This window comes from Trachemys scripta, chromosome 6 (assembly GCF_013100865.1).
Source record: "Trachemys scripta elegans isolate TJP31775 chromosome 6, CAS_Tse_1.0, whole genome shotgun sequence".
Taxonomy (NCBI): domain Eukaryota; kingdom Metazoa; phylum Chordata; order Testudines; family Emydidae; genus Trachemys; species Trachemys scripta.
The window spans coordinates 61,524,527-61,668,705 of NC_048303.1; the positions used below are offsets into that span (position 1 = coordinate 61,524,527).

The window sequence follows — 144,179 nt, forward strand, 5'->3', positions numbered from 1 at the left end:
TTTCGATGAAGTTTTTAATTCTATCAGAGAAGACACACTGTGTACATAAAAAGTAGGTCACACTGTGCATAGATTTCTCTATAAGACTGATAAAATATACTTGCACATTGAATCTCCTTGGTGTGAAAGATGGATGGTTCTGACATTGGGATTTGGCATTAGAAAGATTGCATATATACATTTGATGGTGATATCATTATAATAGCTTTTAACCTATTTTTCACATGAACATTTATTTGACTAATTTTTTTAATTATGCTCTGCTAATTCAATGGATATTGCCAGGTAGGTTAGACCCAAAATGTAGGTATTGTGTAAATATATGTAGAAAATACAGAATGTCATGATATATAAAGCTTTTATCAATAATCTTGGGATGGCTACATTACTCATGAATGGCTATGCAACACACCATGCCATGTATTCTGTATAAGCCATCTCTGGTATAGGAAAAACTATTTTAGGAAAATTTGTGGGTTTGGTTTTGTTTGTTTTTGTTTTAAATATTGGAGCTATTTTGTATCCCTTCACCTGTTGAGCTAGGTGTCTTAATTACTAGCCCTATGAGTACTAATTGTACAGGGCTCGGGAAATAATAAAAACTTATGAAAATGGCCCAAAATAACTTTTCTATACCTACTAAAAAGCCCATTATCTTGGGTTTTTCCAGGGGTAGAAGGGAAGGCTGAGTCCCACTGGGGAGATAGGAATCTACCAGTCTCCCTTTTCCAGTGGTACCGTATAAAGCTCATGTTCCTCCTTCAAGTGATTGCACATGTGCATTCCACTTTGCTGCCCCTGAGCCCAGCACATGGCTATTGGGAACTATTTCCCTCAGTGGTGCCAGTTGAGTGACTCGAGCGCCCTCTGCTGCCACCTGTCACTGCATGCAGGTATAAAGGGCAGAGCTGGAACTAGCTCCCCTCAGTTATTGGAACCCCCGTTCATTGCCAGAATAGTTTCTCTCAGCTCTGCATAGAATATAGTTAGTTTAGTAGTTAATATAGTTATTATAGTTGGTAAGTTTTAGCTGTTAGGTTTAACAATATTTTTTCCTGATTTTTGTTGCTTTTCCCTGTTTTGGGGTTCTGCTGCTGGCACCAAGTATGCCCTGGTCTCTGGGCTTCAAGCCATGTGCTTCTAGCTCAGTGCCTATCCTGTGAGTGACATGCACAGTAGTTGTCTTAAGTGACTGGGTGAAACACATGTGAAAAACCAATACCAGATTTGCCAGGAATTCAAGTGTAAAACACAGGAGGATAAGGAGGATAGGCTGAAATTCCTGTTGACAGAGGCAGCACTCAGACCACATCGGAGATGTCTTGGTCTGATTCGGTGCCGAATCCTGCAGCTTCAGTGAGAAGCGTGCCTTTAGCATTGTCAGAGTCTCTGCACTGATCTCCTTCACTTGTGCCAAGGAAGAAATACAAGTCTGCCACAGAGGCTTTGACCATGGGAAGACCTCCACCATCCAAGTCTGATAAGAGGGGTGAGAAGGAGTGAAGTAGAGTGCACCTGAAATCTAAGCACTCTTCCCTTCAAATCAGTGCCTAAGCTGGCATAATTGACTCTGGCACCAGAGAGGGCACTGTCAAGCCTAGTGTCAGAAGTGGCACTGTCAACTTCTTCTGTACTGCAACAAGAAACAAACTCAATGCTGACTACCCCATTTGCAGCAGCAAGGAATTTGCTCTGCCATTTGGTGCCAGTTTCTGTGGCAGTGCAGGAGTCAGATCCTTGGCCCTGTTGGCCTATCTGGCACCAACAGAGCAATTTTCAGTACGTACCAGCTGCCTACTCCCTGGACAGTTGTCCCATCAGTATCATTTAAGGGGAAACCAATCATGGTGGTGGCACTCCATCCATCACAAGGTTCTAGACACTGGTCCTGGGCACCAACAGGAGCAGCCCCTCCAGGGTCAGATTCAGGAGCAATGGTCCCTAGAAGATTTAGCTTTCAGCTCTCAGACATTGATGTGTAAAAGCGATCAGATTGTTGTGGCAAGTGTTTCTGCCACAGACCATCAGTGGGGATTTCCCAAGTAGACCTATTTGTGACAACGACCAACAAAGTGTCAACGTTTCTATTCCCTATGAGGTCACCGCCTGGGTTCTGTGACAAATGCATTTTTACTGCCATGGTCAGGCAGGCTCCTCTACATTTTACCACCAATCCCGCTCATTTAGGATATTACTAAAGATAAGACGGGACCAGGCCAGAGTCATACTCATAGCCACACCATGAACCTATCACCACAAGCTCTCCACTGTCCTAGAGTTGTCAGTAAAGTCTCCAATCTCACTTCCACTAGACTTGGACATAATCTCCCAAGATCGTGGTTGCTTACTCCACCTGAGACTATAATGCTACCACTTAGCTGCATGGATGTTCCATGGCTAGATGTTAGAGAGTGGTCTTACTGGAAAGAGGTTCAAGAAATCCTGCTAATTAGTAGAAAGCCTTCTACAAGAGCTACTTACCTGCCTAAGTGGAGATATTTTTCCATCTGATCTTGCTAGTGTGTAGTATCACCATCCTGTTGAACATATTCTGGACTACTTATTTGCACTGGAAACACCAAGGTTTGATGGTTAGTTCTATCAAAGTACATCTGACAGCTCTTTCAGCATTCCACCCTACAATGGATAATCGTTCTATTTTCTCTAGTGACATGTACATGAAAGGTTTTTGAAAGGCTTAGTCAAATTGTATCCTCAGGTGTAAGACCCCGTTCTCCCGTGGGATCTGCACTTAATGTTGTCAAGACTTATGGGTCCCCTGTTTGAGCCTTTGGCTACTTGCTCTCTGCTGCATCTATTAATGAAGGTGGCATTTTTGGTGGTCATTACCTTGGCCAGCAGGGTAGGAGAGCTGTGTGCCTTAAAGTCTGGGCCTCCCTATATGATATTCTTTAAGAACAAGGTTTACCTGTGTCCTCATCCAAGGTTTGTCTCAAAATTGTTGTCATCTTTCCATATCAATCAGCCAATTTATGTGCCTGCATTCTACGTGAAGCCACATTTGAGTAGGGAAGAGGAGTGTTTATATACCCTGGACATCAAAAGAGCTCTGGCGTTCTACTTGGACAGAATCAGGCACTTCTGTAAGTCCTCCCAACTGTTTATAGCAGTGGCAGACAGAATAAAAGGACAATCAGTCTCCACCCAAAGAATCTCTTCTTGGATAGCTTCCTGTATATGCATGTGCTGTGACCTAGTTTGTCACCTCACCTAATAGAGTCACAGATCATTCAATGAGATCTCAATTGACCTAGATGGCTTTTCTTGCACATGTTCCAACTGTGAACATTAGTAGAGCAGCGACCTGGTCCTCAGTCCACACATTAGACTCCCATTATGCTGTTGCTCAAGACTTTAGAGATGATGCTAGAGTTGGATGAGTTGTTCTCCAATCTTTATTTTAAATAGACTCTGATCCCACAAGACTTGAGTCATCAACAGTGGAATGCATATGTGCAGTCATTCAAAGAAGAAACAGTTAATAACCTGTTCAGTAACTGTTGTTGTTTGAGAGGTGTTGCACATGTCCATTCTACGACCTGCCCTTCCACCCCTCTACATTGGAGTTCTTACAAGAAGGAAATAAGGTGGGCTAAGGGCGGCTCTGCCCTTTATACCTGTATGCCGTGACACGTGGCAGTGGAGGGTGCTCGAGCTGCCCAGTGTGTACCACTGAGGGGAGAAGTTTCCGATTGCTGTGTCCTGGCTGCACAGATACCAGGAGTGGTATGGATATGTGCAACACATCTTGAAGAACAACACAGTTACTGAACAGGTTAGTAACTTTTTTTCCAACATTACAGAACCAGCCAGATATCAGCTGGAAAACTAATATAGCAAAAACACAAAATTTCTAGAAAGTTGTTGGAATGTATTTTTGTTTCCGAAAGTGGGGGAAAGAAAGGAGTGAGCGCAGCAGAATAAGGACAATGAACTTCAAAAAAGCAACATTTAGCAAACTCAGAGAATTGGTAGGCAAGGTTCCATGGGAAAAAAAGTTAAGGGAAAAAGGAGTTCAGGAGAGCTGGCAGTTTCTCAAGGAGACAATATTAAGTGCACAACTGCCAGCTATTCCAATGCACAAGAAAGATAAGAAAAATAAGAAGCCAATATATCTCCACCAGGAGCTCTTTAATGACCTGAAAATCAAAAAAGAATCCTTCAAAAAGTGGAAACATGGATGAAGTAAGGAGGACTACAAAAGAGTAGCACAAGCTAGTAGGGAAAAAAATCAGAAATGCTAAGATGCAAAATGAGTTATCCCTAGCAAGGGACGTAAAAGGCACTAAGAAGAGGTTCTATACAAGCATTAGGAGCAAGAGGAAGGAAAGTGTAGGTCCTCTAGTTAGCAAAGAAGGAGAGCTAATAATTGATGACCTCAGTAAGACAGATGTTTTAATGCCTATTTTGCTTCAGTCTTCACTAAAAAGCTTAATGGTGACCAGATTACTCAACACAATTAATATTAACAAGTTGGGAAGGAACACAAGCCAAAAGAGGGAAAGAACAGATTAACAAATATGTAGATAAGTTAGATGTGTTCAAGTTGGCAGAACCTGAAGAAATTCATCCTAGGATATTTAAGGAGCTGCATTCCTTGTTTCTATACATATAATTTTGCAATTGCTAGTAGTAAAACATGTTTTGTTTGAATGTCCAAGGTTATTAAGCAATCCAGATTGCTCTGTATGATGGTCCTGTCCTCATGGTTATTTTCCATTCCACCAATATTTGTGCTATTTTCATTCAGTAGTGATTTCATATTCCAGATCATTGATGAAAATGTTGAATAACATCAGGACTAGTTCTAATCCCTGAGGACCACAGTAGAAACACTCCCATTCAATTATTTATACCCTAATGACAACTACTTTTTGAGATCTGTCAGCCAGGTCTTAGTCTATTTAACTTGTGCCTTATTGACATTGCATAATGATAATCTTTTAATAAGAAAGTCATGTGGTACTAAGTCAAATGCCTTATGCAGATAAATTGTTTTCCTTCCGAGTGAGAATCCTGGAGTGTGGCTGGATTTTCAGTGCTCTGTATCAGTGTCCACACAAAACATTACTGTGTGGCAAGCTGGTGCACTGTGAATTAACACCACGGCTTGCCACTCTGTACCTCACCATGTAGACAAGCCCTTAGAGTCTCTCTGAATTATTCATTTAGAGGAACAGAGACCCTGGGGGGGAAAACCCTCATATAAAATATATTAACATGATCAAAACCTATTTGACATCTATAGCAGAATTAACCTTTAAACAAAGGATTCTAAAGCATACTGGTGTTTCTCTTTGAAGTGTATTTGAAATTCAGTTTTGTGTTTTGCTTTTCTTCTGCTTCATAATTTAAAAATGGGTCAGAGAGAGAGAGAGAGAGAGAGACAATCTGTATAATCTTCAGTAAGGAGAGCTGTCATTATTGGGAGCTTCCTGATACATTGTGGAATAAGTCTAGCTTTTTACTTCTGAAGAATTTAAGGGCAGGTCTACACTACGGCAGGTATCGACGCTCTGAGATCGATCCACCGGCGGTTGATTTAGTGGGTCTAGCAAAGACCCACCAAATCGACTGCAGATCACTCTCCAGTTGACCCCTGTACTCTATTCCTGACAAGAAGAGTAAGGTAAGTTGATGGGAGATTTTCTCCCATTGACCCCCTGCGGTATAGACCCCGCGGTAATTTGACCTAAGGTACGTAGCTGGAGGTGCATAGCGTAGGTCGACTTACCGTGGTAGTGTAGACATAGCCTAACTCTTGGAAGGTTTGTTTCACCCAGATTGCTTTATTTAGTTTTACTCCCTCATGAGCAGTTACAGCTTTTCTGAGATACAGGAATCAATACAGATACAGTGCTCTCTAGAGGGGTCTAACCGATGACACATTCAGCAGTGCTGCCTCTTCAATTTACTTATGCTGCATTTCTGTAATGAGTCTCCTCAGCGTTTTGTTTGGTATTTTCATTGGAATTATAGAGTTAATGGAGCCCAGGATTTATCTCAGTATATTAATTTTCAATTACTGTTACTGGTCAGAAGCCATTGTACCATACATAATTTTTTAAACGTATTTCCTCTTGATATATTTTGCTCAAAGGCCAGTTATCTCTGCATTTATGTGCACTTCGTGGAACTGCATTTGATAAATAATAATTAATTGCCATCCATTTAACCCAGGTGTTTGGGTGACCTAATTGTCTCATATGGTATTTGATGGCAATGTTAATTTTGCATTTGATTGAATAAACATAAAATAAATTACCAAATCACCAGAAGAAGTCAGTAAGGAGTTATATTTAATATATAATTTTTATATATTAAAATAGAGCTAGATGAAGCATTTTCAGTGAACAGTTTAGTTGCCAAAAAAACAAACAAAAAAAAAGCAGTTTGGGTTCAACTGAAACGATGTGTGAATTTTTGTTGAATTGCTGAATAGTTTCAGCCAAAACAAAAAATAGAAACGTTTTGGTAATGCTGAAACGTGTTTCAGGTTGAAATATATATTTCAATTTCAGGCATTTTGACATAAGTTAAAGGGCTGGATTCACAAATGGGGGAGGGGAGAAGGAGGAGGTAGTGGTGGTTGAAGTCTCCCTTTATGAGCTTTAGCCCAGGGGTTAGGGCATTCAGCTGGGATGTGGGAGACTGAGGTTCAATTCTCTCTCTGCCTGTTGTGGAGAAGGTATTTGAACTTGGTTATCCAGCATTGCAAAAGAATCCCCTAGCCACTGGGCTATGGGATATTTTGCTATGGAGCTTTACCAATGTCTCCTGTTGAAGCTGTTCCACTTATTATAAATAAATAGTAATTGGCGCAGGGACTTAAACTTGCGTCTCCCCCATCTTAGGTCAGTGCCCTAATATCTCTCAGACTTTTATATTCATGTGATGTGACCTTTCACCTCCAATGGAGTAAGTGGGTGGGGAATGTGGTTCCATCCTTGACTTGCTGACCAGGGCAGCTGAGCAGAGACTTTTTTTAATTTTCTGTCAGCCGCAAATTCTTCTTCTTCCTTATCCTACTCCTTCCCTCCCTTTCCCGCCCCGCCCCCCAAAGGGTGGGGGAAGCAGGGAAAAATTGTGACTTGAGGTGTGTTTTGACTATCTCCGGACTCCAAAGGGGCTTGATTCTTGGATTTGTCTTGCTTTCCTCAATGGATAATAGTCTGGCTGTAATACCGTAGAAGAATGTGAAGAACTTCTCTGAGACTTTGTGATTTTTTTTTTTAAATTCCATATAGAAAATGTTAACACTGAAATAAGACCGGAACAGAGAAAATACAGACATCCATACTACAAATTTAACTTTACCCCATCCCACCAATGCCCCTCAATCTTGTTCTGGAGGGACCACGTCTAGGGATGACATGATGGTTGAGTCTCTATGAACTGTTAATTCATATGTCACTCTATGAGGTACTAAAAATAGTGCTACTTGCAAAATAGAAACTTGATGACTAGGAATTGGACTGATAAATCCAGCTCATTTCACTTAGGTCACAAAAGATGTGATAATGATTACTTTCAGTCACTGCTAACTTGGGCCAAATTCACAAAGATGGCCTAGAGATGAAAGAAATTGTATCATCTTACCAATGCCCCTAAACTATCTAGTCTCTTGGTGTGGAATTTTTAATTAAGATTTTTGAAACTAAATATAAGCATATCTGAATTATCTGCTTTAAATAAGGAAAGCATCTTGCAGCAAATATTAAGAGACCAAAGAAATAACCATACAAGACCTTGATTTCCACAGAACATAATCCCTTCACACCAGGATTTAATTCCTATCAAGTCCACTGGTACTCACTAACTTTGCCTTGGGAAATTCAAGGAATTAATTATATGCATTTCACACAAAAATATGCATCAGAAGCAGCATGTACCAGGGAATTTTTCTATGTAAATAGTTAATAAATAGAAAAAGGAAAAAAGAAAACTTGTGCAGAGACTATGGAATGGATTATCTGACCTGCAATACAGCAAAGTAGTCCCAAATTATTTCATTTTATCGGAAGAGAATTATCAATTGATATGGATTAGGTAATGCTAGATGATAAAGTGTATTCATAACCTCTGTGGTCAAAAATGGAAGATAGGACTCAGCAGCAGAATTAAACATCTTATTTCACCTTGAGAATCTTGGCTGAGAATTCATCTATTGCATTCTGCATAACCAGTTGATATCTGTCTTACATACTTGAAGCTGGCAATATTTATGAGCACCTTGTGTGACATTTGAATATCCATGATTTGTCATTCATCAGTGTGCCAGCATTTGATTGAATTTGTTCATGCCACTTTACTGATATCTCTCAATACAGAGCAGCAATTCAGAGATGTAAGTGCTCTGACAATTCGGCTATACAGACAAATAGTAGCATATTTCAGTCACTGCTCAGAATTCTGACCTGTAGGGACAACTGGTGAATACTCCATTTTGAAAACTGTCAGCTTAGCTTTGAATAGGATCTACTTTTAGTCCATTATCAGTTTCCTAAACACCCTGAGACCAGCTGAAGCTTTGAGTACATGACAGTTAAGTTTTCTGTGAGGCATAGTTATATTCCAGGAAGGATGCTAACCTCTGTTTATTATATTATTTTTATATATATGTGTGTGTGTATATACATCTGTATAATATGTATGTGTATATATAAAACCTAATAATAAAAGGTCACTGTCAATGCTGTTGGTGCAAATTGTAACCTACTTTATTATTTTATGGTGAGAGAGTCTTCTAGAATTAGTCTGATTTTCAGAGAGACTGAGTCCCTTGCAGTTCCAAGGATTTCTGCTGGAGTTGTGAATGCTCGGCAATCCTGAAAATCAGGGCAAAGGTGTAGGTCTGAAATTAGTCCAGTGTAGGTTTCTATAAAATAGCTATCACTCGGTGAGAAATTTAAAACAAAGAAAAGACTAGCACTAGTCAGTTTTATAGACCCAACAAAAACAATACTGCACACATTCACACCCATCCCTGATTTTCCACAGCAGCTGTTAATGAGCAAATGCCATTCTTTCAAGATCTCTGCTAATATCATTGATGATACTGGTGCACACACAAATGTGTTTTGGCATGATACGGTGCTATATGAATTAAAGATCTTTTACAATAAAAGGGAGCTTTTAATTTTGCCCACTCTTGTTTTTGTGCTTCCTATCTCATTGCCCCCTAAGAACAGAAGACCCTAGAATGTGAATAATTAAGATAAACTATACAAAATATATGTTTTTTGAAGGGAGATATGAACTGCAACCTCTAATGCAGGAAACTTTAAAAACTGCATCAACATAGCCATACTTTACATAAAGCCTGATCCAAAGCCCACTGAAGTTAATAGAGTGTTTTGGGAACAGGTATATAATACACACTCCAATACCATTTTTATTTTGCCTCAGATACACAACAGCTATGAACTTGTTCTCTGCTGATGTTTCAGTAGCTTGGTAATGTGACCTTGGCTCAGTCAACTTTCTATCTGGTCAATATTTAAAAGGAACTACAATATTGATTGGCTAGTCAGGGTAAAATTGCAAAATCAATTTTAGAACACGTGACCTCGTTTCATCCAACTATAGTGTATTTAGCAATCTGTTGCTTCATTGAGGAGAACATATTTACATTTTATGGTTAGTTTTCTGTCCTGCTAGAATTTTCTTTCTATGTTTCTAGTGATGGCTGTAAGTCAAAATTTTAAATGACGCACAGCACCTTCAAATAGGCTGTCCACTGAGATTCAAATTTTGCTGATCAAATCCCCTTGCAGTGTTCATTGGAAACTGAGAAGGCTCAGCACTTCACAGAAGGGGCCCTAGGACTTGGCCCTACTTAAGGACCTCTGCTGAAGATGTCCCTCAGTTCTCCAGCCTGTGGCTGCCAGCCTGCTCAGAGAATCCTGCTTGTTGCTTTAGAGCCTTCTGCTGGAATGTGCATATGGGCAGCATACAGTCTGAAGCACTGATGCTTCAGCTGAAAGAACTGTTCTCTTACATGGAAAATGCTGCCTAAAGTTTGGATGGTGATAAATGGTTTTCAGTCTTATTTTATTTTCTCTTTTTTTCAGAGTCTGAAATTGGTCCAGCAGCAGAACCACCATTGTGTGTTTCTGGGCTTTGATGGTGATTGGGTTTTTATTTTGGATTTCCTTTAAGGAAGCTAGACTGTGGGATGTTCCTCACTGTGTTCAAATATTAACAGTTACCAGATGGTCTCTTGCCATTATCGTACATAGCACAAGTTTCTCATCGAGTTTCTACTAGTTTGTTTTTGTCTTAGTTTTATCATGGACTGCAGCCTCAAACGCTATGTATTTTATAGAGCAAATAAGTTGGTTTTGTTTGTTTAAACATATTTGGTATAAAATGATATAGGGGATATAGCAATGCTGTTTAGCATCACCAATGTAGAAATTATATATTAATATGTCCCCCTCCATGCTGTTTATTATCATATGTTGCTCTTGTATTTCACCTTGATGAAGGAACTGCAACACTATGCAGTCCAAACTCTTTGTTTTGAGTGAGATCTCAAGGGACTGACGTAACTCAAAAGATAATCTGTGGAGCTCAGAGATTTCACAGTTAAGCACTTCTGGTGAGTCACTGCTGGCAATGAAGGCAAATGAAGAGTGTACACAGACATGATTTAATGATGTGAACGACTGGGAATATTTCTGTTCTGCAGAACAGGTCCTCTATTTTTGCAAGACTCTTTCATAAATGGCTCATTGCAGCAAATGCTTCATTCTGCAGTGTCTAGTCTGCTGTGCCTCTCATCTTGATGTGTTCACATTACATAACACTGACACTCCAAGGGCATCTGGGAGCTGAAAAATGAATACAAGCATTTAATCGGTGAGGCACTGTTTAAGCAAGTTTGGGTTTTAATAGGTTACATTTTTAAAAGCTTATAAAAGTTTTTATAGAGGGAAACTTAAGAAGATTGTCCAAGTTAACAATTTCTACAAATGCCAGTGGTATTCCCCGATTTTATTACAAAGGGACTCTCCCTCTCTCTCTCTCTCCCCCGCCCCCCAAACCAGCAGAATGTCAACATGGGGAAAAAACTTTAAGATTGCTGATTGTATGCAAATAATAACGCTTTAACTTGCTGACTTCTCCTTATTGTTGGACCTCTTATCCTCTTTGGCCTCCTTGTAGCTCTCTCCTGTCTGTACAAAGCACTTCTGCTGCTCTGATTACATCACTCTTGCCTAGAATCCCTTCACTGGCTTCTTGTCTCCTCCTGCACAAGACAGTCTTTGCATCTCTTTGTCTTGCCATAATGTGTCTTGTCCTCCTGCCCCATTTCATTCTTGATGCACCTCCCAATCCTCACTTCTTGGTGCTTCCTTTTTTCTCCTCCTATTCTCAGGTTTGTGACTTCTATTATGCAGCACTCTAAGAGTGGCAGAGGCTCCCACTTCTTATTTGCCAAGTGTCTTCATCTTTTCGAAAATCTTTCTTAAAATCTGCTTCTTCCAGGAATTTTAACTACCTTATCCATTTTACCAATAATCTCCTCACCTCCTTCATTTGCCTGAATTCTTGTCCTCTGTCTTCTCTATGTTCATCCTGTTTTTTGTGGACTGTAGGTACTTTTGTATCAGGAAATGTGTTTAAACCTGGATTTGTATATAATGCATATGTAACCTGCTGGTGAGTGTATATTTCAGGTCCCTTTTTTTGTCTGATCCACAAAGAATACAGGTTTGTTATAACCACAGTGAAAGAGTTTCAGTTCAAGCAGTAGTATCTCATGCTTTTAGCTCTGGAGGTCCCTGGTTCCATTCCCAATGTATTGGTCAAGATGGCAGCTACCATACATACATTTACAGCATTCCCTACATGATTATTATCAGTGATCATTTGATTTGTATGCTGTGGAGGGGGGAATTTGTTCACCTGAGCTTGACCCTTATTCAAGTGCTATAAAAAGTAAACTCCATTGTTGATGACTGTTTTTCTGTTTTTGTGCTCTCTCCTTTGGGTGGAGTCCTCCCCTTGGGGTTCACCTCAAGATCTAACCCAGGTGAGGGCTAGGAGTGAACTTTACCTTTTGATAGAATCCTGTCCATCAATAATTGCCCTAATAGTATTCCCCTCCAGTTCTCCTCAGAAAGTCCCTTCTCAAGGTATGGACACAGGCTCCTTTTCTGAGCAGCAGGGGCTCCATTTGCTCAGTTTCTCACCTTCCAGCATGTGGGGCTGAGCAGCCTGCTGTGCAGAAAAACTGGAGTACCTACAGGTGGAGACTAGGGAGCCAGCCTGGATTTGGGGCTAGAAATCTGAAGACTGGTGCTAACTTACTTCAGTCTGTAAGAAGCAGCTTCTTTGAATAGCCTCTAGCAAATTCTTTGTATTCTCAGAATCCCAGATATATACTACTTGCTGGAAAATGCCCAGAGATTGGCCAAATTCTCCTGTCAGAGGCACACATGGGCTCTCACTTGTGCACAATATATTTTAATTTTGCAAATAATGCCTTTAAAATTGGCAAACTCACCCTAGAATTATTCAGTTTGCTGAAATAATCACACTTTTTTTTATATGTACTTGAGTTTAGCTACTTTTTGCTGTATCAGGTAGTTTGTTCCTGTTCTACAGTTTCAGTGTATTTAGGTTAATAACACCATAAGCATTTTCATGAACTACTTGCTCTCTGAACTCATTGTATGTGCCTCATATTCCACTTCAAAACTTCTTCCCTGCAAGGCAAAGATTTTATTATTCATATCAGGAAACTCTTTCTCTCCCTATTAAATGTTAAATTGTTTTATGCAAGTTCCTCCAGTAGTTACTGAGACGGGTTGAATCACAGAAACCCCCTTGGGAACTGCCAAGTGATGTGCCAAGGCTACTTCTGCCCCTGCTTTCCCTGCCAGCTCGGGACCCCAGCACCCTGTCTTGCTAAGTCAGACATGCCCGTCTGCTCCAACACAGACCCAGGGTCTGAATTACTTGCCCCAAAGCTGCAGACTTAACTGAAAGCAGCTAACAGAAGTGTTCTTGTCTTTAACACTCAGATGCCCAACTCCCTGTATAAAGCTTATACAGGGTAAACTCATAAATTGTTCGCCCTCTATAACACTGATAGAGAGATATGCACAGCTGTTTGTTCTCCGTCCCCCCAGGTATTAATACATACTCTGGGTTAATTAATAAGTAAAAAGTGATTTTATTAAATACAGAAAGTAGGATTTAAGTGGTTCCAAGTAGTGACAGTCAGAACAAAGTGAATTACCAAGTGAAATAAAATAAAACACGCAAATCTAAGCCTAATACAGTAAAACAACTGAGTACAGGTAAAAATCTCACCCTGAGAGATGTTTCAATAAGTCTCTTTCACAGACTGGATGCCTTCCTAGTCTGGGCACAGTCCTTTCCCCTGGTACAGCCCTTGTTCCAGCTCAGGTGGTAACTATGGGATTCCTCATGATGGCTCTCCACTTTGTTCTGTTCCACCCATTTATATATCTTTTGCATAAGGCGGGAATCCTTTGTCCCTCTGGGTTCCCACCCCTCCCCTCTTCTCAATAGAAAAGTACCAGGTTAAAGATGGATTCCAGTTCAGGTGACATGATCACATGTCACTGTAAGACTTCATTACCCACTTGCCAGCACACACCTATACAGGAAAGACTTGCAGGTAAAATGGAGCTATCTGCAGACAATTGTCCAGGTTAATGGGACTCATCAAGATTCCAAACCACCATTAATGGCCCACACTTTGCATAATTACAATAGGCCCTTAGAGTTATAGTTCATATTTCTAGTTTCAGATACAAGAGTGGTACATTTATACAAATAGGATGATAACACTCAGTAGCTTATAAGCTTTGTAATGATACCTTACAAGGGACCTTTGGCATGAAGCATATTACAGTTGTATTAGCATATTTTCATAACTAACGTTGCACTCTATATGATTTTAATACCTGCAAAAAAAAAAAAAAAAAAAAAAAATCTTGGATCGGTGATCAACCTTTTATTTTTACAGTGAGAAACCATTTAAAGGTATGATGCAGTGCTTAATGCTTTTTAATTTTCCATAAGAGTTGTGTGATTGACTTTTTGAGCTCTGTTCCATGTCAAGAAGGAAAAGAAAGCAATAGAAGGAAAAGGCTAAAGTCATATAAAGGGTAAAGAGCTGGAAAGCACAGCTTTGTGTGCTCAGTTAAGACTATCCCAGATGGCACCAAAAAACAAAGGAGGGTGGCTTCCAATGGAATGCACGGTACGTACCTCAGGTTCAGTGTGTTTCTACTACTGTGTCTTTAGTATGACTGAGAAAAGCATCTCTGCAAACCAGGGTTTTGTATGTTGGATTTATCAGATGCAGAACAATATTATTAACAAGATCACATAATTTGTACACTCCTCTTAGTGTAAGAAATGGCTCTCCCCTCCAGCCTCTAATAGTGAATGGTAGTTGCCTATGAGGGTAATCTTACCCATAAGAGACATCACAAACCAGAGATGATTCTATTGCTCCTCACTTCAGGAAGAAGTGAAGAGAAATGTGCCAATTAGTATTAGGGTTTGTTGAGGGGATGCTTGGTTGTTCAAGGCATCAGGTAAAAGTTCTTGTCTCGACAGACATTTAAAAACATAATTAAGGAGTTAACTATTCTTTCAAATTATTGACTTCAGATGAAAGCATCACATCTGTGAAGTGCAGCAGTATTCCTTAGTTAAAGGATGCAGTGCAACTTTAGTACTCAATTTGCTTTGATCCCAGGATTTAGACATTACATTTCAACATTAGTTATCTGCTAGTGACATGTGACAGGGACACAGCCTGAGGTTCTACGGCTCCAGGTCAGAGGCCAAGAGTAAAAAACAAAAACAAATGAAAACCTACATGAAAAGCCATGTTGCTACTATTTTAACCTTTCTCTGTCTTACTCATCTGTGTTGCAGGAGGTGAATTGAAGTGGATACAGTTTGATAAGATGATTATTCAGAATTATATCATTTTCATTGGTCACAAAGAAATGACAAAAATTTCATTTATTTTTCATTTTTATTTGTTAAAGGTGTGGGCTGTGGCTAAAAGGGAAAAAATGGCATGTTATTATTTATATCCTGGTAGCAACCATTATGCACTGTTTTCCAGCTATGTACACAGAGCTTACACTCCAATAAAATAAGCAGTGTATAATGACTAGAGAAGAGGTGTAAAATACTCAAACCCCTACCCCACCACCCCACTGCAAGACAGAGTTCCCAAGCAGCCCACTCCCAGTCTGGTAGGTGGAGAATGGGGAGTTGTTGGGGGTCTTGCGAGCCACATTTTAATGGTAAAAGAGCCGCCTGTGGCTCGCAAACCACAGTTTGGCCACCCCAGTCTATATTATTCAAGGGGATGGGGAAAGGAGTTGACTCCTATTGAAGATTTGCATAAGAGACTGTAGGATTTGGGCCAATATGTTGTAAAACTAAAATGAAAACATCCAAAATGTATTCCACAGTTTAGTGGATGATATCAGATTATAAAATGAAGAGAAGTGTTTACCTGGGAAATTCAAAAGGAAAGTTGGTTTTCTTAAAAACTGGTCCAATATATTGTATTTTAAAACTGATTGATTTTTCGCCTTCCTCTGCAGCGTGGGGCACGGGTCACTTGCTGGCGGATTCTCTGCACCTTGAAGTCTTTAAACTACGATTTGAGGATTTCAGTAGCTCAAACATAGGTTAGGGGTTTGATACAGGAGTGGTTGGGTGAGATTCTGTGGCCTGCATTGTGCAGGAGGTCAGACTAGACCAGTGGTCTCCAAAGTGGGGTGAGCTGAAGGAGTGAGGACTGCCTGGCTGAAGGAGCAACAGGACCATGGACAGATCACTCACTGGCAAGGAACGGGAGCAAGAGAGAGTTCCTGGGTAATGGCTGGGACTGAGTAAAAGACTTCATCCCTATTGTAAGGGTGAAGTTTTCGAGAAGGTGCTGGGCTGCAGTGAAGTGGCCCAGGGAACAGAAACACAGTTTAGTTAAAGGGACACAGCAGGCAGCTGATATTCATAGGGTTCCTTGGCTGGGACCAGTAGTGTGCAGGCCCGGGTCCACCACTAGCCACTAGGGAAGTGGCATAAGTCCCAAAGAAGGGGAATGTACATAAGCCCAGGAAAGGGGATGAAGACCTGGAAGAGGGTCAGTCTTTAGGACTTTGATACTCCCGAAGGGTTTAGTGGCCCAGCTGGAGAGCTAGGACCAGAAAGGGCCAGAGCAGGCAAAGACTGTCTCCAGGGAGGAAACCCTGCGGGGGTGGATGGCCCCATACCAGGGCCGGGACTATTTAAAGACTCAGAGAGCTACAGAGATACCAATGGAGGGTACTGGGATAAGCCCTATTGGACAATATACCTCAGAAGGGGTCTGTTTTGTTTCACATACAGACTGTGTGAGAGGCTTGGCTGGAGGGCTGAGTCACTGAAAACCTGCCTGAGAAACTGCTGACAGAGGTCACAGCGGAGTAAGAGTGCAGGCACACGCACTCAACCAGGGGGCTCCTGTGAGAGGTGGGTGCCACCCAGTTATATAAAGATTATATTAACTTTTTTTTTTTACACTAGAGCAAAGGGTATAAAGAAGGGACTTGCAATGACTGATGAAAGCATAATACAACACAGTGGGAGCTAAATTTATTTACTAGTGCACACAAAAACAGCCTACTAAGAATGACAAACAAAATTTCATCATGTAGATCTTAGAGTGCTGCCAGGCTCTTAAGAATTAATTATTGGGCTTTAGCCTTAGCTAAGGGTAAAAGCTGATATTATACACACATGTGCACACACACTCTGAAAACGACTGTACTGTAGTCACTACCTTTAATGTGAACCTTATTCAGGTCACTCTAGACCCGGTGGGACTCAGCTGTTGTTTACCATCTAGTAGCTCAGACATGATTTGCTATGGAGATGGCTGCTCAGAAACAACCTTTCTACAGAATGGAAAGTTTTTACCCAGGAGCCCCCAAGGGAATTGGTTACAGATCCCTGTAGAGGCTGTTGAGGGGATACAAAAAATGTATAATAAAATACAAAGTCTTACCTAATTGAAAAATAGTGTGGGTTTGTTGGGTTTCAGTTTATTTGCTTGATTGTTTGGAGTGTCAAGCTGGCATCCTGGCAAAAGCAGTGAACCCAGAAATGCAGTCTGTTCAGAAATATGCAGCTTGGTAGAGGAAATGCATAGGGAGGGCTTCTTTTCTGCCCTCCGCAGCTTCAGTCTCAGTGCAGTATGGGTCAAAGAACAAAGGCTGAGCAGAAATATCTGTACATATCCACAGCGTGCAGCTGCTTACCCTTGACATCTTGTAAATGGCACTACAACAAGAAAGAAAGCTCTGACATTGAGTGCTCTAGTGTAAAATGAGGAGCCGTGGTGGGCAACCTGCAGCCCACAGGCCACATGCGGATCATCAGGGTAATCTGATTGCAGGCTGCGAGACATTTTGCAGATGTTGACTGTCCGTAGGCATGGCCCCCTGCAGCTCCCAATGGCTGCGGTTCGCCGTTCCCTCTCCAAGTTCCAACGTTTCCCTCCAAGTTCCTTGCAGATTGCTACATCTTTCCTTTTAATAACTGTTGTCTCTCTTTGTGCAAGTGTTTGCTGACTCACTGTGGCCAGAGGTTAGTACAGTAACTCCTCGCTTAACGTTGTAGTTATGTTCCTGGAAAATGTGACTTTAAGCAAAACGCTGTTAAGTAAATCCAATTTCCCCATGTGGGGGGGGGTTAGGTTCCAAAGAAATTTTTTTCACCAGACAAAAGGCTATATATAATAAACACACACAGTATAAGTTTTAAACAAACAATTTAATACTGGTATACAGCAATGATGATTGTGAAGCTTGGTTGAGGTGGTGAAGTCAGAGGGTGGGATATTTCCCAGGGAATGCCTTACTGCTATTTGATGAACTAGCAATCAGCTGAGCCCTCAAGGGTTAACACGTTGTTAATGTAGCCACGCACTCTACAAGGCAGCACAAATGGAGGGAGAGGTGACAGCATGGCAGACAGAGACACACATCCTGTGATGGGGGAGAGATGTGCATTGCCCCTTTAAGTATGCTGACCCCACTCTAAGTACATTGCTTTTTAAGTAGATCAGCAAGTTGAGACCGAAGCTGCTGCCAGGAAGCTCCCTCCATCCTGAGCCTTGTCGTGTCATCCCTCCCCCCCGCTCTATGGAGATAGTGTAAGCGGGGGGCAGGAGCAGGGGGGAGGGGGATACCCTGACATTAGCCCCCTTCTCCCCCCCTCGCACAGCAAGCAGGAGGCTCCGGGGAGCAGCTCCGAGGCAGAGGGCAGGAGCAGCACACGGCAGTGGGGGGAGGGACAGCTGAACTGCCGGCAATTGATAGCCTGCTGGGTGGCTGCTGCACAGGGAACTTAGGGGAACGGGGAGCTGATACGGGGGCTGCCAGTCCACCCTGGTTCCATGCCCCCACCAGCTAACTGCAACGGGCTGCTCTTCCTGCAAGCAGTGGACAAAGTCCACCCCTTCTCCCAAGCCCCCACCCCTGCCCTGCCTCTTCTCGCCACTGCTCTGCCCCAGGCCCTGCCCCCACTCCATCCCTTTCCCCAAGTCCCCACCCCATCCTGCCCCCTTTCTGCACCCTCCCTCGCTTCTTCCTGCCCCCACTCCTCCTCCTCCCCCAGTGCCTCCTGCATGCTGCTGAACAGCTGATTGCGGCGGGCAGGAGGCACTGGGAGGGAGGGGGAGAAGCTGATCCATGGGGCCAGCAGTTGGTGCTGAACACCCACTATTTTTTTCTGTGGGTGCTCCGGCCATTGTAGCCTGTTCGACCTGATAGTCTATCAGGTCTTCAAACCAGTCTTCCACTTCTTGTTTCTGCTGTCGCTGTTGGTGGGGGACTTGCTTCTATCCTGTTGTTGCCTTCATTTTGTTGGATGGTATCCTGTTGGTCTTCTGTGTTGCTCAGATACTGTATTTCTTTGAACTCTCTTACATCAGGCTAGCTGATGGACAAGGTCTTTCTAAGTCCTCCAGGTCCTGGGCTAGTCACTGAGAGGGTGTATTGCAATGGTCCAACATTGTCAGGTAGGGATCCCTTTTTGTCTATTTTGCCTTTGCCAGCAGTCTCTTGGCTGTTTTTATCCAAACTGTCTTTACGAACTCTACATTCCCATTGCTTTCTGCGTACTCAGGGGAAGAATTTTTGTTCTCAAATTCTCATTTTTTGGCATTGGAACATTTAAATTCTGATGCAGTGTCCATTGTCTGAGCATAGTGTGTTGGGTATTCCATAACTTGCAAAATGTGCCTAGGGTTTCCTGATCACAGTTCTTGCCTGAGTGCACTCCAGATATTCCATCTCCCATAAACTGGAGTGATAATCTCCTGTGACCATGTATATCCTGCCATCAAAATTAAGAGGTCAGGTGTTCTGACCTTTTCGCAGGTCTGCTCTTGCACACACAGCTCATCTCTCACGTGGAAATTGTTAACTTGCAATCACACCCCTTACACCATTGCCCATAGGCTCAGCACTTTTCTCTTTTGTATTGCTTTCCAAAATCTATACACTGGACCATGATGCCTGCATGCTTGGTCGGTCTGTCTCTGTCCAACTTCCTGGGTTCCATTAGCTTGAGCCTGTGTACTTGTTCTGAACTAAGGTCTGCCATTGTTTAGATCTTTTCCCTGGAAAGTTCAGCTGCCTTTGCTATTTGGAAGCATTTCTTTAGGATTAAATCTGTTTCTTTCAACAATCTCTCCTGTAAGCTGGAATCACATGTTCCACAAATGATCCTGTCTTTAATTTGGGACTCTTTAATGCCTCCAGAATTACATGTGGAATCCAGAATACTCAGTCATGTAATGTAGCTATTCCCTTGTTTGCATCTTGGTTTTGGTGGGGGAAAGGGAGGGTGATATCTCTTTCAGTCTCATTCTCTCTGGGTCAAATCCTGAATGCTTTTATCACCTGTTCCAGTGTTTCAGGCAACATTCCTCGCAATGGTGTCTAACTGGCTTTTTGTCCATTTCCTGCAATGAGATAGTTAAAAAAAGCTTTACTTTCATTTTCTCATCTTTATCCCCCATGGTCAGGTCTGTATACACTCATTTCTTTTTTTCCATGCTTGTGCAACTTTATTTGTCTGAAAATCCAGCAGTCCTAGTGGTCCAAGTCTCTCCCTACTGCCTGTTTTATCTGCTTTAAGATATTTGTTGGCTGTTTGTTTTCCTGTTAATCACACTCTTCCTTGCTGTGCCTCCTTCAAAGTAGGGGACCAGGTCATGTTCTTGAAGGCGCTCCAGGCCCATAGGATGAAAGTGTCGTGGAAAGGGCCATTCATGGTTCAAAAGCGACTGGGACTATCTCATAGCATCCCCCACCTCAAACCTAAAGCCTAAAGTGTACCATGTTAATTCTTTAAAGCCCTTTTATTCCAAAAAATTAAAGGTTTGTCAGTTTACAGCCCAGGGAGGAAATAACACTGAGTGGCCTAAAGATGTCTAATACAAAGAAAAAAGTAATGGTGGCGTGAAAGAGGTGAACCGCCCAATAACCCTCAGACGTATGCAGCAACAGCAAATGAAAAAGCTGTGCACTAGCTTCGCCCCCATGTTCTCAACCACCCCAGGACAGATCAAACGGGCATACCACTCCATTGTCACAGAGCTCCAGGAAGAAATCACAGCCAGTGTGGAACAGGTTGTCCAGCACTCGCTGTGATTTTGGAGGACATATCATAAAGCTAAGGGTAGCATAAAATCCCTCCTTTACCTGTAAGAGGTTAAGAAGCTCAAATAACCTAGTTGGCACCTTGGGGAAGTTTTTAACCTAAGCTGGTAGAAATAAGCTTAGGAGGTCTTTCATTTGTTTTAATCTCTATCATCTCTGGTTTAATTTTGGATAATTGAATGGACAGATGGTCCAGATCTTCAGCTGTAGTAGTTTAATGTAGCTCTGAGTAAAGTATGTGGAGCTATGCTGTTTTACACCAGCTGAGGATCTGGACCAGTGTAGTTGGCAAAATATGGATCCCAAACTGAGTCAACTGATTTGTCTGTATTGCATATTGTGTGTTCGACGATTCTTTTCTCTGCCAAGGAATCTGAAGGTAGAGAATGCCAGAATGCAGCATTCACCTTTCTTTCTCTTACCAGCTGAGGCATTCAGAGATTAGAGAGTTCTTGAATGGTGACTTTGTTTAGCTAATATCTGAGGAGGCATTTTTACGTGTGGAATTTTGAATGATTATTCTGGAAAATTATTCCTGCTTTCTGATGGCTTATTTCCATATCTTTCCTGAAATGGAAACATTTATGACCTACCTGTTAAAATTAAAGAAGTGTTTGATGAGATGTGACCAGCAATAAAATAACTAGGCAGTATTATGTCTCAGTAAAATTATCTATCATCTTATTATTACTTAAAATGCCTGTGATTGTGACCGCTAGATGCTTCTTTACAAATTCAAAAGCCTCTCTAATAATAATATGTACTTGTAGGGTGACAAGTTTCATCATATTGCATCAACCTAATGAACCTCTAAGTGGTTTATTAATTATGAGGGAGACCTTAATAGAAACAGTAATTAACTAAAGGCCTCGGAATGTCACTGTTTAACACTTCGCACATGACATGGCTTTCTCTTTTCATGTTCAAAATTCAGAGCACCAAGACTCTCTAGAAAAGAAAACAAGGTGAAGACCCTCATTGATACTATAACACTTTAGAATAAGGGCTCACTGCTGATACTTAAGTGTTTAGCCAGCCCATTTTAGCATTATTTGCCCCTGAGAGGATCTTCCTGAATAAGAGATGTTAATTCCTATATACTGCAGTCAATCCACCTGTAAACCTTTGCTTGCCCCCACTTTCTTAAAATTAGCATGCTATCGTGCCAGCATAACAGATGTGCGTAAGTGGTGGTATATAAGAGAAGTCTGAGTATTAGGCAACCTGATTTCCATCCAAGAATGCTGCAGTGTCATAGGTTTGGCTAAGGCGTATTCCATCATTCCTGCAGTTTAGCACTAGATTAACTCTGGTAAATCAGGCTGCAGGAGCTGATGGCGGGGGGAAACAGAACCAAACAAATAACCGTCCTTGACCAGCTCTCTACTGCCGGCAATTATGTACTTGGCAAAAAAATTTTTTGTGGCACAACTGTGTTTCCTGCTAATTGCTCAGCCCAATGTTGGAAACACATAGGTGACCTTCTGTGGCTTCCCCTTGTGTACATTTTCTGCTGAATAGGGCAGAAAAAGAGTTCCACTTGGAATGTAGCAAACCTGCTGAATAAATCATGCTTCAAGAACATGACCTGCAATATCATACTCCGCTAATGGAAGCATTCTCGTTTCAATATAGCTATCTTTTTCCTGGCAGAGGTAAGAAAACCTTGAATATGGACGGATCTTAGCAATAACTATAAATTCTTGAAGGCAAACAAATGAGACAATACGAGGTACTGACAATGCAGTAATTGCACAGCAATGCCAGTCCGTGCTGCCCTGAAAACACCATCAAACATAACTTGCATCTTCCCCAAAGTTTCATTATTGAAACTTAATTGCAACAAAAAACTAACATGCTATTTTGTTTCTCTTCCTCCTCCCTTAAAAAATAAAAATCTAATGTAGAACTGAATCAAAACTTGGACTCCAAGCACCTCCACCATTGGGAAAGCCTGGATTGGGAACTGATATTCCTGGTTGACTCCTATTTCTATCCAATTCTGGTTCCATACACTGTCAACAGTCTAGTGGCTGACTAGTGGTACAACGGCAGTGAGACAAATACCTTTGTAATGCACCTGTCTTCTTCTAATAGAAAATGGAGGGTCAAATTTAGACCCATATTACACTGGCTTGGTACCTTGATTATTAGCTATTTTTGTAACCCTTCTGCCAGGTGGAGCCTGCAGCAATCAGGGCTGGGTTCAATATCTAGGGGTTCCTTTTCAACAATACAACACAGAACCAGCTTGAGCCCCCACTCAGTAACCTGGGAAAATGACACACCACCCCTGGGTGCCTGAGAGGCAATACTTCCCCACACATGAGCACAGAGTCTGAGTGTGGAAAAGAAACTTTTAATGAAAGGAGGGAAGTCACCCAACATTAATTAGGGAAAATGTCACAAGCAGGCTTCATAATCATAAAACTATGAACAGAACACCTACCCCAGAGTGCATGGGGCAGTGCCTTCTGCCTCATGTTCTTGAGTTCTACAAAAGTTCCATTACTATGCCCCCTCTCTGCTCCCTCACTATACTCCACTCACGGTGGTTGCCCTTGGACAGTGAGGACCCAACTCTCTGTGAGTTCACCTGGGAAAGAAGGCACCTTGCTTGATGGGCAATCTGAGCATTTGCTCTGTCTGGCTGCCCTGCCAATCGCTGTTCTTCACCACCTGGCCAGCCACTGTTCCTCAGCCAACTGCTTGCCACTCTCCAGAGGGCCACCCATCAGTCACCTCCTGCTGCCACCTGTCTCTCTGCTGTCTTAGTGATTTTTAGATCTCAGCAGACTGGGCAGAAACATTGCTGCACCACAAGTGATTTCAGCTCTTATTGAGTACTTAGGATAACAAAAGGCTCCCAATTAAGCTTACTTATCTCTCTCTTTGAATCATGGGGAGGAACAGGCTCAACCAGATTAGGGACCCTTAGGGAGAGTCCAAATCTCCTGACTTTTGTACATCTGTCCCCACCCCTCTTACTTTCACAGAAGTCTGACATTAGAGCCTCTGGTTAAAGAGGTCCTTTCAACTGAGGGTGAGCCCCTCATTTGGGACAAGTGAAGCACAGGTCTGCTTCCCCTTTATTTATACACTACCTCTACATTCAGTACTAAAGTGATTTGTAACCCAACACCAGCCAAAGTTGATCACTGTGAGCAACACTGATCTATCTGCTGGATAGCTTGGAAGAGTAGATGGGTTCATATAGATACAGTTTGCTCCTGAAATCTCTCCCCCTCCCACCTAGCTGTCAGGGGAGAACTCTGTCAGACCCTGCTTACATTTTAAAACTTCCTAGCTCAATGCTGTTACAGTTATTGACGTGAACTGATCTATTTATGAAGCTTTTAATTCCAAATGTATGGTTGACAACCACTAACAAGTTTATTAGTACAAGTTTCACTTATTTATCACCAAATTAGAGAATTGGTTCATGAGTAATAGATCATGTAACAGAAAAGCAAGATATGGGAAGAGGGGTGGCTAATTTATTCATTTCAACTTCTATTAGTGCCTATCTAAGACTTCAGTCACTTTGCACACTGTAAACCACACAGTACTAAAATATTACATATTAAAAGACTATATAATGTAATCAAATGCCTACCTGCTAAATTAATAAAATAATAATGCATCCCATAACTAATCAAGCCTTCCAGCCTCCTACCCACACTGGCTTCAATGCAAGTGCAAGTACTGCTCAAGAGCAGGCGTGAGCATAATGTTTCCTATGTTGAACAAGTGTCTGCCCTCATTTGGACCACTCTCTCTAGTGATGAAACCCCCCCCTGCATTAGGAAAAGTGTAGTGAATGCTGAAAAGGTCCAGAGGAAGGCAATGATGATAGCTTAGGTATATGGGAAAGTTAATGTGTTGTTATGAGCTGGTTTAAACTTGATGGATTGAGTTAAAAACTTTTGGAGATTGATGGGTGTCTGGTGTGAATGTACGCTTCACATAACTGTAAGGTTGAGTTAATCGCAAGCCCCCACCTTAGACAAAAGGAGTATGTGAACCCACACAGATATTTTTTGATTGTGTGGGTAGAGGGTTGTTTTGGGGGTTTTTTTGGTCTGAGTATTGTTTTAGAAAAGTCTGTGGAGGTGTGTGAGAGAGAGAGAGAAGGCAGAACGCAGACACAAAGAGCAATAGAGACAACCTGAAGAAAGCCACACAAGCGCCTGTATGCTGGGTGAAGGCACAAGGGAATATTTTGAGTCTGATGCTAGGCAAAGAAGCTATCCCTGGTGCTTAGTTCCTCCTGTGTTCAGAGAAGCAGGACTTTGTACATTCTTTGTAAATTAACAAGAGTGCATCAAAGAAAATACCAGGCTCCATCAATTTCTCTTTCCAGCTGGAACATCCCCAAGGCCCTGAACTTTGACTAGCTACTTGGGTCAAAAAAAAAGGTAACAGTATGATGAGACATAACAACTAGGACTATTTAGCAGGGAAAGGAGAAGACTCAGAGGGGACTAAACTGAAGTATTCAGGATTCTGAAGAGGAGACTAAAAAGTTACTAGGCCCTCCCTATGTTATTCTGTCTTTCTAACTCAAGAAGTGTGGTCTTTTGATTAAATAAATGGCCATTAAAGATAGAAAATCTAAACAGAAATACTTCCTCCAACAACATGCAATCTGTGGACTTCACTGCCACAGGAGGTTATAGAGTTAACTACTTTAGCTGGATTTCTATGATTTGGATGATAATGACTAACATTTTATGCTACAGTTCTATGTATGCTAAATTAAGGGAATCATATCTCATGATTCAAGGTTTAAGGTGATTGCTACAAGGGTGAGAGTTTTTTTGTCTGTTTGTTTTGGGTTTTTTTGCTGTGTGAAGCAGTGCACAATTGACAGGATACAATTCCCCCCTCCCCTTTTCTCTGAAGCAACACAAGCAGGATTCTGGACTTGATGAATGAAAGGTCTGATAAATCCCATGCTTCTAATTATGTGTTAATTTGTATTAATGAGCAAGCTGCAATAATGTCAAACTAATGCAGAAAACACATAATAAACACTTGCAATAATATACATGGATTTTTTTCAACCTCCCCCCACTTTTCAAATATAATTAAAATGATAAGGCATATTTAAAAAAAAAAATAGCAAAACAAACCAAAATCAACCTCTACAGCCAGAGAGAAACACTGATAAATCCTTAATCTCCCCTTCAGGTATCTGGGAAAAAACTCTTGAGAGAAAAATGTAATAAATACAACTTTACAAGCACCATCAATACATTTTAGTGACAAAAGGAACTCATAATTAAGCTGACTCAAATGTATGAATGCAGAATTATATACTGCTATATATAATTACAGTTGTCCAATTAGAATTAGATTACACATGTAATTACAACTCCAGAAGAAGGTGAAAAGTCAGATTGAGAAATTTATGTGTGTTGAGGGAACATTTATTCAGAAAAATTCCTTTTGGACATCTGCAAGGGGACTGGGAAAAAGTCCCATGAGAAACCACTCAAACAAAATATATATCAGATAAGAGTGTTGTGAATACTTTAAAAAATGAAAATAAAATCAGCCACATTGATGACAGCTAAGTATGACCCTGACCCACTGATTATGACCTCTCTGGCATGGGGTCACCAGTAGGCCTAGATTGCTCCTTCCTATGCCAGCCCTCTCGATCCAAATACCATTGTCCCCAGCAGTGTTAGGAATGGGAGAGCGTGTGCATTGCTCTATGACAATTCCTGGCTGGCAAATTGCCACTCAGGCAATGCTTCCATTAGCCACTTGACATAAATTAGAACAACTCCCGGGCTGCTGTGATCTATGTAGGCATTAGTGCTGGGCTAGAACCAGCTCTGGCTCAGAGAAATGTGACAAGCCATCTTTGTGCACTGTAGAATCTGGCTGTAGCCAAGAGCTGGCTTGTTACTCTTAAAAGCAGTGACATATTTTTTCACAGATGATTTGTATTTATGATCATTTGAAGAAAAATGAAATGGTGATTCTTTTCCCTTCAATTTGTTATTGATTTTGCTTCCATTTGGAAGCATCAGGATCACAAAATATAAAAAGCCAGATCCTGAAGCTATACTTATTTACACCAGCTAAGAATCTAGTCTTGATTCTACAGCATGGAAGTGTAAATCTCAACAATAAAAAACAGTGAGCCAGATTTTTTTCTTTCACTTACACAGGTTTTATACCAGTGTAACTCCATTGACTTATGCTGAGTGAGACTATTTTTTGAGTTCTGATATATTTGCAGTAGAATGTATGTGAAAATAAATCAAAAACATAGTAACATAACACTAGTATGCTTCAGAAATGATGTCAAGTGCGGAGGAAAAGAGATATATCTAATTTGTAAGGCACCTATTCGGGGGCAAAGTCTGGTAAGGTCATAAGAGAAAAGGCCCAATTCTATGACCCTCACTCAGACTGAGTAGCACATACTCATGGAAGTATTTGTATTGAAGTCATTGAGCCCTATGTCTTATGACCTTTATATCAATTCTCTGTGCCATGTGTCCTAGCATTATTACTTTCATATGTGACGTAAGTGGTTTATAGAAGCACGAAATCTGATTGACATCACTTCCACCAGTGAATCACTTCAGTGGCAGTATTTACACAAGAAGGGAGTATTCAACCTGAGTAAGGGCTGAAGGAAGAACTGGGACCAAACTAGGCATAAGTGCGTTGCTGGATCAGGATTGTGAGGACCTCCCCGTCCTGTCGCCTCACATTTACCCCATTGTATCAATTTTTTTTGCAATTGTTTTTGAATTTCTGTTTAGTTTTTCTGCTTATTAATATGGTGCAATTTTTTCCTTCATGATTTTTCATTGCGGCTTCTCTACTTGCAAGATCTCAACATCTGTTATTTGGATCTCAAAGCTAGTTCTCAGGAAATATTTGCAGTTGTCAGTCTCAAGCCAGCTGCACTGACCCAAGTAAGGTAGTGCCTAGAAGTGCTCTTTTGATTTCCATGTAGAAAACAATAACAAAAAGGAATAATTTATGATCTCTCCATTACCTGCTCTAAACGTTGTAACAGAAATATAAATTTCATGGCTGTGCATCAAAGGAGTACAACATTATCACTAGACATGACCATTTCCCCAGAGTTCATTTGTTTTCAAAAAAACTTGAATCATTTACTTTTATACAAACTATGCTCTGTGGAAGAATTTGTTAGCATGAGCAGTGGATGGTACAAAAGATTGGTGCAAGAAAATGGATCATATAGCGGATTGCCTGTAATATTTCATTAAACATGGTGATTTCTGTATTCAACTGTTCAAACCATTGTAGCAACCCATTTGGAATGTTTAACAACTTTCCTTCCTGGGTGAACTGCAATATAGCTACCTCAAGCATTCAAATAGCAGGAGCCAGATCCACCCAAAAATCATTATTTTAAAGCAAAACATTCGGAGCTTTTGTCACTTGCCTTCTGGCTTTGCCATGTCTAGGCTTCATGTTTTTAAATTTATTATCCACCATCACGAGGGCTAGAAACTTACTTTTGCTTTAAAATTAAAGCTGAGCTACTGATGTATTCAGATGACCCCCAAGGTCTAAAGCCTTTGAGAAAAAGACCAAATATCACAAGACTCGCAATGAAATCTCAAGAGTTGGTAACTTTGCAACTGTTCTTCTTTCAGTTAAGTGATTGTAACAGTATATGTGTGTACCCACATCCAATTCACACTTACACTTCTGTTTTTACAACAGCTGCAAATTGCAAGGCTCCTGTCTAAAATTAGAGGTAATTGAGTGAATAACTATAAAGAACTTAGTAAAATCATGTGAAAAATCATAAATTAATTGGCTAGTTCTATATACTGGAAGAGTGATTGACTCAGACTTCTCTATAGGTCCTTACATCCGGACTATGATAAAATCTAGCAGATTATTTTTGCATAACATCTCTGTATTATGGCCTTTCCTGTCTCTCTACACAGCTAAAACTAGGGTGACTAGATAGCAATTGTGAAAAAATGGAATGGGGGTGGAGGGTAATAGGCTGCTATATAAGAAAAAGTCCCAAAAAATGGGCTGTCCCATTAAAATGGGACATTTGGTCACCCTAGCTAAAACTCTCATCCAGGCTTTCATCATCTTGCATCTTGGTAAATGTAACATCCTTTACTCGGGCCTTGATTAATGCAGTCTTAACCTGCTCATATCCATTCAGCATACAGCTGCAATTATCACTTTCCTAGCCCTTAACTTTGACTACATCGCTCCTCTGTCTGCATCCCTTCCACTGTTTTTCCCCGCTCCCCCTTCTCTATTGCACCAAAACATAAGCCATTTGTCTTCACTTTAAAGGCCCTTCACAGCCTATCCTCACGCTATCTATCACCTCTCATTCAGTATTGAGAGGCTGAATCTTGCCTCTGATCGGCCCATGATGCCAGCTTCCATTACCAACTTTTTAAATTTTCAAACAAGCACCATTGTGCTTTCTCTCATGCTTTCCCTCACAGTTGGGAGGGACACCCCATAAACATCCGCTAAGTGACCTCATTATCCTTTAGAACCCTCTTTAAAATTCTCCTTTTCAGTGATGCCTACCAAACACTTGACAGTGGTTATGCCACTGGTGTGCTGAGACCACTGCCTATCATGTTGACCAGTACTGGTTCATTGTTTCCTTGTCTCCCCCTTCAGTCTGTATCCATCTGTTGTCTCTTGTCTTAGCCTGCACTCCAAAGAGCTCACAGTCTGTTTGTTCTGTGTCTATGCAGCGCCAATGGGGTCCTGGTCCATGACTGGGGCTCTTAGGTGCTATGGTAATACAAAAAATTAACTATAATCATATTTTTGTAAAAATTAGAATTTAGAATATGACATCATTGAATCAATTATTAGAGGACTATTTTTGACACACTTGATGCAGGGTTATGGTGCTACCTCTCATCCATAGGTTCAGAGGAAATAGTTCTTCTAAGCCTCAAATCCATTCCTCTCCATAAATGTGGTGAGCTGTGATAGCAGTTGGCCAGGCCAAAAATACTTTAAAATTAAAATTTACTTACTATAGAGTGAACATGAACAACAACAAAATAATATACATTCAATTCCATATGCACAGCACTGCCCTAGTGGATATGGAGCCTTTGGCCTCCCCATCAGTCCTCTCTGTCAAAATTCCTCTGACATCAGTCAAAATGCCTCAAAATGGTATTTTGAGTTTTTCTCTTTCACCAATAGAAGTTGGTCCATTAGAAGATATTACCTCACCCACGTTGTCTTTCTAATATCCTGGGAGCGACTTGGCTATAACTTCACTGCATGCTCTATTTTAATCTTTTCTGGGCCCGCCCCAGCCCCAACTTTGAGTTAAAAACAGTCCATATATTTCAGAGAAAACCCAACTGAGGGATCATCTTATAAAAGTAAATCCTCACAAGGATTACGTTTGCATGATAAAAACAACATATGCATAAAAAAAACAGAGTAAAATGTATACTGAAAGTCAGTGCTTTCTCCCTTTAGATAAATACAACAGAACCTCAGAGTTACGAACACCAGAGTTATGAACTGACCAGTCAATCACACACCTCATTTGGAATGGGAAGTATGCAATCAGACAGAAGCAGAAACCAAAAAAGGAAAAGCAAATACAGTGCAGTACCGTGTTAAACATTAACTACTAAAAAAATAAAGGAAAAGTTTAAAAAATAATATTTGACAGGGTAAGGAAACTGTTTCTGTGCTTGTTTCATTTAAATTAAGATGGTTAAATTCAGCATTTTTCTTCTGCATAGTAAAGTTTCAAAGCTGTATTAAGTCAATGTTCAGTTGCAAACTTTTGAAAAAACCACCATAACGTTTTGTTCAGAGTTACAAATAACCTCCATTCCTGAGGTGTTTGTATCTGAGGTTCTACTGTACTATGATGCAGCAAGAAGTGTAGTTTATCAGTTAAGGCAAAATCCCTGTTCACTGGTATAAATCCAAAGTGACTCTGCTTAAGTTAGGGGACCCTGGACCACAAATAGAAATATAAAAAGACTATCCACAATGCAGGTAACATAAATTAGCTTTTATTTACTAATGTTTACAAAAGATATGTGGTACATACCACTGCTAAAGTTCACCTGCTGCTAAAATATCATCTGTGTGGGAGATATTGTCTTGAAATGTATTATAAAGAAAAGTATGAAGAAAAACTAGATTTTTTTTTCACATCTTTGTCTCTTCCAGGGGTCGGTTCATGAAGTCTTGAATGGCCTGGTGTAGGGTTACCCATTTATTAATTGAGGTTTTCAAAGCAGTAATCCATCTGAAAGAAAGGAAAGACCAACAACTGCCACTGAATGGGTGTCATATGTGCACTTGGAAGATAAACTTCTCCTGAAATTAGTTTTTATAAATCTGTTGTACTGTCATGTCACTAAAAATGCTAATAATAAGTGGACTGGAGAGGTGGGAAGGGAAGAATTGGCTGTAAGAGCAACATATCTGGGCACAAGTTTCCAAATTATTTAATAGTTCTCATTATAAGTCAAATCCTACAACTTTTAGTTTTAGACATCAGTGTGAGTTTTTTCTGCACCAAGACTACAGAATGTAGCCTTTGGAAAATGACTTTGTAGGCTATTTTTTTAAGTATGATGATCAGTGTTGGAAGTAATTCATCTGTTAGAACTAGAAGTACCTACTTTTCACTTAGTCTGACCTATCATGAAAGGCACTCAGGTGCTTCCATTTAGTATGGCCACCCACACATCCTTATGAGAGATACCATGACAAGGTTCCTTCTTGAACTGCTGCAGTTCAGCCTTGCTATAACTCCAGTGATGACAATAACAGAACTCATGACTCACATGTGCCAGCATATTTTGCTGCAGTGCGACTAAAACTAGTGTTATGGAGAGATGAAAGCACACAGGTGAAAACAAAATGGAAAGATGTTGGCAAACATTCTTGAACCACAGTGTTCTTACTTGTTTTAAGGGTTTGGCAAAGAGAAGTGAAACAAAGATCACAATTTACCGTTTGTTTTCATTTACATTCTCTGCACATAGGTAGAAGGTTTGAAACTCTTCGGATGGGGGTTTCATTTCAATTACAGATCTCCTGGAGCCAAGTGACTGTTCGCTTACAGTATAACCTTGCAGGTAAATCCCACCTAGAGAAAGGGAAACAGCACAACTAGAGAGTAGCATAAACCACTTGTTGGTCTACTGTAAAGTGCATATGTGCCAAGTTCTTTCCTTCTACTTAGCAATGGAAAGGTTTTTACAGTCTCTTTTCAGAGACCTAGGTAGTGATGCTTCCAAAAATCATGCAACAGAGAATTAAAATACATATACAAAAAAAAATACTTTGTAAAAAACCATTAATGTCCATTTTTATTTTGCAAAGTGACTAGAGAAATGGCAGTTCCTCAATTGCAATGATTTCCAGATCAAATGTATTCGGTTTACAAGTAAAACAAATATTTGTTTTTCTTATCTGCCAGCCCTGATTCAACCTGAGATATGAGAGTCAAATTGAGTTCTTTTAATTTTGCACATCATCACCATCAATGAAGGTTCTACAAATCTTTGGATGAAAAACATAATACAACTGCTAAATATTTTTATTATTATAGTCCAAATTTTGCCCTCTGTTACACCTGTGCTCTCCATGGTGTTGCACAGATGAAACTGATCTGTCACTTATTGGAACTTAGTAAATAATTTTGTTGCTACATGAAAAGTATTGAAATCCAGCTCAGTCCCTTCTGGCTGTATTATTGGGATAATGGAAATAAAAAGCATTAGAAAGGTACTTATGTCACTTAGGTCAGCAGATATGAATACACAGATAGCTGTTCTTTTGAGTAAGAAGTATGCCATTTTTACATAGCTACTTTTCAAAGTGAAACTGGGCACTAGGGCTCTGACTTGAAGTGTCAATATCAGAGATATAAAGTTAAGACTTAAAATGATTATGGGTCCAAATACTCAGAATAGCCTCAACCCATGTTCTACATTCATGCATAGAAAATCAGGCAGCCAGCTTTCTGAACACAGGTTTGGGGCAAACCTCAAAATGTGGGTGTGTAATTTTGGTCATGAGAATTTAGAAGTTGCTTTTGCAAATGTGGCTCATTTTGTCAAGCACTTTAGACACATCATTTTACCTGCTTTCAAATAATTATTACCTGGTGACATTTTTCAAATTCATGTTGAATTCACCAAATTGTTTTTTCCAACTGAAATACCAAACCCAAACATTCCTTCCCAAAATGAAAACCTTTCATTTTGAGATTTTTTTTAAACTAACAATTTCAATTTGTTTATTTAAAAGGACTTTTCATTTCAAATTTTACTTTAATTTTATTTTAAAAGATTTTTTAAAATGCTCAAAAATGAAATGTTTTGTTCAACCCAAAAGGAAATTTGGAGATTTTCAATTTGCTGGAAAATTTAAAAAGTTTTTGTTTCCGGTCAACCTGAACTGTTCAGACACTGAACTGAAACATAAGTTGTTTACACAACTCTACTTAAATGTCCCAGGAAGCTGATTCAAAGTTTATCAAAGTTTGTCTTCTGAATTGTGAGTCCTACATTAATCGTCCTACTGACATTATATCAGGTACCAAGGAGACACGAGTTATTACAGTGACAGTGGAAACTGTGTTTGTTAGGTACTATCTGCAATAAGAGCGGAACAGTTCAGAAAAGGAGTTAGGGTAGCAAGAGAAGATCCACTACAATGTCAAAGAAAGATGATTTGGTTTATTTTAAACAATAGTGTATTTAAAGACCAGAAGGGCATGAGGCTGAGCAGTTAGAGCACAGAACTAACCTCCCAAAATACCTGATAACTAATTCTAGTTCTGCTATTGATTCACTGTATGACTTTGGGCAAGTTTCTGTCTAAATTTTCAACCTCAGAGAGATGTTGTAAGCACTAGTTATTTCATTGTTGTACAACCATTTGAAGCTAAAGAGTGCTATCATGCTAAAGATGGAAGTTCCACTCCTCCAGTGGATAGAGGTGTTTCCCTGCCTATATAATTGGGAAATACCATAATCACAAGGAAACCCGCTCCAAGCAATAACTCTGGGCAGTTTGCAGCAGAGTGTGCCGTCAGTGCGATGAAGCTAAGGAGCTTGAGCAATTTTTGACTGCTCTGGCAGGGTGGCTCTTGTCACTAACATTCAGCCAATACTGCTTCACTCTCTAACCTGCCAACCCCAATATGCTTTCTGCCAGTAAGGGCACTATTTCACCTTTAGAATAATAAAATACTTGCATTAAAATAGTGTACACTCTTTCATGTTAATATGAATCATTTAAAAACAAAGAGTATCACCTACCTATGGCATGTGTGGAGCGAATGCCGGCATAAAAATACAAACAGCCATCCTTCAGAATGCAGTAGTGCTGAGTCCACACGTCCCTGGTTTTATCCAGTTGGTGGAGGAGACCCAGACACTCTGGGTTTTTGATAGCGAGGGGTGGAAGGCTTGTGTTGTGCAGGGTGACATCTACCCATACATGATTCTATAGAGTTAACACAAAATAGTTTCATGAAGAGCGTGCTTATATTCTGCAAAGACATTAGCCCCAAATCCCCTATTCTAAAAATAGCTTTTATTGCCACAGTGATTTGGAATGTCAAGGGTTCTGGAAACGCAATTAACAAGCATATATTTTATAGCAACTACTCGTTTCCTTCTCATTCCTTCTTAAAGGAATTATTTGTCTTTTTCTGCACATATTCTACACTTCAAGTTTTGCTGGTACTAACAAGAATGGACCAAAGCTGTACTAAGAGGACTATCACGCTAGCTGTTTTGGAAGTTGCCTGACTTCATTTCTCCTTATTTATTACTTCAGTTCTCACTGTTGTCAAAGCTAGAACTACCGATCACATCCTGTCCTCAGATACTTGTACATCAACAGGCGTTTCACAGATGTATCTGAGAACAGAATATGGCAATAAGACTTGGATGAATGCATGACCATGTGCTAGATGTCTGTGGATTTCTTTAGTGACATTTCTAGAAGATGTAAATGTCCAGGTGTTAATATTATAGAACAGGCCAAAGAAAGATAGCAGAGCTAGTAAAAATCAGGAGGAAATATAGAAAAGATTATTTAATAAGGCTGAACTGCCTAGAATGAGTTTAAACAGGAACCATGTAATTTCCCTTCCTCTTTTTTTTCCGTCTAAAGGACATCTGGATCCAAACTTCTACATCTAAACCTAACATGCTTTGTTTAGCTGCAATTTCTAATGTTGCGTCAACCTATGTCATTGTCATCTGAATTCCTTGGGGAGACTGTCTGCAATATCAGTAGCATCCTGCTCTGTTTCCGTAGGGGTTTTCTTTTTCACTCAATTGTTATTTCTTCCTCATCCTTGACAAGCCAGAGAGAGAGAAAAGAGTTGATGCTATATAGCTAGCTATATTCTTTACTGTGAACTGGAAACCTGCTGGGACTTACTGCAACTGAGTGCAATAGATAAATGTAGTCTTACACTGTGCATTAGTGGAATAGATATCCCTATCTAGGTTCATTAGGAGGACATAACGTTGGTGTATTAGTGTGTTGAGCTATTGCATTTGAGATGAAGTATTACAGCCCTGTAATATGTTTTTGCTGGTGGTTCTAAAATTTCAGGTACAGTACCTTGGATAGCATTTCAGACAATGCAAAAAAAGCTTGTCTGCTAAACTGAAAAATGAATGCAAAGTTCATTTAAAAAATGGGAGAAAGCAATTAGCTGAAAACAATACTTACTAATGAAACAAGTTGTGCAATGAAATCAGTATATAACCCTCCTACCCAAAAAGGGCTATTGTCTGCTCAGAGACAAAGCTAAAAGTTCAAATCAGTCAAAATAAGCACCCAGTAACTTGGAAAACAAGTCTAATAAATGGCTAATTATGCTGTTAGTGGCTGAATCAAAGTAAGGTCTTTCTATTGCAAGAGGTAAGATGGACATTGATAGCTTAAGGGATTTTTTATTATTATGATGTTTCCTATCATACTAAAGTAAGATTTTTTCTTTTGCTTTTATAGCTTATTTTCTAAGCTATGTTTATTGTTTATTTCTTTGGGTGCATAGTTATAATTTTTTGTATGTATTTAATTGACTTTGTTTTCAGGCCCTGTAGATTAATTTGCATTCACACTCTCAGGTCAGATTTATTTGGCCCCAAATGTAGGTTGTGTAATAATAAGCTCCTATAAAACCTGAAACCAATAGAAATGTTTCTATTATTGATTTTATTCTAATGGAAATAATTTAAAAAGAAACAACTAAACATTTCCCTTAAATGTTTGCAAAGCCATCCCTGCAGCACACTGATTGGAGAAATGACTCATATGGAGAAATGGACTATAATCTAAAGCCTAAATAACTAATTTAAACTGCGAAAAATAAATAGCATGAATATTGAAAAGTAAATTAGATTTTTTAAAATTCTTCCCTTTTTACTGATCTAGGATGTAATTTTTAACTTAAATAAGAAAATTGTTTTAAAATTTTGATTTATTTTCTTGACAGTGTCCTTTTAAAGACATTTAGATTTTTACCCCAGGTTTGACCCCCAACTTTGAATGATCTCTGCTAAGGCTCAAGCCCAGAGAACACACAGGCTCAAAATCTACCCTTATTTAAAGGGATACTATCAAGGTAAATATAATTTTTTAAAAGCTTGAGTATCGCTGTAGTGGAGGAAGGTAGGAATTGGCAAAGGTGGCTTCAAGATGTCTTTGCAGCTCCTGGAGCTTGGGGATGGTCAGGAACTGTTTGCTGTAAATTGTGTCAAGAGTACATAGCTATATAAACAGATAGATATAGGAGTTGGGGCTTATCATATAATTTACCCTTCTTCATCTTTTTACATTTCTGAAAATAATAAACAAAACAAACAAAAAACCAACCAAGTGCACGCGCGCACACACCACCAACCAAGCAAACTTTGTTGTCAATGCATTCTGTCTGCTCTGACAGTGGATGCTAGAATGGCCTAAAATGAGTCAGATGGCTTATAGTTACATCAGATTTCTTTAATCAGTTTTAAACCATTGGTGGCAGCAGAAGGAACATTGATATGACATCAACCACACACCCTTTTCCTTGTCCAAGATCCTGACGCAGACACTTAGAGAGGTGGCAACAGTTTCTAATCTAGCTCCACACCATGTAATGATTCCCAGTACACTGAGGAAATCCTCAGGAAGCTGATGTACTGAGACCACAGGCAATGCTGTTTCAATTGTTCTCCCCTGTCTATATGTATTGTACCATCTGTTGTCCTTCATCTCATATTACATTGTAAATTCTCTGGGGCGGGGACCTTTTTTGTTCTGTGTTTCTACAGCACCTAGCACAGTGGGGTCCTGGTCATAGGACTGGGGCTCCTAGGTGCTATGGTAATACATATAACAAGAGCAACAATTAATTAATTATAAACCAGACATATGACCCTTTTGCAATTATGGATAGGTGGTATAATTCAAAGAGAGTAATGGGAAGGCAATTTTCACAATAAAAAGCTGAGGATGACATTGCCAGTCTCACAATACATCTCCTGGCCCAGCTTTGGAATAAATCAAAGCAAGCAGCAAAGAAGGTTATATGGCAAACACTTACAGCCCCCTTCTCTGTTTTGCCAAAAAAGCCTGCTAAATCTAAAGATTCTGCCCTTAATTATGTACCCACCACTCCCATGGAAGTCAACGAGAGCTGTGTGCATAACTGAGGGCAGACTTTGGTCCTTAACATGTGTGTGGTGCTGTATATTTTAAATGTTTTCTGCAAATGGCATAGAATCATAGAACTGGAAGGGACCTCGAGAGGTCATCTAGTCCAGTCCCCTGCACTCAAGGCAGGACTAAGTATTATTTAGACCATCCCTGACAGCTGTTTGTCTAATCTGCTCATAAAAATCTCCAATGGTGGAGATTCCGTAACCTCCCTAGGCAATTTATTACAGTGCTTAACCCTGACAGTTAGGAAGTTTTTCCTAATGTCCAACCGAAATCTCCCTTGCTTCTTGTCCTATCCTCAGAGTTTAAGAAAAACAATTTTTCTTCCTCCTCCTTGTAACAACCTTTTACATACTTGAAGACTGTTATCATGTCCCCTCTCAGTCTTCTCTTTTCCAGACTAAACAAACCCAATCTTCCCTCATAGGTCATGTTTTCTAGACCTTTAATCATCTTTGTTGCTCTTCTGTGGACTCCCTCCAATTTGTCCACACCCTTCCTGAAATGTGGTGCCCAGAACTGGACACAATACTCCAGTTGAGGCCTAATCAGCGTGAGTAGAGCGGAAGAATTACTCCTCGTGTCTTGCTTACAACACTCCTGCTAATACATCCCAGAATGATATTCGCTTCTTTTTGCAACAGTTACACTGTTGACTCATAGTTAGCTTGTGATCCACTACGACCCCAGATCCCTTTCCGCAATACTCCTTCCTAGACAGTCATTTCCCATTCTGTATGTGTGCAACTGATTATTCCTTCCTAAGTGGAGTACTTTGCATTTGTCCTTATTAAATTTCATCCTATTTACTTCAGACCATTTCTCCAATTTGTCCAGATCATTTTGAATTTTAATCCTATCCTCCAAAGCACTTGCAACCCCTCCATGCTTGGTATCATCTGCAAACTTTATAAGCGTACTCTGTATGCCATTATCTAAATCACTGATGAAGTGAACAGAATTGGACCCAGAACTGATCCCTGTGGGATCCCACTCATTATGCCCTTCCAGCATGACTCTGAACCACTTATAACTACTCTCTGGGAACGGTTTTCCAATCAGTTTTGCACACACCTTATAGTAGCTTCATCTAGGTTGCATTTCCCTAGTTTATTTATGAGAAGGTCATGTAGGACAGTATCAAAAGCTTTACAAAAATCAAGATATACCCCCACAAGGCTTGTTCCTCTGTCAAAGAAAGCTGTCAGGTTGGTTTGACATGATTTGTTTTTGACAAATCCATGCTGACTGTTTAAGGCCTGGTCTACACTATGAGTTTAGGTCGACTTCAGCAGCATTAAATCGAATTAAGACTGGACCCGTCCACACGACAAAGCCCTTTCTTTTGACTTAAAGGGCCCTTTAAACCGGTTTCTTTACTCCACCTCTGACGAGGGGATTAGCGCTAAAATCGGCCTTTGCGGGTCGGATTTGGGGTAGTGTGGACGGAATTCGACATTATTGGCCTCCGGGAGCTATCCCACAGTGCTTCATTGTGACCGCTCTGGACAGCACTCTCAACTCAGATGCACTGACCAGGTAGACAGGAAAAGCCCTGCAAATTTTTGAACTTTGTTTCCTGTTTGCCCAGCGCGGAGAGCACAGGTGACCATGCAGAGCTCATCAGCACAGGTAACCATGATGGAGTCCCAGGATCGCAAAAGAGCTCCAGCATGGACAGAACGGGAGGTTTGGGATCTGCTCGCCATATGGGGAGACGAATCAGTGCTAGCTGAACTCCGTAGCAGTAAACGAAATGGCAAAATATTAGAAAAGGTCACAAAGGCCATGAAGGACAGAGGCCATAACAGGGACGCACAGCAGTGCCGCGTGAAAATTAAGGAGCTAAGGCAAGCCTACCACAAAGCCAGAGAGGCAAACGGAAGGTCTGGGGCAGAGCTGCAAACATGCCGCTTCTCCGTAGAGCTGCATGCTATTCTAGGGGGTGCAGCCATCACTACCCCAACCGTGTGCTTTGACTCCGTCAATGGAGAAACACACAACAGGGAAGCGGGTTCGGGGTACGTGGAAGATGATGATGATGAAGACAATGAAGATAGCTCACAGCAAGGAAGCGGAGAAACCGGTTTCCCCAACAGCCAGGATATGTTTATCACCCTGGACCTGGAACCAGTAACCCCCGAACTCACCCAAGGCATGCTCCCAGAGCCTGAGGGCACACAAGTGACCTCTGGTGAGTGTACCTTTGTAAATATTACACATGGTTTAAAAGCAAGCGTGTTTAATGATTAATGATTAATTTGCCCTGGCAATCGTGGCCAGTACAGCTACTGGAAGTCTGTTAACGTGTATGGGGATGGAGCGGAAATCCTCCAGGGACATCTCCAGAAAGCTCTCCTTCACGTACTCCCAAAGCCTTTGCAAAAGGTTTCTGGGGAGGGCTGCCTTATCCCGTCCGCCAGGGTAGGACACTTTACCACGCCAGGCCAGTAGCACGTAGTCTAGAATCATTGCATAACAAAGCATGGCAGCGTATGGTCCCGGTGTTTGCTGGCATGCAGACAACATCCATTCCTTATCTCTCTTTGTTATCCTCAGGAGAGTGATATAATTCATGGTCACCTGTTTGAAATGGGGTGATTTTATTAAGGGGACATTCAGAGGTACCCGTTCCTGCTCAGCTGAACAGAAATGTTCCACGCTGTTAGCCACGCGGTGGGGGGGAGGGGTGAAGTGATCATCCCAGAGAATTGTGTGTGTGTGTGGGGGTAGTTGGGTTTGTGCTGCATGTTAACCCGAAACCCCAGCCCCTCCTTTTACATTGCAAACCCATTTTAAATGGCTAATCCAATGGGTTCTTGGTATGGGAAATGAGGGTGCTGCTGTTTGAAACCATTCCCACATGTTATGAAGGTTAAAAAAGCCAAAAGACTGTGGCTTACCATGGCTGCCTGCAAGCCCAATTCTGTTGCCTGGCACTGCGTGAGTGATCTCTCACACCAAACTGGCAGGCCCTCAATATAAGAGGAAAAATGTGACCTTGTAACGAAAGCACATGTGCTGTGTAATGTGAACAGCAAAATTTAACGTGAAAGAGTATACCCATTGTTTTCTAAAATGTGTCTTTTTAACCATCTCTCCCTTTTCCTCCACCAGCTGCAAATGTTTCTTCTTCGCAGAGGCTAGCGAAGATTAGAAGGAGAAAACGGTGGACTCGGGATGATATGTTCATGGAGCTCCAGATGTCCTCCCACGCTGAAAGAGCACAGCAGAATGCATGGAGGCAGTCAATGTCAGAGTGCAAAAAAGCACAATATGAATGAGAGGAGAGGTGGCGGGATGAATCGCGGGCTGAACAGAGCAAGTGGCAGGTTGAAGATAAGTGGCGTCAGCTTGCTGACAGAAGGCAAGAGTCGATGCTCCGGCTGCTGGAGCATCAAACTGATATGCTCCAGCCTATGGCTGAGCTGCAGGAAAGGCAGCAGGAGCAGAGACCGCCGCTACAGCCCCTGTGTAACCAACAGCCTTCCTCCCCAAGTCCCATTGCCTCCTCACCCAGATGCCCAAGAACACGGTGCGGGGGCCTCCGGCCACCCAGTCACTCCACCCCAGATGATTGCCTGAGCATCAGAAGGCTGGTCTTCAATAAGTGTTAAAGCTTTAAAGTTTTAAACTGCAGTGTGTCCTTTTCCTTCCCTCCTCCCCCACCCATCCCGAGCTACCTTGGCAATTATCCCCCTAGTTGTGTGATGAATTAATACAGAATGCATGAATGAGAAGTAACAATGACTTTATTGCCTCTGCAAGTGGTGCTCGAAGGGGTGGGGTGGGGTGGGGTGGTTGATTTACAGGGAAGTAGAGTGAACCGGGGGGGGGGGGGGGGGGGGGGGGGGGGGGGGGGGGGGGGGGAGAGGGGAAGAGAACACGCCTGAACACCAGACAGAGCTGGAGATTCCGNGGGGGGGGGGGGGGGGGTGGGGGGGGGGTCGAGGGGGGGGGAAGGGGGGGGGGGGGGGGGGGGGGCGGGCGCGGCGGAGGGTTCATCAACGCGAAACAAAACAGAAGTTTCACACCGTAGCCTGGCCAGTCACAAAACTGGTTTTCAAAGCTTCTCTGATGTGCACCGTGCCCTGCTGTACTCTTCTAACCGCCCTGGTGTCTGGCTGTGCGTAATCGGCGGCCAGGCGATTTGCCTCAACCTCCCACCCCACCATAAATGTCTCCCCCTTACTCTCACAGATATTGTGGAGCGCATAGCAAGCAGCAATAACAATGGGGATATTGGTTTCGCTGAGGTCTATCCAAGTCAGTAAGCTGCGCCAGTGCGCTTTTAAATGTCCAAATGCACATTCCACCACCATTTGGCACTTGCTCACCGTATAGTTGAACAGGTCCTGACTGCTGTCCAGGCTGCCTGTGTACGGCTTCATGAGCCATGGCATTAAGGGGTAGGCTGGGTCCCCAAGGATAACGATAGGCATTTCAACATTTCCAACGGTTATTTTCTGGTCCGGGAAGAAAGTCTCTTCCTCCAGCTTTCGAAACAGACTAGAGTTCCTGAAGACGCAAGCATCATGTACCTTTCCCAGACATCCCACGTTGATGTTAGTGAAACGTCCCTTGTGATCCACCAGGGCTTGCAGCAGCATTGAAAAGTACCCCTTGCGGTTTATGTACTCGGTGGCTTGGTGCTCTGCTGACAAGATAGGGATATGGGTTCCTTCTGTCACCCCACCACAGTTTGGGAATCCCATTGCTGCAAAGCCATCCACTATGACCTGCACGTTTCCCAGAGTCACTACCCTTGATATCACCAGGTCTTTCATTGCCCTGGCAACTTGGATTACAGCAGCCCCCACAGTAGATTTGCCCACTCCAAATTGATTCCCGACTGACCGGTAGCTGTCTGGCGTTGCAAGCTTCCACAGGGCTATCGCCACTCGCTTCTCAACTGTGAGGTCTGCTCTCATCCTGGTATTCTGGCACTTTAGGGCAGGGGAAAGCAAGTCACAAAGTTCCATGAAAGTGCCCTTACGCATGCGAAAGTTTTGCAGCCACTGGGAATTGTCCCACACCTGCAACACGATGCGGTCCCACCAGTCTGTGCTTGTTTCCCGGGCCCAGAATCGGCGTTCCACGCCATGAACCTGCCGCAGTAACACCATGATTTGCACATTGTTGGGGCCTATACTTTGTGAGAGGTCTATGTCCATGTCAATTTCCTCATCACCGCGCTGCAATCGCCTCCTCGGCTGGTCCTGGTTTTGCTTTGGCATATTCTGGCTCTGCATATACTCCAGGACAATGCGCATGGTGTTCATAGTGCTCATAATTGCTGCGGTGATCTGAGCAGGCTCCATGATCCCAGTGCTATGGTGTCTGGTCTGAAAAAAAGTGCGAAACTGATGGAGGGAGGGAGGGGCGACTGACGACATAGCGTACAGGTACCGGGAATTAAAATCAACAAAGGTGGCTGTGCATCAGGGAGAAACACAAACAACTGTCACACAGAATGGCCCCCCCAAAGATTGAACTCAAAACCCTGGGTTTAGCAGGCCGTTGATTTCACGGAGGGAGGGGGAAGCAAATGAATACATCTATTTTTTACATCTTAAGCTGGCAGCAGGCAGTGCAGCATGACTGATAGCCCTCGGCATCTTCTGGGTGCTTGGCAGAAGATACTGTACTACGACTGCTAGCCATCATCGTCAAGACGGTTCAATAGGACTGCCGGCAGGACTGAGTCTCCAGGAGACAAAGCATGTCTGCCCAGGTGCCTCTGATTGAACTGGAATACGACGATGATAGATATCAATTGTAATACACCATCTATTGCCAAAAGGTAAGGGGCTGCTGCTGTGTAGCAATGCAGCCCCACGTCTGCCAGCACCCAGATGGCCGATGACGGTGCAGTATGACTGGTAACCTTCTACTGCCAAAAGGCAATTAGCTGCTGCTGTGTAGTAATGCGGTACCATGTCTGCCGGCACCCAGATGACATATGGTGATGGTGAGCTGAGCTGAGCTGAGCGGGCTCCATGCTTGCCGTGGTATGTTGTCTGCACAGGTAACCCAGGTAAAAAGGCGCGAATTGCTTGTCTGCTGTTGCTCTGACGGAGGGGGAGGGGCCTGATGACATGTACCCAGAACCCCCCACGACACTGTTTTGCATCATCAGGCATTGGGATCTCAACCCAGAATTCCAATGGGTGGCGGAGACTGCAGGAACTGTGGGATAGCTACCCACAGTGCAACGCTCTGGAAGTCGACGCTAGCCTCGGTACTGTGGACGCAGTCCGCCGACTTCATGCACTTAGAGCATTTTATGTGGGGACACTCGCAACCGACTGTATAAAACTGATATCTATAAAACCGGCTTCTATAAATTCAACCTAATTTCGTAGTGTAGACATACCCTTACTTCTAGATGTCTGCAAATTGATTGCGTAATTATTTGCGCCATTATCTTTCCGGGTACAGAAGTTAAGCTGACTGGGCTGTAATTCCCTGGGTTGTCCTTATTTCCCTTTTTATAGATGGGCACTATATTTGCTCTTTTCCAGTCTTCTGGAATCTCTTCTGTCTTCCATGACTTCTCAAAGATAATCGCTAATGGCTCAGATACCTCCTCAGTCAGCTCCTTGAATATTCTAGGATACATTTCATCAGGCCCTGGTGACCTGAACACATCTAATTTGTCCAAGTAATCTTTAACTTGTTCTTTCCCTATTTTAGCCTCTTCTGATCTTACTTCATTTTAACTGGCATTCACTACATCCAATTCTATACAACTCTGTGAGGTAGAGAAGCGTAATGGACACCATTCCGCAGATGGGGAAACTGAAACCCAGAGAGATTGAGTTGCTTGCAGCACCCATTGTGTCAGAGATAGGAGTATCACTCAGGAGTTTCTGTTTCCTAATCTTGTGCTCAATTCACTAAATTAGCTTGCCACCTGAATAATAAAGCATTACCTGATGGACAGGATGCACAGCTTTATCCATAGCCTCCAGCCACCTACAAAATGCCAGAACAAAAAAAAAAGAAAAGAAAAAAGAATAGCTTGGCTTGGTACAATGGAATAAATATCCATCACAGAGTCTTTTAGTTCGCTGATATGAACATCTTTCAAAGACATATGCAACATTGAGGACCGTCCAAAGGCTTGAAAATATATATATACATGCACGGGCTTAGAGTGTTATTTACTAGATGGCACTTCTAACTAGCAGCAGAAATAATTTGCCAGCAACAGACTAGGCTTATTATAAGTGCAGCAATATTACAGACAATGGATTCTTTTTAATACAGTTTATCTGTAGACGAATTAACAATACTTTCTGTTTCTTTGTTACTAGGCTGGGTAGGAGTTGGAGGTAAACTTAAAATACTACAACAAACTGGGTATTTTAAAACAAAGGAAACTGATTTCCTGACCAGGTTGTGCAATTCTTTGGTATGACCACCCCACCACAATTACACTATGCATACCACATATTGTTGTTATTTCTAGATTTAACTACTTGGGAGGTGCTCAGATACTATGATTAGGGTTACCAGACAGCAAGTGTGAAAAATCGGGATGGGGTGGGGGGTAATAGGAGCCTATATAAGAAAAAAAGACCCAAAAATCTGGACTGTCCCTATAAAATCGGGACATCTGGTCACCCTAACTATGCTAATAGCAGCTATGTAAGTACAGAACTATAGATGGATGGATAAATAGATGAGGTAGAGTGTATCAAATAATTCATCCTTTTTAATCTCTTTACATTTCTGGAAATACAGAAGAAAGCAAAAAGCAAGGAAAACTGGTTTTAAACACATCCTAACTGCTCTGACAATGGATGCTAGATTGGCCTAAAAAGAGTCAGGCTGTTTGAAAGTGTTGCTTAAAAGAAACATTACCTACATGCTGCTTTTTAAAAGCAGTTTTAAACCCTGGGTGGCAGCAGAAGGAAAGCAGTAGATTTCAAAAGCTCCCTAAGATTATGTCTATACTGCAGCTGGGAGTGTGCTTCCAAGCTCAGGCAGACAGACACATGCTAGCTCTGTTTGAGCTAGTGCACTAAAAACGCAATGTGGCCAGGGGCAGCATGAACAGCCACTTGGCTAGCCATCCGAGTACATCCCTGGGGGAGACCAGGTGGGCTAGCCTGAGCCGCTGCTCTCCAGCCACACTGCTATTTTTAGTGCACGAACTTGAGCAGAGCTAGCACGTGTCTCTCTACTTGAGGTGGGAAGCACTCTCCCAGCTACTGTGTAGACAATATTCCCTAATTGAGAGACAAAACCAGTGCTAAGGGCAGTGAGACCCAACAGACTCTTGTGGTGGGTTAAAAGTTTTAAATTGGGTTAAAAAAATGAATGCGACAGGGTGAGCAGAGGGGAGGGTAAGGAAGAGACTGTGTTCTTTTTCAGTGCTCTGCTGGCCAAAACATTGAGTGACATTATACTTGGGTGTGAAATGATGTATAAACAAGTAAAAATCCATGAGTGGATTTACAATTCCATTTAAGTAGTGGGATGAGAATATGGGGGTAAGAATGTGTGTGTGTGTGTGGGGGGTGATTCTCTCTTAAGATCACAAAACTCAGGCATGTTTTCACCCAGGGAAATCCTGAATGGCATGAGGACATTATTTGTTCTGAAAACTGGTAGAAAGTGAGAAAGCTGAAAAATATTTTTTGGTACCTTTCAAGATCAAACCCTCACTCCTATAGGTGTGACAGGTGTCTTTTAGAGAACATTTTGCACAAAACACTCCCACAAGCTCTAGAAAAAACAGTTATATAAATAGATTGTTTACCTCTTCATCTCTTGGTTTGAAGTTGCACAAAAGTAGAAAATCTTGTTTCCGGTTTGAGGCATGCATTTAAACACAAATGGTTTACCCAGGCTGCTGTCAACACCAATTTCTGCACCTTCTAACTTTGTTACATCTAGAGGTTTGCACTTTCCTTCATCCTGTAATTGATGAGATAAAGGGGAAGGAAGTTTTGCCAGGTCTGCAGAGCACAATCTTGGGAAACTGTTTCCTGAAATATGAAAACTGTCACTTTCCCAGGGCCTGGGATAAACTAACGGAGACATTTCCAAATAGAAGTTTGATGTCAAACTGACATTTGTGCCTCTGAAAATATTCCCCTAATTTTCATGTATTGTGGCAGCTGAAGGTTTCAAAAAACCTTCCCTGTAGATTCACTCAAGACAAAATTTTCAAACGTGGCCTCTAAATTTGCCCCTGCAATTTTGCTCTCGCAACTGTTTTTGCTTCAGCAAAATGTGTTTGCACGTCTTCCAATTTTTGGGGGCACAACAGTAATTTTAAAAAGCATCTTCATAGGTGATTTAGGAGCACAGGGCTCTTTGAAAGCCAGTGTGGCTTGTCCCCTTACATTATTTCTGCATCTTTGAAACTCTAATGGTGCAGATTTGAGGTACCAAATTCTTGCACTCTCAAAATCGTGTGCATAAATTAAAAGGCTAGATTGCCATGCTTTTGAAAATGTGGCCCTTAATGTCAATCTCTAAGTCAGTAGTTTTCCCCATTAGCATCAGACTGCTTTCAAGAGAGCCCATTTCAAAGTCTTTTGGAGAGTGTTTTGCTTTGCTTTTTAACTATTACTGGAGCACTGGCAATTGCATCAGATTTGCCAGCGGCAAAATGGAAGCTGACAGTTACTTTTGGGAAACATGGGCAGCATTAGTGCTATTAGCATAATGCTCAAATAATGGGATTTTATAAACTAAAAATGCATGAATTATAATGAAATTGCATGACCTTTATCAATAAGGGAAAATTATTCAAAAACCACAGAAAGTGCTTAATGTTGCATCTGAAAAATATACACTCAAACAAATTCTGGCATGCACAAAATATCCATCTGTGTATGTAAAATGAGTATTTGTGCATGTAATAATCTCTGGGCACATGTGATTACTCATTTGCACCTGTGCATGCCTTTTTCTGCAGGAGTAAAATAACCACCTAATTTTGAAAAGTAGAATCTAAAAGCACACTCGTAAGCACATTTTCCAAATCCTTGTGCTTTTTTCCCCTCTCTTTCATAGCATCCAAAGTCAAAGCCAATACAATATCTGAAAGGCATTCCCAACAGTCAGTGCTGTGTGACCTACTTTATAAATAATACTTTCAATCACAAAAAACACACTGAAATATCAGCATAACTGAACAATATGTTCAGGCTCCAAACCTCACCCCTGAATAAGCAGTCTTTGCACAAGGAGTTCCACAGGAGTCAGGGTGATGCAATTCTGACTTCAGCTCATGGTTTGTGTCCCGTATTCTAGCGCACAGGCTAATGGTATGTGGAACTGCAGTGGTAGTGGAGGATAGGCCATAGGACCCATACAGTGGCAGATTCACACCATCCCTCCTCCAACTCCTTTTCTGTGCTATCATAGTGAGCCCATGCAGAACTCCTTCTCACTCTCAGGTGTACGTCCCCTTTTATGGAACCTCGATGGCTGGCTCCCAAGCAATCATTTTCACTCCCTTTCAGCCTTATGTGCCCATAAAGCGGGTGGGTCAGATATGGGGTTTACACTTCAAAGTAAGATCAAATGTCCTTTGTTACCTCCTAGTTCTGTTTTTGATTAGCCTAGTCCTCCAGCACACGAGTTTTACTGTGATGGTTTCCTTCAACAGTAACTGTAGCATGACTATGCCTCTTTTGTGGCAAATGTATCTTGCTACCGAAGGCACCAATGGCTTATTGTTAGAAAAATATCTTGATATCAGATATCGACCATACCTGGGGTCTGGAATTGACCCCATTGATGCTTACTGCGGCTGTGACACATAAACATATGTGGCTATGAAACATTAACATAACTCTACTGGTAGGTAGAGGTGGAAGTTAAAGGTTCTACTGTTTGTGTTTCATTGCTAGTGGCACAGATTTTATTGAGTTTGTGGAGGGGGAAAATTGTACGGGTCTGAGATTTATGTTCATTCCATAAGTAGCCAAGACTTGGAAACAGCTCTCTGCAGACCACCAGCAAATATTCCATGGACCACTAATCCTCCACAGAACACAGCTTGGGGTCCTCTGGGTATAGGGCAGAATGTGTATTCCATGACGCAGCTGAAATAACCCCTCTTGTGGTTATTTTTTCTTAGTTGGCCTGAGTTTCAAGGGAACCATTTCACCAAAAAATGAAAGCCTTTAGCAAAGTGTATCAGTCAGTAAAAGCAAAGGCTTATTTGAGTCTTAGAAAGAGACCAGTAAAAAAAATGGACGTGTGTATCTAACACTTCATTGAATTAATTGGTCAGTAATATAGAATGCACAGCTACATGTTCTCGAACCAGCCCTATTTTATTTGATGTAAATACATCCAGAGAGTAAATGACATGCAGAGCATTTTCCAAGTGATTTGCTATGATCAAAGGATTTTGTTTGAATAGAGTCAAATTTACTATTCTAGTTAAGCTGCTTTGTGTAAGAAAAGGAAAGAACTGGAGAGCTATATGAGCACATTTCACTCCATCTGCAGCAAGTGAACTCAAAATCAACAAAAGGGATAAAAAAGAAAAGATTAAAAATAAGCTATTCAAGAGAAGGCAAATCCTGAGGAGATGGTGCAAAAATAACTTTACAGAGAAAGAAATCGAGTCCTAGAAAAGAAAATATGAAAGGGAATCTGAAATGCAGTCAAAAAATTAAACAGCATTAGAAAAAGGGAAAGCGAGGGACTGGGTGGCTCAGAAGACTAGCAATGAGAAATGTAGGCAGTCATCTCCAGGTCACTGGATCAGACTTGGCTTAGTGGCAATTGGAAAGTACCTTTGCCTGTCATCTCCTCCTAAGTGTCCTCCCATTTTCTGAAACTCAACATTTTAGGAACTGAACTCTTCTTTCCTCCTCAACCATCACCCTTCCCCCTCTTTCCCATTATAACTTACAACTCCCACCTAGTTCTCCACCTTGGGGTCAGCTTTGACTTCTCCCTATTTTTTTCCAATTTCTGGAGTCTCTCGCTGACTCCTTTTGCTGCTCCCTATATAACATCTCTAAAATCAGTCCCTTCTTCTTTGCCTTTGCTGCCTAAAATTTGGATTTGCAGCTCAATAATTTCTTGGCTGTAGACTCCTCCTCTCTCACCTCCTTTTATCTCTCCTCTATAGGGTGGGGCACACTTGCTGGGAGAGCACGAGACCTACGTTTCCTGTCAATAAATAGAAGACTTTAGTCTCCAGAGCTGTATGTGTGGCATCTTTCACAAATATTAATTTAATGTAAAAATACTTAATTTTTTAAAACAATGGACATCTAAAAAGAGGAATAAATCTGAGTGAGAGGAAAAATACTTGAGACAGGCCAGAAAAAAAAAAAAAAAAAAAAAAAAGAAAAGAAAAGAGGTGAAAAAGTGATTCCAGTTTTCAATCTCCCATGTATACCACATATGAACCATAGGTGCTGCGGTCCTTTTGCTGCTATTTTTCGTGAGGTCTCTGTGTAGTATCAGCAAAAGTTAACTAATGAAAACACTGTTGATTGTTTAGGTTTCCTGTAAGGGTCAACTGCAGGATGCATTACCTCATAAGAAGTAATCAGTATTTTACAAGATCAGGCCCCATAGGAGGAACAATCAATGGACAGCATTTGGGACAGTCTGAATCAGGACAAGTTATGGATTTGTGCGTGTGACTATGCCTCTGGGTAAGAGCATATAACCTGCTGGTCTGCCGAATGCAACTTATGCATCACATCAGTGAACAGTATTTTTTTATTTATCAATGAGAGGAATTCAGAGGAAATGGAGGAGACCCAGGTGTCAGTGGCTTTTTAAACATAAATTGATAAATATGTCCTGTAGCAGTGGGAGGCATGAAAGGTGCACAGAAGAAATCAGATTGTATGCGGTCTGTAAATAATGTGGCAGCCCCCTGACTGTGATGATAAAGCTCTGAGCAAGAATAAAGAACAAATACAAGTGGTATCTCTACAAGCAATGGCTCAGACCTAAATCTATTTATAGCTAAGCCTTTTATATAAAGAGCTTTTGCTTAGCAATGAATACCCCAGGCCTGTATAAGAGAACAAAGGACTGGATATTTGTCAGACTGAAATGCTGTGAAAGGTCCACACACAGTAGGCAGAAGATTTCTTTCTTGTTACAATAATTGGAATCTGAATATACAAAAAAAAATAGGATAATTTAAAGGACTCTCTCTCATTCTGATGCTGTATTGAATGTATGTGCAATCAACAAAGAGCATGTACCATATTGTCTAGTTTTCAGATTTCTACAATTGTACAAACCTGTCATCTCTGTAATACACAGTCCCAAAATGGAGAGGTGAGGTGGAGGCTGGTTTGGCACTTTGGAAAGTAGAGGGCTACCTACATTAAAGCTATCTGAAAATTGCTTTGTCCAATTAGGAAGTGTTTTCATTTTAGCTTTATTATTTCTAACTGCGTAATTTCCCCCTGTTCTGTACAGCATGGGAATGAAGTGATGTGTCAAACTCAGATATAAACGAAGCAGAAGAAAGGGGACCTGCATTCATCTGGTCAGAGGCATGTGTCTGTCTGTGTGTAAATTACTGATGTTGAGCATTGTTTGGACCAGAAAGAAACAGAAATTGGATGCTTTCAAAGTATTCTAAACAAGAAAGATGTTGGGAGGGCAAATCTACTAACACAGGCATCCCGTAATAAAGACAGCTGCATACTGGCTAGCAACAACCATCCAAGAAACAAAGCAAAACCATTCCACTGAAGAAACCACCACGAATGAGAGAGACACCTAGATTAGGGTCCTCTCGGTTGGAACAGGTGCTTTATAACTATCTATATGGCATCTAGCTACCACAGAGTTCAATGCATTAAATACATCTTATGTAGGGAAGAGAAAGATTGAACTATTGAGATGGATTGGCATAGGCTTTGTAATAGAGACAGACATGATACAACATCTTTCACTCAGGCAAGGTGATGTAATACTTGTTTATTAGACTGGGCTCTAATCACCTTTATTGGCTGGAAGGAGATTCTGTTGTTGTGAAATGCACAATCCACTCTTTCTGCTCATCCTTCCCCCCCCCCCAATACTCAAGCTGTCACTCAGTCACCCTGTGCCTCAGGGCTTCCTACAGGCACTAAACCTGGGAGCCTACAAAATGCAATTTTTTAAAAAACTGTGCTATATATAGCCATGGTGACTGATACAAAGTGTATTGTCTTCCCCTTCACTGAGATACTGGGAGTTCAGAGAGACTGCAGGTTTCTCTGTAGCATGTTTCAGAATATTACAACTCTGAAAGAAATATATGGAAGGCCAGAATTGTGAGGCTTGGGCTGCATGTGCCGGAGGATTTAAATGGAAGAGTGGTATCAGTTTTTATTCCTCTGTTTCCATCTTCACTCATGTCCTGGCCCTCCCTAGAGCATAGAATTATAGAAATGTATATAGGGCTCAAGAAGTCATCTAGTCCAACCCCCCACGCTGAGGCAGGATTAAATATACTTAGACCATCCCTAACAGTATGGGTGCTGGGGGTGCTGCAGCACCCCCTGGCTTGAAGTGGTTTCCATCATATACAAGGTTTACAATTTGGTTCAAGATTCTCAGCACCTCCATTATAAAAATTGTTCCAGCAACCCAGCCTAACAGGTGTCTGTCCAACCTGTTCTTAAAAATCTCCAGTGACAGAGATTCCACAACCTCCCTAGGTAACCTATTCATTGGCTGAACTATCCCTATAGTTACATTTTTTTCTTAATATCAAATCTAAATCTCCCTTACTGCAAACTAAGCCAATTACCTCTTTTCCTACCCATGCCACTTATCTTTAAATCATCTCCAAAATTTGTCTCTTTGTTCCAGTCCCAACCAAGACATTAATCCATGTTTTGGTAATTTCCTAGCCTAATTAAAAAAGCCTCCTTCTTTCCACTGTCCATTCTGTCAATTTTCCCACCTCCAGTCCATCCAAAATGTTGCCATCAAGATCATCTTCCGTATTTTAAAAAGTCTGATTACGAAGTTCCACACCATTCTGAACTGGTGGCATTGAGAAAGCAGATGGAATAAATGAAAAGGTAATACAGTATGAGCAAGTGAAGGGCACTAACTCACTCTGGACTATAATTCAAGTGGTCTGTAATTTCTGGAAATGCCAATTAGCTTCTTCTGGAGACATATATAAATGCCACACTTTCACATTTGAGGATGATCATCTTTGTATCTCCCAGTATACTACAGTTTTAATTTGTTTTAGTTCAGTCTCCATTTCAATTACCTGCCTGTCTCTCTCTCTGTCCTCTTTTCCTATATGTGCTGATGGTAAAACTCTAGGCAGTAGATATTAAGGACATATCAAGACACTATAGATTAGTGTTTTAAGTTTTCCATTTTTTTAAATACTTGTTTTTTGTTGGTTTCTCGAAATCCTATAAAGTCCACTCTTTTTCTCTCTAGAATCATGGCACCACATGCTGTATTTTCTTTTAATCTTTTTTATTCTGTGACAAATTGATTATAAACCCAAAATTGTCAAAGTCTTGAATTTGGAAGTTCAAGTAAATTCTTGTATGATCCTCCATCAACATTGTGTTTGTATATAACTCCAGTGTGTTGAGCTTCTTGTATAATAAATAATTGGAATGACTTCTTCAAATCTGTGAGATCTGTACTCTATTGTTGGTAGAAACCAAACACATTTTCATGATGGGGAAGAAGAATTCCATCACATCACTTACCCAGGGAATCAAAAATACTGTTACATAGTTCATTAACAAAAACATACCAGCTATAAATAGAGGAATACAGATTCCACAGATTTAACATCCTTTGGGATATCTGTGGGTTAATTTGTGCCTAGTACAGTGGGGGAAGAGAGAGTTTAAGGGTCAGATTTGTAGAGGTTTTTAGGTGCCTAAAGATGTAGATAGAAGCCCAGAGAGATTTTAAAAAGCACCCATGTGCCTAACTTCCCAGGGGAAGGACCTGGAAGCAATGGATCAGACGCTCAGCATAAATAATTGTAGCTCCATTGAAGCCAATGGAGCTGCAGCAATTTATGCTGAGCATCTGGCCCAATGTTCCTACTCTGACCCTGATACTGCAAACATGCCCATGAGTAGTCCCTGCTGAATTCAATGAGATTACCACTTGTATAAAGCTACTCATATACATAATTGCTTGCAGAATGTAGGCCAGTGACATCATCTCTCTGAAGGGAAGACAAAATGGCCTTGCAGGCAATGTGACTGAAATCTATTGCAATACATATCATTTCACAAATGTGTGATAGGCAAGAATAAGTCTTCAACAACAACCACATGGGCAAATTATTAAACAAACAACTGCAAAAGCATCAGGGCAATTAGTTCAACTGTTTTTTTTTTTTAATTTCTGTGGGATGGAAAAGTAAATTTCAGGTTGGATAACTGCAGTATTTGACCCACATGCCTGTAAAATAGAGCTGAAGGAGGACATCCCTCCACCTCTCAGTGTTTGCTGATATGAACTAAAACAAGAGCTGAGCTCAAAAATGCAATCTGTACCCCATCTGGTGTAAACAGAGGATCCGATTCTCTTCTCACTTATCCTGCTGTAAATCTGGAGTAAACTAGTTGAGGTCAAAGGAATTACATCAATGTAAAACTTATATTTTTGTGATCAGAACCTGGCCCTAGCTATACTTAGAAATTGGTAAATCCAACTATTTTGTTGGAAGGAGATATGCAAATAGGCCCCAGAAAGTACTTTTGTCCTCTGTGTATGATTTTAAAGAATTCTTACATCCACTAAGTGGAAGAATCTGTCTTCATCAGTGAACTGAGGCTGGGGACATAATGTTTCAGGTTTTATCTTATAGTTGACATGGACATATAACTCTTAAGTAAAAATGAGAGCATAATTTGTAATTCTCTTGGAAAAGAGAGAGGGATGAGCCAGATCTATCTATTGTTCTTCCCTTCTCCTGGCAGAAATAATACCCAGAAGAAATTACACTGCCAAAAGGCCTTATTCAGATCTCACTGACTTCATTTAGAAACTGGATCTATCAAAAAGTGAAGAAGTGCATTAGGAAGGCCAGATTGAAAAGGTACCTATGTTAAGAGATCTTCAAAGGACCATCAGACCACAAGAAGCAGTTGAGAGGGCTTCATGTTTTTTAGGTGTTTAAAAATAGTTTAAATAAATAAGTATTGCAACATCGTACTTTAAGGTGTTCTTTGGAGTAAAGAAAAAGAGGTACCGCTTGTGACAGTGTACCCCATAAGGCTTTATGGGGAGGGGGTGCTTATAAAGGTATGTATGACATAACTGGGATATGTTTTGTGCTGTCTGTGCCAGGTAACATAGCTCCGTAAAGGTTATGGTCTACTATATCTATTCATCCTATTTGTACATATATATATCATTTTCTACTTGAGGTTAAGAATATGGGCTGTATGCTTGCTTGGTTTCTAAGTAAGCTTTGTGAGGCATTTGGTCAGCTTCTTTAGGAAGGAATTCGCCAGGTTAAGTACCTGATCAGGAAACACTTGGAGAACAATGCATCTTGGAATGCTCCAATCCACATAAGAAGTCTTCCTGGAGACATGCAAGATACCAGGTGGACAATGGCGTCGGCCTGTAAAGACTGAGTCATGCAGGGGCATGTGACTTGCCCAGGTGACTCCAAAACTCCATCTTGGAGCTGGACTTTGCATAGGAGGGGGGTACCCACCCACAAGAGTCTACTTAGACCTGTGGGAGACCCTTCCATTTGGTCTTCAGCTGGCTAAAGAAGGAGCCTCTCCACCCCCCAGGATACTTGAAGGAGACTGAAATAAAGGACAGTAACTACAGGGGGTGTGAGTGATTGCTGGACCCAGGCTAAAAGGAGATTAGTCTGTAAGAGGGAGTGCTCTGGAACTGGTGAGGAAATTATCTGTATTTAGTTTGATTAGACATAGATTTGCGCATTTTATTTTATTTTGCTTGGTGACTTACTTTGTTCTGTCTGTTACTAGTTTGAACCACTTAAATCCTACTGTCTGTATTTAATAAAATCACTTTTTATTTAGTAATTTACTCAGAGTATGTATTAATACCAGAGGAAGCAAACAACTGTGCATATCTCTCTATCAGTTTTATAGAGGGCTAACAATTTATGAGTTTGCCCTGCATAAGCTTTATGCAGGGTAAAACGGATTTATCTGGGTTTAGACCCCATTGGGAGTTGGGCATCTGAGTGCTAAAGACAAGCACACTACTGTGAGCTGTTTTCAGGTAAACCTGCAGCTTTGGGACAAGTGATTCGGACCCTGGATCTGTGTTAGAGCCAGACAGGAGTGGCTGGCTCGGCAGGACAGGGTGCTGGAGTCCTGAGCTGGCAGGGAAAACAGAAGCAGGGGTAGTCTTTGCACATCGGGTGGCAGCTCCCAAGGGGGTTTCTGTGATCCAACCTGTCACACCGCTGATGGTTGACAAGAACTGTATGAACTGATGCAGCACGTGTCCCTATGGTATGAAGACTGCTAAGGCAAGAAGATGAATAATAATTATTAATACAAAACATTTATGCGGTGCTCTAGATTTACATACCCTTTACAAACACAGATAAAAGCAGGTTTCCTGTCCCAAAGAGCCTACAATCTAAACATAAGGTTTGGATTATTCAGATAAACATTTTCTTTGAGGCAATAAACAAGGTAGGGAGGGTTCTGAAAAAAGCAACATTCTTTAAAATAAATCAGGTGGTTAGAGGAAAAATATGGAGTCTTTATGTGGTCAAATGCAAATGACAGTAACAATGAGGTACACTTTCTTGTCACTAGCTCATGTTAGTTAGAACTCTACCTGATGGAGCTCCCAAGGAGTACTGAGTAGCTGGTTGAGTGAGAAAAGAAGATTGTGCAGAAGGCATGACTACAGTTCCTTTCGTTCCAAAGGGTAGAGATGGGTGAACTGGTTTGAATGAAATAAGAAACTCTCCACATAAAAAAAACCTGTAACCCAATAACAGTACTTAACTCAGTTCAATCCTGGTGAGGGTTTTGATATGGTTTGATACTTTCTTTGTTTGAGGCCAGAAGAATTGATTGGAGGAAGGCTGAGATATTTCTGGATTCCTCTCAACTGGACTAAAGTGGAATCAGTCTACAAGCCCACCCCAGAAGAGGCAAAAGGGGTCTACTAGCCATTCCTGGAAGGTATATACTGGAAAGCAGTGACTCTGAAAAAGATTTGGTAGTTGTGGTGGATAATCAGCTGAACACGATTGTTGGCCAAAAGAGCTAACGTGATCCTGGCATAAACAGGGGAATCTCAAGTAGGAGTAAAGAGGTTATTTTACTGCTGTATTTGGCACTGGTGTGGAATACTGTTCAAGAGTTCAAGAGACACAGTTCAAGAAAGATGTTGATAAATTGGAGAGGTTCAGAGAAGAGCCTCTAGAATGATTAAAGGCTTAGAAAACCTGTCTTATACTGATAGACTCAAGGAACTCAATCTATTTATCTTAACAAAGATCAAGTTAAGGGGTGACTTGATTACAGTCTCTAAATATCTACATGGGAAAGAAATATTTAATAATGAACTCTTCAGTCTAGCAGAGTATAATGTGAACTAATGGCTGTAAACTGAAGCTAGACAAATTCAGACTGAAAATAAGGCATCAATTTTTGACTGTGAGGGTAATTAACCATTAAAACCATTTACCAAGGGTTGTGGTGGATTCTCCATCACTGAGAATTTTTAAATCAAGATTGGATGTTTTTCTAAAAATATGCTCTAGAGATTATTTTTGGAAAGTTCTTATGGGTTGTGTTACACTGGGGGTCTGATTAGATGATCACAATTGTCCCTTCTGGCCTACAGGTCATTGAATGACAGGGCAATGGGGAGGGAAGACATCCTCTCTCCCCAAGAGCTAGAGAGGGCCTACCATGCTGTTGCCCTCCCCTGCTAGATTATTATTATTATTTGCATTGTGATGGCTTCTGGAGACCCCAGTCAGGAGAGAGGCCCCATTGTGCTAGTAGTTGTACAAACACATAGCTTGACACCCTTCCCCCAAGAGGTAAGAATCTATTATGCAACAAGCAAGGATAACAAAAGAACAGGGGCTCATGAGAGGGGTAACAAAATAAGATCATGCAGTTACATAGGTGAGCTATGTGTTCAGTTTGATGGGTCTGAATCATTTAGAAGTTTTTTGTTTTATTAATAATTAAATAAGTTTGCTAGCTCCAATTGCCCTCTAGTGTAACCATTACTAGTTGGTTCGTGTTTGATAGGAATCTCAGTGGAGGTGGAGAAAAAGGCCTATCAGGTTGCCTACTGACAATGCTAGGAGAAAGAAGGTACAGCAGGCTCTCCCTGCAATTGTCAGAGGGGGTAGCAGGCTCACCACCAAGAAAACAGGATCACATAGGAGGAGCCATTGCCTCTTGGGGAAAGAAGTTTTGTGGGGAGGAGGGCTGCAGGACCTTCCAAGGCTGGGATTGTTCAAATGATTATTCAAGCTACAAAAATTAAACCTGGACTCAGACCTTTTCTGAAGTTTTCCCCCTCACTCTCTGTGAGGTTTGTTCAACTTTCTACACCGAGAATCCTACTTTATATGCAAACTCCATAAGGATGGTGACTGAAGGTTGTTGCTCCCTTAGTGTAACTACCAGAAGTTAATCAGTACTGAATGGAGAAATGAATCCTTTCTAGAGCGGTGGCAGCAAAGAGTGGGTGGTTGACTCTGAATCTGATCAGTTTCCAAAATGAATTTTCAGTGAAAATAAAAATAAACTCTATCTCGAGATATTTCAGGAAGCCCATCCTTTTTTCTTAGAAGCATAGAATCCTAGAAGATTATGGTTGGAAGAGACCTCAGGAGGTCATCTAGTCCAACCCCCTGTTCAAAGCAGGAACATCCCCAACTAAATCTTCCCATCATCTTATACTTGTGTTTTGAATGCGAGTTCTTGTATCTATGGTGAAAATTTTGAAAAATGAAATTGTTTTTGCAAAAAATGCCTGCTTTCCATGGAAATTTTTTATTTTTTGTCAAAAAAAAGAATACCTGAACACCAAAATATTTCAGTTTGAATATGCTACCATGGTACCTTATGGGAGTTGTAGTTTGGTTTCCTCATGTCTCCATTCTCCTCTATGGGCTGTGCTCCTCAGCTGAACTATATCTTCCATTATGCACCATAGCCAGGGACCATAGCCTCTGCTCAACAAGAGGAGAGACAGTGGTGCATTATGGGAGATGTAGTCCAACCCTGAAGCCTAACCTATTCAAATGGAAGCAGGAGGTACCACAGCAGCATTTCTGAATCAAAATATTTTGATTCCCCCCCACCCCTCGAAAAGAAGAAATTTCCAGAGAAATCACTTCCATTTTCTGTCTAGGCCTAATATTAATGTAAAAAATGGCTAAACAGTATAGTAGACATGCAACATCTTCTGCTGTTGCATGCTCCCGGCTAGCATTTACGCTGTGCGGCTCCCAGGAAGGAGCCGGCATGTCCCCACTCCAGCTCCTAGGCGTAGGGTCAGCCAGGGGGCTCTGCATGCTGCCCCCACCCCAAGTACCACCCCCAGAGCTCCCATTGGCTGGGAACTGCAGCCAATGGGAGCTGAGGGAGCAGCACCTGTGGATGGGGCAGAGCCGCCTGGGCCCGCCTCCATATAGGAGCTAGAGGGGTGACATGCCGCTGCTTCCAGGAGCTGCTTGAGGAAAGCACCATCTGGAGCCTGCACCCCTGCATCCCCTGGCTCCCCAACCCCCTGCCCCAGCCCTAATCTCCCTCCTGCCCTCCGAACCCCTCGATCCCAGCCTGGGACCCTCCTTTACCCCACACCCCTCATCCCCAGCCCCACATCAGAGCCTGCACCCCCAGCCAGCGCCCTCACACCCCTGCACCCCAACCCCCTGCCCCACCCCAGAGCTCCCTCCTGCACCCGGAACCCCTAATTTCTGGCCCCACCCCAGAACCTGCACCCCCAGCCCAGAGCCCATACCTCCTTCCACACCCCAACCCCCTGCCTCAGCCTGGAGCTCCCTCCCATACTCCGAACCCCTTGTCTCCACCCCTAGCCCAGAGCCCCCTCCTACACCCCAAATCCCTCATCCCTGGCCCCATCCCATAGCCCGCACCCCCAGGCAGAGCCCTCACCCCCTCTCACATCCCAGCCCACTTCTTCAGCCTGGAGCCCACTCTGAACTCCTCATTTCTGGCCCCACCCCAGAGCCTGCACCCCCAGCCAGAGCCCTCACCCCCTCCTGCACCCAAGCCCCCTGAGCCAGCTCAGTGAAAATGAGAGAGTGAGTGAGGGGGGATGGAGTGAGCGGGGCCTTGGAGTCGGGCCTCAGAGGAGAGGTAGGGCAGGGGGCTGGGCAAGGATGTTCAGTTTTGTGGAAATAGAAAGTTGGCAACCCTAATTGTAGCTGTGGCTATGCAAATAAGATAACATACAGTTAATATGCTAATACTTGTGTTAAGCAGGCCCAACAGAGGCCTGAGCAGAGTCAAACTGAGATGACACCTCATGTAGTTAATATAAGTGATGTGCCCCTCTCTGACCAATCTACCTCCTGAGTGCTAACTAAATGTTACAACTACTGTAAAGGGGCATTTTAGTCCAATACACAAACTTCATTATAAACCTAAATATACAGTACCAAAATCTGTTCTGAGTCACACCAGTTTATGTTGGAGTAATTCAAATTCTTTATGTAAAAGCATAATAAATATCTGCTCCCAGATGTCACCACATGAAGGTGCAAACTGCACTGAGACCAGTGCCCACCAGGAGAATTCAATGTAGGTGGTATTTCTTCCACTGGGGGCTCTCTGGGAGTTCTGCTAGCTAGTGGAGGCAGCTGAGGAGATGTGCTGATTCACAGCATCTCTCCATCCCCAATTGCTTTGGCAATACGCCTTCCCTGGCCTGCAATGTACATTTTTTGGCTGGTGGCTGAGGGGTTCTGGTGCTATGTGCTGCTGCATCCCTACTCCCATGGATTGACTTTCCATTACAGGGGCCTATGCCAGGACTATGTTGGTGGAAGCTGGCACAGGCCCTAGAATAAGTTCCCAGAGGTTGTTGAAGCCTAAAGCATAAATTAGTACAAAATGGAGCTAGATTTGTTTCCTTAGAAAAAGGGGATTAAGGGTTACAATTATGCAAAAGAAAAAACCACCTACACAAGAAGGTACAATTACGATAGACCAATTAAAAGCATATATGTGTGTGGAGCAGTAGGCTTTTTCCTGTTCCTAAAAGTTCTATGCCGTGGGCACAAGTTAGAATGCTGCAAAAGGGACCACAGTTTCTGGGTGATTGCTTATCTGTCTGAAGTTGACATATTAGTTCTACGTAAAGGACATTTTATAAAATATTTGAGAACATTAGGAACAACCCAAAACATGAAGAGTTGAATTCATCCCTGCTTCATTCCAGTTTTATGTCAGTAGTTCTCCAGTGATTTATCATTCAGGAGGTGTGTAACATACATCTGAGAGAGGGTGCACTGGATGGGGGAGAAATGATAGTAATAGGAAAAGCAACTGAAAGGAGGATGTATGTTAGAGAGTGGGGCCTGCTGTGTATTACATCTTCCTATTATTTTCTGCCTGCTATGCCTCTCATTTCACCCCTTATTGTATACATTACACTTATGTTGCACATCCATTGACTGCCAAGTCACTGCGAATTACTCTAATTTATCTCTTGCATCTACTTACAAATATTTTCTGGCCAGCTGACACCATCATTTATGTTATTTGGCCTAGAGACCTCCCTGGAAGTTGGGTTTACTCCAGAGTGAGGGATAGATAGATCCTCAGCTGGTGTAACTCAGCATAGCTCCACAGAGCTAAGGTTCTAGCCCTGAATTTGACCCTCATATCTTCCTGCATTTAATTTTGCTTTAAGGGGGGGGGGGGAACTAATGGTTGACCTGGTTGACATGTATCTTTTTATAAGCTATGAAGTGTTTTACTACAAAAGACCAAAAATAGACACACTTAGAAATCCCAGTATATTTAATTTTGGAAGCATAACTTTCTGCTCGAGTAACTTTGTTGCAAAGTTACATAAGGGAAGGGACTGGTAACTTGTCATTATATGCAACACCTACTAAAGTGCCTTGCAAATTGTGCTATAATAGGATTGTGTAACAGATGAATTCAGCTGCTCTTCTAGGCATAACAACTCTGAAAAATATCCGTTATCAAAATACTCCATCTGCTGGATACAGGTTGAAATGCAACCATTGGAACCTTTAGGAACTGTCCAGCAGTATTTAAAATATGAACTTCTGTTATGGTGATGCTCAGGGTAAGCAGATTTAAAGGAAAACTGTAATTTATGTTAAAGATTTTTGAATCTCTTCATATAATTACAAAGAAGAAACAACTTAGAAGCACTCATATATTTATATTTGACACAAACAGTAAGCCACCATCTTGCCAGTCTGCTGATTTAAGCCTAGATCGTGCCATTAAGCCACAGCATGTTAGGGTGCATACAGAGGTCCACACTGCAGTGGAAGTCTTGAGAGAAATTTTGACCAGTTCAAACATTATCCCTTATGGGCACCAGCTGGCTTTCTTTTTGTGGAGCCTAGTGTTAGCTGTGGCATAAATATTGTGCAGTACCTGTACATCCCAACCTTGCTGGCCCCTCCACAATTTTGCACTTGTGTGCAGAAGTCCCATGCTCCTGGCTAATTTTAAAAATATTTATCTCAGTAGGTGGTCTAGAGCTCCTGCACCTCCAAAATTACCACTTCACTTAATGCCTCTTTGAACCTGTGTTCTGTCTTTGTTCATAACACACTGTAGAACCCTAACCACAAGATAGGCTTTGGTGGATTCTAATTCTAACATTGCTATTCTTGAATTAATGTGTTCAAAGGAGTTGCATGGGTGTAAACGAAGGTAGAATTTGGCCATGAGCTTGAAGTGGGGGAGCCTTCTGTTAACATCTATGCAGAAAATACCCATCCAGGTGATAGCAGTCCTAGGTATTAGATGTCAATATATCTGAGCACACTTCCATTACATGTCTGAGTACAACACTGCTGCACCTCTCCGTTGTAAACTACGGCACTGTTTGCTTTCTCATCATACCCTCTTCTCCTTACCTTCTTGTGTTTGTAGTAGTGAAGGCAGCCATCATGTTTCAGCACAAACCATCTCTTCCTCCAGCCCTTCAGTATCCCTGAGTGAGTTCGCTTGTGCAAATATCCTCGACATGTTGGCCTGGGAGTGTTGGGGCAGCGGCTAATGTCTGATCCAACCAAGAGGGTCAAGATATCAGGGCCTGAAATTTTTCATTACAAATATTTGAGAGTGGAGCAGAACTGGAAATAACAATTAAACTAAACTAAAAAGTGTAACCTTCTTCCTTGTAGAAATATAAAACAAGGAATGAACAGGAAAAAAAAATCTGAACTCATTTTGTACTGGAGACAGCACGGTACCTTCAGGACCCAGTTTCCAAAGAAGCCCCTAAAGTTAGGCCTGCACATTTTTCATGTGTACCTGTATGTGGTTGCAAAGCCTACATTTGAGGGGAAAAGCTGGTAACTGCATATATACCTGAAGGGGACACTTGTAAGTCCAAATCCAGAGTCCAAATGTGAGTGCACACAGAAATGTTGTGGGTGCAACTTAGGAGGCTCCTGTGAAACTTTAGCCTTTAATCTCTTAAATATGTTCCTTGGGAATTCTTTCTTTGCATGTAGGGGTCCTCCTGGATTGCCACAACTTCTGTATCAACCATCCTCCAGGCTATGGAGTACTGGATATGTGCCCCATGTGCACAGTCCCTGCCCTCCCCCCGCTCCTTTGCTGTCTGATGGGAATTGCTCAAAAGTGATGTTAGACTGCTAGGCTAACTGAAAATATGTTTGCATGATCAGATTCTCCTATGCTATGCTAGGATACTATTTTACAATAATCATACAATATCTTGATGTTATCAGCACATGCATGTATTTACCCCCAAAGACCTGAAATCCTTATTACACAGATGGAACTTCTAAGCAGCACTGGGATAGACAGCAATCCCTAAAAAACCTTGAAAGCTATGACTATGACACATTTTCATTTGCAAAATGTTTGCTGTTAAGGCTGCATCTTTTTATGGTGACAGTTGATGTTGGAAATACTGCTGTTAAGCCAAAATTCAGACCATGGGGAGTTTTCTTGGGTGAGTTAAACACCCTCCCCCCCAACCCCATGAACAGGAATGTATCCAGGAAACAGCTGGCACACTCTTAAATTTAACAGTATGAATCAGTCCTCTATATTTAAAGAGCTTGCTATATGTCAAGATAATTTTGACACTGTGTTGTAAAAATATTTCAATTTACTGAATTTCCCTTGAGCCCCTATCAAAATCATATGTGGGAGAATTAAAAGGACTACAGCAGATTAACTCTCAACATGCAAACTTGGATGTATTTTGGTTTTAGTCACTACTGCTACAGGAAAAATATGAATGACTATTATCACTGACAATTTGTTTCTCCAAAATGCTGTGCCCTGAAGTAACCTTTCTGCTGTCCATTCTAGACCTGGATCCCCAGTAACAAAGATATTGCTGATGGCTGCATAGAGCCAGACTGTGAATTTCCCCTGTGAGGAAACAGCAGACATAAATAGCATATTGGTGTCTCAGAGGCCCCTGTCAGCAGACATCTCTCTTTGAGGCATGAGCCCCAAAAGCAATATCACAGAATGTGCTCTTTGTCACATGACATTTTAGCTCAGGTTTTAATTATAGTAGAAGTAGATAATATAATATTAGCATCTAGAGCAAGGAGAAAATTGGGGTCTTTTATCTAAAACATATCTTTATCTTGTCATCTCATTGTACCATCAGGTTCCAACTCCACTCATATCACACCCCAATGTCAAACTCACACACCCATAGACAGTAGAAATAGAATACAAAGTTCGTCTTCTTTCTAAATATTAGGAGAATCAAGCTTGTAGTGTTTTCAAACATCACAGGAGTGGAGATTTTAACACTTGTCTGAGCTTCTCTCTGTGATTTGCTACTTCTCTCTCTCATTTTAATTACAGAATGCACTCACTAACAATGAGACATTTGCAAAACATTCTTCTGAAGGGCATAAACAATGCAGACATAAGAACATAAGAATGACCATATTGGGTCAGACCAATGGTCTATCTAGCCCAGTTTCTATTTTATGACAGTAGCTGGTGCCAGAGGCTCCAGAGGGAACGAACAGAACTAGGGCAGTTACTGAGAGATCCATCTGCTGTCATCCAGCCTCAGCTTCTGGCTGGCAGTCAGAGATTTACAAACCCCCAGAGCATAGGGTTGTGTCCCTGACTGTAACAGCCATTGATGGACCTATCCTTAATGAATTTATCTAATTCTTTTTTGAACCCAGTTATACTTTTGGCCTTTACAACATCCCCTGGCAACAAGTTCCACAGGTTGACTGTGTGTTATGTGAAGAAATACTTCCTTTTGTTTGTTTTAAATCTGCACCTATTAATTTCATTGGGTGACACTTGGTTCTTGTATCATGTGAAGGGGTAAATAACACTTCCTGATTCACTTTCTCCACACCCGTCATGATTTTATAGACCTCTCTCATATCTCTGTTCAGTAGTCTCTTTTCCAAGCTGAACAGCCCCAGTGTTTTTAATCTTTCCTTGTATGGAAGCTGTTCTATACCCCTAATCATTTTTTGTTACTCTTCTTTGTACTTTTTTTCTAATACTAATATATCTTTTTATTGAGATGGGGTGATCAGAACTGCATACAGTATTCAAGGTGTGGGTGTACCATGGATTTATATAGTGATATTGCGATATTTTCTGTCTTATTATCTATCCCTTTCCCAATGGTTCCTAACATTCTGTTAGCTTTTTTAATTGCTGCTGCACCTTGAATGCATGTTTGCAGAGAACTATCCACAATCACTCCAAGTTCTCTTTCTTCAGTGCTAACAGCTAATATAGACCCCTTCATTTTGTGTATATAGTAGGGATTATGTTTTTCAATGTGAATTACTTTGCATTTATTAACTCTAAATTTCATCTGCCATTTTGTTGCTTAGTCACCCGGTTTTGTGAGATCCCTTTGACAGCATACTACCTCCTCGGACCCATCCTTAACTTGTGCCATTTATCTTTTACCCCAATATTTTGTTTAAACAAAATTATCTGTTTTCAAACAAATATTATAGTCTATTCCAGAAAAGTCCAAAATATGTCATAGCAGCAATATTTTGAAGCAAATTTTAAAAATATTTTTTTAAATCAGCTTCCCTTTTCTCTCATTCTTTAACTGTGAAAAATTTGTTTGGTAAACTGACTGAATAAATGAGAATAATTTTGCCTGTTTGTCCATTTCCCCATATGTTTTGGTAAGGCCTAGACAAACAAGCGACTCTACACTCAATTTAGAGGGTTGACATTTTAAATTGCTAATTAAGTTTTCTATGGTATCTATTCACTACTGTACTCTCAGCACTGTACGATGATCCTGTCTCATGGAATTAATGATGAGGTCAAGCTTACCCTTTCTTGCCAGATTTGCAGCTTGTGAATGTGGCATGCTGGTGACGTCAGTTCCATTGACAGCCAACACAATATCCCCCACCTGAAGCCCTGCTTCCTCAGCCGCACTGTCTAGAAGCAAATAGGAACAAAGGATTTTATTTAGGGAAGGTACTACAATGTATATAATTCTGTTACATTCGAAATAGTGTTTGTATTTTGAATTATAAACTTCTCTAATATTTAACAGAAATCTTAGAGACTAACACATTTATTAGAGCATAAGCTTTCGTGGGCTACAGCCCACTTCTTTGGATGCATATAGAGTGGAACATATATTGAGGATATATATATACACACACACATACAGAGAGCATGAACAGGTGGGAGTTGTCTTACCAACTCTGAGAGGCCAATTAAGTAAGAGAAAAAAACTTTTGAAGTGATAATCAAGATAGCCCAGTACAGACAGTTTGATAAGAAGTGTGAGAATACTTACAAGGGGAGATAGATTCAATGTTTGTAATGGCTCAGCCATTCCCAGTCCTTATTCAATCCTGAGTTGATTGTATCTAGTTTGCATATCAATTCCAGCTCAGCAGTCTCTCATTGGAGTCTGTTTTTGAAGTTTTTCTGTTGTAAGATAGCCACCCGCAGGTCTGTCATTGAATGGCCAGACAGGTTAAAGTGTTCACCCACTGGTTTTTGAGTATTATGATTCCTGATGTCAGATTTGTGTCCATTAATTCTTTTGCGTAGAGACTGTCATTATGCAAGGCACTGCATTTAGCCGTATGGAGTGGAAATCCATCAACTTCATGAAAAAACTCGTACAGATACAGACATCATCTTCCTTTCCAAATGCAAGCAGATGGACATCATACCAAAAGGACTAACGGTAAAAAATCCATTACAATCTATATATCACACAAACTATGCTGAGAGACTGTGTCACACACTCTCAAAGAAACTGCGAAACCACCTGATCAGCATCCTATACAGCAAACAGGGAAAGATTAAGAATGAGCTCTCAAAACTGGATACTCTCATAAAAAACCAACCTTCCACACAAACTTCCTCATGGATAGACTTTACAAAAACTAGACAAGCCATTTACAAGACAAACTTTGCCTCCCTACAAAGGAAAAAGGACACTAAACTATCTAAACTGCTACATGCCACAAGGAGCCACAACAGTAGTTCCCTTAACCCACCGAGCAATATTGTTAATCTTTCCAGCTATACTCTTAGCCCTGCAGAAGAGTCTGTCCTATCTCGAGGCCTCTCCTTTTGTCCCTCCAGACCCACGAACATGATACAATTCTGCGGTGACCTAGAATCCTAATTTCGAGGTCTCCGACTCAAAGAATGTTTCCAACATACCTCTGAACAGCATAGTAACCCACAGAATGCCCCCTACCAGCACTACAAAAAAAAAAGGATTCTGCGTGGACTCCTCTGGACGGTCGAAACAACAGACTGGATTTCTACATAGATTGCTTCCGTCAACATGCAAAGGCTGAAATTGTGGAAAAGCAACATCACTTGCCCCATAACCTCAGCCATGCTGAACACAACGCCATCTACAGCCTCAGAAACAACCCTGACATCATAATCAAAAAGGCTGACAAAGGAGGTGCTGTTGTCATCATGAATGAATTGGAATATGACCAACAGGCTGCTAGACAGCTCTCTAACACCACGTTCTACAGGCCATTATCCTCTGATCCCACTGAGGATTACCTAAAGAAACTACAACATCTGCTAAAAAAATTCCCTGACAAAGCACAGAAACAAATCTGTACAGACACATGCTTAGAACCCCGACCAGGGGTATTCTATTTGCTACCCAAGATCCATAAACCTGGAAATCCTGGATGCCCCATCATCTCAGGCATTGGCACCCTAACATCAGGCTTGTCTGGTAATGTGGACTCTCTCCTCAGACCCTACACTCCCAGCTATCTTCGAGACACCACTGACTTCCTGAGGAAACTACAATCCATCGGTGATCTTCCAGAAAACACCATCCTGGCCACTATGGACATAGAAGCCCTCTACACCAATATTCCACACGAAGATGGACTACAAGCTATCAGGAACAGTATCCCCGATAATGTCACAGCTAACCTGCTGGCTGAACTTTGTGACTTTGTCCTCACCCACAACTATTTCACATTTGGGGACAATATATACCTTCAAGTCAGCGGCACTGCTATGGGTACCCGCATGGCCCCACAGTATGCCAACATTTTTATGGCTGACTTAGAACAATGCTTCCTTAGCTCTCGTCCCCTAACGCCCCTACTCTACTTGCGCTACTTTGAGGACATCTTCATCATCTGGAGCCATGGAAAAGAAGCCCCTGAGGAATTCCACCATGATTTCAATAATTTCTATCCCACCATCAACCTCAGCCTAGATCAATCCACACAAGCGGTCCATTTCCTGGACACTACTGTGCTAATAAGCGATGGTCACATAAATACCACCCTATACTGGAAACCTACTGACCGCTACACTTACCTACATGCCTCCAGCTTCCATCAGGACACACCACACGATCCATTGTCTACAGCCAAGCTCTAAGATATAACCGCATTTGCTCCAATCCCTCAGATAGAGACAAGCACCTACAAGATCTCTATCAAGCATTCTTAAAACTACAATACCCACCTGCTGAAGTGAAAAAACAGATTGACAGAGCCAGATGAGTACCCAACAAAGAAAGTCACCTCCTACAAGACAGGCCCAACAAAGAAAATAACAGAACACCACTAGCTGTCACCTTCAGCCCCCAACTAAAACCTCTCCGGCGCATCATCAAAAATCTACAACCTATCCTGAAAGATGATCCTTTACTCTCACAGATCTTGGGAGACAGACCTGTCCTCGCTTACAGACAACTCCCCAACCTAAAGCAAATACTCACCAGCAACCACACATCACTGAACAAAAACACTGACCCAGGAACCTATCCTTGTAACAAAGCCCAATGCCAACTCTGTCCACATATCTATTCAAGTGACATCATCATAGGACCTAATCACATCAGCCATACCATCAGGGACTCGTTCATCTGCACATCTACCAATGTGATATATGCCATCATGTGCCAGCAATGCCCCTCTGCCATGTACATTGGCCAAACTGGACAGTCTCTACGCAAAAGAATTAATGGTCACAAATCTGACATCAGGAATCATAATACTCAAAAGCCAGTGGGTGAACACTTTAACCTGTCTGGCCATTCAATGACAGACCTGCGGGTGGCTATCTTACAACAGAAAAACTTCAAAAACAGACTCCAACGAGAGACTGCTGAGATGGAATTGATAGGCAAACTAGATACAATCAGCTCAGGATTGAATAAGGACTGGGAATGGCTGAGCCATTACAAACATTGAATCTATCTCCCCTTGTAAGTATTCTCACACTTCTTATCAAACTGTCTGTACTGGGCTATCTTGATTATCACTTCAAAAGTTTTTTTCTCTTACTTAATTGGCCTCTCAGAGTTGGTAAGACAACTCCCACCTGTTCATGCTCTCTGTATGTGTGTATATATATCTCCTCAATATATGTTCCACTCTATTTGCATCCGAAGAAGTGGGCTGTAGCCCACAAAAGCTTATGCTCTAATAAATTTGTTAGTCTCTAAGGTGCCACAAGTACTCCTGTTCTTTTTGCGGATACAGACTAACATGGCTGCTACTCTGAAACAGAAATCTTGTTTCTCTTAAATATGAGGGATTTGACTCCCCTGTGCCTGCAGATGTGTATTGCAGTAAATTCAGCCACTCTTCAACACACTTCTTTTGTCATGTCTTCCCTGAGTTCATGAACATATAGAGTCAGATTTTTTTTATGTGGACTATACCTGGTCTGTAAAGTTTCTATTATGCAAAGGACTCTGTGAAGATGCGGGGATCTATCTGTGCTGACTTCCTTGGAGAGCCTAATTTTGTACCCCTAAAGTCCAAAGCCTGTCTCCCTGATATGTATCCATGAAAGCTATCTGCATATGCTAATCTGTATTTTTACAGGTGGAAAATCTTGGGCATACAATATTGGGCACACAAATTTTAAGGCTCTTTTGAAAGCATGCATGCATGCACACACACACACACACACACACACACGCTATTTTACAGCATCTCTCCCTTTACAAGACAGAGTATAGGACTATTTAATAAACATTCAATAAAAAATAAACCTCAGAGCAAGCCCATGCTTAGCCTAAGATGATGCATCTTCTCACAGAGATTTTTTTCCTCCATCTTTTTTTAAATTTTAATTATTGTACCTTGTCCTGTGGGCATGAAACTATATGAAACACTTCAGAATCAGGAAGCGAAAGGGGGGATTTTTAATTCACTTTCAGATGAAAAATATCATGCTGCGCAAACACTTCCATTTGAGCAAGCCAAAAATGGTTTTAAAAATATCATTTTTAATACAGTAGAACTTCTTTTAGATAAAATCTTCATTGTCCAAAATAGGGTTATATCCCTTGCCATGAAACATTTACATAGACATTCACACTCTTACCTGAAATCCCAATCATCAGAATAAAGTTCATCTCCCCTATTAGATTGGAATAAATAAGGTTCTGTGGTACTACACATCTAACAAAGGACTGAGGCAGGGGTGCTGGAACAATTTTTATAGTGGAGGTGTTGGCCATTGAACCAACTGTAAACCCTCTGTGTAATGGAAACCACTTCAAGCCAGGCACAGCAGCATCCCCAGCACCCCTAGTTCTAGCACCAATGGGCTGAGTGTACTCAAAGGACAGGCTCCCATTGACTGCAACGGGCATTGGATCAGGCTTCAAAATTGTACTCTCTATGCCAATGGCTAAATCCTGCTTGCCTTATTTCTGTCATCACCCCATTGTTTGGGGACTACTTTGTGAGGAAGGCTAACAGGATTCTGCCTTAAATATTTTTAACTCTTTTTCCTTTAAGAGAAAAAGCAACTGACATAGGCACAGTAAAATTGTGGCTACTTCAGAACTGTTATGGGATTACTTTTTTGTTTATACATTAGTTCCTGAAAACCACACGCACAAAAGATTCATGCAAATGCCAGCTAGAAATGTAGGATAAGTTATATAAGTAGAAAATATGCTCCATTTAGGTACAGTAATGCATGATCACTTAAATTCTACCTACTTGTGTTTCAGACTAATTTTTTCTTCTTTTCAGCGTGTAATTAAGCATTCCCAAATGTACCATGCAAAAAGGTTCTTCAGAAAAATCACTCCGTGCCCTTATTGTTTAAAATACGTATAATTTTAAATTACCCAAGCACCATCATTTAGTAAATGTGAGCCTACAATATATTTCAGAGGCTGTTTATAAGCAGTGGGGAGCAAATTAGAAGGTTAATGGTAAGTAGTAGACACAGCAGTAGCACGAGTCTCTACCAATTTCAGAAAAATAAACTTAGATTATAGATCAGCTATGTATAAAATGGCAACTCAGCCATTTTGAGTTGTATCAGGCTAGAAGATGCCATACAAGATTTTACAAGTTGAAAGGTGATTTAAGCCCACCCCGCTCCATCAGTCTTCTATTTCAAAATGTTAAAAAAAATCATAAGGGTTTCACATGCTATTCCTTAATACAATTAGACACATTTTGAAGAAACAGAATTATAAAGCAATCTGGCCTTAAAGCCTAATCACCTTTTTTTTTTTTTTTCAAACAACAAAAATGTTTTAAAAACCAACTTAATAGCAGAGATAGATAATTTACAGTAACTACTTAATTTTTCAATTTCTTTTGCTATACACAGTATTAGCGTTACTTCTCTATGTATTATATATGACATATGTATTCTTCAGGCCAAAACTGTCCCCTCATCCTAGCCCCAGATACCTTACATAAACTCTTATTATGGGTTACATTTACTGACTGAAGAGGCCAGGAGGAATGTTTCTGCAGAGCAGAAGCAAGTGGAGCTATTTAGTACCAGAGAGAAGCAGCATCTCCTCTTTTTCTCCCCCTGTTGGGTAAGAGCAGAGGTTACTAACTTTGCATGGGTGGTGACATGAATTCTTTGTTTCCCAGCCTAGTGTCACAGCTGGGTCGTGAGTGGCCAGACCTAGCCATTAGAGCCAGAGTCTGCAGTCACAAAACAGGAGTCAGGAGTCAACTGGGTCAGGATGCTGGGTCAGGAAGCACAGGGCACATAGCCCAGAACAGGGTGGAGCACAGATGTTTGAACAGCTTCCTGTTCCTTCCTGCTGCTGTCTTAAGTAGGGCCAGCAGACCAATCAGCTGCTCTGGGACTCCACCAATAGCTCTGCAGGGGCAGAGCCTCATAGTGGGGCTGGGTGCATGGGGCCCAGGTAAGCAAGTACCTGCAGGCTACCAGATGGAGTGTGGGACCATGGCTGCTCTTTTAAACCCTGCAGACTCGAGTCTGAGACCCACAGATCATGACACCTTGCAACCCTTTATGGCAACTAGCTGTTTCTAGATTTGTCGTCACATTTTCACTAATTCTAGCAATGATAGGCGCAAGTGGTAACTTAACATTTCTGCTAAAATTATCAGTAGTGAAATTATTAGCAATTCTGACATTTAGTTTTGTCATCATTCTGGTTCAGAGTTAACATCCCCTTGATAGAAGTGTAAGCAGCTTACAGTTCTCTCAAAATGACTGTTTCAAAATAACTTCAGTGTCATTTTACACCTGATTAATGCTGTAAAGGTAATCTTCACAACAATCACACCTAGAGATTTCATTTTTAAAAAGAATGGAAACTTAGCTCTGGAGTAAAATTACATGGCAATTTCTGGAAATAGGGCAATTATGGGGCCATTTGAACTACCGTATAATCATATTATACATAGGGTCCTGTGTGTATGTGATTCAAAAGTCAAGTTTTCCTAGGCTTGCAATGTTGTCTAGCATCTGACCGCTGACAAGACATATTAATGGTACACATAACATATAGATAAACAAAGCTATGATTTTCTAGGAGGTATACTGAAAAAGTCATGTTTATTTACTTGCATACTACATGTTAGGAGATCATAGGAGAAATTCTAGACAATATTGCAAAGGAAGTGTAATATAAATTATCCATTTTTAACGTATTACTTTTTTCCCCACTGGATAAGCCTGTCCTTTGTATGGGAAGCTCTTCTACTCTGGAGGTTTTATTTTTAACATTTAATAAGCAGAATATTTACTAAGAGGCAACAGGTTAGAATGACTTTTAGAACTGAGCAGACGTTTCATGCACAAAGCATGACTGATATATAAATCTAACTATTCAGACCTTAAGGCTTTGTCTGGGTTTCTGATTGAAGTCTTAAAGCTGGTAAGATTTTTGACCTTTTCTGCTATGTCCATGGTTCTGTGCATCGGCTTCTCTATACTCCATTTCTTTCTAGCAATTCTGATTTTTTCTCCAGTGCAGTTTTAGTATGATACTGTTTGGAAGCGCTACACAGATTGACCTGAAATTTACTTTTTAAGGGTTCTGTATGGTCAACAGATTTGCAGCCCTCTGAGGTTCAAACTGTAAAGCCCATATAAACTGGCCGCATGTCGGGCCATCATATTCAGGAGACAAGACAGTTTGGTACATAAGGTCAGGAAAAAGGCCCAGCTGCACAGCTTTGAATAGCACAGTTATTCTTGGTTAGGGCTTGTCTACACTTAAATTTTATAGTGCTCTAACTTGCTGGTTCAGGGGGGTGAAAAAGAGCTAGTGTGGACAGGCTCCGAGCACTGGGAGCCGTGCTCCCAGCGCTCGGAGCTATTCCCCTCATGGAGGTGAATTACCAGGAGGGCTGGAAGAGCTCTCTCCCAGAACTCGTGCGTGACCAGACTCACACTTCAAAGTGATCCCGCGGCAGCGCTTTGAAGTTTCTAGTGTAGATGTAAGCTATGGCTACACTTGCAGATGTAGAGCACCGGGAGTTAAACTAGCCCTCAGAGACAACAGTAGGGAAAGCGCTGCCGTATGTTCACATTGTCAGCTGCAAACACCGTGGTGTGGCCACATTAGTAGCTCTTGCAATGCCACAAAGAGCAGTGCATTGCGGTAGCTATCCCAGTGTGCAAGTGGCTGCAATGTGCTTTTCAAATGGGGTGTGTGGAGTGTGACAGGGAGTGTGTTGTGTGTATGTGGGGGGGAGAGACTGTGTGTTTTGGGGGGGCAGAGAGTGTGTTAGCTGCTGTCTTGTAAGTTCAGACAGCAGCAGGGGGAAGGGAGAAACCCCGACATCAGCCCCCACCCCCCGCCTCTCTCTCTCTCACACACACACACACAAACGCCTGCCTCTGTAGTAGGAGCATTCCACAGTAATGGTTTGCTTTGTCCCGGAGCAGATAAGCATGCCGGCTTTCAAAGGGGATATCTGCATGCCTGCAGCCGAATTTAAAACAATGACTAGAGTGGCCACTTGACCTCAAGGGATTATGGGATGTTTCCAGAGGCCAATCACAGCACAGTAATACAACACGTCGTCCACACTGACACCCGGGCGTTTCAGCCAGGGCGCAGCAAGCTCTATGCTTCTCATGGTGGTGGATTACTGGGGGCACTCCTGCCGCGGAGTCCAGGCGCTCTAAGTGCCTTGCCAGTATGGACACCTCAGGAGTTAAGGTGCCCGGAGCTGATTTAATGCACTCTAACTTGCAAGTGTAGCCAAGCCCATAGTCTCCCTCCATGCTACTGGGGCCACACAAACAGGGGATGGTAATATACCCAGGGCCAGAATAACATTCATCATGTGCAGGGCCGGCTCCAGGCACCAGCCGAGCAAGCTGGTGCTTGGGGCGGCAGATTGAATGAGGCGGCATTCTGCCCAGTCCTAGGGCAGCACAGCCGCTTTTTTTGTTTTGTTTTGTTCCGCTCCGGCCACCCTGTAGGGGGCGGCGGCACGGAGGACGGGAGCGCCCTGCAGCAAGCCCGGCAGGGCAGTCCTCGTCCTTCACAGTGATCTGTGTGCTGGAGCGCGGGTGCAGGGGAACCGGCTAGCAGGGGAGAGAGGGAGGGAGCGGGCGGAAGAGAAAGAGAAGAGGGGCGGCCAGGGCTACAGCGGGGTGCTGCCACGTGGCCCCTCCCACCCTGCTGTGCACTGCCTGCCACCTGCCGGGAGGGCTCCGCTCCAGTCGGTGGGAATGTGATATATGCCATCATGTGCCAGCAATGCCCCTCTGCCATGTACATTGGCTAAACCGGACAGTCTCTATGCAAAAGAATTAATGGACACAAATCTGACATCAGGAATCATAATACTCAAAAACCAGTGGGAGAACACTTTAACCTGTCTGGCCATTCAAAGACAGACCTGCAGGTGGCTATCTTACAACAGAAAAACTTCAAAAACAGACTCCAACGAGAGACTGCTGAGCTGGAATTGATAGGCAAACTAGATACAATCAACTCAGGATTGAATAAGGACTGGGAATGGCTGAGCCATTACAAACATTGAACAGGAGTACTTGTGGCACCTTAGAGACTAACAAATTTATTAGAGCATAAGCTTTCGTGGACTAGTCCACCAGTCTAATAAATTTGTTAGTCTCTAAGGTGCCACAAGTACTCCTGTTCTTTTTATGGAAACAGACTAACACGGCTGCTACTCTGAAACCTACAAACATTGAATCTATCTCCCCTTGTAAGTATTCTCACACTTCTTATCAAACTGTCTGTACTGGGCTATCTTGATTATCACTTCAAAAGTTTTTTTCTCTTACTTAATTGGCCTCTCAGAGTTGGTAAGACAACTCCCACCTGTTTATGCTCTCTGTATGTGTATATATATATATATCTCCTCAATATTTATTCCACTCTGTATGTATCCGAAGAAGTGGGCTGTAGTCCACGAAAGCTTATGCTCTAATAAATTTGTTAGTCTCTAAGGTGCCACAAGTACTCCTGTTCTTCTCAAGGGGAAGAATTCCTTCCAAATAAGGAATGTGATAGCATCTGTGCTGTGAGACTTGTAGAGGTCCCAGCTGACTAGATCCCTTAGATAGCTTGCCACAATCAATTCAGGGATATTGTTAGCTTGTTTTATTGAGTACTATGTAAGTCACTTTGGTATATTTTCATAATAGAAATTAACATGTATAGGCACCACTTACTAGTATCCACTTCAGTCACAAGGATGGGCTTTGAGAACTGGATTCGGAATCCCCAGGGGTAATCACCAGTTCCTTTTGCGATCCTCACTGTTCGTTCACGAACTGTAAAGTAAGGAAAAGGATTGACCTCAAAGACTCCCTTTATCTTTGCAAATCAAACTCAGTTGAACAAATAGACACACACTTTTAAAGCTTGCCATCTAAGTTGCATCTGCAAAATATGGGCTGAATTCTTGAACAAGTATAACTCCATCTCTTCCCAGGGCTATCATTCTTTTTTCATGCTGAAAACCTATTTATCTTCCAGAGATGTGTCTCTTCTTCCTCTTTGTGGCCATCTTTTCCCCTCCCTTCTCTTCCATAACCCCCAGCCTGAATCTCCACGACCTTGATCCTATGTTGGGAGCTGCCAGCACAGACCCTAAGCCCATATGGACTGCCTTTAAAGTCAGTGGAATTCAGCATTGATATAGGGACCAGTTTCAATGCGAGATCAGGATCTAAGCTTCTATTTAAATCCAAACCTGTCTTCCCAATAGCAATTGAAAAGGGATAGCGTTAAGTGGAACTTGCACATCTCAGAAGGTCTGATTCATTAGGAAATATTATACTGATGAGTGGGTTAAAAATATCCTAGAATGCACTCCTCAGAACTTCAGCTTTTAGCACCTTGATTCCTTCACCAAGTATTTGTTTAATGGGAACCCATATTAAATTATTTATGATAGCTTTGTTGTCTCCAAATTGTGTAACATTTGCAAGATAGAAAATGCTTTGAAGGTTACTTTACATTCAGGCAAATTGACTCTCTCTGTGTTAAAAGAGGGTAGACTCTCCAATAAATATTTTAAATGGTGTGCTTTGGGAGAAATTCTAAACATTTATGCCTTTTTGAACTTATTGGATTCCTCCACTTCCTGCCCTCAGCATCAGTGTTTGGGGCCCTGTCCATAGCTTGAGTTCTCTCAGCATGCCCATACATCCACAGAACACCTAGACACACTGTGAGGACACTTTGTACTTGTAAGGTTAGAATGCTTACCTGCTACTGGCCTAGGCCTTTTGCTGAGACATCTAGGGCTATTATCCGGACTGCTGTCATCCCCTCTGAAAACCCACGAAGCTGAATGAAAGTTCTCTGTGTAGAAACCTCTCTCCTCATTTTCACTACGGAGACTCAGATCCACTGAACGGGCTTCCTCTGAGTTTACTGAGAAGATACAAATGGGAATAATTTAGTTTCACTGCCAAATTTAAAAAATACCATATGTGTAAAAGGGGTGACAGCAAAGGATGGAGAATACTTGACACTTCATTACGTGAGAATGAGGATGGAAAAAGAAAAGGATTCTCTGGCAGGCCTCAAGACATTTTGTTCACGTTGACCGTCCTCAGGCACGGCCCCCCGCAGCTCCCAGTGGCCGCGGTTTGCTGTTCCCAGCCAATGACTGCCTAGGAAGGAGTACTGCGGAAAGCACTGCCTAGTTGTGAAATGACTGCCTAGGTTGGAGTACTGCAGAAAGAGATCTGGGGGTCATAGTGGACTACAAGCTAAATATGAGTCAACAGTGTAACACTGTTGCAAAAAGAAACAAAAATCATTCTGGGATGTATTAGCAGGCATGTTGTAAGCAAGACACAAGAAGTAATTCTTCCACTCTACTTCGCGCTGATTAGGCCTCAACTGGAGAATTGTGTCCAGTTCTGGGCACCATATTTCAGGAAAGATGTGGATAAACTGGAGAAAATCCAGAGAAGAGCAAAAAAAAAAAAACGATTAAAGGTCTGGAGAACATGACATCTGAGGGAAGAATGAAAAAATTGGGTTTGTTTAGCCTGGAAAAGAGAAGACTGAGAGGGGACGTGATAACAGTTTTCAAGTACATAAAAGGTTGTTACAAGGAGGAGAGGGGAAAATTGTTCTTCTTAACCTCTGAGGATAGGACAAGAAGCAATGGGCTTAAATTGCAGCAAGGGAGGTTTAGGTTGGACATTACGAAAAACTTCCTAACTGTCAGGGTGGTAAGCACTGGAATAAATTGCCTAGGGAGGATGTGGAATCTCCATCATTGTCTAACCTACTCTTAAAAATCTCCAAACACCTGTCAGGGATGGTCTACATTATACTTAGTCCTGCCTTGAGTGCAGGGGACTGGACTAGATGACCTCTCAAGGTCCCTTCCAGTTCTATGATTCATTTCAACTGTGCTGGCTTACAGAACAGGTCTGAATTTGGCCTATTAAGTGCACATCTTTCTCTGCAGTCTTATTGGTTAGGAAACTGAGTACAGTTTCTGGAAATTTGGTATTATGATTCAATACTGGAGGTGCTTGGAAACTGCCATATAGTAGAAACTGAAAAACAGCAGGAGTGTGTGGGAAGGAAAAATCAGGAGCTAAAATAAGTGTCATCACTCAAACAATGATTGAAACGTTTGACTGCCTGTTATATTTTTAATGCTGTTGTAGCCATGTTGGTCCCAGGATATTACAGAGACAAGGTGGGTGATGTAATATATTTTATTGAACGAACTTCTGTCAGTGGGAAAGACAAGCTTTTGAATTTACACAGACCTTTCGTTCAGGTCTGGGAAATGTACTCAGGGTCTACTTATTTCCGAGACCTGAAGAAGAGGTCTGTATAAGGGCAAAAGCTTGTCTCTCTCACCATCAGAAGTTGGACCAGTAAAAGATATTTTTAAAAGATATCACCCACCTTGTCTTGCTATTATAATTTTGGCTCTTTTACACAGATAAATCATTATATTTACTTTAAAAGTCACATACATATAGGTTTATACTCTGCATATTTACTGACTGTTACACTTTAGTCCAAATTTGAGTACGTTTTTAATTGGACTCAGTGTTACATTTGTACTCGTGCAGGTTTCATAAAAATTTAATTAATGACTCTCACACATAGTATATCCTACTCCAAGTCAATACATTTCTATGATGACTTCCGCTGATCCTTCTTATTAAAACACACAGCAGATTTATAAATACATATTGTAAGTGGTGTGTTACAGTACACAGTATTTTTTGTGTGACTCTTCTTGTGTCAGATTTTTGTTGCCTTCTCTTAAGTAATACACAACAACATTACTTTGACTGTGGAATGCCAAAAGTAACAGTACACATTGACCCACAAGCACACACCAACTTACCTTTGTGTTCTCCTCTTGACCATTGATTGCCCATGTGTAATCAGTACATTATCTCTGTGAAAATCCTGAGATTCTGAGCCTTTAAAGCATAGTGATCGTTGTTTATGTTCCACTGGATAATGTGTTAAAATAGGGAGTTTCTTAGGAACAGATCTGATTATGTAGATGAGTGATTCACTGGTCATTCAGTTACAAAGACAGCACTAATCAGCATAGTGTTACATAAGCTGCAACATAAAATCTGTGTTGAAATCTTATGAACCAGCAAGACATTATTTATATACATGGCATAGCTGCATATACAGGGCTGTGCTTAACTTCTTCAACATGGTAGAATACGAACTATTGATTGTGGTGTATTGAAAACAATGTTAAAATCATAAACTATCACTTTAAATTCTCAGGGGGTTTCCTGGTCTTGCTTGCAGGCTAGGGGACTCTGTAGGGAAGCGTATGAGCCAGGGCTTCAGCAGTCAGTCTGCAAAGAGCCAGCCTAGAGCAAGGTGGGGTGAGTTGTGCCTCTCTGCTTTACAGAATAGATTTGAGTTGTGTGTGTTAGGGGTCTGGATTAAAAAATGAATTCAGTACTTGTGAAAGATGCCAGAACGGGACAGCTCTGAAAACTGTAGTTTTAGTCACAAAACGGAGAACATAGGCAGCAGAAAGCAATCTTTACCAAACTGCTACATCAAAATGGGGAAATCTTGAGTAGGGAAGTTATATTACCTGTGTATCTGGCTTGAGAATACTATGTCCAGTATTTATGTTCACACTTCAAGAAGGATGTTGAAAAATTGTAGACGGTTCAGAGAAGAGCCACAAGAATGATTAAAGGATTTGAAAACATATCTTATCATGAAGGAACTAAGGAGCTTAATCTGTTTAGTTCGACAAAGAGAGGGTTGAGGGGTGACTTGATCAAAGCCTAGAAGTACTTACAGGGGGATTGGAAATTTGATAATAGAGGACTCTTCAATGTCTGGAAGTTGAGGCTAGACAAATTAACCCTAGAAATAAGGTGCAATTTTTAACAGTGATGCTGATTAAGCATTGGAACAATTTATCAAGGATTGAGATGGATTATGCATCACAGGAAATTTTAAAATCAATATTGGATGTTTTTCTAAAAGCCATGCTCTAGTTTAACGCAACTATTGGACTTGAAGCAGGAATTAATTCAGGGAAGTCCAGTGGCCTGTGTTATATAGGAGGTTAGACTAAACAATCACAATGGTCTCTTCTAGCCTTATAGTCTATAAATCTGTGAAAATGCTAGCTGTGACCTGGAGGGTATTCCCACAGGATGGAAGGATAATCTGCATGCTAATTCTATCTTTGGCTTATCTACTGAACCTGCCAAAAAGTTGCCAATTAGTGCAAACCGTGATAGTGATTTTTGTAAAGTGGACATCTATCTACTAGATAATGAGACCACTAACTCATTTCTCAGAGACACCCACTCAGCCATCAGCGAGGTAGTAGAAATGTTGTACAAACTGACTATCCCCCAAATGTTCAATTGTCTATGGACTTCATGGGGAGGTTTTCACATAGGAGGGTCATGTGCAGAACACTCAACCCTTACTCTTTCAAATACCAGGCAGTTTGTCCACTGAACCCTTTTAACAAGTGGCATTATCCCATAACTACACTAATACCACTGACATGCTAATATCCAATGCTTCTGTATGGAGAATTGTTTCATATTTCTTTAGTAAGATAAAGTGCCACAAAACTATTTGCATTCTAGAACAGTCTCACTGACAGTATACAATGTTGGGCTGTATATTTAAAGATTTTATTATGGAATAGTCCCACATAAAATGACAACAAGCCATAGTCCGTCCAGCAGAAAACAGCTGAAGTAATTCAGGCATATTTAGGAGATAAGGGCAGGGTTTGCCTTGTTTAGCATGTATTTGGGGGCAGAGTCACATGCCCCTGTCATTTCAGAATTGAAAATACAAAAATTAGATTTTTCTTTCTCAGTTTATGTTCAGCAAGTTATTTACCAGATGTATGTTACTCAGCATTTTCTTTAGCTCTGACAGATTAATTAACTGTGTTTACAGATGTAAAAGCATCACATCTACCATCTTGTTATGCAGAAAATTTGAGATGAGCAAGACTAACAGTTTGAAGAGCACCAGATGTAACTCTGCACTGTAAAGTTGTCATTTTAAAGCACATCTTAGGTTGATAGCATTTCCTGAGTCTAAAAATGAAGGATAACTTAGGCCATATACTAAACAACTGCCCTACCTGCTGGACTGGATATTTTATATGTTATGCAGATTTTTGGCAATAGTTCATATTTAATTATTAAGACTGTAGTAGCATTCAAAGTGCACTAGAAACTTCCCAAACACAAGTGAAGACATAGTAAAGAAGAAGGCCATATTCTGTGTTCCATTCCTGCCCCCCTCACATTACCCTGATGGTAGTAAATGGGCTATATACCTGAGGGGACCAGCCCTGGGAGAATACTCATAAAGAAATCCCACAGGTGGTGTAGAGCTGCAGGAATGGCTCTACACCACTCTCCATCACAGCACTTAGCACAGGGGACATACCAAGAATGGGTTAAGGAAGGAGGGGGCTGATCCAAGAGCATGCTGCGCTTTGGCTCTTAACTACTGAAATGACCACTGGGGTACACCACAGACAAGTACAAGTTAGAATTGTTCTGAGTGCATACATACACCAATGGAATGGGCTAAGAATACAATGAAGTGCAATGATGGCTTAATGACACATTTCTCCCACCAAATCTATTCCTGAACCAAGTAGAGCTTGGGATTAATAGACTCTAGCTGACAACAGTCAGTCTAAAATATGGAATACTATAATTCATAATTAAGTGGGTCAGAGTTACTCATGGGTTCCACAGGCAACAGGCAGGGAGAACCAGGTTCAGGACACTTGATGGCAAAAAATTAGCCTGGAGGGAAGCATCAGTAGTGCAAGGCCCTTGCAACCCTGGCTCCAGCAAGTTGCAGTTTTGGATGTTTGTTCCTCTTGATATTGGAGTATATTTGATCTATGGAACATTACAATATACATATGATCAATTCCCATTGAAACCAATGAATGTTCTGCAGGCAAATTTTGTCCTGCTATGTCTGCTTATAGATTGTTGTGGTTTTTTGGCTCAGGAGATTTGTAATAGATACCTTCACATATCTTCAAAGCTGGTTTGGATCTAACCTAGGTTGGTAACAGCTTGCAGTTGCTACTATCTGACAGCTTTTGGTGGTCTATGTAAAATGAGTTAGTCATCTCAGTCCAGTTCTTAGATATCTAAGACTCACTGACTTTTCACCTCCAGCAATTATCCCTCCAGTACAAGATTTGTAGATACAACATAAGCAGTGGTAGAGTGAATTGTAATCATTCTGGGAATAAACTGAAGACATCAGTCCAAGGGCTATCAATCTTTTAGGAATACTTTCAGAAAATTCATTTTAGTAAGCCAGCAACCAAAACAACCCCAATGACAAGTATTTTTGATAGAAGTGGAGCAGTGTGTTCTGCACGTAGATAAAATTTTCATTTCTTTAAAAGGATAAAAAGTTCATTTACCTGTTGTTAAGACAGTTTGTTTAAATTAGCTAATATAACAAACTGAGGCAAAGCCAGTGTTGTGTGAGAAGTACAACATATGTTGTTTCCTAGTTGCGGAATCCATCTGCATGAAGCATAAATTAATTAAACAGCTCAACTTGAAAATTCTGCCCAAAGAAAATTCTGAGACAAAGAGCCAGTGAGTTTGATGTACTCTGAAACATGTGAAAAGGTGACAGATTTCTTAATGAGACAGCGTGATGGGAGACTGTCTTCCTAGACCATATCTCCTAATGGTCAGAGCACTGGCTAGTCATACCACTTTGTGGGTTCAAGTCCAGGGGTTGGCGGTAGGAGAACCCAGGCCTTCCTGTTCCTTCAGTTTCCATCCCAGGGCTCTGGGGCACGCAGTTCAGGTGTGTGCCCAGCCTAATCTCTGGGTTACAGCCCACAACTTGTCCTCCCAGGAGGGGGTCAGGAGGTTCCCTTCTCATGAGGAGATACTCTGCTGTCTCTTTTGCCATGCTTATGGTTCTGAGTTGAGGTCTGCTTCTGGAGGTGTGGGTCTCCCACTGGATTCCTGCAGGAGCTACCAATGCAGGTCTGCTCCCTTGGACCGACTGCCCTGACTGGGCTGTGCTGTGCCTTTTTAAGATCTGCCTTCATTGAAAGCATGCCCAGAAGGCACGGCTGGGCAGAGTCTCTTGTGACCAGAACTCCTCCTTGTTCCCCTGTTCCCCAGTGTAGGGTTGGGTATACCTCCCAGTTACAAGAATAGCTGTTCCAAGAGAGCAGAGAGACAGTGAAGGGCAATCCAGGTAGCAGGTCTTAGGAAAAAGAGCTTGATGAATGAATATAAGGATTATAGTGATGGGAAGAGGACAAGAACAAGAATTCTACATTTAGGACCAGACTCTGCCACCATGCCCCCTGCGGTGTAGTGTCTTATTCCCTGACAAGCCCCATTGACTTTTCAATAAGACTACTTACAGTTCAACTGAATGTGAGAAAGGGTGCAAAAATCTGGCCCTTAAACAGGTTTTTTGTTCCTCTGTCATTCAGAGGAATGACAGAGGAACAAAAAATGAATGACAGAGAAGCCTACTTCATATGAGTGGAAAGAAGGAAACATAGCTCAGTTGAATCAAATATAATCACAAGAAGTTTGGGAAGGCATACTTCTTGTATCTATTAATATGATTTATGTTTGTAACCTCAGTCATAATCCTGGTGAAAATAGAACTAGAGAAAAGCCTCAGGATCAGGAAGTTATTTCTGGTTTACAGTGTGTACCCAATTAAGGGCTAGATAGACATCCAAAACGAATGAAAAATTCAATTTAGAGGACAGTGTCAATACACTCAGCAGTGTATTCTTCAGCAGTGAACAATAGACCCTCTCATGGGGTACATGGGCTGTGCAATCTGAAGATGAAATCTTCTTGGCTGATAGTTCTGATGGCAGTGTCAGTCACATAAGAGAAGAGGTACAATTGCAAGACCATTATGTACTCACTTGATATCTCAGTGATTGTGCTGGTTATGGAGCTCCCGCCAGTTGAACTGCACTTTTTACTGTCTTTGAATTGCTTCCGTTGCCTGGCCCATCGGTCTATTGCTTCTTCCTGGGAGCCATCACTGGCTCTTGTATCTTTTAACACTGGTTCACCGGGTAGCTTTATGGTCTCATTCACTTCTGACTTCAAATCTAAATTAAGATCAGATTTTATCTGAGAGCTAGATATGTGAGATATAACAGTTCTTTTACAAAATGTTCTGTCAATTATACCTTTTTAAAATTAAGCTTTTCCTCATTATAAATGATGAAATAACGAATATAACAATAGTCTGTTTGCAAATATATGAGAAACATAAAATCAAAATAGCAAATAGCATTTTAAATAGTCATGAACCACATTTAAAAAAAGATAACCAAGGCTTATATGAAAAAAATGTGTGTGTGTGTAATTGCCATGCTTGTATACATAAAGCAGATTGTGCGTGCTGATCGCTAGTTAAGCACCTACATAGCCATCTGCCTGGATAATCCCTCAATTTGCAAACACAAGCATGTTAGTTGCATGTGCAAAGAAATCTGTGCATTTATGTGCATGTGTAAAGCATGTCTCAGGTGCCCTTATTTAAAAAGTTGTCCTTAAAAATATAACTAGGAGAAAAAGCAGTTAAGAAGATGGTACAAAACTCAAAGTAGAATACTTCCATATTAATTTATTTCTAAGCAAATTCTAAATGTTGTAGTACTACTTTATTGCTATTTCAGACATTAAAAACAAATCTAGAAATAAAGACCCTGGGTAGATTTATTTCCATTGGTGCAAAGGGTGCTAGCTGCATCCATTTACACCTGGGAGGACAAAGATGACTGAGCAGAGAGGGCAGGTAGGATTACCAGGAGAGGGTAGCACTAGGGAGACTTAATCTAGCTGTAACTCCATTGGGATGAGTTGAATGAGTGCCTCTTCCAAGCACCATTGTCCCAACAGCCTCTTTACATGCTTCTCAATCCCTGAATGATCAAGGTTTATGCCACTGTACCTCTATTCCAGACAGACATTCTTCTGCTGAGTGGCAGGAAACTAAATTCTACTAGAGTAGCTTGCTTCGTGGCAAATGATGGGAATATTTTTGATATAATTTAATGTTTGAAAAAACTTTCCCCCCCCCATACATTTTATATCCTTAAAATGATCATTTAATTTCAATAACATTTTGAAAACAACTATTCAAATTAAGGAAGCTTTTTTCTATGTGGCATACTTTAAAGCTAACATTATCTGGAACGCTGACGCTCAACATATTTATTACAGCTATCATTTCATTTCAACACTTGAAATTGAAATGGGATGATTTGACATTCCTGAACTGAACTGGTTGGTTTGGTTTGTTGAACAAAATCAAAATGTTTAGTGTCGGATCTGTTCAATATTAAGCTACGTCTGCCTGAGCCATCATGGTACGTCACGTCAGCTGTACTTCATGTGCTTCACACCCCCATTCTCTTCTATGGGTTGGTCTCCCTGGCCAGACTATATGTTCCATGATGAATTGAAATCACTGATATCCCATGATGCATTGTTGCAGCTCAGTCAGAGGGAAGACTACATTGCATCGTATGATCTCCAACCTGAGATCCTACCCCAGAAGGAGAATAGGGATATGAGTTACCATGGCAATTGAGGCAGGCAGACACAGATTAATGTTGAATTGACCCAAAATGAAATGTGTTGATATGGTTTGACAAAACAAAATGTTTTGATTTGAATAATCTGTTCTGAAACTAAATATTTTCTTTCAATTTTTTCAACAGAATTTTTTTTTGGAGGGGAAGCTTGGGAGGCACAAAATGTCATTTTCCTACAGAAAATTTTGATTTTTCAGAAACCATAATTTCCATTGAAAATTGTTTTTGATGGAACATTCACAAGCAGCTTTAATATTTATGTTATAAAAATGATACACCTTGGTTTTCATGCATAGTATGGATGCTGAATGATTAAATATTAATATTAAACAAACATAAACAAGGATATTTCCCCATAACCAGACTTTGTTGTACCTAGCCATTGTTGCACATGCAATTCTTTATTAGTGCTTATTACAACATTGGATGGTGGTATCTTTTCTATGTCATGGAGGTACAACAACACTAGATTATGGTGGTGATGGGCTGTTTCTTTTTCTTTTCTTTTTTTTTAAACTTTGGAAGGCCACCGTGGGTTTAAGAACAAATATAGTAATTCACTTATTCAAAGTTTTGCCAGGAAACATGGGAACTGCTGCTTTGTTTCAATGGTGATTTATAAATAAAATCCTGCTGTTACCAGGAAAAGTAAATAAAACTAGAGGAAACATATTACTGGAATTTTATATGGCCCGGATTTTTTTTTCTCCTCCCTCTTTTCTCTCTTTTTTTTTTTCATTGAAATTGCCATATGTGTCCCTTTCAAGTACCATTCTGTTGTGGGTATGGCAAGCCACACATTGCCTCTCTATCTGTAGACTGTTCAATGAAATGGCTGCACTTGGCCAGTTGCTGGATGGAGCAGGATGTTGCCATATCCTAAAATAATTAAGAGCCTGATTCTGTGACCTTATTTATGCTATATAGTATCTTACTCCACAGTAAAATCAATGGGAGCACTTGCAGATTAGGATACTATTCCTCGCAAATGTATGTGGTAGAATCAGGATCTTAAGAATTATTTTGGATTCAAAGAAGAAAGAAAAGGTCATGCTTTTCAGGCCATTCGAAAGGACTTCTAAAGTCTGAATTGCCTTGAGGCAATTTTGTCTATCTGTTTCTGGAGCATTATTTCAAACAAATTCAGGGGAGGGCAAAGTTGTGTCAGCATATAGAGCATTTCATTGTATCCTGCAAAGTTGGGAGACTGGGTAGGAGGGTGGTGGAAGACATGCTGGAACACAGAAGCCTATGAAAAGCCAAGGGAGGGGCAACTGCCTTCTTCCCCATAGCAACTGATACTCCTGATATGTTTACACAATATAAATGTAGTGTAATTCACTATCAAAAATCTTTGTCAAAAAGAACTATGGTTGAATGTATATTTCACTGGAGTCTAGGGTGACCAGATAGCAAGTGTGAAAAATCAGGACAGGGGGTGGGAGGTAATAGCTCCCTATACAAGAAAAAAACCTGCATATTGGGACTGTCCCTATAAAATCAGGACATCTGGTCACCTTACTGGAGTCCCCCCTACAAATATGTTACACTTTCTTTACAAAAATCTAAACTTAAAAATACCTCCCTAAATGTTAATAATGTCTGGAAATGAATGGTTAAGGGATCCAGTCAGTTTCCTCTTCTCATATAATACTTCACTATCATCAGCTACCATCGCTTGGCCCCCTCCCTTGTTTTGGTCTGTAATGGAATGTTAATTTTATATAGGGCACTATTTTCAACAGTGCATTGCACTGGCCTAACTCTGCTCCCATTGAAGTTAATGGTAAAACTCTCATTGGCCTTCCTTTGGTCCCATTAACATCAATTAGAGTTGTGCCATTAACTTCAATGGGCATAGAGTTAGGCCAATGCTGAGCATTTTGAAAATCTAATTTTAAGTGTGTAAAGTTATATATATCTAGAAAAAATTAAGATAGAATTAAGGAGGGACCATGGTAACCACATTGGGAGTAATAAAATTAAACAAAAAAAATGTCAGCTGAATTTCCTAAGGATGATCTATATATAGTTGGTAACAACTCAAAACTGTTAAGGAAAGGGATTAGACAACTCATTCTTTTACATTGCTATGATACAATTTTTTTTAATTGTTACGTAGGTATTCTTATGGGATGTATGGATGGTAGAAAGGAAGATAAATAGGAAATTTCAGAACAGATGCAGCATCTTGTTTACAAAAATACTTCTCTGTACCACATTTTCTCAGATAGGTAGAGAGAGGCAGAAGGGAAGTCAAATGATTTGATTAAGGTTATCGAACGTGCTGAAGGCTCAGCCAAGATTAGAACCAGGATGTGCCTGGCTTTCAGTCTTTTGCTGAGGTCACTAGACCACATGCATCCTTAAACATACTTACATGGTTTCTAAATACAGTACAGAGCTCTGAGGACGTGTCTCATTGCACCTATATTAAACCTGCTCTGGTATTTGCTTTACTCACCAGGAGGATCACATTGGTACACTGTTTTGTTACGATATGTCAAACTCTGTGTAGCAAAGCTGTTTTAAAGTGTTCTTTTGTTAATAAACTACTGGCCTGCCTGATTCTACAGAGAAGGGAGTGGTGAACAGAGTACAATCAAATAACTAAACATACCACCAGGGAGATGATGGAATGGGATTAAGAAGCAGGATGACCCTTGTATATTAATAATTCACCTCTGTTTTTTCCAAGCTATCTCACCAAAACACAAAGGGCTTAGCCACTCCCCAAATGTGCAGCATATGCAAAAATATTAATAACGCAGAGAATTCTGGAATGCCTACCTTTTTGACTAATCTGCTTTCTTGGTGACATTGGTGTGTCTGTGTTCTGGCAACAATCCTTTGTCTCACATTTTTTCTCAGTTTCTTCAGAGCTGGATTTAACTAACTGCTCTATCTGACATGCTACAGGCTCTATTCTTAAATGATCAGATAATTGGCTTGTTATCTCTTGTTCACTGCACAGGTTCTCTTTTGTTTCTTTGGTAAATGTACCCTCAGTGAAAACTTGCTTATCTTCAGGATGCATTGAGGAGCTGGACATTGAAGTAATATGTGTGGAATCATCATGGAAATTGGCTTCATCAGGAATATTCCCAGATATGTCCCGGATCTCAGAAAAGCTCTGTAATTCATTATCTATATCTGACTCCTCAGCATCCAACAAAGGGGACATAAATGATTTTTCTCGAATGCTGCAGGGTAGCTTAGGCTCATTTTTTATCCCAGAGCCAAAGGAATCAGCTCTCCCCTTACTGTCGCCTTGAATGATAAGCCTTCGTTCTCGCTCTCCAGTTATTACAGTCATCACTGATCCTTTCCGTTTCTTTATTGTTACCTCAGGCTCTGTAGTAGCTGGATGAACATACTTCCTTGGCTGTAAAGTTGAATGTTGGCTTTGGACACAGTCTATGGCTACTGTATTAGCTATGCTTTTGTCACTAAAATGGTCATTTGAAGGGCTTCTGGAAGGAGAAGGGACTTGAAATATCAGGGCTTTATTCTGTACTTCAACATGGCCTTGTACAGCAAAGCGATGATCACTCTCTAGTGTCTCCTCATCTAAACCGCTTTCTGTAAACTCAGTGTGTTCATCACATACAGCAAGGTTCTGCAGAGGCTCTGAGTATCTATGCTCCAGTTTCTGTTCTACACTTGAATTGATGCTGGAATGAAATGTTTCCACTAATGTCTCTTCCATTTCTTTACAGTCCCCTATATAGTCTTCATAGTGAGTCAAGAAGAAAGCATCATCTATACTTCCTTCCAGCTCAGAATGGTAAATGGTCATGTCATGATTGTAAGAGGTGAAGGCATACTGATAAGATTTGAGAGCTCTCAGACTGCTGAATGATGTGAGACTGGAACACTTACAAAGTTCTGTACAGCTGGTATGAGTCTGAGTATTCTTGCTGTAAACATCTACTGCTTTGGCTTGCTTGGGCAGTACTTTTAAGGATAAAGATGGCAATGAATAAAAGCCAGAATCTCTTCTGTGGTGAACTGGTGACAATACATCAATGGTGGCATCTGGAAAAGACTTTCTTCTAACTGCTTTTGGCTCCAGGTGTGAAGCTATCATAGTATTCCTTATGTCAATGAGACTGTTGTTTCTTATTTGCCCTGCTTCATTGGTTTCATCAATAAGTTCCTTACCAAAGCTTTTTTCACCTGAACCATTAGTATCTAAATGACAACCTCCATTATAACTAAATTCTGAGAAAATTATCTTGTCTTTACAGAAATCTTCCTTTTCACTGGCAAGATCTTCAGTCCCAGGTTCTTTCTGTTTACAGATATGATTTCCTTCCTCCCAAGCTGGTAAGACTGCAGGCAAGGTGTCAGGTTCTTTTCTATCACTAACTGGGAGTAAGGTTGCAACCTCTGTAGTGGTATCTAAACATATTTCTTTGCTGTCAGCAAACTCTTCAGGTGGAGGAAGAAGTAGATACCAGTCTGGACATGTATAGTTTGTAAATGACTCTTCCTTTTCATGAAGGCTAAAATCTGACTCATAATCAGTGCTGCAAGATACCTCTGTTACAGAATAGTCTGTATCATTGGAATAAGTGTTTCCATATTTCCTGCTGCAAGTTTTGCCCCGTGACTGTGTGTGTTCCCCTGGTTCGATATGAATTATTGGATACTGCTTTCTATTGTTGTATTTCACTTTAATTTCCTTTCCTACGATGCTTACTTTCAGTGAGGTGTTCTTGTTGCTGGCAATTTGTATTTTGTGTTTAGAAGATGCCTTATAACTCTCATTGTCATCTATAGAATGGTCAGTTGATGGATCCTGACACTTACAGCACTTAGAATAGTGGCTTTTCTGATATTTCTTGTCACGATAGCACTTTCTGTTCTTTGGACATTTCCTTTTCTCAATTACAATGCTTGTTCCAGAATCAAATAAGCCCTTTTTAATTTCTACATTCATATTAAAACCACCACATTTTAATTCTGCAGTAATTACTTCACTAGCCAAATCAAAGGGCTCTGCAGAGCTTGGGTTGTGCTTCAGTGTAATTTTTCCTGTTGATAAGGCTTCTGATTCATTGAAGGTTACCACTGCTAGGACCTCTTCCTGCTGATGAGAGAATGCTGGTGGAGGGCAATCTTTTTCCTTCCCTCCTTCTTTTTCACTGTCATCTGTATTTTCTTGTTCTTTATCTTCACATGCACCTGAGTTATTCTGTTGCCCAGTCATTGGTGTACAAGAGTGATCTTTCCTGTTTTCTTCGGACCTCTCCACGTCCACTGGCTCAGGGAAGTTAGTTTCCACTAGGTCCTCATCTGCTTTATTTTGAAGGCCTTTTACATTTTGCTGGCATTTACAAATGGCTGGCAAATGTTCATCTAAATTGGAAAAAAGGAAGAAAGGCTTTTGCAGTGGTCTATGTAAGCAGCATCTTGAAATGTATTATAAAGCCTTACAGTGTTTTTCATATTCAGTGCTTATGTCACTGAGGGTCTATACTTTAGAAATACTGTATATACCATAAGAACTGACCTATTTTTCTTCTTTTTAGTATCGATCAACTACACATTTTATTTAAATGTAAATTATTCATTTTATAATATAAAGCCAAGTAAACAGCGTATCTCACACTAAGAATCAGCCTACCCACATGAAATTAGTAAGAACCATACAATTTTGTCTTTAAAATGCTCACACATGAGATTTTACACAGTACAAATGTACTATGCTAGAACATGTAAAAAGCAACAGAGAGTCCTGTGGCACCTTTACGACTAACAGATATATTGGAGCATAAGCTTTCATGGGTGAATGCCCACTTCGTCGGATGCATGTCCATTTAGAAAGATCTACTTTTCTTTCTCTCTCTCCCCTGGGATATTTGTTCCTCTCCTCAACACACATTGGAACAATCAATATCCTATAGTATGGTTGCAATTTTGGGTACATTACATGGGAGTTGTACTTATTATAATCCTTTTACAGATGAGCAAACAAGGGGATTAATTAATTTAGCCAAGGTCACACAGCAAGTCAGTAGCAAAGTACCCAGGCATTATAATGTTCTAACTATTAGACAATACTGTTTCCCAATGGGAGTTGTACTGTGCAAGATTTCATGTGTAAATTACATGAAAATCTGTCTTGTTTGAGCTCTTTTCAAATAGATTTTAAAGAGCAAGGAGAATAGATTATAGTAACATCTACTTAACCAGGATTAGTTCAGCTATTATACTTTATTAATTTTCAGAAATATATTGTTCTCATTTTTGTCCATACTATAATTTCTACACACAATAAGTCTGAAATAAATTTGGGACATTTAAACAACACCACCTATGCCTGCACATTCCCAGAAAGTGTCAGGATAGTAACACAACAACAAATCAAGGCTCAGGAAGCAATCACCTCTGTTTATAATTATTTAATATGGATGTCTTGGCATAAGCAGAAAACTAATAGCCTAAGCAGGAAATAGCTTTAGGGAACTAAGATGCACTGATCTCTGTCTTTAATCTTGTTTTAATTATGTTACTATAATTCAAATATTTCTAGAAAATGTCTGGAAAATGACCAGCTGGGACACTTGTGCTATACATTCAAACTAACCATTTCATGAACTTACATTCTCTGGCATCTGAGCTTTTTCTGCCCTTGCAGCTTTTTCTTCTCTTTCTGCTCATTTCTGAGACCTGAGGACATCCAGATTTTTACTCTCCTGGGTGGGGAAAAAACAAAACAAAAAACCATTGAATCATTAAAATTATTCCCTATTCAACTGCAAGGTTGCTTTCTTTTCTCTAACTTGGCTTCTCTTCCCGAGTCCATAAGCCCACTGATTGGAATTCTGAATTGGAAATAGGAACTTGAGCATCTAATTGTTTCACTTGGTCATCCAGGGCCAGATTTTCAAATCTATTTAGATGCTAGGGTGACCAGATATCCCGATTTTAGGGTCTTTTTCTTATATGGGCTCCTATTACCCCCCATTCCTGTCCCGATTTTTCACACTTGCTGTCTGGTCACCCTATTAGATGCTAAGGATGCAGATAGGGCCTAGTTGGATTTTCAGAGGCAAAGTCACAATCTGATACCTGATTCCTCCCTTGTTTTGGGATGTATGGTGGAAATAACTCTCACCAACCTCATACCTGGTGCAGCTTACTTCCTCATCTATGCTGGGGGTGCAGTGGAGGTGGAAGGGCTGAGCCAAAGCTCCATCCACTCCTTGCCCTTTTGTATTGGAGTGGGTGTAGCAACCCCAAGGAGGCTGCTCTCCCACCAGAGCTGCTACCCACAATGTGGGTAATCCATGCAAGGGAACAAGAGAACAACTTACATCACAGTGTGCATATGCAGTGTAGTTATAGCCCTTTTTAAACTCACACAGGAAAATGATAAAAGACAAAAACACCTTATCACCTGTGGGTGAACACTTTTCACAAAGCGATCATTCTATAGCTGACCTATTAGTCCTCATCTTCAAAGGAAACCCGCACAACACTTTCAAAAGACAAGCCTGTGAGCTCTGCTAGACACTAAAAAATCATGAACTGAACAGACACTGGATTTATGGCTTATTAAAACAATCTGTAATCCCCTAACCCCCTCTTTTAGTCCCATGACTGCAGAGGTGTTAACGAACCACTCTACCTTGAATGACCCTTTAACATATGTGCTAACTACACCTTGCATTGTGCTGTGAAGCCCTACCTTTCCCAGACCTGAAGAAGAGCTCTGTGTAGTTCCAAAGCTTGTCTCTCTTTCTCACTAACAGAAGTTGGTCTAATAAAAGATATTACCTCACCCACCTTGTCTCTCTGACCATCTTGTCTAGTCACATAAGACAGCACACAACTGAGTCACCAACAAATTAAAAACCCTTGTGAGAAAGCAGTGCCCATCTTCCCATAGAAACTTCTCCTGCAGTCCTCAAAGCATACTTTGTCTGTGTTTTGTAAAGAGTGCCTTATAAATAAACAAATGCATTTATCAACAATTAAAATCCTACATAATTTAAGTATGGCCTTGTAAATTGCCAGTGTAGCTGTTGGTGCTTACACTGCCTGGTGGCCTCTGTTTAGAGTGATTAGGTTTGTATGAAGGCTTAGAAAACATATTGGTTAAAAACTTGAGATTGTCAGGCCAAGTATTGATGTTAGCACTGGAATACAATATTTTATAATGCAAGCTGAGTTTGAGAAAGCAGTTGTGTAGTGAACATATTGCTTTCTGATGGGGCATTTCAGCCATATCACTTGTTTGATGTGCTATTTAAAGAGTGCTTTTTTTTTTTTAAATGAACATTTTACCAGACAAGGATATGATGCTCTGTAGTTCTAACAAAACAAAACAAAAGATTGAATACGAGCTGTGCGCACACAGATAGAAGCACCTCCTCTCCTGATGTAAAACCTGCTAAATGTAAGATTAGATTTCAAGCTAAGGCTAGTTTGGTGTGTTAAACAAAAGAGAGTGCTGCTCACAATTCATTGGGGAGCAGCTCCATTACAAAGTAGAAGTTTAATTTGCGAGGTCCTTTCAGTTTTGTTCAAGAATTTTCTAAATCTCTCCCTACAGGAAGTGTCACTATCTGGGTGTATTATGCTCTGGGTGTATAAGCTTAATTCAACAAAATATCACTACTAGGGAGGAAGTGTGGCCAAGTCGATAGTGCACTAAACAGGAACTCGGGTGACCTGGATTCTATTCTGAGTTATTTTTCAAGCTTCATCAGGCAATAGTGGTATCAACCAGTAGAGATTGCCATGGTTGGCCTAATGGCAACTCTAATTCCTTCTTGATGAAGCAAGAGATTTTGGCTTGTGGTCTAAGGCTAAGGTCCTGCTCTGGGTGGCCCAGATGATTAAAATTGGCTTGGTGGCTTCTTTCCCTGACAAGGAAAGCTGGATCATTGTGTGATTTAGTCAGGGTGATTGGCTACAGCTACCCCTTTGTGATAAAGACTATGCTTGTTTATCAGTTTACGTTTGTGGATTATTATTTATTAAAGTGTGGACTCTGAGTCTCTGTTCGATCCCCGGGGGTCAGAAAACAATTGGCAAGTAAATCCTAAAAAGCACATACATGATCCACAATAATGTTGCTATTTCTACTACTTCTCCTGATATTATTTATGCTTCTTTACCCCCCCCTCACCCCCCAGATTCATTGCTTCAGGTAAGAGAATAGGCAAAAGTCTTATGGTTGAGGTGACTGCTGCATGTCTTTTCCTTCATGGCTTTTTCATTGTACTTCTTCTCACATGTTATTTTTTCCTTTCACTGTACCAGTGTACCTACTTGTTTTTTGGTGGTTCCACATCTTAGATTTGTAAAGTTTGATGAGAATTAGGAATCTTATCACCTGTAATCCTTAGTCACATGAGCAGTCCCATTGATTGCAGTAAAGATTACATGAAGGGATAAGGATTGCAAGATAAGACCCTTAACTAGGACTCAATTCTGTACATTGCTGTGAACTTCCTGTGAGACGCTGAGCATTGACAACTCTCATCAGCTCCAATGGGAGTTAAGGGTGCTCAGCAATTTGCAGGATTGAACCTGAGATGTACTGGCATAGAGCTCTACGTGCTAAGGTTATTCCTGATCTAAGCAGCAGCACTAAGGCTGGCTCAGAATAAGTGACTAGTATTTATATCTCCTTAACTAACAGACATGAGTGAAAGATTATCCACAACCACAAAGCTAATTAAAGCTTCTGTCCATATCTTTGTTGTGAATACCGTTCTAATTCCTGTTCATAATAAGGAGCAATGTATTTCATTACTTCTTACAAGTCTTGATATTAACTCTCTTAGACCAAAGAAACAGTCTTAACAACATATATTTTTTGAGATCGCACTGTTCTTTGTTAGGTATGAATTGCTGTAAGAATTTTTTTTTCTTGTTTAACTGGTAGTAGGAATTTAAATTTTAGGCTGTGGAACACTTTTAAATCTATTTTATTATGTTTAAAAACGTGACCTTCTTCAAGATAGCAATAAATATTAAAAACATGTAGTGTGTGACATTACAATAATGGTCATTGGCTTGAAAGGAAAAAAGATAGAGGAAATTAAAGAAAAATATGGAGGAACAAAGTATAGTGCAATAATATTTAACTAAAGAAGAAACAATGAATCAGTATTAATTTTTTTATAGCAGTGAAGAAAAATATCTTTGTAAAATATTTAACATTCTTTCAGGATAAAAATTAGCTTCAAAGTAGTATACATTCTTTTTTGTAATTAATTATAGTTATGTTTTAGATGGCCTAGCTGTAGCCATAACACACACAGCAAGGTTACATTGAACAGTCCTATTCAATCCTTTAGCTAAAATGTTTCACATTCCAGAAACATATAATGCTGGTGATTGCACAATAGTCAGCTCTCCTAGCTACCCAAAATGTCATTGCTAAAATCACCTGCCTCTCATCCTTTCTTCCTCTCCCATATGAATCTCTTACCAGGCCCTAAATCATTTCCTGTCTTCAAATTCAACATCCTCGTCTTCACATTCAAGGCCCTACATAAACTTATCCCTATCTACTTCTCTGTTCTCATTGCCTTGCATTACCTCTCTCACTCCCTAAGCTCCTCAATATCCTCTCTCTCCTTACTGTTTTGCTCATCTCCTTTTCCAATTTGTCCTTGCTCCTTGTATCATGTTGCCAACTACGTTTGGAACAGTCACTGCTTGTTTCCCACGTATCCTCTCTCTCTCTCGCTCCTTCTTTGAAGTCATTCTTAAAATCCACATTGTCCCTATGTTGCTCTCCCCACCCAAAATCAGTTGATCTCTACACCCATTTTTGTTCTGTTGCATCTTGTCTGTATTCAAATTTAAACTCTTTGTGTTAGAGAGCAGATCTTGTCCTTCATCTTGTAAAGTGCCATGTACATTAATTGTACTCTATTACTAACAATGATAACCTTACAGATAACTCTAATTAGGGTCCAATCATTCCATCAAGTTATGTAGGCAGAGAGATTCATATCCTTGATACCTTTCATATTTTCTCATATGCCTCGTTCCACACTGCCTCTTATTCTAGGAATGCCCTTCCAACATCTATCTGTTCACCAAACCATCACTGTCAGCTCATTTAAATCACTCCTAAATACCCATTTCTTCAGGATGGCCTGCAAAAAGAATTTTTTTTATGTTAAATGCACAAATTCACACACAAGAAAAAACACATGCACTGCCAAGACAGGTAGGCCTCAATTAAGTAATTTTTTTCTTATCTCTTGCCTCTACTGCTCTACACCTTATTCCCACTTGTCTCAAGTTTTCATTTATATTGTATGCTCTCCAGAGAAGAAAAGAGACCTGGCTTTCTTTAAAATATCTTCCATGGAGTGCCTTGAACACTCACTGGTACTATAAAATCACCACAAAAGAAATGGGAGGCAAGGCAAATGGGTGAAACCTTTGTTCAACAAGATCCTGAAACATTTCACAAAACATGGAAATAATTTGCTCACAGAAAAACAGCCTCCACTTAGACAGAACTCTTCAACAATTTGAAGCATCCAACAAACTACGTGCTGGTTCAGAACAGGCAATAAATAAGAATAGCATATCCAAATGAAAGTGTAGGTGTGGGAATTATTCTCAAACTGAGGTCAGGCCAACAAACCATGATTAACACTTCTATCCATATGAAATATCCCATGAGATTTTTAATAGCCAAAGATATTTGGGTCTTGGTTTTCCATCTCACTCAAAACAAGGTACCTCCCACTGCACAGTACCTCCCAACACCATACTGACTCGCAGGAAAGAGTACTACCGATAGAATTAATAACATCACTTATGCAGCACATAGGGTTTGTCAAGAGGTCCCCCAAACAAATTACTTGAACTTAGCATGGCTAATACTGTAACAAAATGAAAATGGAATAATCTAACATCAGACTAATAGTGTGAAATAGCTTTAGATTGGCAACTTGGAAGCTGGTCATGCCAAATTGATGGTAGCTTTCATGTAGTCCTTCACACAGAGCCAAACCCCTTCATTGTATTAAGAGCTGAAAGTAAAAATTATTTAAATGTTACAAAGAGGACTTTATTTTAACTGAGAATTAGAAGTAGTTTAAATACAGGCAACATTATATTTAAAATTATACTTGGGCTGTCACTGGGGGGCGGTGACAGGAAAGGGAAGACATTTCCCCCCTTTCCTTTTAAGAAAGGAAAAAAAGACCTAGCTTCAGCTTTCAATTGTTCATCATCTCTGAACAAGCCACTTCTGACATTTTCTGTTGTGAAAGTTAAATATATGCTCCTGAGTCCCCTTTACTACTAAGCCAAGCTGACTTTTTCTTAAATTATTTTGAAACTTTGTGGGGAAAAAAAGATTAAGAAATCACACATAACAAGGGCACCATGTCTTGCCCATGGCAAGGTGTGGAGACCCATTTTAGCCCTGCATCACAAGACTTAGCCTCTGCATAAATTTGAAAATATACATCTCCCTGCATTGTATAAAAGAATGAAATCAATAAAGATACCCCCCTCCCCTCACAAGCCTTCAAACATTCCATAAACAGAGCTCCTGTTGACTTTAATGGGAGTTCTGTACATTGAAGGTTCTGGGATGGGGCTTCTAACATTTTCCAGTGACCAATATTAGTTCAGAAGAATGACTGATGTTCATAGTACCATTACTGTATATATGCCTTGTAACCGACTTAAAGGACTTCTGCACTCAGCTTAATTAAAAAAAAAATGAAGGTTAAGTTCCTTGCCTTACACCCTCCATTATATTGAATCAAAAATTTTTTTTGTAAAAGTTCTGTCAGTTTAATAAATTTTTCGCTGCATTTCTTTTTTCCATCTTTTGCCATTTTTGTCTCAGAACTCTTGGCACTATCCTGCTCCCAATGAAGTCAATGGAAAGACTCTTAATAACTTAAATGGGAGCAGGATTAGCTCCTTTGGATGAAAATGAGTTTGTCGAAGCTCCTAGAGTATTTGTGGTACTGCACGTGTTTTATAGTAACTTTTTATATTCATTTTTGCTTGGCAGATAATCCTTGTTGATAAAGCATGATTCCAGAGAGCTGCCAGGTCAGGCGATCCTTTGGCAGGGCAGAAGGATGTGAAATTATTAGTAGCTGCAGGCTAAATCTTCATCAACTTCAGTAAGGGAGAGCATGATTGCTGTAACAGTGGCCTGGTCAGCCAGTCACAAATGGGGCACCCATAGCGTTAGCCAGCTCTGGCTTTGCACACCTCAAATGCTTCAGTGACAGTGAGGCTGTTCTGCAAAATGGACCACAGACCCAAAACACACTGTGGCCTCCCGAGTGTAATTACTAATATTATGGGTAAAGGATTGTCTGGTTTGTTTTACATCTGGGTAATTTGGTTCAGTTGGTTACTCACTAAAAGCTACTGTTTATTTGACTTCCAAACCATCGGTGTCTATTGTAACCTGGCACTTAGCAAGTGTCCATTTTATTTTTCCTCCAACCATAACATGCATATTGTTATGCACAACAATACGCATATCTTAAATCTTTTCCTGATTACACTTACAATTTACAAGTCCCACAGAAAAAGACTGTGCAATGCTTGCACACTGTCAGTTACAATTTTCTTTGGATGTCAGCCAGGATGTCATTTACCAGAGATTATTGTGACTATTGAACGCATCAAAATAACATTATGATTCTAAGTAAAAAAAGACAAAAAAAAAAAAAAAGACCAAACAATTTTAGATAAAATACAACAGTGAAAACTCCATCTTGGTAGCTTGTGGTACCACAGCTCCTGCAACATCCTCAAGGCTCTCATTCCCTAAGCCAGAGCAGCTCAGTTACATTGTACAGCACCTTCTGCCCATGAAGCAGCACTGATGTAAACTTCTGGGGTCACTCTCTGGAGTGTCTGTATGGGACAGGATTCAAAGGTGAGTGAGGATGATGATCGTGATAGAATGCAGTGGTGTTTAATATGTAAGAGGCCTGCCTGAATTGACTTTTAGTTCAGTCTAGATATGTTGAGAAAACACGTTTCTTGGTTAAATTGTTTTTATTAGGATTGATGATAGAGTGCTTGTCTTCTTGTACAGAAGTGGGGAAACACTTCCTCTAAAGAGGTTAAATAGGCAGAGAGGAGAGTTGACAAGAAAATATATAACCAGTTTTAGTTAACTTACCCTCATATATTGCTGAGTTGGTAAACTAGTAATCAACTCTGCAGTGCAACCAGCATTGCTGGTTAAGCATTGCACCTCTCCATTCTACCTGTATCAGTCCTCACAGCCACCATCCGTCGCTCCTTGAATTCTATCCTATACAGATATACTTCCTTCAGAAAAGTGCTCAGATAGTATTACAGATGAGGGCAATATAAATAACTGGGAAGACAGACTTTAGCTTGTTATGCCTTCTGCTATGCAAAGTATTTGTATATTAGAATTAAGTTTCATATATAAAATATCAGATTTAACTCCAGGAAACAAAATCTACTCAAAATATCTGATGCTATTTAGCAAACCTTCGTTCACATTTAATTCACAATATTAAATTACACACTCAAATGTAATTGATTCCTTACATTGAACTTTTTTTCTTATTGTGTAGAATTACTATAGAATTTCTATATTTTATAAAAATATAGAAAATGTGAATATGAGTTACAATAATTATATAGCTACAAAATCCATTTTGGACACTTAGGCCAGTTATTTTAAAACACAAAAGAAGTTTATAGAAGCATTTACTGTCATATGAGCCATTTTTCTTAGCTGTTCACATTCCCCATGTGTTAACACAGAAGCTTCATGAGTAATTTTGTTTTCTAAGATAAAGGACATGCTTGTTGGAGCTAAACAGGGTAACAAGTTAAAACAAATTTTCCCTGTGCACTTATCCCTTTCTGTACTCTCAGTCCAGGTCAGCAATAATAGTATAACTATAGACATGTATCTTTCCAATTATTGAAGGAAAAAGACACCATTGGTGGCTAAAATAAAATAGGAAAAACAATAAACAACTCACCTGGGTAAATACTTTATCAACTGTCCATCTTTTCTGGAAAGTCTGGGTCAATACAATTAGTTACATTAAAAATAAAGATGAGAGAAGAGGCAGAATTGTTCAGTGTGTTGGCCTGCTCCACTTCTTTTGATTTCTATTTCTGTCCCTTAAGCACAGAATCTGATTAGTATACTTAATTCCATGCTGCATCAGGAACGGTCTACCTTTAATCAGCCTATTGGCATCCACCTTCTTTTTCCTTCACATATTTTACAGATTGAAAGATAAGACTTAGAGATGTTTTCGTCACTATTCAAACTTTTAAGATACTTATGTAGAAAATTATCATACAAAATTCAACTTTTGATAGTTATTCACCATGTTAAAATGTGCAGCTCACCAAAATTTGCAAATTGAAACTACTGACATTTTATTTTTCACACATTTACATCTTCACTATAATATATTTTAGTTACAAGAAATATGCTTAAGGGAAGGGTCCTGGTACACATTAAATATTTAGTTTTTGTATACAAATGTCACTTCTGAAGCCTCAGGTCATATATGCTATATTTGTAATGTGAGTTTATCCTGATTGCTGTGTTTCCTCATATATTTATGTTCTATTGTTTTGTCTGTTTTGGACTTTTATAAATCCAGTATATATATATATATTGCATGCATTATATTTGTATGTTTATAATTACAAGGTATTTTATACAAGATGAACATTAATAGTAATCAATGTAAAAGTGAATAGGAAATAAAAAGTATTTATGTCCTCAGAAACAGCCCTTCTGCTCTCCCATTTCCATACAATCACAAATGCTTTTCAATTTGCTTTCGTATCAAAATGAAAGTGTTTTAAACAAGCTTCAAGGAGGTTTCTTTCGTGTCAGACATTGAGCCATAGAGATGCATCCTTATTGGGATTGAAGCAAAACCACTTAACAGTATTAGTAGTTCAATCGACGGTATTTTTCTCTCTCCATCAGTACTGGTCCAATGCACTGTCATGGTTCTCAGGAATACTCTGCTGCTATACGTGCACTCTACTGAGTGAGACACAAAACATTAAAATCGGTCTAATCTTGGGCAAATTCCAATCTGAGTAATTATATTCTGTCTACTTTAATTCCCCATGTTAAGTTTCAGCTGTGTACATTCCTAATGTGCTGCAGTGCCGGATTTCATGCAAGAGGTGGCAGCATTTCAGTTAGCTGATCCATGTATATAATATTTGCAAATAACTATTCTCAAGAAAATTACTATATATGTGGAGCAGATATTTTTCAAACTAAAATTCAAAATGAAGATTCCAACAATAACAAATTTCATTTTAACTAAGAGGCAGCAGAATACAAAGAAAGCCATGGCAAACAGCTAGCTAAAATAGCTTTTATTTCACATAATAACATACAAGTATTAATGTTTCATTCCAGTCATGTTTGATATATTAGATAGAGGGAATGTAGCTGTTTTGACACATCAGCACCTTTTTGAAATGTACAACTTTTGGGATGAAGAGAAGGGATAATCATTTACATGTAGTAGAGAAGAGGGTTAAAAAGGCCTGTCAGCTTAACATTTATATAATGTCATATTTTGAAAAATAAATTTCCTTATATGTTACAAATAAAACCAGAGAAGATTAAAACTGAAAGATTATTAAACCATTACTTTATTTTTCACAATTTACCTTTCATTGTCTTTGGGGGAAGAAATACAAAAATAGTATAAGTGACTAGAAAATAATGGGTCTTTCAGGTTCTTTTACAGTAGTACATGAGTTCTCAAATTTTTCATAGTGTGGTCTGCATCTTAAGAAAGAGATTGTCTTGTGGATTCCTGCCTATGAGTTTCACTAGTCATTCTATCCCTATGGCAACTAACATGAAAAACTATTATTAGGAAAGGGCTGTACATCCATATTTTTAGCTGCTTAATGTGATAAGTGATTTGTCTTTACAATGTCTTCATTTGCTCTTCACTTCTTCTCCCCCTCCTGTCTATTCCAGTCTCTCCCCTTGCTTATCATTCTCCACTCTTAGTCATCATCATCCCCTGCCCATACTTACCTACATCACTTTGTCCTTCTCTCTCTTTCACATGCTGCCTATTACTCTTTTGCTTCTCTGAACATGCTACTACTTAATTCCCTTCTCTCTACCCTCCTCTGTCAATAGGAGCAGCAGTTCCATCGGTGACACTTGGTTCCAGTCCTACGGGTAGCTCTGGCCCCTGAAAGCATTTCCTATATCCTCTCCACTTGTGTAGCAGAAGCTCCTAGTGTAGGCAGATAGTGTAGCTCACCCTCCTCTCTTCCAGATGATTTAACAGACATCCACGTTCTTCAACAGAAGATGCAGCTGGAACAAAGGTCAGCAACATATGACTTGTTAGCTCTTTGTGGGCCACCAGAAGTGCTGCCTGGACCACAGTTTGAGAACCACTCTGATAATAGTAAAATACTGCAGTGTTTGCATTGCAAACAATGCACAGGAAAATTTATTTCTACTGGGATTTGAAAAAGGCCATATAAATATTCCTGTTGGACTTAGACTCTGTAATCCATGAAAGAGTCACTTGCGTCAAGTTTGGTCTCACATTGTCTACAAAGACATCTAATTTACTCTGAATAAGTGAATCCCATAAAGCAATACACTATTTCTATGTATGAGTCTTATATAATTACAATTTCTTCAGGTCATTTGCATTTCTCTTCAGACCACTACATTCTCTGTGTAATCACAGTTTAGTTTATTAAATAAAAATCTTTCCAATATGATGCTTATTAGTAGCAACGTATAGGTGCCCTTTTGCTATGTTGCTCGTAAGCGGCTATTACTGTTACTGGGAGTGTCATCTGACCTAAGGCATATGAAGTGTTAAGGGTTTTTCAGAAGGGGTGGGGCAGCCATGTTGTGTGTGTGTGGAGTTCTGGAGTGGGGGAACCCAAAATATGGGAGGAATGAAGTAGCTGAAGAGAGGATTACTCACCCTGTGCAGTAATTGAGGTTATTCGAGATGTATATCACTAGAAGTGCTTCACTATAGGTGCGGCAGTGCCCCTTGTGCCTGGGATGGGAGATCTTTGGTAGCAGTGCCCATTGGCCCACACATGCGCTCCTCCCTGTCTCACGCCGTGAGCGGCATGCATATATAGCGCTGTGTGGTCCAACCGTCTCTCCCCTTCTCTTCCCGTTCCTTCTCTACTGCAGAGCTCATCTTTCAGCTCCGAAGCAGAGGGGAGGGCAGGTAGTGGAGCACCAATAGGGGGACACATCTCGAAGAACCTCAGTTATGGCACAGGGTGAGTAACCCTCTCTTCTTCTTCGAGTGATGTCCCTACGGGTGCTCCACTGTAGGTGACTATGTAGCAGTACCTCTAGTTGGAAGACTGAGGCTTTGGAACGGCATTTAATGCAGATGATAGGATAGTGTATCCTAGTAGGGCATCTGATGTTGCGCCAGGGGTATTTGCATAGTGTTAGCTAAAAGTATCTGTGGAGGCCCAGGAGATCACTTTGCAAATGTCAGTAATTGGGACATTGTTGAGAAAGGCAATCGAGGTGGATAGAGTGTCAGTGTTGAATGTGCTTTAGTTCCAGTGGGTTGTCGATTGTGTAGTTGGTAGGAAAGGTGTATACATTGTGAGATCCACTTGGAAATGTGTTGTTTGGAAATGATTATGCCTTTTGATCTTTTTGCTGTTGAGAAGCATGTGGCGATTTTCAGAAAGATTTACAATTTCTGTCCAGGTAAAAGGTTAATGCTTGCCTGATGTCCAATATGTGTAACCGCTTCCTGCTGGTTGCCAGGTGGTTTTGGGAAGCAGCAGGGAAGGTGGATAGGTTGATATAAATGGAAGGAAGACGGTACCTTGGGTAAGAATTTTGGATGTGGACATAATGTTACCTTGTCTTTATGAAAAACTGTGTGTGGGGAGGTATGCCAGGAGCACACCAATTTCTCCTACCAGTCAGGCAGAGGTGATGGTGAAAAGAAATGCTGTTTTCAGGGACAGATGAATATAAGAGCATGTTGGCATGGGTTTGAACAGTGATCTGGTGAGACAGCACAAGATGAGGCCATAGTCCAAGCTGGGGTGGGATCTCATATGTGAGGGTCAAGGTTTTGGAGACCTTTCAGGAATCTCATGAGTGGGTGAAAATGGGAGTGGCAGGCTATACTGGAATAGAATGTTGTGATGGTGGCCAAGTGTACACAAATGGAACTGGTGGATAACCCTGATCTTTAAGATGTAAAATATAGTCTAGGATGAGCGGTAAAGGAGCATTCATTGCTGAGATGTGATTGGTGCTGCACCAGGATCAGAACCGTGTTCATTTTGGAGGTAAGTGCAGCAAGTTTTATCACATCTGCTATTCAGGAGGACATATTTTACTGCCTCTGAACAGGTCACCTTCAAATCCCGAAACCATGTAGGATTCATGCTTTCAGATGGAGGAGCTGTGGATTGGGATGGAGGATTTGACCCGCACTTGTGAGAGGAGGTGTGGAATTGGTCGCAGAGTGATTTGAGGACATATGGTCATGTGAAGGAGGTAAGTATACCAAATCTGTTGTGGCCATGCTGGAGCTATGACGACGACTCAGGCTCAGACCCCTTGCATCTTATGAAGCACTCAAATATAGATGCCGAGAGAGCAGAGTTGCTTGAGAGTCCTTTATGTAGGGACTCATCGGTGCATTTGATGAATAATTTGGTACCCTCAAACAGTAGGTCTTCAACAGTAGTTTGTGCTTTCTCAGGGAGTCTGGATAGGTGTGGCCATGATGCTCAATCTCATCACTACGGCTGTCGTGCTGGAATGGGCAGGTGTATCAGCAGAGTCCAAAGATGCTTGTAAACCCATAAAAGCCAACAAGTGTCTTTCAGATACGAGTGCCTGGAGTTGCTCTTCCTTGTTGTCGGGAAGATCCTGGCAGAATTCCTGTATCTTAGTTTACATAGTTGTATTTGACCATGAGAGCCGCATCATTGGAGATTTGGAACTGAAGTGTGGCACAGGACTAAATAGAGCCAGTCACTTCCAGTCCCTGTCATAAGGGGTTGACGTTGAGTGGTATTGGCATCCTTTCTCATGAACTGCATGGCAACCAGAGAGTTTGGAGTGGGATGAGAAAAGAGAAATTCCATGTTCTTAGTGAGGTTGTAATATTTCTTGTCCACTTGCTTGCAGGTTGAAAGGATGGATCCAGGGGTCTACTGGAGAACCTTGGCCAGGGGTCCAAGAGGGCCTCATTGGTAGGGAGGGCTACCTTCGTCAGTGTAAAGGAGTGCAGGATATTGAGCAGCTTGTGCTGTTGCTCTCTCACTTCCTCCAGAGGGTTCTGGAGGGAGTCTGCGATCCTGCCAAACAGCTTCTGGAAATGTTTGAAATCGTCGGTTGACATAGGGGGCATGCTAGGCATGCTAGTCTCACTGAGGGAAGAGGAAGAAAAATGGAGTGGTGCTGTAATCTCCTCCCGTTCTTCTTCATGGTCCTCTATTGGGAGTGGATCGGGCCTCTGGTGGTCAAGAAACTAATGAAGATGGCAAGCATGGGTGTGTCCGGCTCTGTTCTATAGAAGGGTTTGGAAATTGTGCTCTGTACATGGCCCATGGACCCCAATATGGCCAATGTAGAGGGATTGGCAAGTACAGTTGCATCCATGGCGGTCCATACCAGGGCCGTGGTTTGGTTCTGGTTTGTGAATAATGAGGATGTGTAGAGGACGCTTTTTGTGCCTGTCCTGAATATAAGGGTGGGACGGAGTATTCCTCCTCCTCTTCCTCACTAGGGAAAGGTGGTACTGTCCTCAGAGGGGAAAGGGAGCAGTGCTGTGATTCTGGAGAAAAGGCATGATTGGAGGAAGCTTATGTCTGGGTAGTGGTGAATCAGGCATATCAATACCAGCACATCTTTAGGGTATCTGAACTCCTGTGGAGGAGGGAGGAGGAGCATCATCAACACTAATGGTTGTGTCGGTGCTGAGAGAGGTGTACATTCTTTGGTTTGGCCAGCAGATAAGAGTAGAAGGCTTGCCTGGTGCCAAGGGTCTTGTCAGTGCAGGAGGTCGTATTGGTGTCGACGGTTTACTTGGTGCCACAGGTTTGGTCGGGGCTGACTGGGATGTCGGTGCCAATAAAGGTGTTGGTGGCCATGGTTTTGTTGGTGCTGCGGCACCCAAGATTGATTTGGTGGGGTGGTCGGTATCAGTTTTTTAAGGTCTCTCACTGCCTTGCGGTCACCTGTGTTGGGAGTGGAATGATGCAGTGGGGGGGGGGAAGGGGTGCAATGCTCATACATGTCCCCCCCCCCACAATCTCCACCTCTGAATGTGATGTCACAAATGTCGCTCTTATGCAGTGGCTATGTTGCTGTTACCAAGTGGAAAAATAGCAGTAAGGAAATTGTTCCCAGGGGAAATGTTGCTCGTTAGCGGCAGTTGCTCTTACAAGGTGTTGCTGCAAACGAGCTTCTACTGTAGTACACTTTATAGCCTTTCATTTGGAAAGAAAGTAATTTGAATTCTCCTCACTAATTTATAATTAAGGCACAAAATCTGAAACAGTACCGTAAATTACTAATGTTAAACATACATCAATAAATTAATATTTTATTGTTTAAAAATGCTGTCTTCTCTTCATTACATTTAGATTTGGTATTTTTAAGTTACCTATCATTTTTGATTATATATTACTCATATAAGCAGCATTCCTTAATGCTTCAAATTTTAAAAAACACTATTTTGTATTTAGATGAACTGTCATTAATTCTGGTGTCTTTTTTGTCTAGTTTAATCTACTTGTCTTCTGAAGTCTCTACACTAATTTGCACTGACCAAAGAAGCCAATCAACTGCAATCTTGTTTGCTGTCTACCAGTCAACAAGTCTGTGGCTGCTTATAACAGTATCTAATATTTAGGCTTCTGGAGCAGCCATCCTCACCCCCATTTATTGCAAACACAATATTGCAAAAGGTCTTTAAAATAATGTTTGGACAATATGTTAATGAGGTGACAGGATCCACACAAGATTGCTGGCTCAAACTCTAGCATCAGCAACACTAATCATATAAGCTATAAAAAGCATTACACACCTAGCTTCTAATGAATGTACTACCAACATGTGATACCTGTTGCTAATAGAGCTTCTAGAATTAAATGCTAACATTGCTGCTAAAGTGTAATGCTAAGTGTTCGTTGGGGTAGGAAGGAGTGACGAACGGCCAAAAGTGAGGGGAGCATGGAAAAGGGAGGGAGGATAAAAAAGGGAAAGTGAGGAAGGTATAGAACAAGAAAGAGAAAACAGGAGAGAAAAAGGAAAAACAAACAACAAAATTGCAGGTAAACACAGAGGAAAAGAATCTCAGACACAGCAGGCATAATTAGCGGAGTTGTCACAACTTACACCACGGCTGATTTTAACAATGTCTCAAACAAAAATAGTAGATCTAGAAGAGCTCAGACGAGTCCTGGAAAATAAAAGGAGGGATAGCGAAGGGCAGAATAACCCGATTATAAAAAAACCTTCAAAATTATACTTTAATATTGACGTTTTTGTTTGGGGTAATCAGTGGATGACTGTCCCACTCCAACAAATTTCTGAAAAGAATCACTGAGTGCAAGTATATCTCAGGAGTCAAAGGACCAAGAAACTCAAGTGGTCACCACTTCACTAAATGACCAATTATTTTTAATTTATTTACATTAGCAGTCACTGGAAACAGTAATTTAACTCAAAGAACTCAGTTCCTCGAATTTAAAGATTAGCATTCATTCCAATCCAGTGTTTTATCAACTGGTGTGCAATAGCTCGACTCGGTGGCACAAAGAAAGAACGCTGGTTTCCTTTAATGAGAACGTCCACGACCTGCAATACATACAGATTTGTTTTGGTCAATTAGTCTTATAAACACATGGAATCTATCATTTTATGAAAATAGGAATTTCCATACTGGAGTGATCTAGTGGTCTTCTCCAAGTCCAGTATGGAGGCCATTACCAGATGCATCAGAGGAAGGTGCAAGAAAAAAGAGGGAAGGCTTTCTAACCTATCAGGCAGCAAGTGAATTATGCCCTAAAGCATTCAAGCTTATTATTCTAAAGTAACTGTGTACACTCTCACTAACCATATACATGACTAATCTTTTTGTGTAGCTGATTGCTAGGGCAGGAATCACCAGATGGCACTGTTACACTATCCAACAAGTTCTTTTTCTTTGCGTGTGAACAAGCTTTTAGTCTGGGAAAAAAATGTTGTGTTGTTTATTTTCTGATACAGATTTTTAGGGAGCTGTGGTAAGCAGTAACGGAATTTGCTAATTAAATTCTTGAGGCAGAGTTGTTCCTGAAAAGCAGGTATTGGTATTTGGGCTGAGATCCCTAGAAAAAGAGGTTACCCCACATGCTGTTTGTGACCACTTGTGTTCAAAACTTGCATATACTGTTTAAAATAAACAAGTTGCTCTAAGGATATACCCAGACTCCATGCCACTGATTTCTTCTTTAATGGGAAACTGACTTTCAAAGCCCCAACATTTGCTACTGCTCTGAAAGATGCGTGACACTATTAAGATCTTGGCCTAACAGTCCCTCAGGGCAATGAGCTGCAGAGATTATATGGTGTGTTTATTAAAAGCTTTTCCTTTTATCAATTTTAAATTTGCTGTCTATTTTTATAAATGGCTCCCTTGGTTTTGTATTATGAGAAACAGTAAAGAGGTGCTCCTGATTTACTTTCTCTATATCATTCATTAATTTATATCTCTATCATGCCCTCTCTTATTTGTATTTTCCTTACTGAACAATCCTTTTCAATCTTTCCTCACATGGAAGACTTTCTGTGCTTCTAACCACTTTCATTGCTTGTCTTAGTACGACTTCGTATTCTGTGGTATCTTTTTTCTGATGGAATGACAGGACTTGAACACAGTCCAGTTGAGGGTGTATTGTTGATATATATAGTGGCATTATAATATTTTTATTATTATTTTCTATTTCATTCTTTTTTTCTACCATTTGGCATCTGGGGCACTGACCTCCAATGAGAACGGAGAAGATATTTTCACTGAATTCTCTGCAACGATGCCTTGGTCTTTTACAACATAGTCACATTTAATTTAAAACCCAGAAAAGTGTACATTAGTTAAAATTACTCCTTCCAATGTGCATTACCTTACAATTACAATAAGACAGTCACATAGTACCATCACCTTATAAAATTGTGTTTTACATGCTATGGACATATTTGCACTATTTTAAAACTTGTTTCTGGTAGATTCTTTATAATTAAGGATAAGATATTGTCATGGAAGTCATGGATCCTGTGACTTTCAGAGACTTCCGTGACATTTTCTGCTTCAGCCCTGTGCTCTAGGGTGGTGGGCACCCCAGAGCTGTCAGTCCCCCTCCCTTCTCCCCCCCCCCCCGGTTATTTTTAGTAAAAGGTCACAGTTTACTTTTACTAAAAATAACTGTGACAAAATCTTAACCTTATTTATAATACACAAATCTCTTACAACATGTAAAGCCAAATTCAGAACTGGTGTAAGGCTATGAAACTTCACTGAAAGTTTACATTTGCCCCATAATCTTTCAATCATCTTTTGAGAAATCTCTATTGTATTTAAAGTATCCAGTTCATCCTACTTTCTGCTTTATGAAAATAATTGGCAAACAGATATTTTAAGTTAGGCTTCTAAATAAAAGTGGCTTGATTTTCAAAAACAACAAGGAGTCTGGTGGCACCTTAAAGACTAACAGATTTATTTGGGCATTTAAAAGTCCATCTGTTTGCATTTGGAGAGGAAGATGATGTCTGTCTGTATCTGTGCAAGCTTTTTGTTGAGGTTGATGGATTTCCACTCCATACGGCTAAATTAGATGCCCAAATAAATCTGTTAGTCTTTAAGGTGCCACCAGACTCCTTGTTGTTTTTGTAGATACAGACTAACACGGCTACCCCCTGATACTTGATTTTCAAAGGTGCTGAGCACCTGCACCTCCCCTTGACTTTCATAAAATTTGTGGGAGCTCAGCACTTCTGAAAATCAGGCCACTCTTATTCATACAAGTTTAAGAACCTAATTTTAGACACTCCCTTTTGAAAAATTTGAAAATAAATTATTCTCCATTTTCATTACAAATTTAGACAGAGAAACAAAAAAAAAAAAGTAATGACAGGAAGGCTAGGTTTAGGCTTTATGTATAGTAGAATACTAATTTACTGAACTCTGATAACCCCAACTTGCCTATTCACTAAACTACAGCATGTTGCCTTGTAAAAATGGAGCTTTACATAGGATTTCAGTACATGGGGAATGGAGCTGCATGCTTCACTCCTGCACAACTTAGGTAATACAGAAGACTGAAACCATCAAGGAAATTTACAGACTGAAGACAGGAGAATCCCAATATACTAAATTTCTGATTATTCAAACTGAAATGGAGATGAGTAGGTGATTCAGATAACTGGAGTACTGCTGTATTACTCAGGCTGAACTGGATGCATACATGTGTTTTTCAATAAACTTTATTTTAATTTCTATCATGAGCATACAGGATATAGCCCCCCTCCCCAGTCCTGTTTTAATATGCTAATAAAACACATGACTGCATAGCATATAAATGCTGCACTGATGCTACACACTGACTCCTCCTTCCTTCAGATAGTGAAGAATTCCATAATAAAAATAGAGCAGGGATCTGTAGGAGATGGAAGTGAAAGCAGTATGAAGGTGGAAAAGAATGCACATATCTTTCCCCTTAACTTATTTCCATGCTTTTAAGGTTTTAGGTGGAGGGATATGGCCTGATGCCACCTTCACTGTTGCTGAATGTAGTTTTTGTTTGTTATTTATACAAATTTATAGACGCACATTTGCTTTACTTGTATAAGACAATAAGGACCTGACTGCAAAGAACTTGCCGTTTAAAGTTTATATAACAATGTACACGCTATCTGACAGAAAAGGTGGCAGAAGGAATTCAGCAACAACAACAAAAAAGCCTCATGTAATTTGTTTCATAGTTATGTTTAAAATTCCATCCATTGTGTTTTTCATTAGTTTTCTAGTTTTACCCATTTAGATTCTGATCCTTGAGTGTGCTGCACAGTACACAAGGCATGCCCATGCACAGTGAATTGGATGACTGGGGCCTACAACTGTATGAAAAAAATATGCCAAAAGATAACAAATTCTCTTTTTTAATCTCTAAAAAAAAAGTACAAGCATTTCTAAATTTTTTTTTAGAAAAGGCTCAAAAATGAATGCTACTTAACAGTTCTCTTATCTAGATCCAAACAAAACTCAAGGAAGTAAATAGAAAGGTACTAGAATAACGAACAATAGATACTGCCCAAAGAGAAGCACTGAATAGTTAAGCATAGCAAGAATGTCTTAAATGGGCTTGCAGTGGGCACAGCATTCATCACGCAGTCTTTTATGAGTAGCTATCTTTCTCTGGCTATGTGTAATTTACAATTACAATGTAATCACTGTATGATGTGGTGCGTATAAACACCTATTCAACTTGCTGAAAAAGGGTGCATTCCTATTGTACACCAGAACTGATACAGTCACAGAACAATCAATGAGAGAAAGAAATTAAATTGAACTTTACCTGTTCTCTAGTGAACCAACGGGCATCCTCTATTTCATTCTTGTCGACTCTAATTTCTGTAGACACTGCAACAGCTAAGCAACCAATCATTAGGGAGGAGGGCATTGGCCATGGTTGACAAGAGACATACTGAACATGGCCAATTTTGACTCCACTCTCCTCCTCTACTTCTCTTCGAACAGCATCTTCTATTGTTTCCCCTAATCAAAAAGGGGAAAGAACAAGCATCTGATGAAAATTCTCCAAGCAAGGATTACATTCTGTGCTTTGAACTGACTCAAAAGATTTAAAATTGCCTTGAACAATTATCTACAGGGGTCCAATTCCCAGAATGGGACACAGATCTGCAGTATGAGAAACAGAAGTGTAATAAAAGAAAGGCAGGCACTAAAGCAACATTTTCAAAATGAATAAAAATAAAATAAAATAAATACTATAAAAATATGAGAGTACCAGCATCGTAATGTGTATTTCCTATGTACAGCTACCATTACTCCTTGAAATTACTATGCAAAATGTATAGAAAATATAACACACTTTACCTCAAATTAACTTTGAAAAAAATAATCATTTGCTCACTATAACAGGTAAATAATTTTGTTAATTTAATTTAAGGTTTGTACTATGACTATAATAGTGGAATGTTACAGTTTAAAATTTAACTAAGCCTCTCAAAGTATGACAATCAACAGTAAAAAGATGGTGGATATTTAAATACACTCAAACACATGCCTACATTACCCACTCTGACACATTCTTCCTCTCTTCAAGGAGCTTCCTTTGCACCTCACAACATATAAAGAAACACAAAACAGACACTAAATTCCTCTAACTCAAACTGTAATAGAAAACTTTAACTCCACCCTCAGGAACATTAATATTTATACACTGTTGGCATATGTGCATTGGATAGGTTTATAATTTATTATTTGTACATGGGAAATGGCTGAAGTCAGTTAATTTTTTCCTTAATTTTTCTACCTTCTGGCTCTTATTTTTGAGCTGTCAGGTATGACAAAAACATGAATAAATGTCACCTTTATTCTGGAAGATCTCTAGCATAAAGAAATACACCACTCTTTTGCCAAACTGAATGGTGACCAGTACCCCTTGGTACAGTAATATAAAACTCAGAATTCTAGCTCTATTATATCTTGACAGTTCCTCTTGCTACTTTTCTTTTGTGGATAATATCCAATTATTTTCTTCCATCTTTACTTTAGATATGCAAGTGACATCTTCCCTGCCCGAATTAAATTATAACACAGGCTTTACTGTTATATGAGATAACTCCTAACCTCTTCCTTAAATTCTGTGGTCAAAGGCTCCTTAAAGTAGATAACCCATGCATCAACATAGGGTCTTATCTGCAGATATTTCCAAAATTCCCTTCTCTGAAGTTTAAATTGTATCTGCAGTCACTGGAATTTCTCTCAGGCAGATCTTAATATACTGTGCATCTTTTGTGTTTTCTATTCTGACTAGTAAGAGGCTAGCCCATTAATGCAAAAGGTTGAGTTCAACCAACTAGGCGCTTAGCTGCCAGATAAGAGGCTGTCCTTTCAAAAATTATGTTTGTTCTCCAACACTTGATTGTTAAAAGATTTCTCAAGTAAATAATTAGCTGATGGGTGAACCTGGAAGAGTTGGGAAGCTCATTGGTTGTTTATCCAAACTAGCCAAATCTCTTTGATAAGCAAAACTAGTATGAAGATAGCATGAAAATATGCTGGCTCATGAGATTTCCGATAATACAGTCTTTAATTCAGCCTGGAAATACTCTAACGGGTGTCCTTGTATTTCAGAACTTTATGTCCACTCAAAACCAAAAAGTGCAAAGAGGTACGATAATGCAAAATACAAGGGAAGGTGGGACAAGTGAGGAAGTGGAAAAAAAAATCCGAACTTTTTCAACCTCTAAAATAATATTTGAGTCAATTCTTATTTTATCTGAATCAGTTCATTCAACCATATAGCAGAAGTCAGTCACACAAAGAATTTTTGGACCTAGGTATGCATTATGGTCTCTTTAGCGAATAAGACATATTAGAGTAAGTGTTTCATGAAATAATTTTTGCCCCTTTTTTCCAAAACAAAGGAAAGTCAATACAGAAAACTATGTTTAAATCACAGTTGTGGATAGTGACAAAAACCAAGTAATTAAATATTAAGCCTCAATCTCTGTCCTTAATATGTGTAGCCAAGTGCCCTCCTTTTCCCCTGCTGTTCATTTGTACCAAAACCTCATAGTAGTGAATGAGTATAGTTTATTTGTACTAAATTCTCTAGACAATAAAGGAAAAGAGGTTTCAGCTGAAAGGGATGCCAACAAACTGAAAATCTCATTTCTGTCTGAAAATTTTGTACCCACTATAATTATGTTACTACCTGAGACTATTATTGCTGAAAACAGCTAGCAGAAAAAAAGTATCTTCACTTTACCTTGTGCATTTTACAAAGCTTTTTCAACTTTCACTTTCATCTGTACAGTCAATTAGGCCTTGATTCTGCAAAAACTTATGCTTAAAATTTAGCATGTGCTTGAGTAGTCCTGCTGAGTTCAATTTCAGTTTCTTCCTGGCCAAAAATATACTCATAAATACCATGAGGGGAACAGAAAAAAATCCTTATATAGTTGCGTAAAGATTTTTTTTTTAAACTTAGGGCATGGAATGCTCTATCATAAAATGGAATTTTTTGAAATTAACCTAAAAAAATATTCAAGTTGACAAATGTTTCTTTAAAAAAAATCAACTGCCAATATGTAAGGTGTGTGGAATATTTATTATAAAACATGCCTAATAGATAATATACACATTTAGTTGACCTAATGTGGATCAAACTTCTGACATTCTTTTCAAAGTACAGCACTATTTAAAATCAATTTGCAGGAAAATCCTTTTGAAAAGCTCCAGGCAATTTCAAGGGTAAGCTGGGATAGAAATACAAAATGAATTGACATCAAAGCCATGAAGAAAATCTCACCAGGCTCTACAAATCCAGCAAGGCAGGTAAACATGCCAGGAGGAAACCTCTTCTGCCTGCCTAAAAGGCACTGGTTCCCATCTGGATGAAGGACTTGCATAATCACTACAGGATCTGGAATGCATGTGAAAGAAATATATTTAACTTTTTTTGGGGTCGAAATATAGTAACAAATTGCAGGCATGTATAATTCTTTGTTCAGTATTCATGGTGGAAATACAGATATAGTACAGTTAAGAGCTTGAAAGTCCAATTCTGTAGATGTCCCAACGCAGGTATTATCAGGGTATGTTTTTTAGCAAGATCTCTATTCACCTATTTTTGTAATACACATGCCTAATGGAGGTACTTAACTAGCCAAGGTTTGAGAGCCAGGATATAAATTACCTGCAACTGTATGCAATTTGTAGAAGTACCCACAGCATTAACCTACTTACACATCCAACTGAAAGCAACAATTTCAGCAGCAAGAATGATAAGCCATCACCTCTTCCTCAGTCACAGATCTATGGGATGTATTTCCAAATGAAAAGCACTATAAAAGAGCTAGATGTTGTTATTATAATGACCTAAATGTTGTCATGTTTTTTCATTTTTACCCTTTTATTTCCTTCTCTTGGTTTCTAGTTCTCATTTTCTCCTTTGGATTTTTTATCCATCTTCCCTCTCTTCTCCCTATTTCTCTCTTTTTCTTTCTTTTAATTTTCTATTTTGTTTTCTCCCGTCCATCAGTCATATCTACATTGAGCCTCCCATTTTTCTATACCAGTCTTTGGTTATCTCTTTCCCTTCTTGGTTGCCTCTCCCTGATTTAACCACCCTAATATCTATGTTTTCTTTTTGCCTTCCCTTTCTCTCTCTCTCTCTGCCTTGGTATTCATCCTACGTGCTTTATCTTCCCTGCCTCACTGATCCTTCTTCTTGTATTTTCCCCTCTGTTAGAATGACTGATTTATCAATCTCACTAGGCAAATGCTTATCAAAGATCGGTGTCTTATTCAAAAAGTACCTGCCATGGAGCACACTGTAGTATTTCAAGTCCTGCTGGCTACCAGCTTTTTTAGAAAAAGGTACCACCAACAAATGCTGGCTCAGCAATCTTTCATTTAATCTTACTACTTTTCTTAATGTGTTCTGCTGTAGACTGTAAAGAAAAAATTACTAATGATTTTAGTAAGTTGCACTGCAGTCCAAGAGCACAAGAGAAGAGTGGAGTAGGTAGGATTAATAAAAAGGTGAAGCAACAGACAAAAAAGGAGAGAGAAGGGCCAGACATACAACATACTATGATTGGGAGGGACACACTACAGAGTGAGGGGAAAGAAAAAGAGGTTAAAGGGTGAAGATACAAGAAAAAAGATGGTGAGACAATGGAATGAGAGGAAAGATGCAGTAACTCAAGCTTTTGAAAGGCTAAGGAGAGGAAGGATGGTCCAGTGATTAAGACAGTAGCTTATGACCGGGAGACTATTATTCAAGTCCCCGCTCTACCACAGACCTCTTGTGTGATTTTGGGCACGTCACTTAGCCTCTACGGGGCTTAGTTCTTCCTTCCTCATAAAGGTGTTGTGAGGATCTAAAGACTGTGAGGTGCTTAGATACTAAGGTAATGGGGGCCATTTAACTAACTTAAATGGATTAAAAAAAAGCATAAATTTCAAGAAAATAAATGCGGAATATATATTCAACATATACTAAAGGGCCAACAGGGAAAGAGAGAAACTAAGAAGGAAATAAAGGAAAATATGACGACAAGGCATAGGTAGGAAAGCTGTTTACTTGTTTAATTTACTTCAAATGTTTTATATTTCCCTGGCAGAAAGTCCACAACTCTGTAACTGGAAAGAAAGGACAGAATTCTCTCATTTGTTACCTATGGGCATGTATCTTTTTACATGACGAGGGTTTCAGGAGCAGGCAATTTCCCCCCCTGAATTTTACCTGTTTGTTACAAAAGCTTGCTACTTAAAATAGTTTCTTTAGTCTTTGAAGTAAGTATCCTCTATATTGCACAGCTGTCCCTATTCTAGTTTACAGTACAGTTCTAAACATCTTTTTATAATTAAATGAAATAACCACCTTTTGCACAATATGTACAACATTCAGAATGCAAGCAAAACAATTCTATAAATTAACCTTTACGGTAAAAAGATGCTAGATTATGGATTTTGGCACAAGCTTAAAACGACAAATTCTCAAACAACTTTCCAAGTGCAGATGTTACATGGATAACAAAAGAAAAGATTCCAGCTCTATGAGATCTCTTGCCAGGCTCACCATTTATCATGGATTTTCTAGAACTGTTGCAGTTTTTCTGGGGCAGACCTTTAAGCACTGATTGCTGAATCATTTTACTGTCTTAAAAATTATTTCAGACTGTAAGATGTAAGCGCATTGTGATGCCCCACTGTAATGTTATCTGTATTGGAGTAACACCTAGAGTCTGAGGGCCTTTTGTATGAAGCACTGAACAAGTATATAATACGAAGATAATCCCTGCCTTGAAGGGTTTACAATCTAAGTACCAGACCACAGATAGCAGGTAGATAGAACAAACAGATGGCACAAGGAAATAATAGCATGAAACAAAGGCGTGAAAAAGAGTGCTCGCAGCAGAAACAGTTGCCTAAGCACCGCAGAACTTTTTTTGTAAGCAACATGGCAGACGAGTTTTTAAAAGGATTTGAAGAAGGATGATGAGGTGGCTTTGTGGATATCTATGGCAAGCCCTTCTTATGATGAAAGGCAGCATGAGAGAAAGCTGAATGTTCTTGATGGAAAATTTAAAAAAATGGGACAACCAAAACTGGCATCTTTTGCAGAATGAAGGCTTGCATTAATGTCCCTATACCATCTAAGAGAAGACAGGTTGGGCAGGGTTAGGCCATGAAGGCCCTTAAAAGTAAAGACAACTAGCTTATGACTGATGCAGTGGAGAAAGGGAGCCAGTGGAGGAACAGAGAGAGATGCGTCAGGTGGTCAAAGCAATGTCCCAGAAAAATGACTGTTGCATCATCATTTGGAACGGACGTAAGTGGGAATAGATAGGATTTGTCAAGGCCAGAGTGAAGGAGGATGCAATAATCAAGACCTGAGATGATGAGGGCCTGGATGCAGTGTGGATGAAGAGGAGAATGTTAATAATGTTATGTTAATAATTTGCTTCCATTGTTGTAACATAGGATTTTTAGTGCTCTGCACGGCAACACAACAGGCTGAAGTTGAATTAAAACTTTTTTTTTTTGTCATGCACAACTCAAAGAAAAACAGAGAAGCTTGGACTACTTTACCTTGAATAAAACTGACAGAGTGGGGTCTTGGGAGACAGTTGAAAAAAAGACTTGGAGGGACTGAGTGTAGAGGATGGGAGAATTAAAAGGGATTAAGGTACATGAATACAGTGAAGTAAGTAGTGAATAATAAGATAATGTGAATAAGATAATGGAGCAAACAAAAATCAAATAATCAATTTGTAAGCATCTAGAAGATAATAAGCTAAGTAACAGGCAACATGGATTTGTCAATAACAAATCATGTTAAACCAACCTAACACCCTTCTTTGACAGGGTAACAAGCCTTGTGGATGGGGTGGGGAGGCGGGTAGCAACAGATGTGATATATCTTGATTTCAGTAAGGCTTTTGATACCGTTCTGATGCTGTATGATTGAATATGACCATTTATACCACTGTTATGCATTTGCAACAAATCTTGTCCAAAGTATATCATTTAAGGTGTCGATACAGAAGTTATGATTTGCTAAATAAGATTATCTTGTTTAAATCCATGTGAAGTTATGAATATTGGCTATGTATCCGTATCTCAAATGTGTTTGTTCCTGGGGTAACAACAACAAGGTAGCTTACATCCAGTCTTGCCAGCCCATTGTGAGTGGACTAGTCAAGCTTGATGGCCCATTAAGGATACTTCACTCTAACAGTGGGCCATAGAAGAAACTCATCCTGCCCAATAAGCCTTCCTGAGGATGCCTCAGCAAGTATATGGGTAATGGCTGCCCATGTGAGTCATCGAAGCATGTAAGGATATGTGATATGCTCATGTGACTCTGGACTCCATCTTGAGCCAGTAACTTTCCAGGCATATGGCAAAGAGTGTAAAAGACCCCTGAGATATCTCCATTTTGCCTTTCCTGCCCTGATTCTCTGGTGTATGGACTTACAACAAAACAGAGCATTTTAAACTATGGACTGAGGACTTTCCAATCTTTAGGAAATTACCAGGGAAACTTTACAAACTAGCAGTCTATTCCAATCATTGTACAAACATAATATAAGGACTTTGCAACTATTTGTATGTATACGATCTATTAACCACTTTTAACTCCTGTCTTTTTTTCTTTTATTAATAAACCCTTAGATTTTAGTTACTAAAGGATTAGCAGCAGCATGATTATTGGGACAGATCTGAGTTATATATTTACCTGGCTATGTGGCTGACCTCTTGGGATTAGAGGACTCTATATGTGATTAAACTGATTTTAAGTAACCATTCATCATAGAGGCCAGTGTCTGGGTGGTAAGACAATGGCTGGAATGCCCAAGGAGACTGCATCTGTGACTTCCTGTTAACCAGCATGGTGAGACAGAAGTTTACTTTTGTTACTGGCGTGGTATAATATAAGAATAGAATAACCACCAGTTTGGGGTGAGTCTGCCCTATTTCTCAGCAGTTTGTCCTGAACCTGGTATTCTCAGCTGTGACCCACTGAGGCATGCTGACAACTATCTCATCTGATGTTCTCATAAGCATACTAGAGAAATATAGCTTACACAAACCTACTATAAGGTGGGCACACAACTGACTGGAAAACTGTACTTAGAGAGTAGTTATCAACGCTTCATAATCTAGCTGGAAGGAAATATTGTGTTGGTTCCCGCAGGGATCTGTCCTGGGTCTGGTTCTAGTCAATTTCTTAATAAATGATTTGGATAATGGCACAGAAAGTATATGTGTAAAGTTTGTTGATGACACTAAGCTGAGAGGGGCTTGAGGACAGGATTGGAATAAGAAATGGTCTGAAATAAATAAGATGAAATTCAATAAGGACGAATGCAAAGTATTGCTCTTAGGAAAGAATAATCAGTTGCACAAATACCAAATTGGAAATGACTGGCTAAGGAGTATTGCAGAAAAGGATCTGGGGGCTATAGTGGATCACAAACTAAATGAGAGTCAAAAATGTAATACTGTTGCAAATAAAGCAAACATCATTCTGTGATTTATAGCAGGAGTGCTGCAAAAAACACATTAGAAGTATTTTTTCCCCCTCTCTGCTCAGCATTAATAAGTCCTCAAATGGAGTAGTGTGTCCAGTTCTGGGCATCACACTTTGGGAAAGATGTGAACAAACTGGAAAAAGTCCAGAGGAGAATAACGAAAATGATTAAAGGTCTAGAAACCATGATCTATGAGGAAAGACTGAAAAAACTGGGTTTGTTTAATCTGGAGAAGAGAAGACTGAGGAGGGCACATGATAAGTCTCAAACAGGTAAAAGAATGGTATAAAAAGAAAGGTGATAAATTTTTCTCTTAATCCATTAAGGGCAGGACAAAAAATATGGGTTTAAATTACAACAAGGAAGATTTAAATTAGACATTAGGAAAAATTTCCTAACTGTAGGGGCAGGTAAGCACTGGAACAAATTACCTAAGGAGTTTGTGGAATCTCTGTCATTGGAGGTTTTAAAGAACAAAGTTAGACAAACAACTATAAGGGATAGTCTAGATAATACTTAATCCTGCTTCAGTGCAGGGGATTGGACTAGATGGCCTATCAAGGTTCTTTCCAATCCTACATTTCTGATTCTATGATACAAGCCAGTCTTCTTCAGCCAATTGTTTATTTTTATGATATTCTTACCAACTCTTGGGTACGATGTATTGTGAACACCTTGAAGACTGGGACAGTCTTCTTTTAAGCAGGTTGTCTTGTAGCCTCCTTCTTCAATCTTGGTTGCACTGCCACATGTTGGACAGAATTGGTATCGGTTATGCCATGCTAGAACAGATCTAGCCTGGGCTACTACTCCTTTAAAAAGAATGCACCAAAATGCTAGAGTCACATAAAATCAAATTACAAGCCTTCTAATCTTTTAAATACGGTATATAGCACAACAAGAAAATTCTCGTAATTCAACAGGAAAATCAAACTAAAACCACCGTTTAAAATGTCTTCTTGATAATCTCATATTGTTCAAATTCCCTTATCTATTTTTCCTTGTAACTATGTTAATTTAAGGCCTGCATTGTCCTGAACCCTGTGCAGTCATTTACACTAGTGCAGGACATAACAGTTTCAGGGTAACTGTACCTGTATTCCCCCTCCCGTGATCTCTAGATAGCATCCACTTAAGGTTTCAGCTCCCAGCAAGCACCTCTTTTGGAGGGAGACCCGTGTCTCTCTCCCTCCTGACCAGGAGTTTTAAGACTATACAGCTCCCTGCCTTACACTGCAATATCCCAAGCAAGCCAGTCTGCCTAAAAGCCAGCGCCTGTGCTTTGCTGTCTCTTCAAGTGCTATAAACAGCGTATTTATTGCCAGCAGCTACAAATTATACCAGAGATTTTTTCTAAGCAAGCACATTTATCCTTAAGGTAAAAGCATTACAGAGAAAACATAAAGAAAACACTAAACATATTAGGGAGTCACCGATCAGTCTTATAGACATTCCAATCCTTCTGCAAGGATTGGGGGTCATCTTGGATATAAGGTCCTGTCTGTCTGCTGGTTCAGAAAGATGGTCCTGAGTTAATTTAAACTCAGTCTTTTTATATTACAAGCTCTTTCTTTGTCTGTTGGTGTCTGAAAAACCCTGTCTGAACCAGTATATGAAAGCCTTCCCCGGAGGTAGTACTTCTCTGGTGGGGTGTTTATAATTAAGTGAGTCACCTTAATCGCTCCCTATTGTTTTTAATTCCTGGTGGAGCACTAGAACCCTCCCCACTGAGAGGTAAATTAAATCCGTGGGCCAGTGTTACATAAACCATTCATACACTTAATGCAACATGTTCCCCACAGATATTGCATACAGTTGCAATATTATTGTCTGGTTTTGCAGACATTAATATCTTTCAACTGTGTATGCAAATTTTTACACAACCAGTTGTAGCTAGTGAAAAAATCAGGTCATGGATCTCTAATTAAAACCCCTGGAAACAACGGAATTTGCCTGTACTAGTTGGCTGTCTTTTTTTAATACAATCTTTCTATAAAAAATGTTGCACCTTTTATGTGAGGATCGCAACACATACTTCAAACAATTAAACAACAAAACTCTGCTATGTGGAAGATATATATTATTACAGCTTATTATGGGCATCACTCAAGCACACAAATTGGGTAGGGATTTGCTGAAGATCATGCAACTAATCAGTAGGAGAGAGGCAAATAGGAGCCAATATAGGAGCCCTTCCATGGCCCTGCTCCCACTTCCCATTTGCTCTTTTCTGACTAGACAATTGCTAAAAGTTACATTTTGGACATCTTACCAGCTTCTTTTTCAGGCAACTGCAGCAGTGCAGGCATTGGAGGATGAAGAAAATAACAGTCTTCATGCCTCTGTTTAAACTGTTCAGCAAAGGTAGCATCTATGCTGAGGGCAAACCAAGCAACCAGTCCATCTTCTTCATCTTCCTTCAGAATTCCTCCATTCAGAGTAGTCAACTGAAGTTCTACTCCAAGAAAAATCAAGGTGACTTTTTCAGTCTGGCTCATGTATTCCTTTACATCCTTGTGGCACAGCCTGCAAAGCCTGACTTCAGGCTGCTGGGAGCCATCTTTCCCTCCACCCAAAGTGACCAATGGGTTTAAATTTGAGAAAAGGATGTATACCGTGGCTGGATGGTTTTGTTTTGTGTTTAACCATTTAGAATCTGTTCTTTTATCACTCCTTCTATCCAGAAGTGTCCTGCTAAAATAATTTTCATACTCTATTTTATCGTTTGGCAGGAAAAAAGGCTTCTGTCCACCCTTAACATTTGCTAGTAAATTAGCTATATGCTTATATCCCCAAAATTTAGCAATGTCTAGTGCAGTCTGGCTCGATTTATTGACAATGGACCTGTCACACCTATAAACAGAAAAGAAAAATGATGGTTACCATAGTGACTGTGATTCTGTAAGAGTCTTGCTGGAGCATATTCTCACTGTGAGATACATCCACACTGCCATTGAACTTTGGGGCCCTTTAGAAAAGTAGTCCCAATTGGGGCCATGTACATACTCCTTCACAGCACTGAACGTTTAGAAATGTGATGATAAAATGACTATATGTTCCCAACACCTTCATTCCCTCCTGCTCAATCCAAGTGTTGGAGTCTTAGATTCTGAGGCCAGAAGGGACCACTATGATCATTTAGTCTGACCTCCTGTATAACAGCCACAGAACTTCTTCAAAATAATTCCTATAGCATACCTTTTAGAAAAACATCCAAATATTATTTTAAAATTGCCAGGATGAAGAATCCACCATGACCCCTGGTAAACTGTTCCAATAATTAATAACCCTCATTGTTAAAAATGTACACCTTGTTTCCAGATTGAATGTGTCTAGACACTGGATCACGTTATGCCTTTCTCTGGTAGACTGAAATGCTCATTATCAAATATTTATTCCCCAGGTAAGCACTCATAGACAGTAATCAAGTCACCTTGTAACTTTCTCTCTGTTAATCTAAACAGATTGAGCTGCCTGAGTCTATAAAGACAGGTTTTTCTAATCCTTTAATCACTCTTGAGGCTTTTCTCTGAACCCTCTCTAATCTATCAACAACCTTCTTGAATTGGACACAGATTTCCAGCAGTGGTCACATCTATGCCCAATATAGAGGTAAAATAACTTCTCTACTCGTACTCGTGTCGCAGGACAGTAGAGCTCCGAGAAAATTTGTAACTACCTAATTAACTTTAATGCAATACAACATCAGAAATTAAGGGAGTCCTGGATCAAAACCCAGAAATTGCTCCAGGCCTAGAGAGAATAGATTCCCCTGCAGAAGGAGAAGAACTAAGGCAGATGGACCACATAGCCCTTTTATAGCTTTGGCTCTGAACGTTCAGTGCTGCAAGAGGGAGCTCCTGCAGCTGTAGTGGGCGATGCTTTCTAGAAGGATCCCAAAGATCAATGGTACTAAAAGGCATATTCCACAAGTGAGAATATGCAGAGGCAACAACATCAAAGAAGAATCAGGGAAATAGCCTGTTAGCAAAACATTTATACTTTCAAGAAAATATTTTTTGTTTGTAATCACTCTACTTTTCTTGCCTAATTCATTCAAAGAAGAAACATTTCAGCCTTAGTAGCATCACAATGGACTATCTTGGAAACAAGTGTGACACTTAAAAGAGGCAAAGATTCTGGAACCCTTTCTCAGAGATCTGCAGAATGAGCATTTTAAAATCATGCTTTGGGAGATGAGTTGATCCACAGAAATATCTTTCTCTTACAGAGCTGTCCACAGAATGAAAGCGCTGGAGAAACACTGCTGTAGGGCATATATTAAACTATTCATAAAAAAAATGTTAGAATACCTGGGATTTCAGTGCATATAATCTGTTTCAGACTAGGAGGAAAAGATCACAAGCATAAATAATATGAAACCAATCCATACTCCCATACAATTTGACTTGTGAATTTTCCTTTTCCGATTAGGATTATTTGTTCATTCAGGGACAAATTCTACCCTCACATATGGACATGCAACACCAGTTCTCTCAACTGGGAGCTAAGCACATGCCCTAACAATCATCTTCTATGGGGAAAATCTGATCCTCACTTTGTAAAATGCTTCAAGTTTAAAATATTTTCTTATAAACCAATTTTAAAATCACCGAGCAACAGCATGCTATGAATTCTTATATTGAAAATAGCAATTTTGGGAAACAGAAAGTTCTGAAATACTATGATTGGGAAGTCAGGAAAAGAATGCACTTGTTTTTGTAAATACAAACCCCGGTGGATGATGGACAACAGCATCACCATAAATCACAAAAAAAAAAAAAAAAAAAATAGTAGATATTGGGTCAGATTCACCTGTATGTTTCAACTGCTTTGTGTTTCTCCATGAGCTATTTTCTGTTGGTACTGATGCTTGCTTATAACAATCAGTGGGGAATTTATAGTAAAGATTGGATTGGGAAATATTTTTTTAAACAATGTAAAACAAAATGATTTAATCTTGTAATTCTACTTCCCTGAAGCTTTCACTTTTCAAGAATCTCAGTTCTGAGTTTTAGCTCCTTAGCAAGAGACTGACAAAACTTCCCTAACTCTTAAGGTTTTTTATCCTTGAGGGTAATGGGACAGAGTGAGAGGTAAGCCCCCTACTTATGTTTAGCACAAATGCTGCCGCTCTGAATATTTCAATAAACTCCTTTGACTGCATGGAAAGCAACGCTCAGAGAAAAAAAGCCAATTCAAGATGAAAATATGTGCCTCTAGAAAAGTGAAAATAAAAGTGGAAGAAAAAATACTTCATAGATTAGTAGACTTTAAGACCAGAAGAGGCCATTAAGATCATCCAGTCTAACACACAGACCAGAGTATTTCACCCCATGAGTCCTGCCTTAAGTCCATTAATTTGTGACTGAATTTGAGCATCTTTTAGAAAGACATCCAATCTTGATTCAGACTTCAAGTGATTGAGAATATACATCCAGGGTAGTCAATTATTTTTTGTCAAGATCCAAATTTCTTGGTCAAGGTATAGTCAAGGTCCTAACTCCATAGAAAATAATAAAAATGATAAGTAAATATTTGAGGACTGTTCAAAAGCCTCTGGCGGTCCAGATTTTGGCCCGCAATTCACCTATTGACTACCCTAAGCTACACCCTCTAGTAATCTGTTCCAGTGGTTAATTAGTCTCACTGTTATAAATTTGCCCCTTATTTCCAGTTTTATTTTTTCTAGCTTCAATTTCCAACCATTGGATCTTGTTGTGCCTTTGTCTGTTAGATTAAAGAGCCCCATCTTCTGCTGAGTAGGTATCTGTAGATTACGATCAAGTTGCCTCTTACCCTTCTCTTCAATAAGATAAATAGACTGAACTCCCTTGAGGCTCAATGTAAGGTGTTTTTGCATGTTTCAAATAATTCTTGTAGCCTTAAAACTCCCTTTAATTTTTCAGTATCTTTTTTGTGTGGAAACAAAACTGGATACAGAATTCCAGTAGTGGTCTCACCAATGTTTTATACAGATGTAATATCAACTCCTTACTCTTCATTTATACCTCCAAGGATCATATTAGTCCAGGGATGGGCAAAATACGGCCCATAGGCTGGATCTGGCCTACGGGATTGCCAGCCCCGAGCCCCTAACCCCCTGCCTTGAGCTCCCTGCCACACCCGAACCCCCTGCCCTGAGCCCCTTCCCGCAGTCCACACCCCTCCCTGCCCTGAGCCCCCTCCTTCACTCCACACCCCTCCTGCACCCCAATCCCCTGCCCTGAGCCCCCTGCCACACCCCGCACCTCTCCTGCACCCCAACCCCCTGCCCTGAGCCCGAGCCCCTTCCTGCACACCGCACCCCCTCCCACACCGTGCACTCCCTCCCACACCCCAGCCCTACATTCATGGTCCTGCTTGCAATTTCCCCACCCAGATGTGGCCCTCAGGCCAAAAAGTTTGCCCACCCCTGTATTAGTCCCTCTAGACATAGCATCATACTAGGAGCTCGTATTCAATTCATTATCTAACAAGACTCTAAGTCCTTTTCAGAATCACTGCTTTCCAGAATATAGTCCCATATCCTGTAAATATGATTTTCATTCTTTGTGACTTGATGTGATCTTTTTGCACTACAATACAAAGGCAAGTGCTGGATTAAGGTTAAGGCTTTGAGGAAAAAATAACTGGAATATTTAGATTTATTAAATTTAACATATTCAACTTATACATGCAAGGGGAGGTGTGCAATGTCCAATTTAGGGCATGGCTCATGCTTTTCCTGTTACCACTACTCTCAGGAATGAAAATAACTTTAAGTGATAGGAGAGTTCCACCAGTCTGGCATGAGGAACTGAGTGAGACCCCAACACAGGAGGTAACTTCAGAGAAGAAAGATGTTCATATTGATCTGTATATAGTGGTCATTCAGAGACATTGATCAATGGGGCAGGAAAGACATAATTAAATCCTAAGTAAAGGACTCTCTAACTTTCTTACCCTTTTTCAAGAAGAATTTGTACAATCTCAAAGTGTCCATTTCTGGCAGCATACATCAAGGCTGTCCAACCATTCTCAGCAGCTTCATTGATAAGGGATGGAGAATGACTGCATAGCGCTGTCAATCTGATCTTGTCTCCAGTAGCAGCAAAACTGTGCAACTGAGAAATCATTTGGTGCGTGGGGTTCCTTTCAATGTTTGTCATTGTCTCAGCTATGTTAAAAAAAACAGAAATATGTCTGAACAAAATTTGGATTTTATATTATTTAAAAAAGAAAGGATAAAGAAAAATATAACTTGTAGATCAACAAAATTCACCCACAATTATCACCAGGAAAAATGATACAATCATAACAATTTCATGTTTAGTGTCAAGTTTAAGAAAATCAATTAAATTAAATGTTGATAAATGTCAAATAATGTACACTAGAAAATATATTCCAAACATACAAAATAATGGGGCCCAAATTAGCTGTTACAGCTTAAGAAAGAGATCTTGGAGTCATTGTGGATAATTCCCCGAAAACCTCTGCTCAACATGCAGCAGCAAGTCAAAAGAGCTAACAGAATGTTAAGAACCATTAGGAAAGCGATAGATAATAGAGTAAATATCATAACACCACTATATAAATCCATGGTACGCCCACACTTTGAATACTGCATAAGTTCTGGTTGCCTCATTTCAAAAAAGATATATTAGTATTGGAAAATATACACAGAAGGGCAACAAAAATGATCGGGGGTATGCAATAGCTTCCATTTGAGGCGAGATTAACGAAACTGAACCTGTTCATTTTAGAAGAGATGACTAAGTGGGGATATGATAGAGGTCTATAAAATTCAGAATGGTGTGGAGACAGTGAATATGGAAGTGTTATTTACTCCTTCATATAACACAAGAACTAAGGGTAACCCAATGAAATTAATAGGCATTGTTTAAAACAAACATAAGGAAGTACTTCTTCATACAATCCAGTCAACCTGTGGAGCTCACTGCCAGGGGATGTTGTGAATGCCAAAAGTATAACTAGTTCAAAAAAGAATCAGGTAAGGAGGAGGACAGATCCATCAACGGCTATTAACCATGATGGTCAGGTCAGGGATGCAACCTCATGCTCTGGGTGTCCCTAAGCCTCTGACTGCCAGAAGTTAGGACTGGCTGACCTGGGAGGGATCACTTGATAAATTGCCCTGTTCTACTCATACCCTCTGAAGCATCTGGCACTGACCACTGTTGAAAGACAGGATACTGTGCTAGACTGACCACTGGTCTGACCAAGTACGGCCATTAATTTCTAATTAAATTGTCATCACCAAGCAAGTTTCTTTATATCAAAACTCACATGACAAAATATCTTTCCTTACACATTTTCCTCCACAAAAGAAAACTAACTTTACGAGAGGCTTGAAGATACAGTGAATTGAAAGTAAACACAGGTGCTCAAGTAACAACAGACAACATCAAATACTTCTTGACTGTCTTGGAGGCTGAGACAGAAGACACAGTACTGAAGGGCCTCAGCCAGGAGTGACACCGCTGCTGGCACCACAGTCCCAGCAGCTGAGGGGGGGAGAGTGGACTCGACTCCCTTCCCCCCCACAATCAGGCTATGAACATCTGGCGTGGCCAAAGGAGCTGGCCCATGCAGCCAGGGCTGCGGAGAGCTCTGCTGGCAGGGGAAGCAGGGCAGTTTGAGGTGGACGGGGTATCCCAGGAGCCATACAGGAAGTGGGGGAAATGAGGTGGGGGGGGGGGTCTGGGGACTCACATGCACGGATGGTCATGGAAATGGAACCATTTCACTCAGAGGTGGTCCCCTTTATTTAGATGGTCAGAAAGGCAAACTGACAGGTCAGTTTGGAAGCTTGCACAATCATTGCCTCGTTCTGAATATGCAGGACTTTCAAAGCACTAAATAGCTAATCCAGCAACTCTCACCAGTACTAAATTTATTATATATATATAGTTTTATAGCCCCAAGAAAAAAAATAAAGTTTCAGCCTCAGATTTACCAATAAGGAATCTAGATTCTCTATATGTTAAATGAAAACAATAAAGTTCAGAATTGCGTGTGGTCTCTAGTGCATATATATAAAAATATATTTTAAGAAATACTTTAATTGCCATGTTAAAAGGCCCAATTCAATGACAGGCCACAGAGGATGCAACCTCCTTGATACCAATTGTGAAGTATAATGGAATACTACTAATAGGTTTAGCAGATAAAATAAAAAAAGAACAAGTTAAAAATCACTTAGAAAAGTTAGATGCCTGCAAGTCACCAGGGCCTGATAAAATGCATCCTAGAATACTCAAGGAGCTAATAGAGGAGGTATCTGAGCATCTAGCTATTATCTTTGGAAAATCACGGGAGACAGGAGAGATTCCGGAAGACTGGAAAAGGGCAAATATAGTGCCCATCTATAAAAAGGGAAATAAAAACAACCCAGGAAACTACAGACCAGTTACTTTAACTTCTGTGCCAGGGAAGATAATGGAGCAAGTAATTAAGGAAATCATCTGCAAACACTTGGAAGGTGGTAAAGTGATAGGGAATAGCCAGCATGGATTTGTAAAGAACAAATCGTGTCAAACCAATTGGATAGCTTTCTTTGATAGGATAACAAGTCTTGTGGATAAGGGAGAAGCTGTGGATGTGGTATACCTAGATTTCAGTAAGGCATTTGATACAGTCTCACATGATATTCTTATCGATAAACTAGGCAAATACAATTTAGATGGGGCTACTATAAGGTGGGCGCATAACTGGCTGGATAACCGTACTCAGAGAGTTGTTATTAATGGTTCCCAATCCTGCTGGAAAGGCATAACAAGTGGGGTTCTGCAGGGGTCTGTTTTGGGACCGGCTCTGTTCAATATCTTCATCAACGACTTAGATATTGGCATAGAAAGTATGCTTATTAAGTTTGCAGATGATACCAAACTAGGAGGGATTGCAACTGCTTTGGAGGACAGGGTCATAATTCAAAATGAACTGGACAAATTGGAGAAATGGTCTGAGGTAAACTGGATGAAGTTTAACAAAGACAAATGCAAAGTGCTCCACTTAGGAAGGAAAAATCAGTTTCACACATACAGAATGGGAAGAGACTGTCTAGGAAGGAGTATGGCAGAAAGGGATCTAGGGGTTATAGTGGACCACAAGCTAAATATGAGTCAACAGTGTGATGCTGTTGCAAAAAAAGCAAACATGATTCTGGGATGTGTTAACAGGTGTGTTGTGAGCAAAACACGAGAAGTCATTCTTACACTCTATTCTGCGCTGGTTAGGACACAATACTCCAGTTGAGACCAGTTCTGGGCACCGCATTTCAAGAAAGATGTGGAGAAATTGGAGAGGGTCCAGAGAAGAACAACAAGAATGATTAAAGGTCTTGAGAACATGACCTATGAAGGAAGGCTGAAATAATTGGGTTTGTTTAGTTTGGAAAAGAAAAAACTGAGAGGGGACATGATAGCAGTTTTCAAGTATCTAAAAGGGTGTCATAAGGAGGAGAGAGAGAAAACTTGTTCACTTTAGCCTCTAAGGATAGAACAAGAAGCAATGGGCTTAAACTGCAACAAGGGAGGTTTAGGTTGGACATTAGGAAAAAGTTCCTAACTGTCAGGGTGATTAAACACTGGAATAAATTGCCTAGGGAGATTGTGGAATCTCCGTCTCTGGAGATATTTAAGAGTAAGTTAGATAAATGTCTAACCGGGATGGTCTAGACAGTATTTGGTCCTGCCATGAGGGCAAGGGACTGGACTCAATGACCTCTCGAGGTCCCTTCCAGTCCTAGAATCTATGAATCTATAAAAATAAACCACCCTGGACCAAGGCTTAGCATCAAAGGACTGGAAGGGACCTCAAGAGGTCATTGAGTCCAGTCCGCTTCACAAACTGTGATTCTTACTAATTTCATTTTGGTAGTGTGCCACACAATATGAAAAAAAAAAAAAAAAAAAGGAATACTCTCAGAAAAAATATATTTGAGATAAACTTTTTACCAAGTCTAAAAAATATATTTCAAAAACATTAAAGATGGAAATATTGATACATGTACTTTTTCAGGAAAGAGAACAAAATCAAAATTGTGTATTGTGATCAATCTATGTGGTTTATTAAAAATATTTCTGGGCACGTTTCCATAAAAACAATTTCTATTGAACTGTAGATTTCTCCCATTTTCACACCTTGCCAGCCACATTGTATAGGCCAATGACATGGGAATTGAAGGTGCTAAACCCCCCAACCTTACTCTTAAAGAAGGAAGACAGGACTTGGGCTTCCTTCCATGAGGGCTGGACAGAGCAGGTTGAGAACCACGGGGATAGAGTATCAGGGGGTAGCCGTGTTAGTCTGTATCTACAAAAACAACAAGGAGTCTGGTGGCACCATTTCCACCCCACCATCAACCTCAGCCTGGAACAGTCCACACAAGAGATCCACTTCCTGGACAATACAGTGCAAATAAGTGATGGTCACATAAACACCACCCTATACCGGAAACCTACTGATCGCTATATGTACCTACACGCCTCTAGCTTCCATCCAAGACACATCACACGATCCATTGTCTACAGCCAAGCCCTAAGATACAACCGAATTTGCTCCAATCCCTCAGAGACAAACACCTACGAGATCTTTATCAAGCATTCGTAAAATGTCTTGCTCCATCAATCTGACGGGTACCCAGAAATCACCTACTACAGGACAGGCCCAACAAGGACAATAACAGAACACCACTGGCCATCACATACAGCCCCCAGCTAAAACCTCTCCAGCGCATTATCCATGATCTACAACCTATCCTGGAAAATGATCCCTCACTCTCACTGACCTTGGGAGGCAGGCCAGTCCTCGCTTACAGACAACCCCCCAACCTGAAGCAAATACTCACCAGCAACTACACACCACACCACAGAAACAAGAAGAACGGGAGTACTTGTGGCACCTTAGAGACTAACAAATTTATTAGAGCATAAGCTTTCGTGGACTACAGCCCACTTCCTCGGATGCATATAGAATGGAACATATATTGAGGAGATATATACACACACATACAGAGAGCATAAACAGGTGGAAGTTGTCTTACCAACTCTGAGAGGCCAATTAATTAAGAGAAAAAAAACTTTTGAAGTGATAATCAAGCTGGATGGAAGCTGGAGGCATGGAAGATGGAGCCTCCAGCTTCCATCCAGGACACACCACACGATCCATTGTCTACAACATGCCTCCAGCTTCCATCCAGGACACACCACACGATCCATTGTCTAGAGCCAAGCTCTAAGATATAACCGCATTTGCTCCAATCCCTTGGATAGAGACAAGCACCTACAAGATCTCTATCAAGCATTCTTAAAACTACAATACCCACCTGCTGAAGTGAAAAAACAGATTGACAGAGCCAGACGAGTACCCAGAAGTCACCTCCTACAAGACAGGCCCAACAAAGAAAATAACAGAACACCACTAGCTGTCACCTTCAGCCCCCAACTAAAACCTCTCCAGCGCATCATCAGAGATCTACAACCTATCCCGAAAGATGATCCTTTACTCTCACAGATCTTGGGAGACAGACCTGTCCTCGCTTACAGACAACCCCCCAACCTAAAGCAAATACTCACCAGCAACCACAAATCACTGAACAAAACCACTAACCCAGGAACCTATCCTTGTAACAAACCCCGATGCCAACTCTGTCCGCATATCTATTCAAGTGACATCATCATAGGACCTAATCACATCAGCCATACCATCAGGGGCTCGTTCACCTGCACATCTACCAATGTGATATATGCCATCATGTGCCAGCAATGCCCCTCTGCCATGTACATTGGCCAAACCGGACAGTCTCTACGCAAAAGAATTAATGGACACAAATCTGACATCAGGAATCAAAATACTCAAAAACCAGTGGGAGAACACTTTAACCTGTCTGGTCATTCAGTGACAGACCTGCGGGTGGCTATATTACAACAGAAAAACTTCAAAAACAGACTCCAACGAGAGACTGCTGAGCTAGAATTGATATGCAAACTAGACACAATCAACTCCGGTTGGAATAAGGACTGGGAATGGCTGAGCCATTACAAACATTGAATCTATCTCCCCTTGTAAGTATTCTCACACTTCTTATCAAACTGTCTATACTGGGCTAGCTTGATTATCACTTCAAAAGTTTTTTTTCTCTTAATTAATTGGCCTCTCAGAGTTGGTAAGACAACTCCCACCTGTTTATGCTCTCTGTATGTGTGTATATATATCTCCTCAATATATGTTCCATTCTATATGCATCCGAGGAAGTGGGCTGTAGTCCACGAAAGCTTATGCTCTAATAAATTTGTTAGTCTCTAAGGTGCCACAAGTACTCCTGTTCTTCTTTTTGCGGATACAGACTAACACGGCTGCTAATCTGAAACCACAGAAACACCAACCCAGGAACCAATCCCTGTAGCAAACCTTGTTGCCTACTCTGTCCCCACATCTACTCTGGCGACACCATCAGAGGACCCAACAGCATCAGCCACACCATCAAGGGCTCATTCACCTGCACATCCACTAATGTTATATATGCCATCATGTGCCAGCAATGTCCCTCTGCCATGTACATTGGCCAAACCGGACAGTCCCTCTGCAAAAGGGACACAAATCGGACATCAGGAATGGTAACATACATAAGCCAGTAAGTGAACACTTCAATCTCCCTTGTCATTCTATTACAGATTTAAAAGTCTCTATCATTGAACAAAAAAACTTCAGAAACAGACTTCAAAGAGAAACAGCAGAACTAAAATTTATTTGCAAATTTAACATCATTAATCTGGGCTTGAACAGGGACTGGGAGTGGCTGGCTCATTACAGAAGCAGCTTTTCCTCTCCTGGAATTGACACCTCCTCATCTATTATTGGGAGTGGACTACATCCACCCTGATTGAATTGGCCCTGTCAACACTGGTTCTCCACTTGCGAAGTAACTCCCTGCTCTCCATGTGTCAGTATATAGTGCCTGCATCTGTAACTTTCACTCTATGCATCTGAAGAAGTGGGTTTTTTTACCCACGAAAGCTTATGCCCAAATAAATCTATTAGTCTTTAAAGTGCCACCAGACTCCTTGTTGTTTTTACAGGACTAGAGTCTGTCCTGGTCTTGTTAAGGCTGCTCTGGACAGGTGACAGCCGCACCTCGCTGGCACCTGCGTGACAACCGGTTTTTCAACAGGGCAGGAAAACCCACGTGCCCGCGCTGCACCAGCCAGGTTTCCGTTAGGCAGTTTCTGGTCTCATAACCGCTAAGGTGGAACCGTCTGGCTACGAGCCCCCAGGAGCCTGAGGAGGGGGCGCGCCGGGCCTGCAGCGGCGCGAAGGGCCGCACTGCTGAGAGGCGAGCAGCGGCTCACATGAAGGCGGGGCTGGGACGGTGCGAGCCCCGCCCCGCACGGGAGGGCAGAGAGACCGGTTCGAGGCGCTGGGCAAACCCCGCTCCCCGGGGCGCTACCATTACCGTTATGGAGGAGGCGGCCGCAGACGGAAGAGAAACAAACCTCACCACCATCCGCTTCCGGTCGGGCAGAACAGAAGCGCCCGCACTTCCGGCGACTCGCGCGCTGCCTCCTGGGAACCGCAGTTGGCGCCGGCTGGCTAGTGCTTGCGCCCCGCGCGCCCGGTTTCCCAGCGGCTGCAGGCCCCGGGTCCGTTTCAGTCGCAGCTCGGGCGCCCCGAGCTTGGTTAGTGCAGGGCCCGGGTGCGGAAGCCTGGCTGCCCCGAGCCCGGTCCTCCCATGTGCCCTGCCAGCTGGCGACAACACGCCGGCCGGGTGTCCATAGCGCCTGGCTCAACCCACGGGCTCAGCTCTGTGCCTTGTTCCGCCCGCACTAGCAGGTGCTGAGCACCAAAGCCTGGGTCCGCACAGGGATTTAAGAGATTGCAACACTGAGCATTATGCTTAGAAAACATCAGAGGAACAGCCCTATTAGCTGCAAAGCCTGAGTTGGGAGCCTCGGCTCCCCCCCCTACAATGAATGGGGAGAGCTGGGCACCTAATTATTAGGGTTGCCAATTTTGTTTGGATGTATTCCTGGAGATTTAACCATGTGACATAATCTTTAATTCCTTTAGGGTTGGCAACCCTACTAAGAATGGGATTAACAGAAACCAGTATGCTAAGTGGGGAGCTGCCTCAACTAGCCAAGGGAAGATGCTGACGAGGGGTACGTAACAAGCCCTTCCTCTTGCACTGAGCTAGGCACCTAAGTTGCAGCTGGCAGGAGGTGCTTGTCTCTGCTAGTCACCCACAGTCTGGGAACCCTTCTATTGAAGTCAGATGATTTAGGCACCTAAGGCATTTCTTGTGAGAATGAGATGCTTGCCTTGCTCCACACAAAGTGTCTAGAGGTGTGAGGAGGTGATGCTGCTGCCCACCTTATAACTTTTAGACTAATGATTAGAGACCAGGTCAATTCTCCCTTGTTTTATGAGAAGAAAATAGGTAGGAAACTCCTAATCCTAAAAGAGTGCTGTAACCACTGAGCTATGGATTATTCTGATGAGGCCCCCTCATTCTCTTCTGTTAAAACTGTTCCACTATCTACAAATAATGAAAAAGTCGCTGGTGCAGGAGGACTGGACCCTGTATCTTACACCTTGCAAGTGGTCATGCTAACCCCAAATGTACAGATTCATATTCTCTCTTTAATGACTCTCTTTGGCCTAATGACTCTTAAGTATTTATCCAAGGAGCAACAGGTTCACCAGGAAAGTTTGAGAGCATCCAACGTTAGAATAGCCATAGCTCCATGGTTAGAGTATTCACCTGAGAGGTGGAGAGACAGCTCTTCAAATCCATCCTCCTATCAGTCAGAGAGGGAATTTGAACTCAGGTTTTTCTCATCCCAGATGACTGCTTTAACCACTAGGCTGAAAGTGGTAAGGTGGATACCATCTTCTCCTCTGGTTATAGTTTGAATGGGACCTGATCTGGTATGTGGCCCATAAACATGCCAGCTGGATTGGGCCCCATGGATGAGACTCCTCTGCCTATTTTGCCTTGTTCCTGGATTGCAGTGGGACTTAATGGGGAGATACGGATCCGGACACCTAGAGTGAGACAGCAGTGCACATGCTCAGGGGCAAATATGTAGGCACCTCGGGAATTTTTACAATGGAAATTTAGGTGCCAAGTGAGTTTAGGCACTTACAGGATTAGGTGGCAGCTGAGCAGCGATTTTGTCAATTGCAGTGGTGTCTAAAACTGATTTAGGCACCTTGCTTCACATTACAGAGGGCTAGATGTAAAAGCAAAGTTTATTCTTAAATAATACTGCTCTGTAATTAACTCAATTATGTCCAGTTCTATGTGAATTATTTAAATAGTCAACGTTAATGGTTAAATGTTACATGCTTCATTATAAATGATTTAGGGAACATATTAAGTAGTTCAAAATTTATGTGTTTATTAAGTATTTACAAATGCCCTATAGGCTTTCAAGTCACTGCGGAGTATATTTGGAAGTTGTACATGGTTCTGACTTGCTCATTAGGGTCATTGACATATAAGCACCCAGGATGAAACTCCTCACAGAAGGAGCTGGAATGCCTTGCAATAAGTGCACTCAGTCAGTAAGAGAATTGTGTCGGTTAAAGCACTCTCCTTTGTCAGACAGCTGAAGCTCTGAGGTTCCTTTGTGTTGAAAAGCAGCTGTGCAAAAGGAAAGTGAGCACTTGACTGGGCCATACGGTCTTGATGAGCAGCCTTGAAATAGGGATTCTCCAGGTGTAAAACTCTCAGACTAAGGGTATGTCTACACTAGGAAATTGGGTTGGATTTATAGAAGTCGATCTTTAGAAAGCGATTTTATACAGTCAATTGTGTATGTCCCCTCTAAGTGCAGTAGGTCGGCGGAGAGCATCCTCAGTACCGTGGCTAGCATCGACTCACGGAGTGGTGCACTGTGGGTAGCTATCCCACATCCCCGCTGCCCAGTGGAATTCTTGGTTAAGCGCCCAATGCCTGATAGGGCAAAAATATTGTTGCGGGTTGTTTTGGGTACATGTCGTCAGTCTCCCCTCTCTCCCTCCTTGAAAGCAACGACAAACAATCATTCTGTGCCTTTTTTCCTGGGTTACCCGTGTAGATGCCATAGCACTGCAAGCCTGGAGCCCACTCAGCTCACCGCTGCTGTTGTGAGCATTGTAAACACCTCGCGCGTTATCCTGCAGTATGTGCAGAACCTGGCTAGGAAACGCCAGCATGAAGACGACTGTGAGGCGGACATGGACACAGACGTTCCTGAAAGCACGGGATGTGGCAATTGGGACAGCATGGCGGCAGTGGTGCAGGTTGATACAGTGGACCGCCAATTCTCAGCCCGGCAAACAAGCACAGACTGGTGGGACGGCATAGTGTTGTGGGTATGGGATGATTCCCAGAAGCTGCGCAACTTTTGCATCCGTAAGGCCACTTTCATGGAACTGTGTGAGTTGCTTTGCCCCGCCTTGAAGCGCAGGAATATCAAGATGTGACCTGCCCTGACAGTTGAGAAGCGAGTGGCGATAGCCCTGTGGAAGCTTGCATCGCCTGACTGCTACCGATCAGTCGGGAATCAATTCGGAGTGGGCAAATCTACTGTGGGAGCTGCTGTGATATAAGTAGCCAAGGCAATAACTAACCTTCTGCTAGCAAGGGTAGTGACTCTGGGAAATGTGCAGGTCATAGTGGATGGCTTTGCTGCAATGGGGTTCCCTAACTGTGGTGGGGCGAGAGACAGAATGCATATCCCTACCTTGGCACTGACCACCTTGCCAACCAGTACATAAACCACAAGAGCTACTTTTCAATGGTGCTGTAAGCACTGGTGGATCATAAGGGACGTTTCTCTGACATCAACATGGCCAGGAAAAGTGCATGATGCTCGCATCTTTAGGAACTCCGGGCTGTTTGAGCAGCTGCAAGAAGGGACTTACTTCCCAGACCAGAAAATTACTGTTGGGGATGTTGAAATGCCAATAGTTATCCTTGGTGACCCAGCTACCCCTTGCTCCCATGGCTCATGAAGCCATACACAGGCAGCCTGGACAGTAGTAAGGAGCAGTTCAACTATAGGCTGAGCAAGTGCAGAATGGTGGTAGAATGTGCCTTTGGACCTTTAAAAGCTTGCTGGCGTGGTTTGCTGACTAGGTTAGACCTTAGCACAACCAATATTCCCATTGTTATTGCTGCTTGTGGTGTGCTCCATAATATCTGAGAGAGTAAGGGGGAGATGTTTATGGCGGGGTGGGAGGTTGAGGCAAATCGCCTGGCGGCCAATTTTGAACAGCCAGACACCAGGGTGATTAGAAGAACACAGCTAGGCGTGCTGCACATCAGAGAAGCTTTGAAAACCAGTTTCATGACTGGCCAGGCTACGGTGTGACAGTTGTGTGTTTCTCCTTGATGCAAAACTGCCCCCTTTGTTGAATTTACTTCCCTGTAAGCCAATCCCCCTCCCCACTGGCAAAGGAAATAAAGTCCCTATTGTTTTGAATCCATGCATTCTTTATTTATTAAAAAATGGGAGATCACTGACAAGGTAGCCTGGGTGGGGTGGGGAAGGACAAGGCCACATTGCTTATTGTAGCCACACTACAAATCAAAACTGTTTGAATGACAGCCTTCTGTTGCTTGGGCCATCCTCGGGAGTGGAGTAGCTGGGTGCTCGGAGTCTCCCCCACCCCACATTCTTGGGCATCTGGATGAGGAGAATATGGAACTTGGGGAGGAGGGCAGGAGGTTATACAATGGATGCAGCCGCAGTCTGTGCTCTTGTTGCCTTTCCTGCAGCTCTACCAGATGCATGATCATGTCTGTTTGCTCCCCCATTAGCCTCAGGATCTGCTCCTGTGTGTTCTGATCACATTTACTGAATGCTTTCCTGGCCTCTGCCACCGAATGCCTCCATGCATTCAGCTGTGCCCTATCAGTGCAGGAAGACTGCATGAGCTGGGAAAACGTCATCACGAGTGAATTTTTTTCTCCTTCTGATCTGCGATAACCTCAGGGCTGGAGATGATACAGGGAGCATAGAAACATTTGCACCTGCAGGGGGGATAAAAAGGGAGAGTAAAATTTAAGAAGATACATGTCTGAGAACAAAAGGGAGACTCTTTCACAGTGAATCAAGCAATTCACAGAAGACAGCACATTTGCTTTAGGTACAAGGTCACATTTTGCCTTTTATATTGAGCGCCTGCCGATATGGTGACACATCACACACAGCTGGGCAACAGAATTCGGTTTCCAGGTAGCCATGGTAAGCCAAAGGGTATGCGGGGTTGGCTTCTTCTGCCTTCACGTGGGAATGGTTTCAAACTTCAGTGCCCTCCTGTCCCATAGCAAGCAATGCCAGTTGGGTTTGCTGTTTAAAAGGAGGGGCTGCGGTTTTGGGTTAGATGTGCAGCACACCCCTCCCGCCACCGCGTGGCTATTCTCCGGGATGATCCCTTTTAGCCAAGTTCAAACAGCCCATCATGAATGGGGTCCTTTTACTGTTCCCTTATAAAAATTCTCCTATTTTAACCAGGTGACCATGAATGATAGCACTCTCTTGAGACTGACACAGAAAGATAAAGACCGAATGTTGCATGAATGCGACCAAAACCCAGGACCATTTGCTGCCATGCTTTGTGTTGCAATGATTCCAGACTACTTGTTACTGGCGTGGCATGGTAAAGGGTCCTACTGTGGAGGACAAAATAAGGCAGCCCTCCCCAGAAACCTTCTGCAAAGGCTTTCAGAGTACCTCCAGGAGAGCTTCATGGAGATGCCCCTGGAGGATTCCCACTCCATCCCCAGACACGTTAACAGACTTTTCCAGTAGCTGTACTGGCTGCTAATGCATCCCAATTCTTCAGAGCAAATCAAACATTAAACACAATTGCTTTTAACCCCTGTAGTGTAGTTACAAATGTGCACTCACCAGAGGTGCCTTCTCCGCCTTCAGGGTCTGGGAACCCATCTTGGGAGGGTATTGGTTCCAGGGTGATGAAAAGGTCCTGGCTGCCGGGGAGAATGGATTCTCCGCTTGCCTGCTGCGCTTGCCTGCTGTGCATTCTCTTCCTCTTCCTCATCCACAAAATCCTCCTCCATGTTGCGTGAGACTCCCCCCCTTGCAGGTGTCCACAGACAGTCATGGGATACTGCTAGGGTCCCCCGTAGAATGGCATGCAGCTGATCATAGAAGCGGCATGTATGGGGCTCTGACCCAGAGTGACTGTTTGCCTCCTTTGTCTTGTGGTAGGTTTGCCTGAGCTCCTTAACTTTGACGCGGCACTGCTGCGTGTCCCTGTTTTAGCCTCTCTCCACCATGCCCTGTGTGATTTTGGCATATATATTAGCATTTCTTCTTTTTGATCGGAGTTCTGCCTGCACAGATTCTTCTCCCCATACAGCAGTCAGATCCAGTGTCTCCCATTTGCTCCATGCTGGAGCTTGTTTGTGATTCTGGAGTACAGCAGTTGATTTTAAGAGCCCGTTAGGTCAATGGAACGGGGTTGGTTGTGTAGCCGCATTGCTTATAAAAATAGACCTAACGCGGCTAAGTTCGACCAACTGGTGTGGACCAGGGCTAAGGTAGAAAGAGGATATTGTGCATTAGGCAGAGATATGGTTGATACCCTGGAGAGAAAGAGAGGTGCAAGACTTCTGGGCAAAAACATGTTACCTGATGTTTCTACAGGATGGAGTTGCTGTGTGCTGTCTGTTACCACTACTGTTCAAGGGAACAGGACTTGTACATTTTATAAATAAAGTTACATTATGAAAATATCTGACTCTGCATCACTGATTTATGGTCCAACGCAGAAACTGTTTTGCAAGGCACTGAATTCTGGTACTGGGGTCAGTAAAATGGCATCAGTATCAAGCAAATACTTTAGCTTGGAATATTAGGCACAGTTTAATAGGCTTTAAGTTGTTAATGTTCCTTTTGGCTATACCTTTATTATCCCACACACGTGGCAACTTGAAATAGCATTTGTGATGGGAGTATAGCTAAACAAACTCATACCTCAACACTCAATAACCTGTGAGAGACTACATTTCTCTTGCTCTTAAAATAGCTGATTTATGTTCTCTTAGGGTACAAACAAACACACAAAAATCACTCATGTCAATGGTAATTTTATCTGAGTCTTAAATTTATTTTACTATGTGTTTTAGGATTTTTTTTCTTGCATGTGCATGCTAATATACCTATATATGTTAAACTACCCCAGTATCAGTTTATTTCTGAATAAATACTTAAAATTTGTTACTTTGGCTATGTCTACACCATTCAGCTTTTAGTGACATGGCTGTGTCGCTACAGCCGTGCTGCTAAAAGGCACACAGTGTAGCCACTGTCTGTCAGCAGGAGAGTGCTCTCCTCCTGACAAAAAACTTCCACCCCCAACAAGCGGCATTTCTGCATTTGCTTTGTCGGCAGGAGAGTGCTCTTCCCGACAAAGCGCTTTTCACACCAGCACTTGTCATCAGCAAAACTTTTGTCTTTTGGGGGTGTGTGTGTTTTTTTTAACACTTCTGAAAGACAAAAGTTTTGTTGTTCAGTTGCCAGTTTAGACAAACTGCCTTAGTGTCATATTCTGGGCCCCTGGGCAAAGCCTGAATAAATGGGCTTTGGGCTATAGATCTGCGTAGAAGCTGCATCTATGAAATCCTCCTCGCAAAGGGTATGGAATGCTCATCAGAATCTGCTAGGCCCCATGAACCTCCTCCCTGATTTATAAAGGTTGGGTCTGCAATTATATCTCCCACGGTCTACCTGAACTCCCCTGTTCTGTCTTGCTGAAGAGAACTGCTGTGGAACAGTTCCCCTGAATGACCCCTCCATGGTCAAATCTCCTCCCCCTGTAGAAAGGAACTGTGGCAATTGTGCAGTCATTAAGGGCCTTCCTTACTTATATAGGGGTAGGTAGCAGGATTTGGGTCCTAAATCATAAGCTTTTGAGGGGCGCGGGGGGGAGATTTTGCTGTTAGTTATGACCAGTATCTTAGCTGTTGTAAGAATCTATGTACCACAGTAATGCTATATAGATAATGATATTTCATTTTGCTGTGTATTTAATAAATTAGCCACCATGACACAGGAATGTGCCTGAAATGGAGCAAAATTAACATCACTTGAAAGATTTTTGTGGGCATGTTGAGGTTAATTGATACAATAAATTCATCATTGAGTAGTACACATTTTATGTCATTTACTTGGCTTGATTTCTTCTTCTGAATATTTAGACTAAATAGCACTTCGGTGTCTTTATTGTATTTTAATCCATTTAGAGTAAAGTATTACAAAACTGACTGTAGCACTTCAGTTACCATATTCAAATTGCGTCACTATATTTAGTCCAAATACTTACCCATGCAAAGCTCCGATTCCCCACTTCTTTTTACATTTGACTCTCTTTATTTATATTTGTATGAGTTTTAACGAGGGTTTAAAAATGTTATTTAATCATGTGTTTAGGCTTTAAAATAATAATTTTATTACTATTATTAGATATGGACCTGAACAGGAAAATCAAAATTACCCACTCACCCTAATGAATTTTTAGGGGAGGTCAGATTAAAATCTCTGGCTACACACCCATCTCTACACTTTTGGTTCTGTGTTGTATTCAAACCAGAAGGGGTCTCTTTCCTGGGTCTGATTGGACATGTCCTATGCTGGTAGAAATATTGAAAAAATAGCTTGTTTGATTTCATCTATTACAAATCCTAGAGCCTACACTTAATCAAGATGCAATCTGCATCCTCCGATCACTAGTTGTTAATATTTTCAGGCAGTTTTAAGTACTATATGTATGTCTTTGAATGCATACAAAAGCAGAGTACATTTTCTCAATATGTATTTTTTGATTTCCTATACTTTAAATTTGACTTGATTGTGATAGCAACACCTAATCTTTCACCTGGAGAGAGACAAAGCAGTTCCTTTCAAGAGCGGTGAGTGCTCAGTGTATTCTTTAAATTGGCTGGCAGGGAATGTTGCCCAGGCAATGCAGTCAGTGACCCTCTACTGAGTGAGTATCTGCAATGCACATTAATTCCTTCCACCCAGTGGTTGAGAGCTCTGCGTCTTCTACACTCTGCAATGCATGGAATCCATGCCTGTTGCACTGTAGGGACAGATGATTTAATATTTAAAACCACAGGGCTTTTGCCTTGCTGTGTATTTTCTATTTCTATGTACTGGTTAATTTATTATTAGAGAATAGTAATGTGTTTCTGAATCACAAAAGTAAATGTGGGAATGCATATCTGGAAATAACTTTTTAAAAAGAGATTTCTTCATGCTGATTGAAGGGTACCTGGCATGCTGAGAGTTTCACTGTATTATCTTCCAGTACT

General features: G+C 40.9%; 2 protein-coding genes across 6 annotated transcripts; both read right to left on the minus strand.

Annotated features, from left to right (window-relative positions):
* Positions 1-30,820: 30,820 nt before the first annotated feature.
* LOC117879537 lies at positions 30,821-98,571 on the minus strand. Of its 2 annotated transcripts, XM_034774786.1 has the most exons (13): positions 97,007-98,571; positions 92,622-92,714; positions 88,801-91,374; positions 84,325-84,516; positions 77,121-77,288; positions 76,079-76,180; positions 65,981-66,091; positions 62,560-62,738; positions 46,246-46,403; positions 44,411-44,453; positions 34,067-34,253; positions 31,749-31,884; positions 30,821-31,035 (listed from the first exon to the last, which is right to left on the minus strand). In XM_034774786.1, the coding sequence occupies exons 2-13, from the start codon at positions 92,677-92,679 to the stop codon at positions 30,936-30,938; spliced, it is 4,008 nt and encodes a 1,335-aa protein (XP_034630677.1). In that variant the 5' UTR covers positions 92,680-92,714; positions 97,007-98,571; the 3' UTR covers positions 30,821-30,935. The 2 variants fall into 2 exon arrangements, with proteins under 2 accessions (XP_034630677.1, XP_034630678.1); XM_034774787.1 differs by lacking the exon at positions 65,981-66,091.
* Positions 98,572-107,379: 8,808 nt separating this feature from the next.
* Positions 107,380-135,361, minus strand: NUDT12 (nudix hydrolase 12). Of its 4 annotated transcripts, XR_004646135.1 has the most exons (8): positions 131,065-131,175; positions 127,793-128,006; positions 123,120-123,700; positions 121,492-121,659; positions 115,612-115,725; positions 112,627-112,826; positions 108,700-108,874; positions 107,380-108,608 (listed from the first exon to the last, which is right to left on the minus strand). XR_004646135.1 is itself a non-coding variant. In XM_034773709.1 (7 exons), exons 1-7 carry the CDS (start codon positions 131,123-131,125, stop codon positions 108,764-108,766), a joined length of 1,449 nt encoding a protein of 482 aa, XP_034629600.1. In that variant the 5' UTR covers positions 131,126-131,175; the 3' UTR covers positions 108,687-108,763. The 4 variants fall into 4 exon arrangements, 3 of the variants coding, with proteins under 3 accessions (XP_034629600.1, XP_034629602.1, XP_034629599.1); XM_034773709.1 differs by lacking the exon at positions 107,380-108,608 and having other exon boundaries at positions 108,687-108,874; XM_034773711.1 differs by lacking the exons at positions 107,380-108,608; positions 108,700-108,874; positions 131,065-131,175 and adding exons at positions 110,942-111,708; positions 135,303-135,361.
* Positions 135,362-144,179: the final 8,818 nt, after the last annotated feature.

Bases quoted from the DNA above. Each gene is read 5' to 3' on its own strand.
- LOC117879537 (XM_034774786.1), bottom strand. From the start codon at position 92,679: ATGAGCAGAAAGAGAAGAAAAAGCTGCAAGGGCAGAAAAAGCTCAGAT. The intron at 91,375-92,621 runs GTAAGTTCATGA...TTTCCAATTTAG, and splicing joins AAGCTCAGATGCCAGAGAAT to ATGAACATTTGCCAGCCATT. The intron at 34,254-44,410 runs GTAATGCTTTAT...TTAACTCTATAG, and splicing joins CTGTGCATCCTGTCCATCAG to AATCATGTATGGGTAGATGT.
- NUDT12 (XM_034773708.1), bottom strand. From the start codon at position 131,125: ATGCGGTGCCCAGAACTGGTCTCAACTGGAGTATTGTGTCCTAACCAG. The intron at 128,007-131,064 runs GTAAGAATGACT...TTTTTAACATAG, and splicing joins TAACCAGCGCAGAATAGAGT to CTGAGACAATGACAAACATT. The intron at 123,701-127,792 runs GTAAGAAAGTTA...TTCTGTTTATAG, and splicing joins CAAATTCTTCTTGAAAAAGG to GTGTGACAGGTCCATTGTCA.